Source organism: Drosophila innubila (assembly GCF_004354385.1).
Source record: "Drosophila innubila isolate TH190305 chromosome 2L unlocalized genomic scaffold, UK_Dinn_1.0 4_B_2L, whole genome shotgun sequence".
NCBI lineage: Eukaryota > Metazoa > Arthropoda > Insecta > Diptera > Drosophilidae > Drosophila > Drosophila innubila.
In genome coordinates this window covers 3415925-3530044 of record NW_022995372.1, presented here as the reverse complement: position 1 = coordinate 3530044, position 114120 = coordinate 3415925, and the positions used below count along the sequence as shown (strand labels likewise).

The 114120-nt window shown below is 34.5% G+C and overlaps 5 protein-coding genes across 6 annotated transcripts; 2 read left to right on the top strand and 3 right to left on the bottom strand.

Moving 5' to 3' along the window:
- Positions 1-31288: 31288 nt before the first annotated feature.
- Positions 31289-51746, bottom strand: LOC117779650 (gamma-aminobutyric acid type B receptor subunit 2). Its single transcript, XM_034615913.1, has 12 exons — positions 51706-51746; positions 45203-46256; positions 42614-42757; positions 40674-40949; positions 40346-40597; positions 38537-38869; positions 37450-37751; positions 37208-37346; positions 35439-35714; positions 34209-34527; positions 32454-33347; positions 31289-31674 (listed from the first exon to the last, which is right to left on the bottom strand). Exons 2-12 carry the CDS (start codon positions 45878-45880, stop codon positions 31289-31291), a joined length of 3999 nt encoding a protein of 1332 aa, XP_034471804.1. The 5' UTR covers positions 45881-46256; positions 51706-51746.
- On the top strand, positions 46934-48031 carry LOC117780413 (ficolin-1-like). Its single transcript, XM_034616926.1, has 2 exons — positions 46934-47730; positions 47789-48031. Exons 1-2 carry the CDS (start codon positions 47087-47089, stop codon positions 47892-47894), a joined length of 750 nt encoding a protein of 249 aa, XP_034472817.1. The 5' UTR covers positions 46934-47086; the 3' UTR covers positions 47895-48031.
- A 13467-nt stretch (positions 51747-65213) lies between the features above and the next one.
- Positions 65214-78689, top strand: LOC117781353 (excitatory amino acid transporter). Of its 2 annotated transcripts, XM_034618100.1 has the most exons (8): positions 65214-65278; positions 65955-66219; positions 69603-69785; positions 73088-73421; positions 74353-74970; positions 75712-76041; positions 76842-76956; positions 77017-78689. In XM_034618100.1, the coding sequence occupies exons 3-8, from the start codon at positions 69620-69622 to the stop codon at positions 77182-77184; spliced, it is 1731 nt and encodes a 576-aa protein (XP_034473991.1). In that variant the 5' UTR covers positions 65214-65278; positions 65955-66219; positions 69603-69619; the 3' UTR covers positions 77185-78689. The 2 variants fall into 2 exon arrangements, with proteins under 2 accessions (XP_034473991.1, XP_034473990.1); XM_034618099.1 differs by lacking the exons at positions 65214-65278; positions 65955-66219 and having other exon boundaries at positions 69578-69785.
- Positions 78690-90578: 11889 nt separating this feature from the next.
- On the bottom strand, positions 90579-91928 carry LOC117781137 (microfibril-associated glycoprotein 4-like). The gene is made up of 3 exons (XM_034617867.1): positions 91812-91928; positions 90816-91754; positions 90579-90756 (listed from the first exon to the last, which is right to left on the bottom strand). The coding sequence occupies exons 2-3, from the start codon at positions 91703-91705 to the stop codon at positions 90630-90632; spliced, it is 1017 nt and encodes a 338-aa protein (XP_034473758.1). The 5' UTR covers positions 91706-91754; positions 91812-91928; the 3' UTR covers positions 90579-90629.
- A 794-nt stretch (positions 91929-92722) lies between these two features.
- Positions 92723-93808, bottom strand: LOC117781382 (ficolin-2-like). The gene is made up of 3 exons (XM_034618134.1): positions 93723-93808; positions 93091-93675; positions 92723-93032 (listed from the first exon to the last, which is right to left on the bottom strand). Exons 2-3 carry the CDS (start codon positions 93606-93608, stop codon positions 92906-92908), a joined length of 645 nt encoding a protein of 214 aa, XP_034474025.1. The 5' UTR covers positions 93609-93675; positions 93723-93808; the 3' UTR covers positions 92723-92905.
- Positions 93809-114120: the final 20312 nt, after the last annotated feature.

Sequence of the window (114120 nt, the reverse complement as noted above, 5' to 3'; positions counted from 1 at the left end):
CAGCATTTAAATATTTTTAATTTCGTTAAAAAATTTGTTTTTTGCCCTAGGTCTGTTTATTTCAGTGTCATATTTACAATAATAAAATGCTCAAATTCACATATATTTCACATACAATGCCATTTGTGGTGATAGAATCGAATACAGGTACGGGGCATCCAACAGTCGAGCAGATGAATGCTTTTATTACTTGGTTTTATAACTTGTTCTGCCTGAGAAATTAAAGGAGGCTTTAAGCCAGAGTCAAGTGAAGCAGCATCAGCAGCTGGCACAGCAAGTGTTCGTCTGCTTATGGCAGAATCTCAACACACACACAACACACAGCGTACACACACACACACAACGCACACACACCGTGCAAACACATGCTGCAGAGTCAGCAACATTTGAAATGTGTTTAAAATAGACTTTTCTGATCCAAGCAAGCACTTCAAAGGAGGCATTTCATATTTGGATGCTGCTCCAACTGTTGCCTGACTCTCTTGCATTTTTTTTCCACTTGCATCCGCTTCAAGTCGAGGGGGGAAGTCCCCTCTTCTTTGTTTTACCCTGTAGAAAAAGTATTGGGAAAGAAAATATCAGGGACGATTTAAGTGTTTTAAAATCGATGCAACATATGTCGATTTGGACTTCATTAAACTGTATAATACCAAAATAAGTATCATTAATTAGGAAATTAATTAATTCAATTAAATTAATATATTAAAAACAATATAAAAAAAAAATAATACAAAAATTATGATATTGAAAAAACAAATATTAAACAGTAGCATATTGAGTTTTTCTATAACCAAATTCTAAGTCATTTGAAGGGGTATATTTTAGTCATGCATATTTGCCTAAGCATTTTAGTTTTATATTGTTAGTCTCTTCCTCTCTCTTTTCTCATTTTCATTGCACATAGTTTGGCAAACTGTTTTGCTCTTCAGTTTAATGCGAAAAGTTTCAAGACTAACGACAAAGCAGCAGCAAATAAATAAAGTGTTTAGCTTGTTTTTTATGGCAGGATGTGCAGGACAAACATTTTGTGTGACATAATTGCAGCCAACTCCGCCGGAAGATGCGTCCCAACCCCCTTAAAAATATTTAAAGTGGCTGCCAAATAAAGTTTGAGCCGGACTTAAAGTTAAAACTGAAGCTAAAGCTAAACTTAATGCCAGGTTCTCTCAGTTTGAGTTTGGATTTATGCTGCTTCTGGCATCAGTTGGTTATGCCTGGCTTCATCTTCAAGGCTGTCGCCTTTGTACGTGACACATTCGTTGCCTACCTCATGCCCCTTGTTGAATGCTCCATGTTGCATGCCCCCTGCTGCCTGCTCGACTGTCACATCTCCCATGGCCGCAGGCTGTCAACCGAGTCTGATCGCCACGTTGTGCAGCGAGCAAATTACATTTCGATTTCCGTTTTACTTGCCACATGCCACAAGCCACCCCCTCAACCCCAACCCCAAAGGAGTGCATTATGCAAGTGTCTTTCTCGCAATCACTCGAAATCCACCGCAAAATGTGCTCAGCATTCACATTTCACAGAGGCATAGAAATAACTTTTATTAATACGAACAAGATGAACATGAAAATGGGTTTTATTATTAGCTGCATGTGGAGAACAGGAAGGAAACTACCCTCACCATCCTCCCGCTCCCGGACCAGGTGAAATTGAATGCCAGTTTCAATGCGAAGCTGACTTTAAATTAAACATTTCGATTTTTTTTTTATTTTAAATAAATCGTTGGAAACAGATAAAAATATACCCTGAATCATTCATACCACTCCCCTTTCGCCCACAAATCGAAAAAATCTAATTAAAAAATATAATAAATATTTTTCAGCTTTTAAACTGGACCAGGAACATTCTCAATAAAATCTTTTTTTCATTAATTTATTATTTATATATATAGTTAGTACTCTATATAATAGTGTATATAGCGTATTGTTACTTACTTACATTTTTGAAAAGGTTATCTCAATTATATTATTAATGTCAATTAGTATAAATTTTATTTATTTGTAAAATATATATCTCAATTAAATTATTAATGTCAACTAGTATAAATTTTATGAAGTTTTTTTTTATAAATAGGTAAGAAGCTTATTTTGTCAATTGCATAAGCTGAAGTGTAAAATTAATTGTATTATAACTTATATCTCAATTAAATTGTTAATTTCAACTTGTGTACATTTATTTGAGTCTTCTTATAAATTAGAAGTATTTTTTTTTGTCGATTGCGAAAGTAAATAAAGTAAATAACTTAATTGAAATATAAATAACATAAGACTTAGTGACATACTGAGGCAGAGGAACAGCCGAAAAAGACAGTCATAATTTATGCTATAAGGATTTCTCTTCGAGCCTGAATCAGATTCAAGTTAATTGCTTAATTGATTATTGGCAAGAATGACCCCGAAATCAAATGCAATTTGAAGTTTAATTGTAATATTATTATTGAATGTGTCATACACAATTCCCAGGCTAAATTGTTGTAGTTGCGTTCAACCGGATGCACTTCATGTGATCTATAAATTTTAATTTAATTTTGTTTGGTCATTTAAATGGCAACACACACACACACACCCACACATTAGTGCACTTTAGTTGCTGCATATTACATGCGAAAGCATAATGCAATTAAATATTAATCATACGCACTGTATGACTACCCTGCAGGGAAGATACCAGCATATTGACCAACTGAATAGTTCGAATTGGATATCGACAAATTAGCAAAATTGCAGACACACGCACACACATATGAAATAGACTAATTAGTGTTAAAAGCAAGTGCTGTAATGTTTGGCTTAAACCACAGCAGGAAATGGATAAGGGGAATTGGATAGCAGCATCCAAAACGGAAATGACTGAGTGGTGAGAATTTTCAAAACTAATTTCCTTATTTGTCATATCCAATATGCTGGCAAACAGAGCTCAACAGGGTGGTTCATCCGAGTGTTTTCCCAAACCAAATAAAAAACAAAAATGGAAAATGTGATCAAGTCGAAAATTAAATTTTCAACCGCTTTAATGAAAGCCGCAATTGCAATTAAAATGCCAAGCTACATCGCAATTCCCTTGCAATTTTCTCCAGTGTTATTTCCCATTTCATTTTGATAATTTTCCCTGCCATAATCTACGCTCCAATGCACATACATAATAATTTTAGCTCCAGCTAAGCTGCTGCTCAGTCCTGGCCTGAGATCTTCAAAATTTAATTAAAATCCGGTTTGCATATTTTCCCATTGATTTTTCATTTAACTGCGAATTGTGTGGGCTTCCACAATGCGCTTTCTATTTTCTATATTTGACTTGGATTTCATTTTGGCCTGTCCTAGAAATGTGTGTGGTTGTGTGTGTGTGTGTGTGGGTGTGTATGTAATTCCATCAAAAGGTGGAAGAAGCTGCATCAATTATTTTCATAGCGATTTTGTGAAGCCTCAATTGGCAATTAAATGTGAAGACGCAGCTCTGACAATTGTCATTTCACTTAGTTACCATCTTTTCACTTATTTACATTACGTAATTTTCTGAGTTTTCTTTTAGGCTCCGACTTTGAGTTGCTCCAAGTGCTTTGGAAATTAAATTGCTCGACTAGCTGATACTCCTCTTGAATTCAAGTATTTAGTTTTCATAGTTGGGTATTTATTTATTTAACGTCGACACAAGAATTATTTAAAATGGAAATAAAATTAGATAATTAACAATTTAGATAATTTTATTAAAATATACCTTTTTTAAGCAGTTTTTAATATATTAAAGTGGCTTTGTTCCTCTGCCTGAGTGCTTATTAATATTTCTCTGTGTATGTGCAAAAAAGTACGACATTTAAAAATTTGGTGAGTACGTTTTTTCAATTAAATTGTTACTGTCACCAAAACCCACTATTTTTTTTATACAAATGGGGCTTTAAGTGACAAAAAAAAACTTAAATTACATTTTTGTGGTATAGTTTTTATATTAAAAATTTTTTTATTTAATTTTTTTTATACTTGCTTTAGAGGTGTGCCCAAATTTGTCAATACTCGAGAGCACCTGAACCGATTACATGCTTTTCGATTTCTAAAGCATTGCAATGTATCTATAATTTATTTATGCATAGTTTTAAATTCAAAGCAACAGTTTTTTAGCTGTTCATTATTGAACTAAGACAGTTTTTATTTTCTTGAGATATTTTTTAAAGGTTTTTTTAATTTTAAAATTCTAGGAAAACATGCAAGCCTACCTCTGAAAAAAGCTAATTAATAATTACTATGCCAAAGAACACATAGAATTTGTTATACATGGTCCTATATGTATAAAAATAAGTGGTTTTGGTGCCAGAAGCATTTTGCCTGTTGCTTAGTGTTTATACAGCTTCTGTTAACTTTATAATACCCATTTGAGGGATACTTTTGGTACAGGGTATACATAATAATTCGGAGAGTACATAAGTGCTAAGTAGTGCATCAATTAGTAAAGTAAACGAAGCCATTCAGATGGCAAAAAGAGAAAACGCAAACGATTCAATTTTTTTGAATTCAGCGAGTGCATTTTACAAGTCTTTTCCTTTCGCCTTCTGCTCCTGTTCATGTTCCTGCTCCTGCTCCAGCTCCTGATCCTTGTCCAGTAGCTGCTCCAACTGCCTCTGCGCTTGCCATTTAAAGAGTCAGAGCTTCGGGCTTTCTTTTATCTCAGTGCAAACAGTTGGCGTCGCAATGGACGCACAAAGACATAAATGAAGTGTCACCATTGTTCTGGCTCCCACTGTCATCCATGCAAATGCGAGCGAGAGCGGAGCATTAAAGGATTTTTGGGGTAAAAATGTGCCAAGCACTCAACACCCTACGAAACAGTGGGATAAATGGCGAAATAAGCCTACTATATATTAATTAAGAATTCTCAAAACTAGGTTATATTCTTACTTATTCGATTACCAATACATAAAGCACCTGACTGAAAACTGTTGTTCTCAAAAGGATATTAGTTTTTGTAGTCGTAGTAATATAACTAATTATATTTATACCCGTTGCTTAAAAAATGAGTAAAAGGGTATATTGTGTTCGTTGAAATGTATGTAACAGGGAGAAGAAGGCAACTCCGAATCCATAAAGTATATATATTCTTGATCAGTAACGACAGCCGAGTCGATATATCCATGTGTGTCTGTCCGTCTGTCAGTCCGTGTGAGCGCCTAGATCTCAGAGACTATAAGAGAAAGTCCTTAAACGATAGTAGTGACATTTAGACTAAATTTGATATCATTTAGACAAAATTCAGTTTAATCTAAAAATGTTAAATAAAATATAAATTAATGTAAAAAACGAAAATTGGCATTGTGCACTGTGAGTAAAAAAGGGTGATCTTCTTTGTACATAAAATAACTTTTTGCGCAGTGCCGAATGACAATTTTCGTTTTTTATATTAATTTATATTTTTATTTAAAGTTTTAGATTAACTGAATTTTGTCTGTCACTAAAATTGGATATCAGAAATCTTTGGGTCTGTCACTAGACTTTACCTCGTTTAGAGGTTTTTTGTGGATATCAGAAATTTTGCAATTGCTTTTGCTTTTAAACATTGTAACTTTATCATTAATGCAAGCAAATAGTAAAATATAAAGTTTTAGTTGTTGAACGTATTTCATATTTAAAAAAATTTTTTTTTCTTTAATTATAAAGAAAACTAGCGCTTGCCCCTGCTCGCTTTTGCTCGCGCTGTTACAGCCGAGACATACCTACTGTCGGAGACCCCGAATTTACTATGAAAAAAAAAAGTTTTTCATACTAAGACTTGGATTTCACCCGATCGGTCCTAAGGCTATATGATATAGTGGTTCCGATTAGAACCAACTTTGTTCAGATATATAAGTCTTAATAAATGCAATTCTATTTTTTTGGTATCTAGTAAAGTAAAACAAAAAAAGTTTTTTCATATACTAAGATTCAGATGGGAATCGGTCCTATGACAGTTATGATATAGTGGTCCGATTTGAACCTTGGTCAGGATATATAAACCAAGATAAATGCATATTGTATTAGTTTGCTTAAGATTTTATTAAACAAAAAGTTTTTCATACTAAAACCTAATTTTGACCCTGATCGGTCATATGACAGCTGTATGACCTTTGTATTTAGAAAATCTAAGCCAACTGAAAATCAACCGAAAACACGGTTGGTTGGTTTTCGGTTGATTTATATTTCTGGAACAACACTGATAGAAATATAAATACTCAATTTAACACCTTACTGAGAAATATAGCGAAAATGGTCAAGAAAATGCACCTTAAAATTTTTTTAAAAACGCTAAGAATTTGAACACAACAATTTTGTTTTCAAAAAAAAAACATTATAACATTATAAATTGTAAGTACATTTATGTGAAAGTGTCTTCAATAAGCCAACATTTTTGAAAGTATAGAATATATATCATGATTTCATATGCCTGGGTTACTTTATTTTTTTTTTTTTTTTGTTTTTTGGCTTTATAAAAAAGATATGAATATTATAAGACGAATATTTTTAAATTTAGAAGCCAGCATATTATCAGATTTAATTAATTCGACTGTTTAGTCTGATCAAAAATAACTTATACATTTTTATTTCACAATGCTCAGTCAGTCAGCCTGTCAGGTCAAAGAGTTTTATATAAATAGATGTGTTATTCTTTATTCCTCATGTAACACAAAATGCAACAAAAACACAATATACCCTTTTACTCTACAAGCATTTGGTATAAAGAAAAGAAACCAAGTTTGAGCAGCATGCAATATTTATGATTATTACATTTTATATTTTTTGCCCTCTCTCAGTTTTCTTGAAAGTCAATGATATTATAAATTATAATTTCTCATATCGTTATCTTCACTATCAATTATAATCTCTAATTATTTAATATGTGTTATAGTATTATCAAAATTATCAATTTAAATAAATATTGAAGTTTTCATATTAAATATATTGTATAGTACACTATCATCTCAGCTAAGAGTTGAGTTGCAAGCAGTTTCCTGCATCCTGCTGAGCTAACCTTCCTGTTTGAGTCGAGATTGCCAACTAATTCGTATACTATATAAATACTATATATATAAGCATCATATGATTTTACTGTCAGTTTCCTCCACCTTCTATATTTTCGCTGTCTTTGCTTCGTTTCAAGAGATTACTTTTGCTGCTTTAGTATTTTTGCTACAGCAGCTTTCATGTTTGTAAAGCGCGAATTTAGCCAGCGCAAACGAAGCACACATAAAACACACACAACACACACACACACACACATGTGTGTGTGCATTGCACATGTTGTTTATGTGTGTGTTTCACTAACCAATTTGTGCTCTGCGCTCGACGTGATTTACAGTTCCCCAGCGAACCTAATAGCCTGGCCAGCATGAAATTTCAGAGCTAAAGAAAAGCAGAAATTAAAATAAAACAGGAGTTGCCTTAGGCATTGTCAAGATCAATTGAACATTTGACTGCCTCATCTGTCCCTCTCTCTCTCCCCCCCTCAATGCACTCACTGCTCCTCTAGTGGTTCCCCACGTGAACGGCGGGTGAACATCGACGGTTTAGCGGTTGCGTTGATTCATCGCGTTATGAACGTCTTGACGGTTTATGACGTGTTCGTGAACGACGGCGTTCGTGACGGCAGGCGACGGTGGCGGCGTGGCGTTGAGCGTAATATAACGTGGCGAGCATTTTCGTCACGTGACGTTGGCCTCTTCTGTATTACGTGGCGTTTCTTCGCGTTGGCGTTGGGTTGAACGGCGGCGTTTGAAGAACTCGATTAAGATCATAATATAAAATTAAAAATTATTTTCTCCACAAATCCCGAACTTGAGCCGAACCACTATCTTAACAAATAGGTTTAGTTTAAAAAAATAATGAATTGTTATAAAAGGCTTTTTCAATGTCGCGAATCTACTTCAAATATCGAATTATATAAAAAATCATAAAATTATAATTCATATTTAAATTCAAATTCACAAGATTTAAATTTTTTTCAATTAAAATATTTTTTTAAATGAAATTCCATCAAGGTTCAAGCCAAATCCTTGGGTTCAGCGGCTTTAAAAACTAAATCCTGCGCTTTGGTTCGAGGCACTGAAACTTTTTCGAATATGTTGGTGATTTTCAGTCACAATTTAAATAAACAATTGCAAATATAAGATATTATTTTCGACAATTTAATTTTAAAATTAAATAAAATTATGTAGTCGCTGAATTTGAACTTGGTAAGCTTGATATTTAAAGCAAGCTTAAAAACTATTTACTTTTTAACCTATATCTTGAAGTATACATAATTTTTTTCAAATAAAAATTTAGGCTTATCTTAATAAATTTTTTGCCTTAGATCGAATTAAGTGTCATAAATAAATTTATGTAATAAAGACTTAAAATTTTCTTGCTTCATTTAAAAAAGTATACTTAATATTTTCCTATTTACAACTATAATTTTATTCCAAAATGGATTTTTCTTAAGTCTTATATGCGATTGCTGGTAATAAATTCAATTTCATGCTTAGTATTCGGGCATGCGAACCACTGTGCACAGTGCCACAAATGGCAATGTCTGAGCATTGATGATGAGCAGAAAGACTGTTTGTGTGTCGGTGTGTGTGTGTGTGTGACTGTGTGCATTTCATGTGCAACCACATGCGACTCGCCATTTGAGACAGCAACTTAACTCAACAGCTGCCCGTTTGTCACAAATTTAGTGGAAGTTGCAAGCTGCAAGCTACAGCTGCTGTTGCTGCTGCGAATGTCGTGCAGTGGCTCTCTCTTTCTCCCTTCCTATCTTTTTCTCCCTCTTTCTCTTTGTCTTGGTTTTGGGATTTGCGCTCGACTGATTTAGCATAAAGACATTGCCACAAAAAGTGTTGCATACTTTGCGGCACAGACTTGAACAGCAATTGCAATTCAACACAGCAAAGAGTGGGAAGGATAATTAAAGGCTTTTGACCAGATCTCATCCAGAAGCATTAGTCATAGTTGGGCTTAAAGCTTCTTTGTGTGTTACACACACACACACACACAACTAACAAATTGTGAGTCTCTGAACTCTTGCAACACTTGGATCATAAATCATCTTTTGGCCAAAAGCATTTGCTACTTTCGTAAACGTCTAATTATCGCTTGAGAAACAGTTTACAAGTATTCGACAGACCACGAGTATGACTGACTATGATGGACAGAAGCATGGAGCTAAGCAAATGTTGATTAGTAGACTGGGACAAGTAAGTTCATTCTTCTGCCACCACAGCGTACTCGGATTTAGAGATGGTGATATTTATTTTATATTCATCGATATTAAAGTACAAACATCGTATTCAACGAAAGTATGATTTACTTCATTTTCTTTAAGGAATAATTAAATTAATTTAATTAATAATTAATTAATAAATTAAAAAATTGAATTAAATTAATTTCCAAGCTAAAAATCCATTTTAACCTTATTATTTCAACGACAGCACATTTGGCATATTCGACGCCATTTTCATCATTCGACCCGAATGGGAACTTAATTTCAGTAAAAATTCAGAATGATCATTTTGGCACATTCATAATGAAAGTTAAGATTTTTTGCCATTCGCCCCGGCGAATTTCAGTATTTTTTTTTATCGAACGCCCGATTTTTCTCGATAAACTCAAGAAAAAAATCAATTATCACCTTAACCAGCTGTTTTCTTCAATAAAAACGTTAGGCATTTATAAAATAATTTTGATTATAAAATCAAAATAAATATTGAAATGTTGTTATTGTCAGCTTTATATAATTTGTGCACAGAAACCGAGCAGCTGATTAGCTTAGGCTGAATGTCAAATGTCTAAACAGTTTCACATTTAGTCGTGAAAGCCAAAAATGAGCCACATTCAAATGTGAGCAAATGTGGCAAATGTGAGTGGTCGTGAAAATGGCCTATTAGTTGATTATCGTTTTCATTATTTTCATATCTTTTAAAATGCTTATATTCTTTGTCTGATTTTTACCACGAATAATATCAATACGCTTTTTTTTGCCCAAACAATCATCCCTAATCTCATGTCCTTGATAAAAGTGGCGTCAATGTTGCGAATTAAGCGGGGATGGATTTGGGTTTGTCCAGTTTCCATCTCCATCTTGAACAACAGTCGACTGTCGGTCTGTTTGTCAGTCTGTCTGTGGCTCAATTATTTTGCTTATTTATTTTTGGGGCGTTGTTGATTTGTATTTCGTCTGTTTGTCAAATTGGAATTAAAGCCGCCTCTCGAAATTTTGTTGAAAATCTGTTTAAAGCTTTACGCTCTTTGAAAAAAATAGATGTGCACAGCTTCAGTCAAAATTTGATTTTAATTGAATTTCACATTTTCGAGAGGCGGCTGTCTATCTGGTGGGCGTGGCATGTGACAGAGTGATGGGGCAGATGTGCTGTGGCAAATTCAATTTGCCGCTAAATGAGCTAAATGCGATTAAATATGGGCAGACAGACAAGGCTTGCATTCTCTCTACTCTCCCTACCACTCTCTCTCTCTCTCTCTCTACACTCTCTTCACTCTTCTCCCACTCTTCAATTGTCTTTGCTCTCATTAGATTCGAAGCCTATTGCAAGAATGGAGTTTGAGGAGGCAGAAATTCCAATATGTCAACTAACAAACAATAAGGATATGAGGTCAATATATGTGTGTGTGTGTGTGTGTGTGTGTGTGTGTGTGACATATGTTACATATGACTTGCTGATGGCTACCAGAGGGGAAAAAGGGGAGTGGTTAGGGGAGAATAAATCTTGAGCTGAATCAATAGCAACCGCAATTGGGTTGATTGTTCGGACATTTAAGCAGTCAGCAAATGACAAAAAAACAAACATGACAAACAACATAAAAGTCAGTTACCACTCTCTCTCCCCTCCTTCACCACTTCGCCACCCCTTCTCCACTCTCTTTTACCCCTGATGGATGGTGATTTGCATGCAGCTAGAGAAATGAGAAATGACCAGGCAAAAACTTTACGAGACGACAACAAGTTGAATGTCTCCAAGTTTTTTATATTTTTTCTTTCTTTTGGCCGATTGAGTCTCGGCTAAGACAAAAAAAAACAGTACAAAACTTGGCAACAGCTGCTTGTTATAGGAAGGAGGGAGGGGAAAGCTTACCACAGCTGCGGTCAGAGAGCCAAAGAGTTAATAAAAAGTTGTCTTGTCGCCACTTGGATTGTTCTTCTTCATGTTTTCTCTTGTTTTATGGAAGGCTCGCTGATGTTGCAACGTCAGCATTTCAATTGCCACAGTTTGTATACCCGTTAACAATAAAAATACAATGGTATTCTCTTTAAAACATATATAAACAAAAGTGTATCAGCAATAGGCATTTATTGCAATATTGTAAATGATATTATATTTTAATGACTTTGTTTAACAATTAAACATTAAATTATATTATATAATAATAATATTAAAGTATATTATTCATTTTGAAAAAGGCAGGTTGCTTTTTATTGAACATATTTATGTGCAATTGTAAAAATATTAAAAGAACAAGACTTTATTTAAAAGTTAAATATTATAAAAAAAAAAATTATTATTTTAAATCAAGGCTGTAAGCCAGGTGTGAACCAAACCTCGTAGAACCGGTTCGGTTTGGGTTTTTAATCAACCTGAACCGGATTATGAACTGAACCCTTAAAATGATTTACTTTGCGAACCCGAACCTAAAACGAACCGCTTTCTAAAATAAAAGGTTCGGTTCGTAAAAAAATTAATTACATAAATTTTATGGTTTTCTAATATTACGCATCTATTTGTGACTTTTGATTGAAGAAAGTCATATTTAAATCTTCAAATAAATTTAAATTATCATCAATATTTGATTTCTTCTAAAAAAATTTAATTAGTTCAAAATATAGAGAAAAATGTATAACAATGAAATTATTATTTTTGTATGAAATTGAACCAAGGTTCGAACCCAAACCTTATGATCAGGGGGTATATAAACCAATTCGCGACCCGAACCGATGTCTTGCTCTATGGTTCGAACCGCCGAACCGAACCTTTAAATCTTTTTTGGAGGTTTGCAGCCTTGTTTAAAATACAAATACGTTTAGTGTCAAAAAATAAAGAGATTTCGAAGTCTTCATTTAAAAATCAGATATTGATAGAGCTAAATATTATTTTTCGTATTAGTTTTTTGGTGATAGTAGATATTATGCAGTTGGTCATTTAATTTTCAATTATAGCTAATGTAAGTAATAAATTTAATTTTTTGTCAAAAAAAATAAGAATTATTGTTAATGTGTAACAAATTTAGTCACATTTCATTAATTTATTAAAATTAGTTAGATTCAATCTCATAGACTACAAGAGCTAGAGTGATCAATTTTCTTATAGCTATCAATATTGCCAGACTTTTTTACAATAACTAAATTTTGTTAAGCTTAAATGTTTATATAACCTTTTACTTTTAACAATTATCTTCGTTAACATTTTACTGTAGTTATGACTGTCAAAAATTTTTAACGCAGTAAGTCTTATACTAATTAAGATAAAATTGTGTAACGGGTATCTAATAGTCGGGAACTCGAATGCAGCATTATTGCTTGTTAGTTGATGCTGTGCTTCACAATAGATCAAGGGGGCGGGGTGTGCATAGGGGCGTGGCATGTGGCGGTTTGTCTTGCGGCATTCGCTTGTGTTTTATTTGCATACAATTTGGCCGTTTATGGCCGCCAAGCGCTCTTGGCTCTGACTTTGACTCTGACTCTGAATTTGACTCTTACTCTGAGTCAGATTCTGATTCCGAGTCTGACTCTGGTTTGGTTTTGTGGTGTTGGTTTCGCCTTGGGATACAGATTGCGGGTTGGTGGGGATTTGGGTGCTCTGTATGTATATTTGTTATTCGTATTTATTGATTTCCAAGTGAAAACATTATTGAGGTCGGTAAATTGTCGAGTCTGCATGTCGTCAATGCGGGCAGGCAAGCACGGCAATACCCTGTAATTTATGCAGTTATTAATATACAACTAATCATACAATGTAATTCAGTTAAAATAAATATTTATTTCAATTTTTTTATTTGCATACATACATACATGAATATTACAAATCTGTGCTTCTTGAAAAAACTACTCAATTAATTTAAATTTATTATAAAAAAAAAAATAAATGATTAAAATTAATCGTGCCAGAAAAAAAAGAATAAGTTGACATTAAGAAAATACTTACTATATATTCAATATTTAAAATTAATTTAATAAGGTTATATACAATCGGTGCTTGTGCTCGTCTTATATATATATAGATTTAAAAATAAAAATAAAAAAATTGATGTTTATAGTGTAAGAAAAGTAAAAAATAAATAAGTTGCCATTTATAAAATTTGTATATTAAATATTAAAATTAATTTAATGTGTTTAGGGTACTTTAATACCTTTGAACGCTTTTGAGTTGGAATCAGACAAATATTTAAATAAATTACCTATTGTCTATATTTGCACAAAGATTAAGAGACTTAAAAAGAGGATGACTATCAATTTGATGATTTGACCCTGCCCACATTTTTAAGTAGCTACAGGGTATACAAAATTGTATGTTGCGTATACGCAATAGCAAATTTGTGTTGAAAATGTCGGAACAACAAAAGGACTTCATTATTATTGGCTGCATTGTGTGCGGTTGTCTGTGTGTGTGTGAGCGTGTATGTGTGTGTGTTTGTGGGTGTATGATGACAGCCTATGACCTGGCAAACTGATTAAATTGAATTTCATATGCAAAAGGTGAAACTCAATCAAGAAAACATAAAGACAGCACGAGCCACCTGCATATGCTCACTTCAGCAGCTCCCTTCTTTGTATTAGTGCCAAGGCTTACCTGCCTATGTGTGTGTGTGTGTGTGTGTGTGTGTGTGTGACAGCTGCTTCAAACTGCCCGGATTAACCAAAGACCACGTTCAGCTTTGCGGCTTTGTGTGTGATACGACACTGATATGGCCTCCCCTTTGACCTCTCTTCGCCTCCCCTCCTCTCCCCCTTTAGCCTGTCGGCCTGTGCAACCTTTGAGTTTGAAATTAATAGCAAAATGTAAATTAAAAGCCCGCCGCCCAAAGCCAATGTGAGTGCTATAAGCTATAAGCGGGACCAACGTAATGGACTTTCAAACTCACACACACACACACACACACACACACACACACACACACACACGCGAAAAGCATTTCCATGGAAACGAAATTAGTTCAATTCTATAACAATTTTCACTCACTTTAAAGTGCCAGCTCATGTGAATTCCAAAAACTTGTACATGATTTACATAAACTGGAAATAAAATTCAATAAAATCAAAATAAGCATGAAAAACCAACTTAAAAGAACCTCTGCACTTATTTTTTATTACCTGGTTTAATAATAAAGTATCCATTATAAGTTTTATTTTTAAAAATTAAACAGTAATGATTACTTGATGATTTAAATTAATATTGACAATTTTATACATATAAAATTTCTTTAGTTCATTGCTACAAAAAATTGCTAAATTCAGTCACTTCAAATTAAGTAGCGAACATAAAAGAAAGAGAGAGCGTGAATGAGAGAGAGAGACTTGTACACTGAAAAAAGAGACCAAGATCTAAAAACAAGAACATTCATCTTAAATATTTTGTTCTTAAAATAAGATTATCTTAAGACCAAATTACTGAAACTAAGATTGTTAATCTAAAAAATCTTAAAATCTTAATATAAAAATAAAAATCTTAAATTGGTACTCTGGCGATTCAAATCCCACTCGTAACAAATTAAAATAACATTTATAAAATTACTAAAACAGAATAAAATGTTAATAAATCAAAATTTAAAAATAAAAAATATTTTATGTATAAATAAATAATTTTTATTTATTTTATTTTTTAATTTTAATTTTTAGAACATTTATGCTTAAAATAAGAACTTGGTCTTATTTAAAATGTTCTCAAAATCAAGATGTGTTCTCTTAATTTAAGAATTTTATGTTCTCGACGCAATTTTTAGATCTTGATTTTAGAACTTTTTTTTATCAATGTAGAGAGATAGAGAGAAGGGAAAATAGAAAGGCAGAAATTTTGGTTTTCATGTGATTTCATAATGCACATAGGTGATAATTTCATTTGCCGCAGCTGCTCAAATAATATTACAAGCACACACACACACATAATTTAAATATATATATATATGTACTCACAACACACACACACACACACACACACACTTGTAGAGACACACTTGTAACAACCCGCACGCATATCGAGCTAATAAAATTTTAATGAAATTACGAGCATTCTCCTGGCATTCTTCTCTCCATCTCCATTTCCGTCTCTCTAACTGCAAAACGACCTTCGACCCTTCATAATAATCACGGCAAGCATTGCCATCGTCGCCGAAAAATTTTATGCTGCCTACGTGGCAAAGTGGCAACTAAACTGTGGCATAAAACCAGCTATTAGCTACTGTCTCTGCTCCCTTGAACGACCTCTCTCCTTTCGCTCCATTCTCTCCTTTCTCTCTTTTGGTCGCTTCATAGCCCATTCGCGGCACACACGCACATTAAGGCTGTATATATATATATGTATATTTGTATATATGTGTGTATTTGCATTAATGTTGCATTTGCCGCAACTTCATATTCTAAAAGACTTTGCAACGCTTAATTAGAGGTGAACTGAAAAACTCTGCCAGGCAAGAGCGAGAGCGAAGCCAAAGAGGGAGACAGGAAGATAGGAAAGAGAGGGAGAGAGTGCACTACAAGTGACTTCTTGTCGCATAATTGCTAAAAGCAGCGCAACACAAGTTTTGATTAAAAGTTTTGAGGCTGAGAAAATGTTGCATGCTTTGCCAGATTACGTATACGACGCGTCGCCGAAACTTTTGTCTAATTAAAACTTATTTTTATACAGTTGTCAAAACAAAAGACGCGGCTAGAAGAACCATAGACTTAGTTGTTGTTGGCATCAATGAAAATATTTACCAAGTCAGCGCAGCAAAGTTGCTGCAGGTTACGCATACGTCATGTATGCCCGCTGATATACAAAGTGTGTGTGTGTTTGTGTCTGTCTGTCTGTCTGTCTGTCTGTCTGTCTGTCTGTCTGTCTGTCTGTCTGTCTATCTGTCTGTCTGTGTGCCTGCTCTTGAGGTCGCGTGTCAAGTTATGTTTGTCTTTCAGCTCGGTTAGAGTTACGTCTTCAGTTCCCTAAAACTTAAATGAAGCGCAGCTTGGTAAAAACTTTTCTCACTGCGTTTGACACGCTTTCTCTTTACGCATCTTTCTACACTGCACAGTGGTACCAAGCCACGTTTTTTGACAGATATTCCATATTTGTAACTCTTAAAATTTTTTTAGAAATGCCAAAAGTATAATATTAACCACTGAACACAAAGTAAATAAAAATGCAAATTATGCAAAATAGAATTTTTTAAATACACATGCGCTGCTCATAGAAATATAGCACATATTTCTTGTCAAAAAGTTTGTTTTTGTTTATATGTTTTGGTCTTTTTGTATACTAATGTATTTTATGATTTTCGTAGAAAAATAATCATGCGAATTCATACATAACATTTATTACATTACATAACATTTATTACATTACATCATATAATTTAAAAACAATTTTTGGGGTAGGTTGAGTTTAAAATATCAAATATGTTTTAATTCTATGTGATGAAGCAATTTGAATTTTTTAAATGATTTTCATATTTGCTAATAATTATTGTCATATTTCATAACATTGTTTGAATAAAATAATGATAATTAACAATAATTATTTAGTTCGTTAATTGGACTTTATTGAAAATCTAATTATTATTCAGGGTGTTTTCAGATATACAAATTATACAAAAAACAATCAAAAACTCATACATATTTGATTGGTTTTTGTTTGGTTTACACCTCTGAAAAATTCACCATCAACAATAATATTTGTTTCGAAAATTTAATATACATTTATTTTTAAATATTTTAAAATTTTCTGGCCTTTGCATATTATGTGTAGCAACTTTCATTTGTGGTATCTACATTATAATATTTTGAGTCAAATAGCTTGGATTGGATACAGTGTGCACTGTGTGTAGCTTTCAGCTTGTCCAACTGTCTGTCTGTCCATCTGTCTGTCAGCCTTTTCAACGTTGCCTCAGCCTTTGCACTCGGCTCTAATTAAAAATTCAGAGGCTGCAAATTAATGCTGTTGCTACCGACAAAAGCGGAGCAATTGAGCTGAATTTAATGTTGGCCAAATGATTTAATGCTGGGTCAATATTAATGCGTACACAGTCAGAAAAGAGGGGAAAGAGAGATGAGACTAAGGGGAGTGTGGGAAGTGGACTGTGGACAGTGGACAGTGGACAGTGGACAGTTGGGCAAACAACAGTGGGACAGACACGAGGCGACACCTAATGACCACACGGCTCGTTTGCTTCATTTGCAGTGCAATTGGATTGAAAACCGCAAATCAAATACAGGCAAAATGGTTGCTCAAGGGGGATGAAAAGAAAAATGGAGGGAAAATGAAATGGGAAATGGGAAACAGGGGTCTTGAAAGCAGAGCAGCTAACAAACTAGGTAAGAAAATTTTACAGCAATTTTTAAAGATTACAATGCATTTGCACAAATTACATATATTCAAAAATAAATTAATGTTACCTAAATCATACAATCTAGATACCAAATCCATCAATGGATCGTGTTATGTTCACTTATACATCCTGCATTCTTATATATATACAAATCTTAAATTGTTAGGAATGTATAAATAGGTACTATTTCGTATCTAACAAATGGTGGACCCGTGGCACTCTGGTTAGAGAGGCCGCTTCAGTTCTGAAGCAATAGGCGGCGGTTCGAATCCCCCTCGTAACAAATTAAAATAACATTTATAAAATTGTTAAAACAGAATAAAATATAAATAAATCAAAATTTAAAATTAAAAAAAATTATATATATAAAAAATAGTTTTTATTAATTTTATTTTTTGATTTAAATTTTAAGAACATTTATTATGAAAATAAAAACTTGGTCTTAATTAAAATCAATTAAAATTAATCAAGATGTGTTCTCTTTATTTAAAAACTTAATGTTCTCGACGCACTTTTTAGACCAAAAATCTTAGTTCTGAGACTAAAATCTTGATATTAGAACATTTTTGGCATCTTTGGCATCTTTGAAAATGTATTGATTTTTTAAGTAATAACAGAAGATATAATGCGAACAAAATACTCATGTTTGTATATATACTAATTATTATACTAAAATGATTGGCATATTTTGTTTGAAGCTGTATCTCCGGCTTTTCCTGTAATTCTGTGACTTTAGAAACCTTACAGACCTAAGCACAAAACTCTATACAAAGTTCTTCCGTAATTATGAAAAAAAAAACCTCATAGTCAAATTGATTAAGTTGATTCATAATAAGGAAATACTTAAAGTGTTGCATCACATTGACTATTTGATTACAAACAGTTGTGTAAGATGGAAAATGATAAGATTAATTTAAATGAATAGTTGTCGAAAATATTGAGCAAATAAATTTAACATTAATATATAACTGAACGCAAAGTCAAGTCAAGCTTTTCTGAATTAGGCTCGTTTTCTTAATCCCATTTCCAATATTTAAGTCCACTTTAATTTAATAAACTACAGCTTTAATAAACAAATTTCAATAGTGTTAAATAGCAGCGATACCACTGTCCAAATGGGAGTGTGAGTATTTGTTCTTCTTGCTTACGGGGTATTCCTAAGTCGAGCACTCTAAAATGCTTTACTTTTTCACATACAAGAATATCACAAACAACATGTGAATATCAAATGTTTTGCGTTGTTTTACAGCTTATAAAATGAAATGAAAGATTATATAGAAAGTATATTGTAGTATAGAAATTTGAGTATAATTTCATAGTTAAGCTTCGAGTTGACTTGAAAAACTTAACAAAACGACTGACCAGCGGCTGCTTTTATACAAATCTAGCCCAGGTCGAATTTGCCCAGACTCCATTATCAACCAGTTATTAGACAAAGAAAGAGCAAGAGACAGACAAAGAGAGAGAGAGAGAGAGAGAGAGAGAAATATTTTAAGAAAAAAGGTTTATCATCACATTTCGTTGACATACCAAAGCATACAAACAATTCTAAGGAATATTTAATTCATCAACAACAACAAAACACCCTGTCTAACAGTCGCCTTATCATTATTATCATCATTATTATCATTTTTAATGATTATACACTATGTATTAGACGTGCCCCTTGTTCCTGAAAGTTTTGCATTCATTTGATTTTCTAGCGTGTCTTAAATATTCTAAATTATAAAAAAAAACTATTAATAATTTGTTAATGAATATCATAGAAACTGAAGGTAAAATTTTATTTAGTAGGTTAAATTGCTTCATTGAGGGAACTGTTATATTTGCATTCATGAACCGTCTAGAAAAACAAGTTCATAGAGCCAAATGAGACAGCTGTATTGGGTCTTTAGATTGTTTAGGTTAAAGAGTAAATAGCTTTGATAACCATTAACCGGTTTTCTTTTCATCAGCAGTCTCATTATCAATGTAAATTATAAAATCATAGGCATATTTTTGTATAATGAATAGCAAACAGTATACTTTTTGGTTCGTCAAAAATATATTGAAAAATTAAAGTATAATTTAATTAGGATCCCAATAATATACGAATAAGAAATCTAAGCCCGATTTTTTTTTTATTTTATATGTTAGAATGTTTTTAATTTAATTTCTATTAATTATTATAATAATTTAATAATAATGTCATCTTATAAGCTTTGGCAAAATTCTCTTTCGCTATCAGTTTTACCTGTAGTGGGTTGAAACGTCGACGCGTCGCACAGTGGGACAGAAGGGGGTGGGGACAGTATTTAATTCATTTTTCCGATGAAAGCGATTTTAAAAGCAATAAATGCATTCGATAGAGAAATCTTCAAAGATTACAGGTAAAAATTGTGGGCGTGGCATTCTCTTAAAGTTGACCAATTTTTCAGTGCGAATGTGCAAATTTTACAAAAAGTGCTAACTTTAAAGCTGAGTTGTAGACAAGTTATGCAAGCGATCTTTATGTTTTTAGTCTCATATGAAAAATGCGTTCATTTTTAATCAAATGTCTGAGAAATATGTTTCTTCACTTGTTTTCTTTTTATCCCAGCGGTGCTTCAAAATATCACTAAAATTAGGGTATTTTTTAACTTTTGTGAAAGAAAAAAAAAACTTCGCCACATTTGGCCACTATCCCACTACCACAGGACTCTTTGGTAATCAATTTTCTAACGGAATTACCCCGGTCTTTTATGCGTCCAGCTGCGTCTACTGAAGTTATAGTGCAAAAACTGATGCAACATACGATTTTTCAAAACAAATTTAATTAGAATACTATTTAAAATACTAATAATTGTTGTTAAAAAGATGAAAGAAAGAATGAAATGTATATTTTGTGCAAAAAAATTGATTGATTTTTTTTTTTTAATTTAACATGTAAAATATGCACTGAAAATATTTTTCAACTTTGACCGAAAGCCCTGAATCAACCAGTGGTCCAGACGCGTCGTATTTTCTTTAAGATAAAGCTGTGCAAGTTCCCAAAACATCGACTGAAATTCGTGTGTGCGAATTTATTTATTGTTATTCTCATATATATAAGCCGAATTTAACTGGGGTCTTATGTACGCCTAACTTAATATGAATAGTTTCTCATCCACAACAATATAATTAAACCAATATCATTAAACCAATATAATTAAACCAGTCGCTTTACTCTGCTAGAAAGATGACCGATAGCTTTTGTTTAATTTTAAGTTACAAAAACAGTAAAACAAATTTTAAATTTCTTATTTGATTGATTTTTTTTTTAATATATTCAGTTTTTTTGAATAATTAAACTTAATTTTTTGTAATCTCGTATCGGTGCACCAGGCGCCGATTCAGGTAGTTTAGCCACGGCCGCCGGCGCTCCGCCGGCAATAGAAGCTGATGCAGTCGATGAAGCGGATGCGGCACTACTACCAAAGCTGCCACCATGTCCAGGACTTCCACCAAATCCAGAACCATCTTTTCGTTTGACACCTTGGCGGCCACCACTTTGCGGCAAAGCCGCCGCGACGGCAAACAACAGAACTAGCACAATGAAAGTCTTCATATTATTCGGATTGATCGAGAAAATAAGTTGTACACTCAAAGCAGGTAACAGATCAACTGATGGATCTATACACAACCTTCCAACTATTTATACAAGGTGCGTATGAGCGTAAAGCAATCTTTCTAGTCTCTCTTGGCTGTGGTAAATTGGAATCCCGAGCTAAGTTCGGTATCTCAAAACCATTTTACCGGTTTTCGTTGCTTTTTATTTCTAATAATCAACTTCGGCAACATAAGTAACATCATTATCATTTTGAATACAAATGAAAAACACATAATTATATACAACATAATGGTTTTATTAGAGTCTGCTGTCTGAATGTTTTGAATATTGTTTTTTGAATGAATGAATGAATATAAGATGATCTGGTCTTCCTACTTCACTCTATGCCCTTCTCCTCCTTGTATTTTCATCAAAACAGCAAATATCTCGTATTTGAAATTTTGATATTCTAATCAACTGACACACTCATCTTGAAGAGTTTATTCGCCTCTATTTGGCTTAAAAAGCGGTTTCGATGGCGTCGCACAGTGGGGCAGATCCTCATTACAAAACAAAACGCGTCGTTACAAAACAAACTAAATTATATACAAACTAAAACACAAATATATATAAAAAACAATTAATTTTATTTGAAAACTAATCAAGCGTAAATAAATAAATATTTTAAATTATTTTATTTTTATTTAGTCACGATCTCTCATTTAGTAACAACTAATTGAAATGCAAATAAAACACATCAACTCTGATTGTTTGTTTCACAATATATTTATTTTTGGTTTTTCTAAATCAAATTTGATGAAAAGTTCTTAGCTCTAATATTAATAGATTATTTTTTTCAGCATATCGAGATGCATCACTAATGAAGCTTGTAGTTTTACTATTTCTGGTGTTGCATCCTTTAGTCGTTTTGCAGCTTGCAGTTTAGTGTTTTTATGTGGTTCATTTATTTTTTTGAAGTACAAAGCCAACGCACGTTGTCGCAAGTTTGCATTCATTTTACACATAGTCAATAAAACTAGAAACAGGCACGTGCGACAGTTGCTTCAGTTGTTCCCCTTTTCTTCGCACTCTTTCTGTCTCTCCCTCTTTCTTCCTGCCACCTACTGCGACAGTTTGTGGCAGCTTGTCGAAATTAATCATTTGGCTGCCAGGCCGAAACGTTGCCAGTGCTTTTCGTTGTCATTTTCTTCGTTATACCCTCGAAACAAGTGCTCAATAAAGTGTATGAATATGTCAAAGTTATCCTATGTAGCTAAAAATTATTTTGCAGAAAGTTATTTGAATTTTTTGATTGATAAGCTTTATAGCAGCACATATGTACAAATACAAATCAAGTTTAAAAAATTAGTTGCAAAAAAATAAATCATGATCTAAATCGAGTACCTTCGAATACTACACTATATACACTTATGGATGAGATAGCCAAAGGTCTTATGTAGCCAGTGCTATAACCAAACTAGATGACACAGTTATTTGCAGTGTTTATATTTGGGGTGTTCTAAAAATTCCAGTTCTAGTTGAAAACCAAACAAATATGAATGAGTTTCAGGTTGGTTTTTGTTTGGTTTATATTTCTAGAATACCCCTGCATATATTGAAAATAAATTTATTAATTTAGCAATGGTCAAAATTTAATTTTTGAGAAAGGAAATTGTAATTTTCCATTTTTATTACAAGTATTTTATTACAAGTATACAAATTATAAAATAATTTCAAGCTAGAGTAAAGTATTTCTTCAGGTCGGGTCTTAATTTGAACTTGATATACAAATTGAAAAATAGTTTGAACCAAAATTAAAGAATTACAACGGGTTAGTTTTAAATTTAAATTTAATATTTATTTTATTGTTAATTTAACCCTTAGTTAAATTCAAATTTAAATTTTTTTATAACAAATTTAGATTTTTCGGCTGCTTTTAGTCGTGTATGATTAAATAAAAAATATACTAATTTTCTAGTTGCACATGCTCTATTGAGTTGACTTGAATTTTAATCTCTTTAATTTTTTATGGATTTTAAAAAATTGCTCACATTTTCATCTGATTTGAATAGAGTATCTTCACGCTGAACAGTTTTAAATTTTAACAGGGTATGCAACTAGTCATCTAATTAGTTTCTTTCTTATCTTGTGCACTTTTTAGTTTATCTGCAGAGCATCTGCTAGTCGTTTATTCTTTTTCAGTCTCTTGTGACTTGTTTTCTATGCTGTCGCAATCAGTTCTCAGTGACTTTCCCAACTTTGCTCACATTCTCATCTGTCGTTGTCACTGTCGCTGAACTTTCGTTTCCTTTGGTAGTTGGCTTTCTCTTCCCCTTTTTTTCTAACTCTCTCTCTCTCTTTCTCTCTCTCTCTCTCTCTCTGACTCTTACTCTTTCTGCAATGCGAGTTTGTCAACAACATTATGTTATAGTCGCATTCACATTCGCATTTGTTGATAGCAACATTCGCTCATGTGTGTCACACCATGTGTGTGTATGTGTGTGTGTGGGTGTGTGTGTGTTGTCTGGTATTCCATTCGCGTAATTTCCCATGGTATTTTTACGCTTCTTAACATGTGAGTGCATCTGTTTGCTCCAAGCTCCCAATTCCAAACTCAACCATTTCACACACAGCTGTCTCCTGTCTCCTATCTCCACTCTCTTCTCTTCCCTCTCCTATTTCTTCTCTCTTGTCTTCTCTGTACAATTTCAAAGACTCTCAACTTCCTTTGCATTCTGGCAATGAAATCAACATAACTTGTGTATTTCCTTCACCTCTAGCTCTCAGCTCACTGCTCCAACTCTCTCTCTTCCTCTCTCACTCTCTCTGCTCTTTCGTGTGTACTTTCTTGAAGTATCCTCACCTCTCCTTGTAACATTCATCATCCATGTAATAACCTGTAACCATGCCTGACATTGTCAGCCAGTTTTCAGCGATTGTTTTTTGTGTGCAGATTATGAACAGCATTTGCCTGAGTTACCAGACTTTCCTACCTTCTGTCTCTTTCTCTCTCTCTCGCTCACACCGTCTCTTTCTTAGCTTCTCTACCTTATTTAGCGGCTTTCACTTTGGCACTTGAAATGTCAATCAGTCGTTCACTCGCTTAGAAATCCGTTTCCGCTTGTCATTTAACATTGAATTTGGATTCCGTTGTTACTCATCTTCCTCATTCTCCTCCTCCAAGTCCACTTATCAGCCCAGTACCCAATGAGTACCTGGGCTTATGTGCTTGTGCACACTCGACTTCAGCTTTTCATTTTTTTTTATTTTTTTGTTTTTATTTATTTATTATTTATTTATTTATTTATTTTTTTTGTTTTCTAAATATTTATTTCAAAATGATTTAATAAAGGGCTGTAAAGCTATGTGTAGTGGGTATCTAACAGTCGAGCAGCTTGACTTTAGTCTTCGAATTTGTCACTTATTGTGATATAACCAATTAGGGTTCCTTTTTATCCCTCTGATAATCTTGACACCTATCGACGAGCAGTTCCAATTAAAAGCGTGTAAATTGTGTTTGAAGATTTCCATCAAAACTGCAAAATGTGTCGCATGTTTTCACGGCTGATTACGCCTCCCTTGGGGCGTGGCAGGGATGAGCAAAGAGAGGGTGGGGGAGGGAATGCCATTTAGGCCACAATTCCTAACTAAATATATGAACATATATTGTAATTTGCCAGGGAAATGAAGTGAAATTGGGAGGCAAGTGAAACTTTTTTTTCTTGTTGTAGCAACATTTTCACATTTCCACAGTTAAACATCTTGGCATTTCCACATTTTGACATTTCTCTGTGCTCGTACTCGTATTCGTTCTCGTTCTCGTTCTCGTTCTCCTTCTCTCTCTTTCTCTTTCTGTCTCTTCTTTGAATTACTGGCAATGCATGGCAAGCAAATTTATTGGCAAATTGGGAGCACAGAGTTTTCTTTCCATTTCCTCGCTGTTGCTTCTCAACGGTAGACAGAGTATTTTTCGCTGTATGTGTGTGTGTGTGTGTGTGCGTGTGTGTAAAAAGCACTTGAGTGTATTTTTTACAGCTTGCTTTTTTTTTGTTTATGTTATTTTTATTGATTGAAAATAACTTAGTGGCGCTTTATGTGTGTTGTATGTTGTGTATGTTGTGTGTGTTGTGTGTGTTGTGCATGTTGGCAATGGGGAGTCTGAGTTCGAGACACACGATATAAACTCGACCAGTTTATGCCAATGGTATGTAAATAAAATGAAACTTCATCCTCTGCCATCTCTCACTTATTTACCTGTGTGGCAGCCTCATTGCCCCTGGGGCATTGTAACTGAAATTCATTGAGCGTCTTTCGATAATCCCACAAATAATGCGAAACCCGAAGGAGCTGGAGAGATTCTCAAGTAGCTGCGGGCCAAGTCCACTAATTAAGTGTGCTCAATTGTGGCCTTAACTTTAATGAGCTGCATTTATACACATAAATATGTCTCTATGTATGTGTGTGTGTGTTTGTGTGTGTGTAAATTGCCAAGACAATAAGGTGGGGTCAGCAATTCTCAGCTAAACTGAGCGCATGAATCAAGTACATTTTTATTAAAACTTTACACAATTTTTAAAAAATTAGAAAAATTAATACGTCGAAATACTTAGTCTTATTTCAAGTAGAAGTTTACGTACTTATATCATATTTGCTAACAGATTTTATTCTTTTATAAACAGATTATAACTATATACATTTTTAATTCTTTTATTTGAGCTATATTTTTAAAATTCATATAAATAAAAATATAATTATTAAAAAATGACTTAAGTCAAGAATTTTAAAATTTTAAGATGTCGTTTTATAATATTTATGACATCGAAATAAATAGAACTAAGGCAAAAAAAATTTTGTTGAACGAATTTATAAATATTTGAATGCAGGAATTTAGAAGCCAAAATCAAAATGAGTTTATTAAAAGTGAAAGCTTGAGATTTAAAAGTTTGAACTTTCGAAATTTAAAAGTGGGGATTTTTTTAAGAATTAAATAAAAATTTAAGTGCAGAATGAATTTAAATGCCAAACAATGATTAAAATGATATTCCGCTTGAAAATCGGTTCAGATTTGATCAAGTTATGACAGTTTGAAGTTGGTAAGACTTCGGATTAACCACTTCACAAGTCAAAACTTTTGTTCAATTTCACATGATTTAAAAAAAAAAAATGAAAGGTCTCAGAATCAAGTTTAAAGTGTTGTTTTTTACTTATTACGACATAAGAAGTTGATTATAAGTGAAAACTTAAGATTTAAGATTTTGAGTTTTCGAAATTTCAAAGGGGGGACCCTTAGCTTGGAAATCGAATATTGGTCGAAAATAAATAATTTTTCGTAATGAACAAATATTGAATACAGAATGAATTTAGAGGCCAAATCATGATCCAAATGACATTCCGCTTGAAAATCGGGTCAGTTTTGATCAAGTTATGACAGTTGGAAGTTGGACAACTCTTTGACCTAGCAACTTTACCACAACCGTAGCGGTACAAACGTTTCGGTATTTGGTTCTTGACAGAGAATTTTCATTCGGTTACGGTTTCAGTTCCGGTACAAAAAATGAAACGGTTAGTTTCGGTTAACGGTTCCGGTATCGGTTCCGGTGTTGCGTACTAAAGTTTTACTTATTTTTAGATTTTTGATACATCATACACGCAGTCTCTTTTTACTTACATAAATAAATACAACTACAGGGTTGCCCATATTCGACGGACCCATGTTTTTTTTAAAAAAATCAAAGAAAAAAATAAAAATTTGGCGGTTGGCAATCTTAATCATTTAATTTGTTCCAAGTAGATTTGTTTACATCAATTTTTGAATATGATATCTCTCAAATGGCCGCCTCTGGCGTTGATGGCGTATTGTGCCCTTTTTTGCAGCATTTTCCATCGTTTTCGCCAACATTTCGGCCGGAATAGCGGCTATTTCTTCACGAATGTTGTCCTTGAGCTCTTCTACGGTCCTTGGCTTGTTAACGTAAGCCTTTGACTTCAAATATCCCCACAAATCGGGCGAACGCGGTGGCCAGTCAAATCACCACTTTTCGACATCAAACGGCCGGAAACAATTTCTTCAGAAAATCGATTGTTATGCGACTTGTGGGCGGTGGAGCGCCGTCTTGTTGAAACCAGAACTGCCCCATACGCTTTCGACGAATAATTGGCATCACAAAATTGGTCATCATGTCGCGATAACGCTCTGGTTGACGGTAACAGCATGGCCATTTTCATTTTGGAAGAAAACGGCCCAATGACCGTTTTCGCACTAACGCCGCACCAAACTGTGACTTTTCGTCATTAAGAGGCACTTCTTCAATCTCCTGAGGATTTTCACCAGTCGAAAATTTTTCGTATAAACGCTTAATGGTGTTCTTAGAAGGCGCACTTTTCACATTTTTAATTTTTTAAAGCACGTTGAGTTTTCTTGACTTGTTCTGTTGAATGTAAATTTCAACTATTTCAGAGCGCTCGCGTGGCGTGTATTGTTCCATGGTAAAAATCTGCTTGGACTGACGCTTCAAACGTGGTATGTCATTAAGCGATCTGACATCTCTGTCAAAAGTTATGGAGTTGCTAGATGGGTCCGTCGAATATGGGCAACCCTGTATGTGTTACTGAAATGAATTTTATTTCTAACTATATGTATATTTAAAATAGATTTTACAAATACCTTAAGTATCTCTATTACCTGATTCGTGGTGAAATTTATGTAAGTACTTCTTTTCTCTCAGTGTGCCATTTGTCAAAGGCGCTCGAGTGTTGGTCGCATTTTTATTCATTTCATTTCGTTTGGCATTTTTGGGGTCTGCATAACTGGACCATATTAATTAGCTTGATTAAAATGAATATTTGCGCAACTTTTTGTCGCCAGCTGCTTGTGGCAAGAGTGCATGGGGCAGGGGGGATAGGGGACAGGGGTACAATGGGGCAACAGCAACACGACACTCAATAAATAAACACTTCTTGCTATTGTTACGTCAAGTGACAGGCCCTGCCAAGGTACTTGAACTATACACTCCTCCCTCCCCTTCCCTACTCAGCATACTTTGCCCCTTTTCCCTTCTCACAGTTTGCGCCTTCAGTTTTGTACTCGTAATAAACCAAATGTAAGGCTTCCCAAACTCAGCTCAGTTTTATTGATGCGGCACACGCGACGTATGCGCAATGTGCGACGATGGCAACAGAAGGTAACGAAATGTGTGGCAAGTGGCAAGTGGGGGAAGAGTCGACGTGTCGACCAGATAAATCTTCATGCGGCAAACGAATGGAGCCATGAAAAATGTCGGAGCATTCATTCGCAACGGCTGCGGATATTTCCCATCATCGCCATCGCCATCGCCATCGCCATCGTCATCGTATTCTCCATCGTCGTATTCTCGCTGTTGTCGCTGTTTATTTGCACGATTTCGTTTCATGTGCCTTTTTTGTTTTTACGAGCATAAAGATAAATTCACACGATCCGGCCAAGAGCTCAAGCGAAAGGACTTACCACTGTCTGACAGAAAGTCTGGCAACGCACACTGGTTCGAATTACCAAATTGTTGGCTTAATTATAGCATATTAAAGATTATTAAAAAAAAGGCATATTTTTTTTTTATACATTTCTAAGCTATATTTTCTTCAAGTGATAATAAGTTTTTAAGTGATTATAAGTTTAATAAAATCAAACAAGAAAAATATTATCTTGTAAAACTCAAAAATAAACCATAAATACTTTTTTTTGTTAGGCAAACGGCTAACAAGATAATCCGTAATATTCAATAACACAAAAAATTAGTTTTAATTTTAACTATTGATCCAAAAAAAAAGAATTAATAACTACATTTTAATTTATTAAAATAGGACACCTAGTTGCTACATTTTACGAACAAATCGATTGCATTTACTTAACGGTCTTAATATATAAAGTATTTCATTTAAATTTAATCAAACTTATTAAAAAGATTTATTATTTAATTTGAATCAGTATTCAAGAAAAATATAATAATATAAAATCTGCTTTCAAAATTGCACTTTTCAATCACAGTAAAATAAAGTTACGTATAAGCAATGTAGGCACATACTTAATCGATTACATTTTAACCTAACTTAAAATAATCATCAAATCTAACAAGTTTCAATTCTCTTTATGCCATCCAAATTTTGTCCATTCAGACCAGTGTGCAATGACCAGGTTAAGTTCAGTTACGTTCAGTATTAGACATGGCCAGGAGACCGCTCCGGAATTTCGTTGATGCGATTTTATTTATTTATTTATAGTAACAAATTGCAATGTCAACTTAATCACCGTACTCTATTAGTTTTCGTTCCATTCTTTGTGTTCAGTTCTCTCTTTTGCTTTGTGGACAGTCTGCAGATTGTGTAGCCGCCCCGTTGGCCAGGCAAACATATTTTACGGCTTTATAGAAAGTCATTATTTCTGTTCTCAATGTTGTTGTTGTTGTTACTGCAAAGTCAGCCCGCTTATCGCCACCCAATAAAACAAGTTAATTAATTAATCATTACTTTTTTGGCAGCACAGTTTCTGCTTTATTTTGTTTTCTTTATTTACTATTTTTTTCCATGCTGCTTATTGACATTATTCCGCATAGAATGAGGGAGGTGGAAGTCAGAGAGGTTCGAATTGGATTACAATGCTAAGACCAGGGACCGAAAATTAAAGATATGGAAAAAAGCTTTAATTAAAGTAATAAATGTGAAACAAATGTGTCATAGAAATTCCGCAAATTCTAATATCTATAATTTATACAATAGGAATCATTTATTATAGTTTTTAATTTGTGTTTAAGAGTTGGAATTTTATAACGAAATGTCAATATTTATTTAATAGTCATAACACTAATTTGCGATTTTTATTGAGAAATAATAAATTAACAATACAAGTGAAATTTAAATGAAGATTGAAATATGTAATAAAACAAAAAATATAATAAAAATAATAAAGTAGTTTTTATATTGCAATTTTTTGCTTTAAAGTCTCATAACATTTGCAATTCCTGGCTAATACTGAAAGACTTACTTTAATATTCGAGCTGACTCTCAAAACTACAAACTACAAACTACAACTACAACATCTTTGACTACAACAAATTAAGAGAGACGCGTTAGATTTGACTTAAGTAATTTTGTTGTTTGGTGGCAAACGTCCCTATATGCATCATGATATTGAGTTTGTAGATGGAGTCCTAATGCACTCACTGGATAATTAATCATATTTGTTGACTTAACCTACAAACTATACAGTATTGCTCACTGGATACCGTAATTAGGGCACAACTACCACAAAGACGAGGACGACGACGATGACAATGATTGGCACAAGAGAGAATTAATAAGTTAAATGAAAGAGATGGAGTGGGGAGAGAGAGAGAGAGACCTTACGATTTATGCAACTAATGCAGCAAAAGTCTTTTACTTAGCCTATGAAGAGAAATTCTCGGAGTAGCTGAGGGCAATCACATTGAAGAGGAGGTCGCGATGCACAGTGGGCGATTTGTCTGTTTTAGCATAACGCATTTGAAAATTTGGATATTTAAGATTGAATTTAGAAATGTAGCTTTATTTTTTTGTGAGCAGATTTTAAGAATAAGAATATTCAGTTTTCTTTAAATAAAGTATAATTAAATAATATATATGCAGACTTTATTATTTTTCTAAGGAATAAATTTAAAAAAAAATATAAAAAATATGCATTTCCCATAAAAAAAAATGATTAAAAACTATTATTTATGACTTTTCATTTAATTTGATGACTTTGCCAGAATGAGTATAATCTAATTTAAATTTTTTCAGTTATTAATAAGTTTTTATTCAAAATAAAAAATGTGATTTGCTTGACAAGTTATTAGTTTTGTTGCGCTAGATCAGTCAAATTACCCACTGTGCGGCAGAAGGTGGCTGGATGGGGGGAAAGGGAAAAAGATGACTAGCTACTTTGGGGCAAGGATCACGAGTATCGTAACTTAACTAGCGTTGTTATCCTAATGCGTTTGATTGCTTTAAGCCGATGATTGGTCAGTTGCACACGCGTGAATCCCTGGACTCCAGGATTCCCTGGACACAGGGAACGAGGACGAGTCGCGTGTTGAAAATAATTGCTTGGTGTTCACTTCTAATTGACAAGGATTCTCTGGGCGGAAATGTTAGGACAATTTGGAGAACAAGTTGGAAGAGGCGTGTGTGCGTGTGTGTGTGTGCGTGTGTGTGTGTGGAGTGGAACTTATTCAAGTCCATTTGATGGCGCTGCTAGCTCGCCTGCTTTGCCATTCAGCTGCTCCTCCTGTGAGTCCAGCGAGAGTCGCGACTTGGCCGCCGTCTCCATGGACTTCCAGTTGCCACCGCTTGTGGCATGCTGCAGCGAGATGCGTGGTATGCTCTTGCAACTGCCCGCAATGGTTGACGCCTCTGATACACCACCACCACCACCACCACGATCCTCCGATTCGGCCAGAGCACTCAGACTGCAAGTGGGAGGAAGAATTCGATGTGGAAAGCGGGGAGATCCTCGAACTCGCTCCCTTAAGCTCGGGGCTGGTTGCACCATCGATGGACGTCGACTGCTGGGCAGCTGAAAGTTCACCTTGGTCTCGGCCAGCTTCACATACACTAAGAAAAAGTATGCGTTTATAATAATAAATATTAATAAAAATTTAAAAATTCATTTTATAATTTTATATGATTAAGTATAAGAAAAATCACTTTGATTCAACTTAAAACATGCACAAAGCTAAGCTAATAAAATAATAGGAAACAATTTCTTGAAAAATTTGTATTGAATTTATATTTAATCACATTAATTACAAGTTATTCATGTTAACAAAACTATTATACTCTGCTTAAAATCATAAATGGTTTTATTTTATTTAAATTTGCAGTAACAATATGTTTTCAAATTTATTTTAATATAATTAAACCAAAGGGAAAAATGTCTTAAAGCTAATATTAATACATTAAAAAACAATATTAAAAAGAACTTATTATTTAATTATTAAATGACACAAGTAATTATAAATAAAATTCTCGTATTCAATTTAAAATAAAATTTTATATAATTGGAAAGTTCGCAAAAACTATTACAGTTTTTTTTTAATTAAATATGTTTTTTTTATTGATAATTATTTCATTTAACTAAACTGCAAAGATTTGTATAGTTTTTTTTAAATATCAAAGCATATTTAAACTCAAAGTCATTTTGAATTATTTTATTAATAACCTATCTATATTTGATATAAAAATAAAATATAATTTCACATTAATTTTCAATAAATATTAATAAATAAATACAATAAATTAATATGAAAATAAATATGAAATACAGAAATATTGAAAAAAAATGTGGAAATAGTAGGATTTACATTGTTTTTTCTTCTCTGTGTACTTGCCACCATCGGTCACGGATTCAAGATCGAAGCGTTCACCGGAGATTGTGGTAATGGGCAAGAAGTTGGGATCCTTGGTCAGATGATCGAGGTGGGTGCCACTTTTGGTCAGTGAACCACGGTGAATTGGCTTTAGATGGCAGCCATTGGAGCTGCTCCCAGTGGCCAGGTTGCCGGCGTCGCCGGGATTGGGATTTGGACTGCTGTAGATGGCATTGCAGGAGGCCGTCTGCGAGGAGGGAATCAATCTCGTAAAGAGTCCCATGTGCGACTTGAAGGCGGCCTTGAGACCCTTCTGATCCGCCAAACTGGCGGTCGATCCCTTGCTGCTGCTCGTGGTGCGCGTGAAGATACCTCGCAATCGATTGATCAGTCCCATTTTGGTCTCTGTAGCCTGTTGATGTGCTAGCCGGAGATTGAACAGATCCTGGGCGGGCAGACACGCCTCCTCCAGCTGCGGCTGCGAGGCGAAAGTCACCGAGCGTCTCATGGGGATCTGCATATACTCCGCCGAAGGCCAACTCGCCCGAGGAATCACCGGAGGCAGCACGGACAGCAGAAGATTCGGCAGAATTCCCGAGATGCTGGGAGTACGCGATTTGTTCGGCATCGGAGCTTGCGAAATTCCACTCGACACGGTCAGTTCCGGCTTCAGATGTCCGTGTCCCGCCAGCAGCGAGGTGGACGAGGAGGTCGTGGTCGAGGCAGTACCCAGTCCAGACTCCAGCAAGCGCTCCAGTTTCCGAATCTCCGCGTCGAGTGCCTGAATCTCCTTCTTATAAACACGATTCTGCACCTCAACCCGATACTGAAGTTCCCTTCGATCATCGACGACAAAGCGTCGTGTGTTGCACTCCATCTTTAATCCCATGCTGTGTATCACGGGATCGATGATGTCGTCTGTGGAGCAGAAAGTAAAAGTAAGAAAAAATAAATCAGTTAAAAAAATGATATTAGCCAAATTGCAAAACAAGTAATCAAAGCAAGAAGAAACATACTTCTAAGATATATATATCCTAGTTTTAGGGAGCATCTCCTTAAAATTAAAAAATATTTAAAATTCCCTATAAAAATACTAAATAATTTATATTTATCCTAAAAACATTGCCTTAGGATTAAAAAAAAATCTGCTTTGACTATATACGGTAATTAGTATAAAGCAACACTTTAAACTAGATTCTGAGACCTTCCAATTGTTTTGTACAAAATTATGGAAAATTGAACAATAATTTTCTAAATCCAAAGTCTGACCAACTTCATTCAATCATAACTTGGCCAAAACTCAACCGATTTTCAAAAAGAATGTCATTTTAATCATGGTTCGGCCTCTTACTTTATTCTGCATTCAAATTTTATTAATATTTTTCTTAGAATTTACAAAAAATTGATTTCGATGGTAAGGGTCCTCCCTTTGAAATTTTTAAAATTAAATATTTTATATCTTAGGTTTTCACTCTTAATCAACTCCTTATATCGTTATTAGTATAAAACAACACTTTAAACTAGATTCTGAGACCTTTCATTTTTTTGTAAAAAATCATGGGAAATTCAAAAAAATTTGCACTTGTAAAGTTCCTAAATCCAAAGTCTGACCAACTTCAATATAACATAACTTGACCAAAACTCAACCGATTTTTAAACGGGATGTCGATTTGATCATGGTTTCACTTCTTAATTTACTCTGCATTTCAATTTTTTTTTTTAAATCGTTAAAATAAATTTTTTTTTAAAGTTTGATACTTTATGGTTTTGTTCACTTACTGCGTGCCCAGATGGCGTGTAATTTGGGTATGAAGAGCAGGCAGAGAGTCGCCGTTGTGGAGGTCAAGATGAGTGCAGTTATGGTTAGAAAGGCCAGAGTTACCCGCTCGGAGATTAAGTTGGCCAGAACCACAACGATGGCACTGGTAATGACCACACTGTAGACGGAGACGCCAATGTACTGGGAATCATTCAGGGCGGGAATCTTGACGTGACGCGTCTCCCAAGCCATGTAGACGCCCACGACGAGGAGGAGACCCTTGTAGGCGTAGAGGACACTCAGCCAGGTCTGTGTGTGCTGAGAGCGACAAACCTCGACCTGAATGGGGAAGCACAATAAACAAGAAACAAGAAACATGAAAAACAAACAACAACACACACAAAACGAAAACAAGAGTCACATTAGGGATGAGAAAGTCAATTTACAGGCTCGATAGAGACACCATGAATAAATTTAGATTCGGCACGCCGAAGATCTGATACCCTTGCAGAATGTAAATTAATATTAAGAATGTAAATTAATAATTGTGCATAAATTTAGTTTTTATTATAAAATAATTGAACAATTGCTGTTCTAAGATTGTATCTTAATAATGAAATATATAATATAGACTATTTTGAATAGTTTTAGTCATTCATATGATTATTATTGATATAATAACATTAAGAATCAACCCACAAAAAAATTATATGTATGCATATGAACTGTTCAAAATATTCTAAATTATATATTTAAATATAAAGATACAATTTGGGAACTGCAAATTTTTTTATTTTTATTTTTGTTTATAAATAAAATTAAATAATTATTTTAAATTATGCTTACTTAAGCCGATTTAAAAAAAAATTATTTGAATCCTACTGCAAATTACGAAACTAATATTTGTTTTAAATTTTATGAATACAAATTTTAATAAATTAATAAAAAAGTCAATATCTCCATAAAAACACAAGTATGTCCTCGATTTAAAAGTTAATTTGTTTTATTATATTATTACTTTATAAAATGTAATTAATTTATTGATTAAAATTTTATTTGTTGAGAAAAAAAAAATTCTATTGCTTAAAATGTATAATGGAAAATGCAAACTAAAAAACTTTTTAACATTATAGATACATGTCAGATCTAGCACTAAATGGATATGCTAGGCTTAAATGAAAGTGTTACACAGCTCGTGACAAAATTGTTATACACTCTGTAAGGGTATAGATAGCTAAAGGTACACCCACCTGAGGCTGGTAGACAACGCTCCGATCAATGGCGCTGATTTCGAGTGTCAAATTATGCAAATGTCGTTCCATGGGGTCGGCAACGACCCACAGAGTGACGAGAAGGGCATCCACAAGCAACAGGCCGCACACGAGTAGAATTAGCTGAATGTCCTGCAGCATTTTGTCCTTGAACACGCTGCCGGTGCGTGTGAAAATGCGGTGCACCCGATATGTCTTTGCGAACATCGAGCCAAAGGCGAGTGAGAATCCAGCTGAGAGCAGATACACGCGTGCCTACAGAGAGAGAGAGAGAGAGAGAGATAGAGAGAGAGAGAAATGGAGATAAAACCAGTTTATATGGTAGAGAAGACAGTGTCATGTTGAGGGCCTAAACAAGTCATCAATGGCCAACGTAACAACAACACGGCTCAAAGGAGGCGGAAATTTATGCAAAATAAAGAATATCACAAAAGTTGTGAATTTTCCGTGTTCCAGTGTCATGTGTTTGCTGTTGTTTCCCTGCCTCCTCTTGTCTGTCCATTCAGCCATTACATGATGATACGAAACAGCAAAAAAAAAAAGAGCAGAAACAACATTAAACAGGGAGGAACAAGCCAGAGTCAGAGTCTGAATTACAGCGGACTCTGAATTTCCCTGGAGTGGAATCTTTTGGTGAAAAAAATTTCAATGACAAGGGCATCAAATTGGACTTTATGACTCGGGTAGAGTGAAAAGCAGCTCGTCTAGCTTGAGTTTAAAGATTTACTGAGCTTCACATAAAAAGATTTTCTCTCTCTTCATATTTTTGCAGCTATTTATAGCATCACAGTTTCAACAATCCGGCAATCCGGCAATTCACATAAATAAAACAAACACATGAGCCGCGACTCAAAAGTTCTGCTGAAACTGAAAGTCATATTTGATGAGTAGAGGCAGAGAGGGACAGACAGGGCGAGAGAGACGGAAAGAGGGAGATTCTGCTTGCATAACCGAAAGTTAAACAAAAGAAGTAAACATATTACAGTCGAACTGCTCGACCCCAGCAGACCCAGTAGCTGTAACTTTGCAGCCATTTAATATAAATTTATTAAAATAAAGAGAATAATGAAATGGCATCGAAATAAAGTCCCTCATATAACAACTGAAAGTACGTAAATAATAGAAAAAGTACAAGTACAAGTACAAGTATTTGAACAATAGCCAGAAATACTATATCTTTATATTTATATAAATACTATAACTCAATCAAATACTATAGCTCAAGGTTTGAAAAAATAAAATTAAGTTAATTACATATTTGTTTTTTTAATATTACGCAACAATTTTAAAAATAGAATGAAAAACGTTTACGTTTAAAGACATATTTAAATCTATAAGTTAGCTTACATTATTAACAAAATTTGAATTTTGTAAATAGTTAAAGTATCCAGAGACTTTTAAGACCAATAAAAATAATATTTTGTGTTAAATTTAATTAAAGTTTAAGCTTAAAACCAGAGGACATAAAAACCGGTTCGCAAAACATTTACCTAAAATTTGTTCTGCCTTGTTTATAATTGTTTTCTATGTTTATTTATCGATTGAGATGCAAAATCTTAAAGCTGTAGCTTCAGAATTGTGCTTGGTTTTTGATGGTTATTATTTTTTTTATTTTTCATGTGCAGGAGGACTTTTTAAAATTTCTAAATCAAAATTGAACTGTATGGCCACAAACATATACGCCTCTTTGCTGTCTTTGTACTGGGCTAAAAAAGTGGGAGGAATTGAAGGACTTTGTTTTGACTTACCGTGCAAACCGTGGCAAAGGAATCTTCAGCCGATGGCAGCGTCGAGTGGTCGAGGCCCAAAAGGATGACGGTGGCATAAACGAAGATGCATCCCACTGCGGTGATGTTGCTCAGCTTGGGGCTGGAAAGTTTAATTGCTCTGTGGAGAAGAGAACAAGAGAGAACGAATAAGAGTAAGTGCAAAGTAAACAACTGGGGACTTGCAACTGCAACTGCAACTGCAACTACAACTTGCAACTTACTTGAGCTTGCGAAAGTGTAGATTGAAGGCGAGAAAGGCAATGGCCAGAGCAATGCCCACGCTGGACAGTGTTGCAATAGTGTAGAATGCCAGTGGAGCAATCGTTGCCACACGCAACTTGAAGACACGTTTGGCAATCGGCACCTGACCACTGTGCCACTTCACCGCCCGACACCGAGGACAGCGAAAGTCCAGAGCATCTGTGGCAGGATAATACAGAGCTATAGGTTCCAGCATGCCACGCTGGATCTGATAGAAGGCCGTGGTGCCCACTCGATCCGGTCCGCTGAACGAGACAGGACCCTGCAGGCGACAATTAAAAACGAGATTGCATTTTATATGTATTGTGCCATCAAAAAAATATATTTCTCTTGTCTTTCTTAATTATTTTAAATAGTTTGGAAATTTGATAAATTAACTGAAAAAGAATATACTTTTTGAAAATTATAATTTAAGCATTGTACTTTTATTTGATGAAAAAGCTTTTGTCTTTGACAGATACTGTATTCGATAAAAAAAATAAGCTGAAAATAAATAAAATCAAGTTAGTCTGTAGATAAATAAAATGAAATAAAATAAATATGCTTGAGAAAATTAAGAATTTCAATCAGACCTGTTTTGGTTTTCACTTTCGTATTTATCGGATTTGAAAAAATGTAATTTTTCACGTTGCATTTGGGCTGAACATTTTAAAATTATATTTTTATCAATTTATTGGACTTAAATTCACCAACTCAAGGTGAATTAAATACCCAAATTATTACCAGATTTATATAAAAACAGGCTAAAGATTTTCACTTTCGACAAATCTTGCCGAAAGTGAAAACCAGAACGGGCCTGAATACTTTAATAGTTTCATAGTTCCTCATTAATTAAAAATTTTTCAAACATTTTAAAATATGCTTGCTAAATTTTTAAAATTCGTCAAAGAATTTCATTGATTTATTTCATAGTATATCAACCGATCAAAATGTCCGTGTTCCTCAAATTTCACTTTTCAGATATTGATTTGCAGTCACCATAAAGAGTTTTAACAAAAATGTTATGCAACTGAATTTGACAAAGCTTTGACATTTCGACTGTCTTACCGATACTCCAAGGAAGTGCAGCTTGCCCAGCTGCTGGAGAAACTCCCAGGCCATGTCGCTCCTCGTATAGTCGAATCCATCCAGCTTCGATTGAGCTGCATCCTGTCGCCAATGCTCCTCGGCAGCCCGAAGAGCCAATGCGATTGCCCACACGGCGTCATATGTTTGTGGTGCATATTGGGAAATGGCCTCCGGCAGCAAATGGCTGGCGGTGCCACGCCTCTTTCTGGTCCGCAAATCCGATTGTGGTGCTTTTCTGCGGCTGCCAGTTGCGTCCTCATTGTGAAACTGCGAAAATTGTTTACGCAGCTGCGAGTTGAACATGTGATTGTTCTGCGGAACGAATGAAAATTGCTGCGATTAAATAGAGCACAATACCCTCTAAATTCCCCCAGGGGGACTCCCATTTATACCACAGCCTAACAATGAGATTGCCAGCTCATTATGCGTCGCCGATTTCATGGCTGACACTAAAACGATAATAAACATTTTATCATGATGCGCCTACGAATTGTGAGTTGAAGCAATCGTTGCCTCGGGAAACTCGCATCAAATGAATCATTATACCCGGCACTCAGCAATTACATGGGTGTATTATCTTTGTGGCAATTTTCATAAATGATAACAGAGCAAAGTCACAAAAGTGTCTGGGCAATATCAGCTTTGAATAACACTTTAAGTGCACAGTCTTAACACCAAAAAAAAAAAAAGGTTCACAATTTTTATATTGATTAATAATTGTTATTTTTTAACTAAAAAAAGAAGTAACGTTTTCAGGAGCTAAAGAATATATATATATAAATAAGAAAAGCACTTTATAATATTTTTTTTTTTTGGGAAATGTGATTGGAAAGGCAATTGGAGGAAATAAATATTATCTTGAGCAGAAAAGAGACAACAACGTTATAGAAACTTAGTGACTTTAACAGAAATATATAGACCTGTACCGGTTTCAATTTCGTTATATTTTTCGGAGTATCTTTTATTTCGGCAAAATTTTGCGGATTAAACTTTCTTTTAGTTGATGACTTTAAGTCAAATGAAGTGAAAAACGATCAATTTGAAATATACTTAGCTTAAATGAAAATGAATAAATAAAAAGTGAAGACTGGAACAGGACTGTATATCTTTTTATACCCGTTACTTAAAGAATAAGTAAAAGGGTATATTCTGCTTGTTGGAATGTATTGTAAGGGGGACCCTTAAAGTATATATATTTTTGATTAGCATCAATAGCCGAGTCGATATAGTCATGTCCGTCTGTCTGTCCGTCCGTCTATCTGTCCGTCCGTCCGTCTGTGCGACCGTCCGTCTATCTGTCCGTCCGTTCGTCTGTCCATCCGTCCGTCCGTCCGTCTGTGTGAGCGCCAAATGATACCAAATTTGGCACACAGATTTCTATACACCCCATTTCTATATATGCAGATCAAGTTTGTTTTAAATTTTTGACACGCCCACTTCCGCCCCCGCTAATCGCGAAAAGCCCCCACATCCACAGTTCTTAAGATAATACAGTTTTTATGGTTATTCACGTTATCTATAAATATTATCTATTATTCCACTTAACCGCAGCAAGATCGGACAAGTAGAACGGGAGAAATAGCTGACCAAAGTTATTAATAAAATTATTATTTCTAGGCAATCTCCTAAAAGTATGCAGTAGTTTTTATTAAACAAAATATATTCTTATTTTTTGGTGCGAGTATCTGAAATTCGAGCTCACTCGACTGTAGCTTGATTACTTTTATGATGCTCAGTCTGGCTGACTCAGTTTGACTGTGAAGCAATCTGTGTGATAAATCAGCTTACCAGTCCACTGTAGCTGACATTATTGCCCACGATGCTGTTGTGGGTGGAGACAACTATGAGATTCTCGACGGCCAGCTGAAGCTCGTGTCTGGTGCACGGTGTCTGCTGGTCGGTCCACCAAGGTGCACCCATGCTCTCGTGCAGGATCCAGGCGTAGTCGGCCCCAAACATGCGCAGCCTGTAGGCCTCGCAAAGGATCTGAGGTGCCAGCTCCTGGGAGAAGCTGCCGATAATGATGCGTGTGTCCGTCTCCTGTAGCGACAACATTTTCGGCCATTTGTCATGTTTGTGTCAACACAAACAGTCCCGACTGGGGACTCTGACTCACCCTGAGGAGCAGCAGCTGCTCCTTGAAATCGGTTGCCGCAAATGTGATTGTCGCCGCACAGGAAATGTTGGCTGCCTCCAGCTCAGTGACCAAATTGTTGACAGCCAGCGAATGAACCTCCTCGTTCTGTGAGAACGTTGTCACAGTGCCCCAGCCAAAGCGACGGATGAACGCAATACGGGCCGGATTGTGGGACGAGTCCGGGGCAACGGTGCGATAGAAATACGGGAATTCACGTCTATCGCTCAAGGCTGGCGATGTGGAGCCAAAGGAGACCTGTAATCAGTAGCATGCGAGGCAATTGTTACGCAACCTGCAACACAATGTGCCACACACACACACACACACACACACACACACACACACGCACACAAAGTTTGTCTTGCCTCATGTATGTGTTCCACCAAGTTTCGCCTCATTTAAGCCAACCAACTGAACTTCAAAGGCCAAACTCCGAATCACTCGACATTTGCATGCAGCATGCTTCTAAGTGAATTCCTTTCTTTCCCCTCTTTCTTTACCTGAGATAAACCCATCTGTTTTCATTTTCACGCATTCCTTACTATACCCTTACATAAGGTATATACACAGAGAAAAAAAAGCCGTACTAAAATTAAGTTTAAATGAGCTCGAATTAAGTATTTTCGATACTTAAAAAAAATACTTGATATAAGTACGAATTACTGAAAATAAGTATACAAATTCGTTAACCAAGTACCAACATTCTTTATATAAAAACAAAGAATCTTAAATCAAGTAAAACTCCTAAATTACTAGATATGAGTACAAACATTCTTAAAATAAGATCGGGACCCAGGGTCGACTTACAGATCAAGTTCGTCAAATCTTGAATTAAGTACATTAATTCTATCTTCATTTTTGCGTTCGCTTGCTTCGAATTTTTAAGTACGAAATACATGATTTTTTCCCTCTGTGTAACTGTCTTATGAAAAATTGTCACTCAGTATTTGATATTATAACTAAAAGCGTTTGCTAATTAGAAATTGTTCTAAACAGGAAAACTCAGTTTTTTAATAACAATTCATTATCTTTTCTTTTTTGCGTTTAGAACAATTCACTGTTTTTTGCGGTCCTTTCAGTAATATCAATTGAATAAGGTTCTTTACTTAATTTTTTTTTTTTTAGCTGTTACTTAGTAAGTTTTCTAGTGCTGAGATATAAAATCAATACTATAGATTACTATACTAAATATTTATTTCTATTTTTAATATTTTAATATTTTTTAAACTTTTTTAAAAGAATTTTCCAACATTTTTTTAGTTGTTTATCAATTAAATAATTTTATTTTAATGCTAAAACTATATAAAATTTGTCCTTTTCACTTTAACAAGTCACAGTTTGAGCGTATAAAATCTTAATTTTTCCATTTCTACTTAATCCAGTAATTTTTTAGTCCGTCAGTTCGTCAGTTGCTGATGTATTATCATATTTGCATATAATTATTAACATAGAATTAATTAAATAATTGCATTTTCAACGGTTTGGAAATAGTATATGAATGTTAAGTTAGAGCTGGTTCTAATTAATAATCTTATCTGCATTCTTTTGTAATTTATTTAATTTTTTTTTTAAGCAGTCAGCCTACAAACATATTATGTATCTACATTTGATTTTTTAAGCTAAATTCTAACCATAAAAACAAATACTTATACTTTTTACACCCTGCGTCAGTTAGGGTATTGCATATGCGCCTATTTGAAAATAAGTGTTGTGTCTTGTCTAATAATTTGTCGAAAGCTGTTTACTTGAGCGCGGAAATGTTTATTGGCTGGCCTTTGAGCTGCATGGTATTTATGCAAATCGAGCGAGTCGACTCGGCACGTGAGTTGATTAAATTTTTGAGTAATAGTCTAATAGGCTCGGGCATATTTACATATTTTAATCAGTAAACGCATCCCAAAATTGGACCAGAGACTTACCTGTACAATATTCCAGTAGGGCACCACCTTGGCGAGGCTTTCCGTGACCTCCGAGCAGGCGGAGCCCAGCAGCATCATCATTCTCGTCGAGGGTTGAGTGTAGATGGCATGAAAGAAACGATCCACGCCCACGCCAGGATCACACTGCAACAAAAAGGGGTACACAGGAAAAAAAATATGCTTTAAAAATCAAGCGTATAATTTTTAGATTATTGCAATTAGTTTTAAAAGTATGTATTTAGAATAGAATTGCTAAATTAAGACTATAAGAGCATAAAATGGCAATAAATCTACTTTACAATCAAGGGTGCAAGCCTCCAAAATTTAATTCAAGGTTCGGTTCGGTGGTTCGAACCATAGAGCAAGACATCGGCTCGGTTCGCGAATTAGTTTCTATACCCCCTAAACCCAAGGTTTGGGTTCGAACCTTTGTTCAATTTCATACAACAAAATATTTGTATTCTTATATTTTTTTCTGTACATTTTAAACAATTTAATTTTTTTTGTGAAAAGAAATCAAATTTGATGATTATTTTAATTTATTTGAAGATTTAAATATGACTTATTTTAATCCAAATTCTCAAAGATTCGCATAATATTAGAAAACCATAGATTTTATGTAATTAAGTTTCTTTTAAAAACACAAGTGAATGAGATGAAGAATATATTACTTAGAAAATCCGAGATTTCTAAAATCTTAAGTTCGTTCGGCATAGGTTTTTTTTTTAGAATATTGAATTTTTTCTGTGCAGTAAAGTAACAGTTACTTCCAAGGTGGTTGCAGCAATTGTGTGGTGGAGAGGGAGGTATATGGGGTATAGGGAGGAGGAGTTGGGTAACTGCTCTTTGACGCGAATCGCGTCATAAAATGAGCGCCAAGATGGCGCAATAAACATTTTTAAAATGTCGACTCTTGACTTTGATAGGCAATGCCCCTGATATGACGCGACTTCTCTCTCTCTCACTCTCTCTTTCTCTCTCTATATATCCCTGTTGGCGCAACATTACCCCACCCCCTTTTCCTGTTGTTGCAATAAAAAAAATATAAGAAAGTTGATGACAAATTTATTTGTAGCTGTCGCCGCAGCTGCTGCTGCGGTTGCAGATTTTCTTATTAAGTTAAATTTTAATGTTGCACGCGCCACTAAATGAAAATCCAATTGGGTAATGAAATAAGCAACGCCTAGTTCTGTGCCACAAAATGTGGCAATTACTATTGCAACTCACCTGTGGGAATGTAAATAAAATATGTAAACATTGTTCTTTCACGATATTTTTATTTGATGACTATTAAAGAATTTTCAAAGCAATCCAAAGTTAAAAAATTGCAAAACTTAAAACCATAGTGGCAATGAAATAGTATAAGATAAATGCCTTTAATATTTTAATAGTTGCTTACTGCACTTTTCAAAGAAAAAAATTGATGCATTTTGGAAAACAAGCCATATTTTGTAAAACAATATTTTCTAAAAAGTTATAAAAATAAGCAATCGTATTAAAATGACATTCCACTTTGAAATCGGTTGAGTTTTTATAAAGTTTTGACTGTTTGAAATTAGTCAAAGTTAGTATATAGCAAACTTTACAAATAAAAAATTTGGCTCAAATTGGCTTGTTTTTTTTTTACAAAATAGGAAAATGTCTCAAAATTAAATTTAAAGTGTTGTTTTGTAATAATTACGATATAAAAAATCGATTAAAAGTAAAAACTTAAGATTTAAATTTTTGAATTTTCAAAATTTCAAAGGGGGACCCTTACCATCAAAATCGCGTCTTGGTCGAAAATAATTAAATTTTTTAAATGAATTAAATTTTAATACAGAATGAAAATCGGTTGGGTTTTGGCAAAGTTATGACAGTTCAAAGTTGCTCAAGCCTCTGACCTAGCTACTTTACAAGTAAAAATTTTTATTATTTTGACATGATTTTTTACAAGAAAATGAAAGGTCTCAGAATCAAATTTAAAGTGTTGTTTTATACTAATTACGATATAAGGAGTTGATTAATAGTGAAAACTTGAGATTTAAAATTTGGAATTTTCAAAATTTCAAAGGGGGTACCCTTACCATCGAAATCAAGATCTAGTAGAATCTAGAGAAAAATTTTTTTTTATTACGAATTTAATAAAATTTGAATGCAAAATAAATGTAGAGATCGAACAATGATTAAAGTGACATTCCACATGAAAATCGATTTGGTTTTGACAAAGTTATGTCAGTTCGAAGTTGCTCAAGCCTCTGACAAGTCAAAATATTTCTTAATTTTGACATGATTTTTTACGAAAAAATGAAAGGTTTTAAAATAGGGTTTAAAGTGTAGTTTTATGGTAATTACGATATAAGGAGTTGATTAAAAGTGGAAACTAGAGATTTAATATTTTGAATTTTCAAAATTTCAAAGGGGGACCCTTATCATCAAAATGAAACCATGGGTATGATAGTCGAAATTTAATTAATTATTTTAAATTAACAAAATTTGAATGCAGAATGAAGAAAGAGGCCAAACTATGATTAAAATGACATTCTGTTTTAAAATCGGTTCAGTTTTACCGAAGTTATGAGACTTTAAAGTTAGTCAATCGACACTCACCTGTGTGTCGTTGGTGACCAGTTCGAGGGTGTAACCGGGCAACAATCGTTTGCGGTTGATGTGTTCCACGGCCATTGTGGCAGCACCGAGTTCACTGAGTCCATCTGGACGAGGTCCTCGTTTGGTGGATAGCTCGAATAGACCGAGTAGGACAATTTTGCCGTGATTGCGTTGAATCTCGTCGTGGGACATGCGACGTTCACTTTCAAACACCTGGTTCACTTTCAGGTAACGTTGTTGCTGCCAACTGCTGAGATTCGTTGGAGCAGCGGGCAAATTGGAGGCGGGCAAGTTGCTGTGCGAATTAAGACGCTGTCGTCGCTTGACTTTCGTTCTCCTGCTCTTCCAGTGCTCTCCATTCGAATGGGGCAGGTTGTGGGAGTGTGGAACTGGACGGTTTCGATGTGTTTCACTGTTAATTGAGCCGCCAACCTGCATTCGAACCTGGCTGTGGATTTGTTTAATTGCTCCACTCGTTGGCAGCGTCAACAGCTCGACATTGTGGCTGGCCTGCAGTTCAGCCGAGGACTCCATGGCCGTGGACTCCAGTAGGAGTAGCAATAGCACCACCAGCAGCCAGGGCCACCACCTAAAGCCACCTCCATCTCCAGCTTCAGCTCCAATGAATTGTCTTTGCTGTTGGCCATATCTCGTTTTTCTCAGGTGAATTATGCGCATTCCGGCTGCAATGGCCCCTGGCCCATTAATCACCACGGCATTTGAATTGCTATCTCACTCGGATGTCTGTCTGCCCCTCTCACTCTCTCTGTCTCTGTCTGTGTCTCTCTGTACAGCTGCGGGCTCTCACTCTCTGTTGCTGATAAACACGTTTGTGAATATATATCGCCTTTTTATGCACTCTGTGTATTTCCTTTCACTCTCACTCGCACTCTCTCCTTCTCTTTCTCCTTCTCTGTGCTTTGTTTTGTGTTCAACTTGTGTGGCCGTCAATTTTATCGCCTTTTTATTGGCCTCACTTTTGGTCTCTCCTCATTTCGATTGCCCTTTGCCCCTTCGCCTGGCTGCCATTATCAGTTCTCGCTCTGGGCACACACTGTTGGGCATTTGGTCATAAAAATATGCACTGCACTCAAAAAAAAAAAACCGTTTAAATACCACTATTTTTACACTTGATTCAACTCTTTTAAACTCCAGCTTCGCAGTAACGCTTAAGTTTTCGTTTTAATGTGAATAAGTTTCAATAAACTTTAAATATTTATATTTTTTTGTAAATAGAACATAAATAAGATTTTTGCAAATAGGTTTCATTGTTTTTATTTAATACAGCGCTCTAGATTATACCTTTTAGTGTGTGTACTCTCTTCAATTCATGACCGCAGAAAGTAGCTGAAAGCAGAAAGTTCAAAGGTCAGCTCAGTTATCAGTTTCTCTTTAAGCTGTAGGCAGACTGCTGCTTGCTCTCAATCATTTCTCAATTCTTCGCATTTCGCTCTGTTATCACTCAATTCGTGTGTATTGGTGAGTCTGAACCACTGATTAGATCCGATCATTACCTTGACCTTGGGTAAATGCATTTTTACTGATTAGCAGCCAAAAAATTAAGCACTAAGCTTTGCGGCAAAAGCACAAAAACATCGATTTCGGTATACAAAGCTCATAATGTGTGTGGATTCAAAATTATTTTCAAATTCACTTCTTGATCACTAGACAAGTTGCGACTCAGTCAGTCTTCTCATTTACCCAGTGATCATCAGTAGCATAATGCTGCAGAAAGTAATTTGTTTAATCATAATTATAAATACATTTAATTCGTTCTCTGATGGAACACCCCAACTCAAACATAATGCACTGGATTTAGTAGTTACAGTAAATGTTGAAACTAACAAAACTCATGCAGACGAGGAGGAACGTCAAAGGAAGTTCATGGACGGACTTGTTACGAAATCTGATATTCAGGATCTTATATCTGGACTTCAATCTCTCAGAGCGGAGCAGAAACGACAGGGAACGCTGATTGAAGGACTTTTTCAATTGTATAAACAAAATTTGAAGTCCCAGCCAGGCAGTTGTACCGATGCCAAGTCCACTGGGATCCATGAAATACTTCTCCCCAAGTTTAGTAGTCAACCCTTTGAAGTATCCTGCGATGCGAAAACCCAAGGAGGAGGATGGACAATTATCCTGAGGCGGAGGGATGGAAGCGTGGACTTCAATCGAAACTGGGCAGCATACAAAGAGGGATTCGGAGATCTGAGTGGGGAGTTCTTCTTAGGACTGGATAAGATACACGCATTGACAAAAGAGAGAAATCAGGAATTACTTGTGGTCCTGGAGGATTTCAAGGGATTTAAACAATTTGAGTTATATAAGAGTTTTGCAATCGGCGACGAGGATCAACAATATGTTTTACACACTCTGGGCGAAGCGAGTGGAACTGCAGGTGATTTACTATCTGTTTATCGTAGCAGGAAATTCACCACCTATGATCGAGATAATGATAATGAATCATGGGTAAACTGCGCCAAAGCTTTCAGTGGCGGCTGGTGGGACGGTAATTGTTTCAATGGGTATGAGGAAATGTTAATTGTTTTTTGAAGCTTTGTTTATTAATTTGAATTCTTACAGCCATTTGACGGGGAAGTATAACGATAAGGGCATTAGATTTCTCAATTTTAGAACTTATGAACACTCATTCAAAACTGCCGCCATGATGATACGGCCTAACAAGTGAAATCGAAGACTAGACAGTAACAAAATCTTCTCCACGAGTATAATCCTATGTATTTTCCGTTTCCTCAATCTAACATATATTCTAAATTGCTTATTGGTACATAATTTTAATAAAAAATAAATATATTTGTAATCATATTTTGTTTTTATATTTTACTATTTAATAAAATGTCATTCTATTGTAATACTCTCTCTCTGTCTTTATTTATTTTCTCTTTCTCCTCTTCCAATCTGCCTCCATTATTTTCTCTGTATCTTTCCCTCTCTCTTTTCCTTGCAGCTATTGCCAAAGAAGAAGAAAAAGAATATAAAATTCGTATTATGGTATCTACTATGTGTCTGCGCACAGGGTTTTTTACTGTCGACTACGCTCGACTTGAGCCTATCCGCTTGTTTATTCATATACCATTTATATTATATTCTTATTAAATTACAATAAATAAAATATATACTTTCCAAGTATACTTCAAATTAAAATCAAAATTTTAAATTAAATATAAATTCTGTTCATATTATATTAAGACATGATAATGCCCATCGAACTGCTTATTATTATAATAATAATAATTATTAATTATAATAATTTTTAACGAGATATAAAAAATAAGAAACTCAAATAATTGTGACGAATAACTAAAAACTAATGATTCTAAGTCGAATAAATTAAAAAAATAATAGAAAACAAATTTAATTAATATACAAATTAATGATGTGTTACGAAATATGTTGAATACATTTTATTATTTAATTCATTTTTATGTTTAACACTTTGTTTTTACTTGCGTCGAATTCAGTTTGACATTTAAGCATGATTTCAGTAAAATACTATTTAATAAAATGAATTATGGGATTATAAATGTTAGTACACTGTACAATGCTTTTTTTTTTTTTTTTAGCAGTGTAAGGTAGTTTTCGCCCCAGTTTGCCACACACTTTGCCCCACATTTCTATCTCATGCAATTGAATGAAAAGCAAAAATGAAACAATAAGCATTCAGTATTCAGCAGCCAATTGCCAATTGAGTTGACTGTCGACAGTTGGCAGTTGAGAAAGGATTAAGTCTTCAATAAAATGAAAATATTCACACCACAAATGCGCACACACACACAAACACACACACACACACATGTGTCTATCAAGGCTATGAAATGCCAATGCTATAGACTTTTGTTGAGATTTGTTTTTTTGTTATTTTGCTTTCTTTTGTTATATATTCTTGCAGAGGGTACTATACTTTTGTCATGAGCTGTGTAACGCATTTAAGAATATAAAAATATTTATATGCTGGATCGAGAGGATAAACTGAATTTATATAGTTAAATTTATTTTTCTTTTGTCTGTTTCTCTCTTCATCTTTCTATTTGATTGAGATATCCCAAATAATCACACACATTTTACAATCGGACAAAATTTAGTTTAAATCGGGTTATCAACAAGTATGAAAAAAAGCTTGTTTCTTGAGATATCTTAACCAATCTCACATAATATTTATTTAGAACTATCTTATACATCCCTAATAAATTTGGCTGTAATCGGAAGACTGTAATATATAGTTGTCATAGGAACGATCTCTTAAAAATTAACCTGTAGTATGAAAAACATGTTTATTTTTTGAAACTAATCTCACAGAATATTTATTTGGTATTATTTTTAAGAATCCTTAACAAATTTACTACTTAAAATGTGACTACTTTAATTGTAACTACTATTATACAGCTGACATGAAAACGAACCCTCAAAAATGAACCTTTTGTATGAGAGCTTGGTTATTTCTTGAAATATGTTAGCTTCTCTCACAAAATATTTATTTGCAAATAACTGCAATAGTTCTTAGTAAATAGAACTAAAATCGGACTATTATATCATATAACTGTCATCGGAACAATCTGTTTAAAATTGCATACACTACAAAGGGTATTAAAACTTCACAATGCCAAAGATAAGCTTTCTTTATTGTTTTCTTTTTTTTTTCATTCATTCTCGTCGATGATGTTGTCCATTGCCCAGTTGCCAGTTGCCAGCTGCCATTATTTTTAATGCTAATGGCAAAGCATTTTCGCTTTCATATCGAGGCTTTTGGGGCTCACAGATTTCTGTGTATGCACGTATGCATAATTGTTCTAAACACACATATAAACACACACACACATATATGGAGAGAGTAAAAGAAATCTCAGCGCTTTTCTTTCGTCTCGTTTCACTTGAGGTTTTTAAAACAAGAGTCGCGCACTTTTCGCCGTGTCCTTAAAATAACTTTTTGGCCCATTTTGTTCTTGGCTTTTGTTTAGTTCGGTTCGCTTTGCTTTGCTTTGCCTTGTTCAGTTGGTTTCCTTATGCACAGTGAGCACTGCACAGTGGTACAAAATGAGCAGACATTTAACCAGCATAAACCTTTAAGATTTAAAGCCTTTTTTACTTAAGCACACTCGTTACACTTTTAACGCGTCTAGAAGTCTTAAGTGTTGACATTTGCCACACTGTGCGGCGTGCCCCTTCCCCTCCCCGCCCCTTGCTCGCTCCGTTGCATGTCAGCGGGCTACTTGTAGTTATATTTCCATACATTTTATTTCATGCTTTCTGGTCTTTCTATTATTCTGCCATATTTCACAATTGTTGCCGTGGTATTTAAACCTGCACTTATTTATGGCCATGCAAGCGTGTGTTGTTACCCCCTCCCCCCACCGCTCTCACCCCTCTAGCCATGCCCACTATGGCTACAGCCCACAAGCTGGCTACAGTTGTTGTTGTTGTTCTGCTTGACATAAATTATGCAGAATGCTGCCTGCATTTGTAATTGTGATTACATTTTTCTTTAGCTTTTCTCTCATGTGTGTAATGCGTACATCTGCTGGTGTGTGTGTGTGTATGTGTATGTGTGTGTGTGCACTATGCAGTTCGTTGGCATTTCATCTTCGAGGAGAATAATGCTTGATATTGATATTGTGCATTCTTATGCACTCAAATCTGTTGAATAGTTGATGCGATTTGATTTGTTATGCAGCTTTTCTACTTGACCAAATCCATTCAATATTTTAGCCAGGCCAATAGAATATACTAGACGGATTTGCACTTGGATAAGCACTAACAAAAGAGCCGCTAGCAATAATAAAATCAGCTTAAAGTGCTTATAAAATAATTATTATTATTTTCATAATAGTTTCTATATTATTTATTTTTGTTGGCTGCATTTAAGCCTATTATAAGTATTATAATGTTAATATTTCTTTATATTCATTTATGTTAACAGCTATTTACACTTAAGTTATTAATTTATTTTTATTATTTAAAAACACTAGATATTTAAACTTAATTATTATAATAATTTAAAAGTTATTTACATAGATTCTAGAACACTTTAAAAGCAGCTTAAGCCTTTTTTGATTTTAAATTTCTTAACCAGTGTTTCTTACGTTTTTACTTATTTTTTATTATAATTATTTAAAGGGACTTTATAATTATCTAGAATGCTGTTCTAAATTATTTTCAATATTTCAAAATAAGCATTAAAATATTAATAATTCTTTAATTTATCTTTTTTCACTCAGTGTTCAACCACACTTTAAATTATAAATATATATAAATATTATTATCAATATTATTATTATTATTATTTTAATAACACCAAATATTTTACATTTACACTCGAGTTATAACTCAATTTTGTTGAATTATTTGCCTTTTTAATGGCTGTATCAAAATATTACGTATACGCCACGAGCACATCTCGAAAATTGTCGCGTTCCTTCCGTGTGTTTTTTATTTGTAATGCATTCACTTCATGTACCACTCGTATTATTTATATTATTTATTACTTCAATTCTAATTGGATTTCGCGAATGATTCTCCGTCTCTCTCTCTCTCTCTCTCTCTCTAGTTATTTTTTGTTGGCTTTTTGGCGGGGTTAAACGGAAGAAGGTACGACAGGATTTATCCGAGCTGGAATCCGAGCGAGATTCGCACGCGACGAGCTCCAAACCGCAACTGTTGTCTGCGATTGAAAGCGAACTGCTTTTCAGATGAACTTTGAACGGACAGAATGACGATTGAATGGAGGATGCTGCTGTTCAATGCGCACCTTTCAATTCAACCGGCTTCTGCTCCGAGGAAAACTGCGCAGGCGTCGCAAAAACGCGCCAAAAATTCATTCATAAAAAGCAACAGCTTCCGGAATAGAAACTAAGAGGGAGGGCGAAGCAGGCGCAACAAGCTGACTAAAACTTTTGGACTGCGAAAATTAAAAAATATGCAAAACAAGTTTAACTTTAAATTATTCAAATTAATGCCCAACATGAAACTAAATAATTTGCAACTGTCCTAATGCAATATTCATTTATTGTGCCAGCTGAAACAGGACACAGATGGAGACAGGGACACGAGATGGAAACATAGACAGCGATGGAGATGGAGATGGAGACAGGAGCAGGACTCGAGCACAAAAGGACAAACTGTGCGTTCTGTCAGCTGTCAGGATGTCGATTCGCATTGCAATTCTTAAACAGTGCCAACGAAGGATGCAATTGAAGCTCCAACAATGGCGAAAGCTGACAGCCAGGACACTCTTAATTATAGCTGCAATTGAAGACAAACTCATCATTCTCTTTCTTCTGCCTCCCTCTTTCTCCTCTGCCCTTTTAACAACGTTTCTGTTGGCAAAGAAAGCACAAATTTCATTCGTATAGGAAACTATTGAATAGAAGATGCAAAAACTCGTTTCATGAGTTCATTATATTAGTCAGATATTCGGATATTCTGAGCGAAAGTATTTTTTAATTTTTATAAGACATATAAAATATTTTTCAACACTTTCTTAATAAATAAAATCTAAATGCAAATATTTGATAAAAGTTATTTTTACATTTCTTATAACAAAAATTTAATTTGAGTGCTATATTATAATATTGAACTAAAATTGTAATTAACTTTAACATTTTTAATTTAATAAAACAAGTTTAAATTATTTAACTTAAATAAAATTAAAAATATATATATAAATCATATTTAATTATTAATTTTATATATTTTTCTTTAAAGTTGACTAAAGGTTGATTTAAAAAAGGAAATAACCAATTGAAAACGTAATGTTGTATATAAAAAGATTGTTTAAGAAATTGTTTTTTTAATTATAAATTTAGAAATTATTATATTGAAGTAGAAAAAGTATTTTTATAGCAGAGCGTAATGTTCTGATGGGGAACCTATTATATTTATGAATTTCCTTATCGAATGGTATCTTTTTTTCATTGAAGTGAACAGAGTATTTCTCAGTTGATCAATAGTAGAACACGCCTACTCACTTAAATAATTGTGTATTGGGTTGTTTTCCAGCTGTTGCCTTTTGCCCTGATTGCATCTGCACTGAGCTAAAGCAAAACATAATTTGATTTTTTTGACTTCTGTGCAATTCAATGCAAACTGATTTCAATAGAGACGCATTTTGAATAAAAGACGGAAAATCAAAAAAGAAAATAGTAATTAATATTTGCACTTTGGCGTTGATTCAGCTGCAAATTGAGTTGTTTTTTTACGAGTTGAAGGCTGAGTTTACTGCAAACAACAAACAACAAACTAAACTGCAATTTACACACACAATTTCCAAATAAACTTTATACCCCATTGTGGGCAATTCATTTGCCATGCACTTAGCCCCAAAACGATCCTTTGAAGGAGGTGTAAAGCAGCAGTAAAAAGGGAAAAAGATGTGTGAGGGGGAGTGGCAACATCTTGCGATTATCGTCACTTGAGTTGAGCTTGGCCCCCATGCAAATTTGATGCAACAGCGCAGCAAAACGAGCAAGAGGAAGAGTCAAGGAGTAAGGATACAAAGCGGCATCCTTGTTGTCTAGGTGGAGATGAAGTTGGAGATGGAGCTAGAGTTACATCTGGGCTGCTGGGCGCTCTCTGGAGGCCAGTACAAGTTATATATTAGACAATGCGAATACTTTAACTTCAGATTGTAAGACCCTGCAATCAAGAAGTGCAATAGGTCTGCCCTTGGTGTAAAGGACAGACATTAATAAAAATTAAATTATAAAATTCTGATGCAGAATCGAATTTCAGGTCAAAAATTAATGATAAAATGGACATACCGCAAGGAAATCGGTTGAGTTTTAACAAAGTTATAACAGTTTGAAAATCTAGATAGGGTGTCAAGGCTCAGGGTCAGGATCAGGTACAGAAAAAATTGACAGTGATGGACAAAATATAAGATTTTCCAATTTTGATGCAGAATCAAATTAGAGGTCAAATAATGATAAAGTTGATATTCCGCAAGAAAATCGGTTCATTTTTGACAAAGTTATGTTAGTTTGAAATTCTAGATAAGGTGTCAAGACTCAGGGTCAAGATCAGGTACAGAAAAAATTGACAGTGATGGACAAAATATAAGATTTTTCAATTTTGATGCAGAATGAAATTAGAGGTCAAATAATGATAAAGTTGATATTCCGCAAGAAAATCGGTTAATTTTTGACAAAGTTATGTTAGTTTGAAGATCTAGATATGGTGTCAAGGGTCAGGATCAGGTGAAGTAAAAATTTACAGTGATGGCTAAAATATAAGATTTTGCAATTTTGATGCAGAATCAAATAAGAGGTCAAATAATGATAAAGTTGATATTCCGCAAGAAAATCGGTTCATTTTTGACAAAGTTATGCCACTCTAAAGTTCTAGATCAGGTGTCAAGGGTCAGGGTCAAGGTCAGTAAAAATTGACAGTGATGGCTAAAAATGTAAGATTTTTCAACTTTGTGCAGAATCAAATAAGGGATTCAATAATGATAAAATTGATAATCCTCAAATGAATCGATTAAGCTTTGATGAAGCTATGCCCGTTTGAAGTTGTCAAGGGTCAGGGTCAGGGTCAGCTACAGAAAAAATTTACAGTGATGGCTAAAATATAAGATTTTTAAGTGTTGACGCAAAATCAAATTCGAGGTTAAATAATGATAAAATTGATATTTCTCAAAGTAATCGATAAAGTTTTGACAAAGTTATGACGGTTTAAAGTCAAGTGTTAAAGTGTCGAGAAGAAGAAGCAACAGTTTCTTCAGAATTCGTACAGGGTTGCTTACAGTCTGTCTCTCCCGACTGTTGCCTTTTCGACTAGTCGTTCTCCTATTCGTTGTAGTTTTAGTTTCTGGCCTGGCTTTTGTTTTCCGCGCTCGTTTTGGGCCCAAAGTTGAAGCTCAAATAAAATGCAATTACACCGCAAAACTCAATTTCAAGTGTCAAAAAGTTGCGCTGCACTTAAGAAGTTAACACTTCAGTGTCTGTTCCTCCACTCTCTCTCTCTCTCTCTCTCTCTCTATCTCTCTCCCTTTCTCTATCTATCTATTTTTGACTTGGGTTTCTGTCTAGGCTTTTGTTTTGGACCATTTCCATTTCGTTTGGCAAATGTGCAGAAGTGTCCCGAGTGAAAATGTAAAAAAGGGCAAATTGTGGCCAACAAAATAAAGCGGATTACGTTGGGAGGCGAATTCCCAAATATGATGGCCAACATGACAGCCTGTCTTGCCATTTCCATTCCTATATAATACATAGCCCAATTGTGTGATATATTAGCCGTGTTCTTGTATCTATTACCAAAGCAAAACTAATTTACAGACGGACGACTTTCCCCCAATCGCAATCTCAATCCCAATCCCCATTTGCATTTTAAATAAAGCTGCCAACTTTCTACAATGCCACTTGAAAGCCGTGTCGTTTTTTCCCCTTAAAATAAGTGTCATAACTTTGTCGAGATGTTTGTTTAACTGCCACACAGTCAAAGTCCAGATGAACACGGAGAAAATGAAGGTAAATAAGAAATTCGAATTAAATTTGGTATTTGAACTTGTCGCTTACGCTTTTGAGTACTCGTTATTGCATTCGTTATCGCATTCGCATTCGCAGACGTATTTGTCAAGCTATCGATCAGTTAAATTGATTTGCCACATGTGTTACAATCAGTCGAAAGTTTGCCAATTGCGTCGCATTGCGCAAATAGTTTTCTTGCTTCATTATATACCCTACAATTGTATGGCATATCGAAGTTTGAGTTGCTTAGACAAAAGTCTGTGTTCATTAATAAAAGTACAGATTTATTTAAAATTGAGTTTTAAAGCAAATAATAACAATAGAATATCAAGTTTTAACACTATATTTTACTGTTAAGAAAATAATCTATCTAAAAAATTATAAAATTAATAATCAAAATAATAATATTCAGTTGAAACATTTTTAAAGGGTATTTAGTCTTTGGCATGTAGACTAAAACTATTTTATGTTGTTGCCATTTGATTTTGTTTTGTTTAGTGTTTTGTTTGCGGACACTTGGTGAATTGGCAGCTGGTAACGGTGACTACGACTGTGCCAACTGTTATTGTTGATGCTGTGATGTTATCTTGTTGTGGGAAACTCGTGACTGGCTATGCGAGCAATTTACACGTTTCCCTTGTCGTCGCACGTGGCGTATGCGTAATTTAGTGCTGCATACTTTGCGGCGCAAATTTGCACTTTTGTTACTTGTTTAGCTACACTTTGTTGTGTCTGTGTGTGTGTGTCTAAGGACTGTATGCTCACTAACTGAGCAGCACTTAAAATCAGGAATTCAATTACCTCCGAGACGCACAGAGAGTCACACACAGTGAGTGAGATACACCCAAAGAAAAATGCTCTAAAATATAATTGTTAAAATTTCGATACTATTGTGAATTTTGAATTTTTTTGTCTAAACTATGTATACTTTTAATATAATTTAGATATGAATCAAATGTAGTTTATCTTAATGAATTGCATATAAAATATAAAAATTTAATTCTTCTTTTATAAATTCAAATTTAAGTACTAATTTTATTGTTATTATTATTTATTATTAGAACCACTCAGTTTTTAGGCTTAACATACATGATACAGAATATTTAATGCATAATTTAATGATTTTAATTAAAATCGTGTATACTAAACTCTAAAGTATATAAAGCGTCTGAAATAAATTTAAGATTTTAAACTATGACATTAAGATTGAGAATTGTAAAATCAATATTTGACTTTATAATTTCAGCGAACATGTTGAATGTTGAATAAAGTAACATAAAATCAATTAAATATATAGTTTTTTTAAACTTTTAGGAATTTGTAAAATAATTTTTGTGTATCAATAAACAAAAATTATATTTTTGTCATTAATTAAAATATGAAGTAACTTTTTTTTTACTTAGCGTTTTTTTCACTGGGTGTACAGAATACACGGGGAGATGAATCCTGCTGCCATTTTGTACGCACTTTTCACACCTGCTCGCAGTTTCAAGGCCGACAAAAAGACAGGTGTGTGTGTGTGTGTAGACTGTGAAGTGATGGGAAAGAGGGGAGGGGGACTGTTAGTTGCTGTCGACTCCAATGTGTACCTTCGTTTTGGGTAACGAGGGACAACAATGGGGACTCACTTTCTGCTAAGGATTACACTCTTTTGGACGTGCCACAGAAAACCACTTCATTTGCGAAGATAAAGAGAAAGAGATAGAGATGAGGAGAAAGAGTATCTGGTTCATCTAAATTAGCGCCGCTTTGGGAACAGTTTAATTATAATTTTTATTTTATTTTGCTGCAGCAAGTGCGCACAAATTCATTTATCTGCGGCAAATTAGCTTGAAAACAATTAACACCTGTTTGTCGGCTGTTTTTGGCATCTACTTGAAACTAACAGGACTCCCGCTGCCACGCCCCTCGAGGCGTGGCAGCGCCTGGACTCAAAATATCGCTCGTTGTAAATGAAAAAAGTTGTACAAAAAAAACTTTTCAAATTACAACGGAAATCCGTGAAAATCCTTTTAACAAAGCAAAACAGGCGGCAAAAACGGGAAGCACAGAGAGACGGGAAGACGGGAGGACGGAAAGACGGGTAGACACGTAGATGGGCTTAAAGAATAGCATATTAGTGACGTTCCGCCGCTTCAACGATGATGAACACGACCTGATTATGATGGCGGTTTCACGGTTCCAAGTTCACTGAAGCAACACGTGCGTTTTATCCTTGTCCAAGTCACGGCGCTGCTCCTGAAGCTTCTGCAAATTGGTTTAGTTGCTTAACAGCACCAGGACAAGCAGAAGAAGGAGGGAGGTGGAGAAGGCGAACGAGGAGCAGAAAAAGGAGCTGGAATGGGAGCAATTTCACAGTCTCTTCAGATACATTTTCGAGCACTTTCAAAGTTTATTTATTGGTTCTTAGTCTGAAAGTCTCCATCTTTGACTCTGTTTCTGTATTGTGTGTGTGTATGTGTGTGTGTGAGTGTGTGTGTGTGTGTATGTTGGTATTTGTGGCTCACTTGACAGCCGCTGCTGCCATCGACGTAAAGCTTTTAACTTTTAATGAAAATATTCAATTTTCAGGTGTTGCACATATTTAAAATTGCTCAAACTTTTTTGCCATTTGCTTCAACGGTTCTCGCTAGCCTGACAGCTCAGACTTTTTACACTCAAGAAAATAGTCCGTACAAAAATTTAACTTTTGTCTGCGAATTCAGAAAATCATCATAAACAAGCTCCCAAAATATATGAATTTTTAATACATTTTTTATGAGTTTTTCGAATTATTGACAAGTTTCCAAATTTTAGCACGCATTCCAAAACATGGGTAATTTTTATATTCCTATGGGAATTACAACTATTTTTTATAAATCAAAAGCAAATTCGTTGTAATTAAAGCTGAAAAAATTTAAAATAATTTAAATTTAAATGTAAATTTAATTTTAAATACTTAAAGTGCTTTAAACGAACTAATCCAAAAAAAATGGTATAAAAAGTATTCCAACATTTAGGAAAGTTTTGCAAATATGCCTACAGTACACAATAAAAACATGTTGACATATTTTCAGACATTAATTCAATGATTTCGACAAGTTTTTCTTAAATAAAACTGATTTCGTCTTTAAAGTGCTATTTATATGTTGTTAAACTTATCTTAATTCAACAAAATTTAATGTGAAAAAAAAAACTTAATAATAATATTTTTGTTCTGGGTAATGATTTTTCTGTCGATGTTATTTAACAACAATAAAATAATTTTTTGAGTGCATTTGCATGTTTTTGGGTTGCCTCAGTCTCAGTCTGAATGAAAATAAGAAAAACTTTTAAATATTTTAATATTAATTAAGCGAGAGAGCTGCAAAATTGGATAATTTGAATGTTTGTTGTTGTTGTTGTTGGGATTTTTCGCCTGCTAATTGAATGAGATTCTTTTTCAAAGTTGATTTTTTGTTTTTGGCTTTAACTGGGATCGAGCTGTGGGCTGTGGGCAGTGGGCGTGGCAGGGGACTGGGTACTGGGGACTGGGATTTGTTTATTGAATTAGTAACCAAGTAAATCGGTTTTATTGGGGACTGTGAATACGAAAACATTAGCTGACTCGTATCGAGTGTTGGCCAACAAATCGAAGCTGATTCAATTTGCGGAGCTGCAGTTTTAACTCAATTGCCGCATTGATTGACGGCTTGTGTTTGCCAACGGCTTTGACTTTGATTTGGTTACACACTCGCACTTGATTCAGTTACAGTCACAGTTACCGAACAGATGATGACGAGTACTTGTTTCCTTATTTATTTATTTATTTATTATTCAGTTGGATATTCGTGAATCGTTATTCGTTTTCCGTTGCACAGCATCAGCTGTTGTTGCTGATTCGAAGGAGAATCGCGAACTGCGCCTTTTCAACTCTTCTTTGACCGTTTTTATAGCTCAGTTAGCATCCATTGAATGTGATTTCCTTTCAACCAACAGCCTTCAACTGTCGCTCTCTTCAACTGCCGGTTGTAAACAAAGCACAGCTGTTGGCCATGGCCAGTGCTGCCAGAATTTTAGTAGTTAAAATAAGCTAGATCTGAAAACAAAAGCAAAAAAGGCTAAAGTCGAGCGTAGTCGACAGTGGGATACCCTTTCCCAGGCACTGATTTGCACGTACTTGCATACCATGTAAGTATATATTAAAAGACATACACTTAAAAAAAAAAGACCACGAAAATTATAACATTTGGAGCCTCAGTGTTTGCTTCTTCTGTTTTTTTTCGGCAATGTGAGAGAGAAAATAAATGGAAAATGATAGTGCGAGAAAGAAAAAATACATAGAGAGATAGGCAATTGCCTTTAATTAAATTAGCTTTATATTTTTGAACAATATGGACATGATTTTGATATTGTAGAGTCTCAGAGCTCACTTCTGTGGCCGTATCATCATGACAGCCCTTTTGAGGTAGTACTCATTACCCTTAAAAGTTAACCAACTGACGCCCTTACCAAATTTGGTATCATTATACTTCCCCGTCAAGTGGCTGTAAGAATTTATGTTAATAAACAAAAACTAGTCGAAAAGACTATAGTCGAGATTCCGACCATAGGATACCCGGTACTTGCTTCAATATATATTTAAAAGTACTTTAAAGAAATTACTTGTTTTGCTCTGAAAACTTGTATTCCCCATAACGGCCGTTCTACTTGTCCTATCTTGTTGCGATTCAGTGGGATAATAGATAATACTAATATATAACGTTAATTATCACAAAAAATGTTTTATCTTAGAAACTGTGGTTGTAGTGGTTTTTCGCGATTTGTGGGGGCGGAGGGGAGCGTGGCTTAAATTTGAAACAAACTTGATCTGCGTGGGGTATATAGAAGTCTTTTATTGAAAATTTGATTTCTCTATCTCTTATAGTCTCTGAGATCCTTTTGTTCATACGGACGGACGGACGGACGGACGGACGGACAGACGGACAGACGGATGGCTATATCGACTCGGCTGTTAATGCTGATCAAGAATATATATACTTTATGGGGTCGAAGTTGCTCCTTCTCCCTGTTACATACATTCCAACGAACACAATATACCCTTTTATTTATTTTTTAAGTAACGGGTATAATTTAAAAAAAAAAAAAAAACGATTAACATCTCAACATACATTTCGTGACAATTTTTGTACCACCAGGCACCAGTGCTCACTACTGAAGCTGGGAAGGAGTACTTCGTGAATCGCACTAGACTTGGCATTCGTACAATCGATCAGTTTTCTCTTTGGAACCAGCTTCACCCTAAGATTTCTTAACAAGTTCGTTTATTAATTTTCTTTGATGTTCCTGCTCCTTTCTAAGAAATTTGTTAGTTTATTTTTGATTGTTGGAAATTTATTTTAAGTGCTAAGATCGTCTCGTTGTATTCGGAAATATATATTCCATAGCAAAGCGTAGTTAATGTATTTATAAAAAGGATTAAATAAATTATTTTGTGCAACATTTTGCGACTGAATAAATGAGAAGACTGACTGAGTTGAAATTTGTCTAGTGAGCAAGAAGTGAATTTGAGAACGATTTCAAGTCCACACATATTATGAACTATGTATTTCAGTATCGCTGTTTTTGTATTTTTGTCAGAAGATTTAGTGATTTATATTTTTGTTGCTAGAGAGTAGGAATTAAATGTACCCACAAAACGTGTTTTGGTTCAATTTCGTTTAAAACTCACCAAAACACACGCACAACACGAATAGAGTGATAACAGAGAGAAATGCGAAGAGTTGCGAAGTATTTGAGAGCAGCTTTTGTTAGAGCAAGTGCAGAGAACAGCTGAGAGCGGAACTGATAGCTGATCTGACATTTGAACTTTTGAACTTGACCTACTTTCTGCCGGCATACCTGAAGAGAGTACACACACTATCACACTGTAAGCAAAAGCTAGAGCGCTGTATTAAATTATACTGATCGTTTCTACGAAATATATTTGGCAAAAAGTCGTTGCTATGGATGCCGTTTTTTATATGACATACAAACAGACATTGCTAAATAGACGCTGTTGTTTCTGATCAATAATATATATCATATGTTTTATAGGGTTTGTCATGCCTCTTTCTGCATTTTACATATATTCACACAAAACAATTATAACCCATTTGGTCCGTTGAGCAAAGGGTTTAAATATATAGTTAAAAAAATTAAATACAATAACCACCAAAAATGTATCAGTACATTTAATATTTATTTATAAAATATGTAAATATTTATTTATAAATATAATTAATATTTATTTAACATAACTAAACGTCATCTAAGATCATTAATTCATAAGTTGTTTTAAATAAAATAAAATTTTAAATTAATAATTTAAATAAATTAAATATATATCTATATATAAAACGGATTGAATAAAAAACTTAGATTACAAAAAATGCTTCAAATATTTAAGCTTATATACGTTAAATTCAATATTATATTCGTGCTTTTCTTGTTTTAAATTGATGTAAAAATCTTAAAATTATTTTAATTCGATAAATCTGGCTGCCAACACTAGCCAGGGCCAAAATGAATACTTTGAGCTTTTGGCCATCGAAGACAAGTACCTGCAATTATAGCTAGCTTGCCATAAGCAACAAATGGCCCAAAGTGTTGCCATAAACTGTTGCCATAAGTACATAAAGCGCATGTCCATCAAGAGAGAGAACAGGTGAGAGTGAGAGCGCCTTAGTGTGAGTGCGAAAGAGATGCACCGTAAACAAAACGATGTGGAAATTGAGGAAAATTCACTCGGAATTTCGGCACTCGGTAGATTTGCTATCTCAGCGCGAGAAAGAGATGGGTCGTAAACAAAGACAGCTGCTCGGTGTCATTGTACTGCGCGGGTCGCGAAATCTCGCTCATTGAGAAAGCCTCATTGAGAAAAGGGGACAGCATGGCGACAACCACAACGTGCTCTGAGTGGGTCAGGTGCAAACGTCCCCACCCCACCACCCCACCACTGCTCACTATCTTTCTAACAAAAAGACGAGCAAGAAATTTGCAGTTCAGGAGATCGACTGTCAAATGCCCAGTACTTGTACAGCTGTTCAATTTAATTTGTATAAAAACGAAAGATTTATTATAAAATTATTAAATTATTTCTATGAAAATTAAAAGAAGTATTTAATAATAAAAGGGAATGCTACTTTCTTAAACATTATTAATTAAAGAAATATTTAACAATATTTTTCGAAATGCAGATATAAATAGATTTATCCGTCAATATCTATACATCAAGCACAGTAATAAATTTCTACAAATACATAATCGCAGTTTGAAATTTTAGTATTTATTTCTATACCTGACACCATTAAAATGTCCAAAAAGTGCAATCTTAGTATTTATTTTTTATCTCTGTCAAAATTGTGTATATTGGGCACATTCATATAATTTATTCAATAGTTTTGGCTCACTGAATTAGAACATGCATAAAATTACCATAAGGATTTTATTTAATGAGTTATGTTAATAATGTTTGTTCCTTGAGAGTTATTATCCTCTCAAAAATAATAATTATTGCCTTAGTTATAAAGCAAAACTCAAATTTAATAATGGTTTTGTAAGTAAATTCATAGAAAAATTAAGTAACGGTTCTAATAAATTTTGTAAATATGTTGAATGAAAATGCTATGATTTTCCTTAAAGATGAATATTGGTACATGTCATGTTTTCTTAAAGTTCCTGTAAGTAAATCGTTTTTTCTATTACAAAAAATGAAAATTATTACTATTTACAGTCCCTTAAACTTAGCATTTTAATCAAATTTGGTTGCTCTACATTTTTTTAGCTGATCACAATTACAAACGAACATTCTCACAAACTCCTAAGCCTGTATACCCTTTGAATACTGGGCTTATAAGGGAAAATCGAAAATTGGATGCGCCAGCTGCGCGTGACTTGACTTCAGCGGCAAGTGCAATTTTTAGACCTGACCCCTAATTGGCTTTTGACGGCATCGAAGGACGGAGGACAAAGGGGGGGACAACGGAGGGTCAGCGGGGGGTCATTATTATGTAAGCTAAAGTAACCTTTGAATCGTTTTACTGTTTGATCGCTTGACTGCTCGATTCACTTGATAATGTCTGAAAATGATTCTGACCCATCACGCAATTTGCCTGCTCATAACTTATGTAAATTACCAATGTCTCTGCCTTTTTCTCTCTCTCGCTCTCTCTCTCTCGTTCTCTGGCTGATTTATTTTTGAAAGCCATTGAGCAGACAGGCCTTTTCAAAAAGAGGGAGAAGAGTGCAACGCTTGAGGATATTTATATATAATAATAATAATAATTATGATGACAAATGCAAATCGTATAAAAGTGCTCAATCTTTTGTTAGCATTGCCAATTAGATGTTTGTTCTACACGGCGTATGCGTAATGTGTGTTCGATTCTCTATAAAAATAGTGACAAAGTATTTTAAAAATACCAGACGTGATGAAGGAAATGATAAACTAAAATTTGCAAAGCAGAATTAGAAGAAAACATATTTAAAAAATTTAAAATTTTGATAAATATTGCGATGGCAAATTGAATTAAAATTAAAAAGAATGTTAAAATGAATATCATGCCCAAGTTTATCACTAATATTAATTAAATTTATGATTATTATTTTTTAATAATTCGCTGCAACATTTATATAAACCACTGTTTTTTTTTATTTTAGAAAATACAGCTTTGTAAGATTTTATAATTCTATTTAAAATTTCTGTTGTACATATTTTTGTAATTCTTAAAAGAAATATGCATAACTTGCGTGTCATTTCGTGTGCCCTGTGTCATTTATGAACGCAATTTTCCACTTGATGTTTGTGGGCGAAAAACAAATCAAATTCACTTGTCATCAATTACATATAATGTCGAGATGATCCCATACTTAGATCATAATCGCCACATGCCAGGGACTGTTCATTTTGTTCTCTAACTGGGCAATTCTCTAGAGACTAGAGACTAGAGACTTGTGACTTGCGACTTGTGGCTTGTGGCTTTTAAAGTGTGTCAAAGTGCATTAAACAATTGCCATTTGTTTGGGTGTCTGGGCATGTGCCAAGTGGACAGAGGCGTACCTTTAAAGGGGGATGGAAGATGACTATTCACTTTTATTGTAAACCATTTGACGTGTTTTGCGTGCACGTCATTAGCCTTCTTGCCCCTGCCCCTGCCCCTGCCCCTTTACCCCTCTTGTTGTCAAGTCTTAGAGAACCCTTGCGACATGAAATTGAAAATGACAACGTATGTGTAGATGTGTGTGTGTGTGTGTGTGTGTGCGTGTGTGACCAAAACAAAGCCAAAGAAATGTAGAAATTATTTGCTAGTTCAGTTTTATGCAGCTGCCTAAATGAAATGTGTTTTCAGTTCACTACTCGTTCAATTGTCGAGCCCAACAGACGCGTTTCTCAAGATTAAAACAAATTGCAGTTGTAACAGTTGGCAAATGCCAATATATCTATACGATATACCGCCATATATACCGATACCGATACACATCAAAAATACCAGACTGACTGTAACGATCGTCTGGTTAAAACGCGATCAGTTTGAGATTCTTGTGCCAGTTGTCAAATCGATTGTGAGTCGAACGGTTTGCATTTCCAGTCGAGGTATTTCGGTCCGGTAGTTAAGTCGAGTCACGTAACCGTTAACACAACACAACAGGGGTGGCAAGAACAAGATAAGCTGTTGCTGCTTACCGGTTGCGTTGTGATTGCAGTTCCCTGGAGGAACAGAGAGACAGACGGACAGACAAATAGATAGACAGACAGACTAAGTGACATAGGGAATAGAAGAGGGCCCACTTGACATAATTGAATTTGCAGAACTGTCAAAGGTGGCAAGGACCTTGACCTTGTCATTCACTAGCTTCAAGAATACAAAAAATTCACAGAGAAAAAATAAAACTTTTTGTACAATTAAAAATGTTTTCCTATATCAGCTATTTTTCTTGTATATTAATACAGTCAGTCAGTGAGTCAGGACAAAGAGTTTTATATATTTCTCACATATTTCAATATGTACTTCTAAATATTGAGTCAAAAAGTAAAATTAGTTATCAGAAAATTATTTTAAATAAAATTATTAGTAAATAAAATCCAATTGACCAACTGAGTTTAATATAATATAGTAATTAACATTTAAAAAACAATAGCAATGTGAATTCAAATGAATAAAGTGTTCGCATCAATAAACAAATTTGTATATTAAAAGTTGACGATTAAACAAATATTATTTTTAGTTTTTAAGTCTGGATATATTTCGAAATTCTCATTGATCCTCCAGGTTGAAAGCAAGCCCCTAAAACGGCTACAGCGGTGCAACGCATTGTGAAACTGTTGATGCTACAGCAGCTGAAACTGCTGCGAAAATTCCTGCAAGTGACTGCATTAGCAAAGCGTTAAGCATACGCCACGTTGTGCGAACAAAAGTGATTAACAGCGAAAGAAGAGTGTTAAGTAAAAGTGCCAAGTGGCAAGTGGCAAGTGGCAGGTGCAAAGAGTGTTAATAACCAGCTCAATCCTGGGTAATTTGTGGCTAGTCATTAGAGGTAAGTCAATTGACTGAACGACCATCGCAGGCAACAACAATATACACTCAGAAAAAATACCCCTATGTCGCACGGAAAATCTAAAATTCGCTTCGTTTTAGTTTCCTAACAAAAAGAAATTTGTCGCAAATATGCAGTTAAAAAAAAGAGGCGTACACAAAACAAATAAAACGTATTTTTAAACGTTAGAATATTTTTTTAAAGATAACAATAAATAAATTATATTACCAATGTTTACCACATTAATTTATGACAGCAGAAACAATTTGTTTTATCCTTTGTATATCAATTTTAACTAATTTCTATAAAGAAGCGTACAAAAGAAACTTATTTTCTAAACGTCAGAATAAATTCGCTTTAATAAAAATAATTAATTTGTATAATTTAGGTTAACCAATTTAATTTAAAAAAACATAAACAATTTTTTAAGTATCTAGAAATCGTGCCAATTTTTATTTGACAATTATTCAAAATATAACAAAATACATTTTTATATGTAGATTTTTTTTTTTCAAATAATGAGTAAAACTTTTTTTCAGACTGTCTTTTTCTAATAATAAGAAAAAACTTTCTATACATGTATTTTTAAAATCATTTTTTAATTTTAAAAAATTAAAGGCGAATTTCTAAACATATTGAGGGTAATATATTTTTTGTGCGTGTACTTATTAAAAGCTCATTTGCAACAAGAAAGTGAGAGATAGTAGATAAGAAAAGAAAACACATTAACACAGAATAAGGAGAAGCAGAAACAGCAGAAAGGAAACTCCAAGTAACAATTAAAGAACACGCCACCAGGAATCACTTAAGGAAGGGAATCTCAAGAGAAAGGGAATCTCAAGAGAAAGGGAATCTGGAGTGACCTTCGAGAGGGATAGTTATAGTGTCTAAGGTCAATTTCTGCCATACCATAAATATTCGAATTGAAGAATACAAGTTAATTTAATGACCTGCTGATGAAATGTTTGAATGTTGCCACACTCGATTAAAGCAGTCAGAATACGCTAATCTCGGTTTCTAATGGCACCAACTCAGCTGCAGGAAAAACCATACCCAATGTCAAGTTCAAGTTCAAGCTCATGGCGTACCACAAATAGATGTACCAATAAATCGTCTCTGACAGCGGACAAAAATTCAAATTGAAATTTGAAATCAAAGCAAAGTGGATGGGAAATTTTTGAGTGAACATCTCGCGCAATTATCTCAATTATTTGCCAGAGATTGCGATAGGAACAGGGAGAGAAACAAAAACAAATACAAAAACACATGTTCGTCATGCAGTTGGCACGGAATTATGGCGAGCAACCAAATTCAACCGGATCAGGGTGATCCGAAAGTTAAATATAGTATAAGTGTGCCCTATTCAGTTGGATGTCTGCCCAGAATGCAAACCAGGCAAAAGAGTGCACATGATTTATGGATGGACAGCTCAATAGATCGATTGCTAAACCAAATACCAAAGGTGACACTTCAACTTGTTTTCTTTTTTGCGACAGTTTTCAGTCCATTTAAAGCTATTAGAATAAATTGTCTACACTGAAAAAAGTTTATTTGAGGTTCCTAATTTGAGAAAAGCTATCTTACAAAGCTAAAAACCATTTTTGAAAATGGAAAGTATTACAATTAAAAATTTATTTATTTATTTTTAAACTTGCATAATTTTTCACATAATTTAAGAAAAATTCTGAATAAATTCTTAAGAAAAATACTTATTTTTGAGCGATTAACACTGGCAGAATAAACGAAAATCAAGGAAGAAACATAAGTTAGGTATTTTCAGAATTTCGAAAAATATTTTTTAAAATAAATATCAAACTACACTAAAATGACGCTTTTTAGGGTAAATTTTTTTTTTCTACAGTTTAGTATTAAAATAAAATGCATATGATTTAAGAAATAATTTTTAAAAAATTTAAGTTAAAAATCGACTTTTATAGGTCGATACTAAGGAAAAATATTTTGTACATAGCAAAAAAGTCGATAAAAGTCAGGGAACTAGTGCTAAAAGGTTTGAACTTTATTAAAAAAAACGAGCAATATCGGAATATTAAAAAAAAATATAAGCCAAAATGAATTAAGGGAGAAAACTAGCTTTAATAGAACCAGCTAAGACTAAGGTATTTTTGAGTGTATCTCAACAATCGATGAAATTAAAAAAAAAAACAATAAACAAGACAACGTAATCGACTCAGCTAATCAATTTTGCCGCAGTCATTTGGGAATTTTCCGCTTGATAATGATAATGATAATGAGTCCGTCAATCAAAAAGTTGCAGGTGCGTGCCGGCTGCTCTCTCTCTCTCTCTCGCTCTCTCTCACTCTCTATTTCCCAGCTGTCTCTATTTTTGGGCTGACGCCATAATGAGAGAAGTCGGAGAAATTATGGCACTCAACTTTAGCGCTCCGAGGACGAAGCATAAAAGCGACTCGGCAGTTGAAAGAGTCGCACATTCACAGGAGCAAGCTTGGAGTAGACGGTTCGGGAAACGAATAAAGCGGAAAATAGCTAAACGCAAGTTGAGATAAAACAAAACAATCAGCAGCTGAAGGAGGAAGCAAAAGTGCATAGTGAAAACGAAAGCTGAAAGTTTCTCGAGTGCAGTCCTTAAGAAAATAAGGAGTAAAAAAGGCATACAGAAAGTGTAGCAAAAGTGTCGTGATTAAAAGCAAGCACAATTATTAACAGTGTATGTGTGTGTCTATGTGTGTGTGACACAGATTCACAAAAACTGCATCGAGCTGAGCTGAGCTGAGTTGAGTTGAGTTTTTGCCGAGTGCAGTGGAAATATCGATTATTTGTTGACCAGCAAAAAAAAGCGAAAGAAGCCGCTTAAAGTCAGACAAGCAGGCACAAAACAGGAAGCAAAAAAGCCAGACAACAACTGACGAAGGTCGTCATTCAATTTTAAAGCAAGCAGCTTCAAAAAACCACAACAACGGAGCCGCTAATCAATCAAGATTTGTGGATAGGCGCAGTCCGAGACGCCGCAAACAGCGCAACCGGAATTCTGACGGCAAAGAAGACAATGCCACATCGGTAGAAGGGAGTTCAAAGCTAACGGAAACGGGAAACAGGAAACAGGAAACAGTCCATAGAGCAATGGCTTACTTAATCAACATACTCAAGTTCAATGTCAAGTACTTAAAAAATCAATAATTGCAGCGTTATCAATTTTAATTGAATAAAAGCAACTCAAGGAAAATACAACGCATCTCTCTCTCTCTCTTCAATCTACGACTCTTGCTATCTCGCTCTCTTGTTGCCACTGTTTTACTGTTGTTCTTGTTGTTGTTGTTGTTGTCTTTGCTGCGCGTCCATCGCTTCCCCCTGCCCCTCTCGCTCCTTGACTTTACGGACAATGGAAAAGTCTGAGAAATTTTCAGATTACCTCTTTGCCAAAATGGGTCCACCGAATGCGACGTCCGCCGTGCACGGCACGGAGTTGCCGCCGAAGACGACGGAACGGAGCGATGCTCCCGTCGAGTTGACCGGATACCGCAAATGGCTGAGCGATAATCTAATGCTGCTCGTTACGCTCTCCGGCGTACTTCTCGGCGTCGTCTTGGGTGAGTACGGAATATACACGTTACATTCTGACTACACTGCAAACAAATTACACTGGGCAACAAGCACATACAAATATTATGGTAGAGTCCATTTTAAGTTTTCTATGGTACCGATTTCTTTTTATACCCGTTACTTAAAAAATAAGTAAAAGGGTATATTTGTGTTCGTTCGACCCCATAAAGTATATATATTCTTAATCAGGATCAACAGCCGAGTCGATCGACCCATGTCCATCTGTCTGTCTGTCCGTCTGTTTGAGCGCATCGATTTCAGAAACCATAAGAGCTAGATACTTCAAACTTGTTATGTAGGCTCCTGGATACCATAGACAGATCAAATTTGTTTTTATTTTTGGATCGAACCACTTTATCATACAGCTGCCATAGCAACGATACCTCGAAGATGAAGTTTTAGTATGAAAAAGTTTTTTATTTGTTGAGATAACAGAAACAAACTGATAGAATATGCATCTGGGCTGGTATTTAACATCCTGAGCAAGTTTGGTTAAAATCGGTCCACTATATCATATAGCTGCAATAGAGACGCTCAATCAAAAATTAAGTCTTAGTATGAAAAAGTTTTTTATTTATTGATCACTGCGGACGGCAGTTCGCGTTAGTGACGAAAGCAGCACGAAGGGTGCGAAAGGCGACTAACTATATATACAGCTAAGTTGGAAAATTTGCTACGACTGTCCGATCAGATCGAGTTATATACCGATCGACAGGTTCAGTTCTAACTTACAAAATGGCGTACTAAAACTTTTTCTAACCAACCTGGGTCACGAGATACGGGGGTGTAAGTGGGAGGGGAACAATTTTGATAATTGCAGCTTATGGGGCCGTTAGGGCTTTTTTGGTAAAATTTTTTATTTTTAAAATTCTACTTAAAATACGCGTCGATTGATACCTCAATCACCCAAATCCGATAACTGGTTCAAAAGATAATTAAATTTGAAAATTTTAGTGGACTTCTCAAAATGAAATGAAAAGTCAGTTTGTTTGTCTGTTTGTCTGTTTGTCTGTTTGTCTGTTTGTCTGTTTGTCTGTTTGCATCAAAGCGCTAAAGAAGCTTAAATGTAATGATGGGATTGATTCCTTTTCAAAAATCTAGAAATGTTTGTTCTACGACTTTTCAATTTCCCGCTAGTTTAGCGGAAAACGCTAAATCCGCCAAAATTGAAACCTCAACAGTTTCCAAACCATAGAAGCTACAGATATGTTCTATATATCATTAGAAAGGTGTGTTTGAGGGCTTTTAAGCGTACCTTTAAACTTTTTTTCTGAAGTACTCAGGTAACATTTTACAGGTGAAATAAAGTTTTTTAGCTTACATTTTGGCGATTTCTGACAAAACGGCTCTAACGATTTTTGTTAAATTTTAATATGTTGTAATACGTACAATTTCGCGTTTTTTGGTATATGAAACATAAATTTTGGTTGAGGGGTTCGGAAGATATTACCTGTTAAGTGAATAAATACATTTTTCTATCGGTCGAAAATCACGTTTTAGTACGAAAAACTTTTTGGTTTTATGAGATATCTCAACCAAAATGATACAATATGCATTTAACTTGGTTTTATATATTCTGACCAAAGTTGGTTAAAATCGGACCACTATATCATATAGCTGTCATAGGACCGATCGGGTAAAAAATTAGGTTTTAGTATGAAAAACTTTTTTGTTTAATGAGAAATCTTAACCAAACTAATACAATATGCATTTAACTTGGTTTTATATATCCTGACCAAAGTTGGTTCAAATCGGACCACTATATCATATAGCTGTCATAGGACCGATCGGTCCAATATTAAGTCTTAGTATGAAAAACTTTTTTATTTTACTAGATATCGTATCCAAACTAATAGAATATGCATTTATTTAAGACTTATATATCCTGAACAAAGTTGGTTCTAATCGGAACCACTATATCATATAGTTGTCATAGGACCGATCGGGTGAAATCCAAGTCTTAGTATGAAAACTTTTTTTCATAGTAAGTACGAGGTCTCCGACAGTATAGTATGCTCAGCTGTAGCAACGCGAGCAAAGCGAGCAGGGGGCGGGGCCCCCTAGTTTTTCTTTATAATTAAAGAAAAAAAATTTTTTAAATATGAAATACGTTCAACAACTAAATTTTTATATTTTACTATTCGCCTGCATTAATGATAAAGTTACAATGTCAAAAGCGAAAGCAATTGCAAAATTTCTGATATCCAAAAAATAAACGAGGTAAAGTCTAGTGACCAATTTCTAGACCCATTTCTGATATCAATTTTGTGACGAACAAAATTCAGTTTAATCTTAAAATTTTAAATAAAATATAAATTAATATAAAAAAACGAAAATTGGCATTCGGCACTGCGCAAAAAGTTATTTTTATGTACAAAGAAGATCACCCTTTTTACTCACAGTGCCGAATGCCAATTTTCGTTTTTTTATATTAATTTATATTTTTATTTAAAATTTTAAATTTTTTTTGTTGTATCATTTTGGGTCTAGAAATTGCTTTCGTCACTAGACTTTTACCTCGTTTAGAGGTTTTTTTTGTGGGATATATCTTAACCAAACTGATAGAATATGCATTTAAGTTGGTTTTTTACATTCTGACCAGATTTGGTTTAATTTAGTTCCATATACCATATAATTGCCATAGGAACAATTGACTAAATTTTCCATTGCATGGCAACGATCAATTAAAATTTGATTTCAGGGCTCTGCAAGGGTAACAAATCTTCGGCGCTTTAGGGTATGAGGGTATCTAAGTGCCTGATCTTAAATATAATGTCAAAGAATTTGGTAGTTTATATAAATATGTGGTATGACAAATTTCATTTACGTTCAAATTAATTATATAATTTCGGAATGTCATTTTGATCATGGTTTGTCCTCTAAATTCATTCTAAATACAAATTTAATTCATTTAGAAAATTTAATTATTTTCGACCAAGACTCGATTTTGATGGTAAGGGTCCCCCCTTTGAAATTTCGAAAATTCAAAATTTTAAGTCTCCAGTTTTCACTTTTAATCAACTTCTTATATCGTAATTAGTGTAAAACAACATTCTCAATAAATATTATTCCTTTGGATCAAGGTATTCACTTCAAGCCGATACTGAAACCGAAACCAAAAGAATTAAACTAAATTAGAGTTTTTTCGGAAATAGTTGTTTCGAAACGTATCGGAACCGAAACCGTAACCTATATTTGTTTTGGATTGACTGCTTGATTCACACATTTTCTCCCTGTGTACCTACCCACTGATTAGCCCCTCTCTCTCCTTCTCTCCCACCGTGTCTAGGTCTCTTGCTGCGACCGCTGCATCTGGACGGGGATTCAATAATGCTGATTTCGTATCCTGGCGAGCTGTTTATGCGCGTGCTGAAGCTCATGATTCTGCCACTGGTCATCTCCAGTCTGATCGCCGGCTCGGCCAGTCTCAATGCGAAGATGAACGGGAAGATTGCTCTGCGTACGCTCATCTACTTTGCCTCCACCTCGCTCTTCAATGCAGCCCTGGGCATTGCTCTCGTACTCCTCATTCATCCTGGAAATCCGGACTTGCATAATGCGGATGATCGGGCCACGGACAGGAAGTCGGTGAAATTACTGGATAGCCTCTTGGATTTGGGCAGGTAAATGCGAAAGTCGCACGCAAGTCGCATATGAAACGCGGGAGAGACGCGTTCAACTGGTGCTGCTTGTTTAACTGCTTGCTGCTTTTAGAAGGTAAAGCAGTTCTAAGGCATTTTCAATAGTCGCGTGAGAGTCGCATCCAAATCGCGTCCAACATGTGCTGCTTGTTTAACTGCTTTTTGCACTTGAATTGTAAAGCAGTTTTAAAAGCAAACGTCGCGTGTGTAACGCGCTTAAAACGCTAAGAAATTTACTCAGAAATGCCCTGCTTAAGGTAAAGCTTGCTTGAGATACTTGTAACTGCTTTAGCAGAAGTAGTTATAAGCAGTTTTAAGCCACGCTTGTGTATAAATTTATGCTGCTTGCAAGCGGTAATATTTATTACTTAAGCCTACTTGTGCAGCAAGCAGTTGGCAGCAAAACCATATGATATTTCAATCTGTAGCTAAAAAAAAACAAATTTTTATATTTTGATTTTTAACTAAAACTAAAAAAAACCAAATTTTTATACATTGATTTTTATTTTATATAAAAGTATAATTAAATTAAGTTTCTACAATTAATGAACAAGCAATTTAATTGTGTTCAGTTCTCATAGCTGTCAATAAATAAATTAATACTCTTAAAGTTTTTATATTATGATTTTTTGAGCTATGATTAAAAACAATTAATTTTTTAATTGATTTGTAAGTAAATAAATTGGCTTGGATTTTATTTTAATTCAATTTAATTAAATTTGTTAAATTCAAGTGTTAGATTAATAAATTGCGTTGACTTTCAAATAAATAAATAAATTATTTTAATATTTTCATTTAAGTTTTATAATAATTATATTATTTCATATTTAAAAATATAAAGAATTTGTCGATTTTGTATGGCTAAAAATAAATACATAAATAAATAATTTTGTAATCCGTGCACTGCTTGCAGAAACATATTTCCGGACAATCTGTTCCAAGCGTCGATCCAACAGGCGCACACGGTCTATCTGCCCAAGCCGAGCATCCTGCGGAGCAGCTTCAATGAGACGCTGAACGACACGGCTGTGGCACTGCTGCACGGCGTACAGGGAGTGCAGGGAGTGCAGGGAGTGGAGGGAGTGGAGGCGCACCATCAGCGACTGGAGGTGATGGAGGAGGTGGTGCTGGTGCGGGATGTGCAGTATCGGAGTGGCACAAACACACTGGGAATTGTGTTCTTCTGCCTCGTGTTTGGCACCTTCCTGGGCACCATCGGACAGAAGGGTCAGGTGGTGGTGGACTTCTTTGCGGCCGTCTTCGAGGTGATCATGAAGATGGTGACGTGCGTGATGTGGATGACACCGATTGGCATCAGTTCGGTCATCGCCGGCAAGATACTGAGTGTCGACAATCTCAGCCTGGTGATGGCCCAGCTCATCTGGTTCATCATCACGGTGGCCATTGGCGTCCTTCTCTACCAGTTCATTGTGATGCAGGCCATCTACTTTGTGTTCGTGCGTCGCAATCCCTTCAAGTTCTACAAGGGCCTCATCGAGCCCATGCTAACTGCATTCGCAACCGCATCAACGTAAGCCATTTTAACTCTATGGGCCGATTTTTCAATCTCTATATACACATATATAAATGAGATTAAATCGTACATTACACAAGATTTAATGTCAGATAAAGTGTCCCATAAGAATACCAAAAAGTACTACAGAAACATTTTCTTGTATTTTCAATTTATCTAATTCTATTTTTAGCTAAAATTGAAAATATAAACATTTAAATTTCATCATATTTTTATGCAAGTCAAAAAAGCAGTCTTTTTTGTTTTCTTTTAAACTTTTCTAAAAGTAAACAAATATTTTTTTTTAGTATCAAAAGAATCCTTATCTGACAGTTTATCTGATATATAGGGTATATTGGGAAATTGAAAAATCGGCCCTCTCTGTCCCTGTCTCTCTTTCTCTCTCTCTCGTTGTCTCACACACACATTCTTTCTCTGTCAAGTACTTTCTCTCACGAGCAGACATACTTTATGATAAGCTCTCTCTCTCTCTCTCTCTGTCGTTGATTCGCGAATGTTTAATATGTAACAATTATTTTTCCTTCTTTTTGGTTCCCAAATCGTTTGATTTCCACTTCGTTGTTTTTTTTTTTTAAACTCTTTTGATTTTTGAACATTCACCAAACTCACCAAAAATAAAAAAAAAAACAAAAATAAAACTACAACAAAACACACTTCAATCTGAAATCAACCCTGAATTCGAAACTCGATTGGAAATCAATCAAAAAAAAAAAAAAACCAATCTGGCAACGCTTGCAGCGCCGCCGCGTTGCCGATCACATTCCGTTGCATGAACGACAAGTTGCGAATGGATCCTCGGATCACCCGGTTCGTCCTGCCCATCGGCTGCAACATCAACATGGATGGAACCGCTCTCTTCATCGCCGTCGCCTCGATCTTCATTGCCCAGATGAGCGGCATGGTCCTCGGATTCGGTGAGCTTCTCACGGTCCTTCTCACCTCGACTGCGGCCTCGATGAGCTCGGCGAGTGTTCCGAGTGCTGCTCTTGTTCTTCTCCTCGTCGTCCTCACAGCCATCGATGCGCCTGTCCAGGATGTGACACTGCTCTTTGCCGTCGACTGGTTCGTGTAAGTACTCCCTACACAGTGAGAAAAAAGGCGTGCTAATTAAGTTTTGGCTATTCTGAAAGCCAGAGATATCAAATGAAAAAATACTGTTCACAGCATTAAATTTTAGTTTTGAATATTTTTGAAGTAATTGTTATTTTAAAGTCAGAGATCTAATCCTGAACAAAAAGTATATATTTATTTGTTATTATTATCAAAAAAGTCATTTTAATTCTTAACTTTAAAGTAAATTTAATAAAATTAAGTGATTAATTTAAAAAATTTAGTGTAAAACTCATTGATTCGGACTTGTAATTTTTATTATAATAAAATAATAAATATTATAATAATTTGCACCAAAATACAATTCAAAAATTTTAGTTTAATACGCATTCCAATAAGTTAAATAGCTAAAAATATTAGAATATCAAAAATGAGTTTTTAGATTTAAATTTTTAGAGTTTTTGGTATATGCTCTAAGATTTTGTTATACAATTTTGTTTAGATTTTTCTGCTGTAATTTATTCTACTATAAATACTAAAGTATCGTAAATATAAGCAAATATCAAATATACATTTTTATTGGAAATTCTGGTACTTTTTTCATATCATTCAGTGTCACAGAAATCGAAACCAACTGAAAATCTCCCAAAAATGTATGGAGATTTGAGAGATTTTCGGTTGGTATTGTTTTCTGTGGACTCCTGTATAATTCTTGTACCTTTTAAGGCTTCTGGTATTTTTAAAATAGAATTTTTTACTATTATTTTTTGTCTTTTTTTTGCTGGATTCAATTGAATTTTCTGTTGTCTGCTCCACAGTGATCGCATTCGCACCACCAACAACATGCTAGGGGATTGTTATGCCGCCGCCGTGGTTGAGGAACTTTCCCGCAAGGAACTCATGGCTTTGGATGCCGCTGCAGTCAACTATCCGGTAACACAGGCATACGCTTAATTCTCATTGATCCTCTAGCTGAATATGCTTTCAATGCAGGATCTAAACGCTAGCACGCCCAATGGACATCTTGGAGGTCTTCTAGAGGGTCAAACGGAGCTAGAGGCGTCCAATAAGAGCGTCATGTCCGATGCAGTTGTCGTGGACATGAGTGCAGTCATGAATAATGTGAATCTGCAGCAGGATCACAACAATCGACGGGTCTAAGTTGGACTAATTCATCAGTTAAACAAAAAGAAGATCAAAGTAGAGCAGGTCCTGCAAATAAACCACCAACAGACCACAGTGTTCCCCCCACATAAACACCTTTTGATAGACATTTTTTGATTTTTGATAACTAACATCAATAGAATAGACAGGGATCACAAATAAGTGTAATAAGTTGAAAAACCTCAAGAAAGGGAAATTTTTTACATACTTTTTTTTGTTTGAAGTGTCCAAATATGTGAACATAAACATTATTTTATTGTTTTTATATGTGAATTAATATTTCATATTGTTTTTTACTTGAATTAGAATGTTACGTTTCCTGGAAAAAAAAACCCAAAACTGATTGTGAGACTGTCCAAAACAATTTTTGATATGAGTTCATAAAAGCCCACCCTGAAAGTCTCTTTATAGATCTTTACTTATACACGCATTCAGAAATATATTCGTATTTTGATTCGATATTGAACTTGAATTTTGAGTGCAGTTTTCCACAAGGCCTGACCAAATGTCAATAGAAGCTACTTAGCCAAATCGACTTAGTTCGATTATAAACAATAATCTTATTCAATTACTACCATATATTGTAGAAGTCACAAAATATTATTGTAATCAAAATATACTATAACCAAAATCAAAACAAATAGTAACAACTGTCTTTGGCATGCCGAAGATTTAATACCCTTGCAGATGCTATCTTTAATTTTTTGTGCGAGCATGGACTTATTTGTAGATTAAGAAGTTCTTATTCTTACGATATATTTATTTTTTAGTAGTCCGATTTTGTGAGCATTGATCAGTAATGGATTTATAATGTAACTAATATTTTATTAATATATTTTCGAAGAAAAACAAGCTTTTTTTTTTATCGAAAACTGTTTATATTGTCAATAATTCTTATATATTTTATGGGTTATACATTTCATAAGAGAATTAAAGTAACCAATGCAAGGGTATCTAATTAACCAAGAAGAACAACATTTTTGTGATGTGTTTTAAACTATGCATAATCTATGGGTATTATTTTGTAAGCTCGGTCGACTAGGCGACCTTTTGTGATTGAGTCATTGACAGAATAGAACAGATCAGAATAGAATGGGGAAATGTTAGCATGGTATTAGGGGAGATTTACATTTAATTTTTTTTATTTACAATAATTAAATGAATAGTTTTTCTGTAAGTTAGCAGTGAAAATGCAGGTTGTATACGAAGTTGGCCTAGATATAGTACCCATCCAATAACAGAACCACTCGAACACACACACTCGTTTTAAGAAGCAATCTTATTATGAATAAACAATCATATTTATACTGAATTTGTTAACACACAGACACACATATGATTATCCAATTGCATACGTAGACTGATAGTAGAATTAGTGTGATTACTGAAACATATATTAAACCTATACAAATCTACTATATAATATATATATAAAATTATAACCAACATTCGATTTGTACGCAAACGCAGAATACAAGAATAAAACTTAGATGAAACTTTAATTTGCAATACTTTTGTTTTCAGATTTTAACTGAAATGGCTTATCGATCGCGTTGACTTATCGATTTATCGATATGTCGTTGGTGTAACCCTTAAGTATTCACATACTTGATTAGTTGCAATTTTAAAGCGGATATTTGCCTTTCAACATGGCCATAAATCGTTCGAATGATCGATCGATCGTTCGATTGCTGAGTGAATGAATGAATCATCTACAAGTTTATTTACAATACGTGTAATTCAACGCCTGCAATGAAATAGCCGCAAGTGGTTAAGCCAAATCGGGCTTATATAATTATATAGACCGAGAAGTACAACAACTACTTATAAGCAGCTACAATTAAAGCCAGCTTCACAGCGCAGAGATAAGACACTTGCAACACTATCAAATGAAGGCTTGGAGGGTGTTGTACGAATACTGTGAATATTATGAATATGTGAGTATGAGTAGCTTTTAGCTTTTAGCTTTCAGCTCACAGCTCAGAGCTCTCGCCTTGCAGCCATGTCAGGTGTCAATCCACAATCCACAATCCACATGCCCAACTCGACCCAGAGCAACTCATAGACACGCTGACTCTCTGTCTGTCCGCCTGTCCGTCCGTCTGTCTGTCTGTCTCTTCGTCTGAATCGCTGGCTGTACTTGAGACCAAATGTGCAGGTGAATGAATCAAGCGCTGAATAAACAAATGAGCTGCAACACATACACACACACACACTCACATATGGCGGCAATATGTTTTTGTACCCATTAATCGTGAATAAAAAAGGTATATGGTATTTATAACAAGGGAAAAAATAAACGTTTTCGGCACCAAACAAATTTTCTGAAATTGGGCATTCACTGTCAATGTCTAAGTACTCGTTGAGAAATTCTATAACATTTTTAAAATTATTAAAGCCAATGAAATGTGTTTCAAAATGAATAAATAAAATAATAAAAGTTATAATTTATCATAAAGAAATAAAATAAGTGATAAAACTATTTACTCTTTTTGAGCGTAAAAATTGCTTTTAAACTTTTTTTTTCTTTTTTTTTTTTTAAATCAAATTTATCAACGCACGCGCCCGAATGTATGCAATATTTATTTTACTTTAAAGCTTAACTACATAACCTCAAATATCATGCTAAATTGTCAGATAAGTGCTTGAATAAAATAGAATTACAATATATAACATAAAAAAAAATTGTTAAATCCAACGGATAGCATTATTTGACTTTTTTTGACTTGACATAAGCAACAAAAATTTTATAGGTTCTTGGTTGGTTTCAGTTGACTTGTATGTCTGGAAAGGGGTCTTTCCAAAATTATAAAAAATTTCAAAATAAGGTTCTGTTTTAAAAATATTAAATAACATATGTTTTTTTAGCTGTGCAGATTAATTACTTGACTGTTTATTTAAATTGAGTAATGGGCATCTCATAGTCAGTGAGAGGAATATGGCGTTTCGCACAGAGATGAAAAATAGTGCGGCCTCTGTGTGTGGTGCCATTCGGTGGTGCTCGGTGGTGCTCGGTGGTGTTATATGTTACTCTGTCGGCACAGCCACATATCAAAAATAGTATTCGCATTCAAAAGTGCGCAATTGCAAGCCCAACTGTCGACTTTTTGCCACAGTCGCAACAACAGTCTTTGCTGTCCAATTGTCTGTCTGTCTCAGCTGTCCACCTGTCCACCCGTACCATCCGTCCCACCCGTCTCACCTGTCCCACCGACTCTTTGACTGGCTGACTGCTCTTGTCGCGTTGGTTGAGACTGTTCGTTGTTTCGTTGTTTCGCTGTTGTTCACTGGCGTTGGAGTGTTTGGCGTCTGAAGGTCTACTTGGCAGCGGCTTTGGAGTGTGTTGGCGTTGTCGTCGTCGTTGTTGTTGTCGTTGTTGTAGCTGCTGCTAAAATGAAATACGAGTGCAAACAAACCGCACAATTTCCACAAGAATGCCAAAGAGTCTAGCAATCAAACGAATATAAAATACGCTCACTATTAATTGATTAAAATAAAATATATAAATATAAACTCAAATTTAAACAACAAAAATAAACGTACTTTCATTTTATTGCGATAAAAGTCAAACACTTCACTATCTGTAGTTTCTTTTAATTTTTTAAGATTGCAATTAAAAATATTGATTTGATCTATGATTGAAATCACTGTTTGATTTGATTTCAGTTCGTTTCTGATTGCTATTTTTACAATCATTTTAAAGGCAATTATTTGTAATTGCAATCAGATCAGTCGCACAATCATTGATCATTTGAATCTTTAATATTGATATCTGATTGCTACAGTTGTTTCAATCAGCGAAGAATTTTCGACAGTCAAAAACATCACATTCTTGTATCAATATAGCAAACATTTTTGATGAAATTTTTTCGAAAAATTGTAATCCAAATTAACAAACGAATATGAAAAAAAACAAAATCATGAAGTGAGACAGAATTAGAAATAATTTTATAATTACATTCAAATTAGGTTAAAAAATTGGTCACTCAAAAAATTGGTACTCTTAAGAAGAGGGCAGCCAAAAAATTGTTGTAAGAAAACTTCGGGGGTTAATTTCTACAGATGTTTAAAATGCCAAGAATTAATGAATACGCCCAATGAGTGCCATTTTTTATTCAGCAAATTTCATTAATGTTTAATTAAAACAAAGTGATTTTACTACCCAAGAGAATACAAGTTTTCAAACTTTAGGAAATAAAAAACTAGTTAAATAAAATAATAAATGAATAAAGGGAGATTCCCCAACTTGAACAGTGTATACCCTAAAGAGCTCTAGATCGAGATCAGTCTGATTGCGGCTGCTTGCGGCGCAGTTTAAAGAATAATGGGCCAAATAGCATATGTGAATACTCATGTGAATACTCGCACCCGTACTCGTACTCGTACTCATGTGAATGCGAGTGCGAGTGTGAGTGCACTGCTAGCTCACGATATGTGCATTGACACTTGGCGAATAAGTGCAGCAAGTATCCATCTAAAGAGAATAAAATTGTTTGAATCAATGTAAGCCAGTTTGCATTTTGCATTTGCATAACTTGCAGCTAATTAATTCAATTAGCAGAGCAATCAGATCTGAGTAGAAACCGAGGAGTAGCACATGGATTTGGATTTGGACTTGGATTTGAATTTGTACTCGGATTCACTTTCGATGCCGCATGATTGAGCACTTGCGGAAGTTGTTTACATGTTGACAACGACAGTTTGACGAAGCTTATCTCAATTCAAGCCCCAGTTAAAAATATCGATAGATGGATAGATACAAAGATAGATAGATAGAAAGATAGATGGTTGGATTCTTAGATAGATAGATGGCTGGTTGCATGGTTAGATAATGAAATTAGGCGTTTAAGTTGTTCTGCTTGTGGCTGTTTCCTTAACTGCAACATAATAACAACAGCAACAACAAGCAAGAATGCTACTCGACTGTTAGATGCCCAGTACTTGTACACCCAGAAAACATATTAACTAGAAAGGCAAAAATTTCCTAAAGTTTTAGGACATTTTACCTAAAATTACAGAAGAAAACAACGCATTTTTAAAGTATTAGATACCTGAAAATTTATGACTCAAAACCAGAATTATTAGGTAAAATTACCTTGTTTTTGTGCATTAATTAAGTTAAAATGTATATATTAGGTAATAAATTATACTTTCCTTGAATTTAAGAAATATTATTTTTCAGCGTTCTTTTTTTTTAATCAGCAATATTATATAGAAAACTAACTTAAAAAATAAATAAGAGCTACAAAACAAACATGTAAGTTTAAGCATTACCATTAATTTTGAGTTTGAGTTGAAAAATATGTAGCTTGTTTAAAATTCTTATCTCAATTAATTTTAAGATTTTATACAATTTTTCCATTTTTAAAAAAGTTTCACATTTTTTTAAGTGACAATTTTTTAAATTTTAACTATTTCAAAAGTTTAATTGTAGTGCTAATGAAAGCTATCATTATAATTATTAAATGCACAAGGAAAAATTTTAGTTACTTACAACTTTCAATTATAATTGGCAATACTTTTCTTAATGCTAGTGATAATGCTAGTGGTACAAATAGTATATTCTCGCTAAATTTAAATATATTTAACAATATTTTCAGAAAAACACTTTAAACTCCTGTAGTTTATAATATCTAGATGCTCATACAGTCAGATAGATACTGTCAAATGCCCATAAGCCTGTGTGCTTTTCGATTACTGGGCTAAGCACATCTAGATGGATCTCAAGATGGCAGTTTATGGCCAATCTGTGTGCGCACAGCAAGCTCCTCTATAAATTTGCAATCAACTTTTATCAGGCTGGCCCAGAACGTGCCTGCACTAACGTTTCTATTCACACGCTTGGCAACGCTTCGAAGCGGCCAGCTTGCAACGTGCAACGTGCAACTTGCAGCGTGCAACCTTGCAACGGGAATGGCAACGCGAATGATCCATGGTGTGACTTGAAGTTTGAGCTTGATCTGCTGCTGCTGTTGATGCTGTTGATGCTGCTTCCAGTGCTCCCCCAGTGATAGATTGGCCCACATTCGCTGTGATCTGCGAGTCGCCAATTTGAGGCAACGTCCGTTGCCCCAACTCCAACTCCAACTCCAACTCTAACTCCAACCTCATCCCCTCATTTCCATCCTGAGCGTCATATACATGTACTCGGAGTCACCGAGGTAATCTAACCAAATTACTATGGTGTTCACAAACACGTTCTCTAAACGGTTTCATAATAACAACGCAGCAGCAGCGACAGCGACAGCAGCAGAGGCAGCGACTGCGACGGCGACTGCGACAGAGCTCAAGAATTTGTGCGACCGTCTGCAGCTTCCTTCTCATAATGCGAGTGTTTGGCTCATCTTAGAGTTGCATATGAACAGCACACAAACACACACACTATTTAATGCCCTGTACTCAAATTTATAAATTGGGTATACACTATGTAGTTGGAGCAATTTAAATACCATAATTAAAAATAAATCTGCTAATCATTAACCATTCTTCAGTTTCAAAATTGGATTAAATCATTATCTTAAAGTCAACCAAGTCCAAAAAAAATTTCTAAAATTTCTATTATAATACAAGATTAATAGATAAAATCTAAAATTTTCGACACTTATAGGTTGTATTATTCAAAAATTTTTCTTAGCACGTATTTACACAATTTAACAAAACTAATGCAAAAATTTCAGTCGTCTAGCTCGTGTTATGTTTGCCTGCAGCTCGAACTTCGCAACACCCTTTTAATAGATAAAAAAGTGAATATCTATGTTGTGTAAAAATTACAGCCTTCTAGCTCTTACCGTTTGAACAGTTTATGGATTGCCATTGAGTCATTGTTGTTATTTTTGTCAACTAAAAATAGTTTTGATAAATATATGCAAAACTTACTCTAGGGTCTACCACGTGCAGGGTATTTTATAGTCAAGCATACTCATCTTCAATTTGCTGTTGGTCCAGCGGTTCTGTTCTAATGCAAATTGCAGTAATAATTGGCCTATTATGCCAGAGCCAGGCAGTAGGTCGTACTGTACTATACAACATTGTTGTACACGTAGTTGTAGATGTTGTTGTGGTGGTTGTAATTGTGGACACGCCCACCGCCCATCCCGCTGGCCGCCCCTTTTCACGCGACAGCAGAAGCAACGACAGCAGAAAGCATTTAATATGTGTTTTAGACTAAAAGTTGGCATTAGATGAGGAGCTTTAACCAAATATGGCAGGCGGAATGAGAGAAAAAGAGAGGGAGAGAGAATAGTTGAAATTTAAATATTTATTTTTTATTTACACATTGACTAATTTATTCTCTAATTTATAGATTGTATGAAATTCGTTATATTAAATTTTAAAGCTAACAATTACATTTAATTTGAAATTTTAATAGGAAGCAAAATAGTATACAATTGTAATGATGTCGCATTTATGTTTAAGACGGAAACCGCGATCGATCCTCAGGTTGAACATGAACTGAACATTGTGCGCTCATTAATTAGTTGCGACGTCAAATTAATGCCTAATCAAATTTTATTGAATTATAAACCAGTCGCTTAGTGAAAATGCAGATGCAGATGCAGATGCTGATGGGGATGGGGATGGGGATGTGAATGCAGATACAGATGTGAATGTGGCTGCAACAGCAGGCATCCTAGAGTTGCAACTTGGCGGTAATTAATGTGCGCCAAAGCTGCCGACGGCATTAAAATTAATTTGATTTGGTTAAAAGGCAAAAGGCAAAGGAAAAACTTCAAGCATGGGAAGAGATTCACGAGAGGAATCGGAATCGGAGTCGCAGTTGTTGTTGTTGTTGTTGTTGTTGGTGGCGCTCTCAAAAGGCTGACAAGTGTCGGGCTAGCTTGGAAGCTGCCCAAAAATAGCCAGCGAAGCCACCGGGAAAGCAATAACAAGTCGACAACTCAACAACTACAACAACTACAACAACTACAACAACTACAACAAGTACAACAAATACAACAACAACTACAACAAATGGCCAACAGCTCGTTGCAATTTTAATTAACTACCGCGTCTGCGCATTAAAATTGTTTTGACTTTGTTAAATGCTTGCAAATCAAGAAGAGACATGAAAATATACGTGCAACAGCAGCAGCAGTAACTACACTGTAAAAAAAAAAAGACCACTACTTTGATCTGATTATCTCAAATTTGCATTGTCTTTATTTAATACTATACTTCACATATATTAAATTTCTAAAAAGTATTTTAATTTAAACAAAAACTGCTTTTCGTACCACAAAATAATTTAGTTATTTTTAACCTTAACATTTCATTAAAATTTTTTTTTTATATTTCATCTACTTTTCCTTTTTTTCGTGCATTAATTTTTTCAACGCTCTCACTCTTACTCGAAAATAGATTTCTTATAAATTTGGCTTTTCTTTTTTCTTCTCAAATTTTTTTGAATGAATTTTATTTTTTTATTTCTGAATTTCTGGCGGTAGTAATTTAATATAAAAATTTTTTAAGTTCATAAAACAATGTTATGTAATATATTTACACGTCAAATGAAAAGGAAATAAAAGTAGTTTTAAATACTAGAATATACTTTCTTCTTTTTCAGCATATCTTTAGAGAAACCAAAACATTCTTAAATGTAAAATACGATGTAAATGAAATATACGTTATATTGTTAGATATATACGACTGTCAAGACAATATATTTTATTTTAAATATTTTTTAAAATACATGTCTAAGTTCAAGTTTTAGTGTAATTTATTTGAATAAAACTATTGTAATGCTAACTAGAGATTTTGTAAATTGTTAGGTCGATTTTAAAACAACGACGATTTTCTAAATTAAGTTAGGTTAATATTTTTTGCTGAGTGTAGAAGATGAACTGTTGTTTGAAAGCTCGAGGCTGAAATCGATATGTGGTAACATTCGATGTGGCCAGTGGCTAAGGAATCTGCGTTTAAGCCAAACAACCGGCCATTACACAGTTTGAGCCAAAACACAACAATCAGCCAAATAGCCAACAACGCTTCCGATGCCAACAACAACAGCAACAACAACAACAGCAACAAGTTCAAGCATTGTTACCAACTTCTGTTGCAGTCCAGAGTCAGCTTAAGTCTCATCCAGCTGGCAACGCGCAAATGTTTGCCAATGTAATTAAAAATGCATTTGTGCGCCTAAAGAGGCGCGTATATCAACGCCGCCGCCACCGCCATCGACACCGCAGCAACTGCAACAGCAACAGCAACAGCAGTTGCTACTGCCACATTGAGAGACAGAGACAGAGCCTTTTGGCTAGGAAGTGAGCCGACAACGACAACGATAGCGACAACGGGATCTGCATCGGGAATGCTGAGCTGCAATCAACGATCAGCACAAATTGTCGTGAATTAGACGCTGAATCCAATGTATGGCATTAGAGACAAAGGCAACCACTTGGCCACCACCGCGCCTCCACTTTCAAGTGCCGACAGAGCGACAGAGTTGCCAATGTTGCCGACATTGCCGGGTTCGGGTCACGCCATGACAAAAATTATCACATCACGCATACGACGTGTTGCACGCGTGAAATGTCAAAAGCTAAAAATGCCATTTGCTTTGAGCTCACTAAAACACACACACACACACACACACACACACACACACACACACACACACACTCAAACACTCAGCTCACACACATACCTAACACACACAACGTATAATCTCACAGGCAGATGAACTCGTGCCGTGTCACGAAGCATTAATCGAACTAAGTAATTCAGCGCAAGAAAGGAATAAGATCTATACCGTATAGGCATATATTGTGATTGTGTGGAAATGCTCTCTTATTGTGCAGTATGTTGTGAAAAAAGAAAGCAGCTTCTTTAAAATAATAAAATATTTTTAAATTAATTCTATGATTTGATACATTTTTAATATGACTTTTTCCTTTATTTGTTTTTTAAATTATTGCTATTAGCTATTTAGAAATAAAAAAAATTTGAAAAACAAGGCTCAAGAAAGCACAAAATATTTAAATTAATATTTATATAATATGCTATGTACAATTTTGTATATAACTCCATAGCTTCTATAAAACATTAAAACTATTTTTAGTTTAATTAATATACTTGATTTGATAAATATAAAATATGATTCTTTCCTTTAGTTTTCAACTAATGCAATACGAACAAAATTAATTATTTACAAATCAAAATAAATTTGAAAAAAAGAAAGTTGACAAGAGAACTAAAGCTTGCAATTAGTAATTAAAGAAAAATTCTAAAAAATATTATAAATATGTTTCAGTTAATTATATGATTTGATAAATTTAAAATATGATTTTTTCCTTTTTTATTTTTTAATTACTGCTTTTTAACTTAAACTAAAGCAAAACTACATAAATTAATTATATAAAAATCAAAATAAACTTTAAAAAGAAAGTTTTAGAAAACGCAAAAGATTTGAATTTATAATTAAAATATTTGATGTATTTAATTCTATAGATTCTATAAAATATTTTTAATTTAATTACATGATTTGATTAATTTAAAATATGACTTTGTCCTTTAATATTTTGTAGTTGTTGTTTTAGCCGCAAAGTTTTGAAATAATAATTAAAACAAATTATATAAAATTTTGTAAGTCAGTAAAGATAAAAAGATAATTTTTAAAAGATATTTGCAGCTGAAAATCATATCAGCTTTTACACATATTCGAGAGTTACTAGAGTTTCGTGCCTCTTTCAATATTCGGCACGCGTCCAGCTCTAATCTTCAGTCTTTTGTGTGGCATGTAATGTGTATGGGTGGTGGTCAAAGGGGGAGCTGCAGGGAGAGGGCAGAGGGAGGGATTGTTGGCAAATGCAAAGTGCTCATGATTTGTTCATTGTTGTCATTGTCCGCTATTTTTTTTTATTTATTTATTTTTTTTTTTGTTGCAGCTCCACAGTCAGAGCTCACACACGCAGCGAACATTTTGCCGGCGCACATGGAGATTGGCCAAAAGCGATAGCGATAGCCTTTTTATATTTTATTTGCTTTTCGTCTGTTTTCGACTGGGCCAACAACTCCATTCGGTCCATTTGTTAGCCAGATGAAAAATTTCCTTTTCAACGCGCCACGACAACCGCACCTGCCTTGGCTTGACTCCGATCCAGAGACTGAGACTGAGTCGGATTTGGAGTTGGAGACTCACTCTGACTTGCTGCATTGAGCCGGGCCTACGCCGCATGGCCAGCGCCTCCATTTTGGTTTGCAATGAAAATTTGCAAATTGGAAATACATTTACATAGCTGTATGTGTGCGTATATCTACATACACACATGCCAGGGATGGGTATCAATAAGGTGTTATCTTTCTGAACGTTGAAAACTGTTCACGAGCATTGAAAAAAATATAATTTCTATTTTTTAAATAGTTTTATCTAATTTCTGCAAAAAAAAAAATGTTTTTAAATGTTTATTAAATGATTAATATCCTCAAATAACCCTAATGCGTGTATTTATGTATTTAGAAGAAAGAATTACAAGTTCTTAGTGTTTTTTTTTCAGAATATTAAAATAAAAAATTTGAAGTACAACCAATAATGTTATTATATATTACAAAAATAATGTATTTCCCAAACTATTGAATTCAATTTAAATCAATAAATAAATAATAAATCAATAAATATTACCATTGCTAGTAATTAACGCGTACCCTACACTGATAAAAAAAATGTTCTAAAATCAAGATTTTGGTCTCAGAACTAAGATTTTTGGTCTAAAAAATGAGTCGAGAACATCAAATTCTTGAATTAAGAGAACACATCTTGATTTTAAGAACATTTTAAATAAGACCAAGTTCTTATTTTAAGAATAAATGTTCTTAAAATTAAAATCAAAAAATAAAATAAATGAAAATTATTTATTATATTTATATTTTTTTTATTTTTAAATTTTGATTTATTTATATTTTTTTCTGTTTTAGTAATTTTATAAATGTTATTTTAATTTGTTACGAGGGCGATTCGAACCGCCGCCTTACTGCTTCACACAACTGAAGCGGCCTCTCTAACCAGAGCGCCACGGTGCCATCATTTTTTTGACACGAAATAGTACCTATTTATACTTTCCTAACAATTTAAGATTTTTATTCTTATATTAAGATTATAAGATTTTTTAGATTAATAATCTTAGTTTTAGTAATTTGGTCTTAACATAATCTTATTTTAAGAACAAAATATTTAAGATGAATGTTCTTGATTTTAGAACTTGGTCTTTTTTTCAGTGTAGGATTTTAACCTTAAGATTAGTTTTTTAAATAAATAAATAAATAATAATTATTTTCTAAGCTTTCAGAATATATTATCCTTTTTATAGTGCTTGTGACATTTTCGAGCAACGATAAAAAAGTGCGATTTTATATTAAAATTAAAAATGTACTGAAGAAGCCTTTCTTTCTTAGCAGCATATATTTCAGATAAAATGGTTTTATTTTAAGTCATTACAATATGATATTATAATTACAGTTGTCACTATCAATACTTTTTTCTGTGGCAATACCCATCCTCCAAACAAATGTACATAAATGGATGTATATTGTATCTATTGATGCATGTTTGATGTGACGTTTTTGGCCCTGCCATCTCTGTGGTCAATCCCCCTTCGTTCCCTTCCCTCTGTTCCTCTGCCTTCCCTTTGGGCTATCAGCGTGGGCCGACGGTTGCAGCTCGTGTGTGTCGAATAGTTTTGCATTCGTTGCTGCGGGCCACATTCACAATGCTGTTTAGAGTACTCACACTCGCACTCGTATTCGCAATTCACACACTCACAGCTAGCACGCGAAAAATTGTTGTTTGTTTTATGCAAATGATCGCCACTCTCCGGCAACTCTGGCGCTGCCCAGTGGATGCCCAGGTAAGAGGTAGGAGCTAAGAGGAAAGAGGTAAATGCCATGTCTGTTATGTTACCTTTACCTCTGGCATTTGCTTCCCGTTTTAATTTTGGGATGCAATTAAAAATCGAAAGTGTGAAAGGAGCAGAGAATGAACATTGTTTGTGCTCAGATTAGAGCCGAGACTAGTGAAAGTGTTGCACCCAAAGTCCATAACAAAGTCGACTATGTAAATAGGATTGCGTCACAAGACTGTTCAAAAATTGGAAATCGGAAAACACTACTTAGGTTATAAGTAATTTGGCAAAAAACATTCTAGGAAAAATGGATCTGCTATTGCAAAGTTTTGGAGTTAAAAAATATAACAGATAGAAAGATAGATAGAGAGAAAATATAAAAGAGAAAAAAACGGAAAAAAGAAAGAAAGAAAAAAGTTTAAGGAATAAGAGAATGACAATTGATGTTATTTTATTATTACCATTTAATTTCACTTTTAATTGTAAATTATAGATTTTAATTTTATAAATTTTTCATTAATTTAATATAGTTTAGGTCAACTGTTCTTTGTTAACACTAAATATATAAACGAATAAATTCTGCTGTTACTGCTGTTAAAATTGTTAAGTTTATAGCTTATCCTTTTTTGGCCGTATCATCATGACAACTTTTTTAAGCGAGTAAGATTGACCCCGAAAATGCTCCCAAATAATGCCCATTCCGAAACCGGTGTCATTATAATATCCTGTCAAATTGCTGTAACAAAGCACATTATTAAGCAAAGTATTTAACAATTAATTCGAATATTATCATACCATTTGTGACAAGCTTTGTACCACCAGGCGCCAGTTCGGAATATGGCACAGTTCCGTGTGCTAAGATCGTTATCACGGTCAAATGTTGTAAATTTCATGCCTCGATGATATGAGAGTGAATCACCCGCTGTTCCACTGGCTTTGCCCAAAGTGTGTAGGACATATTGTTGAGTCTCATTACCGATTCCAAATTCCTCATACAACTCATACGTTTCATTTCCTTTGAAATCCTCGAGGACTACAAGTAATTCCTGTGTCCTTTCTGTCGTCAATGTGTGTATTTTATCCAAACCTAAGAAGAACTCGCCATTCAGATCTCCGAATCCGTCTTTGTAAGCAGCCCAGTCCTGATAGAAGTCCACACTTCCATCAATCCGCTTTAGGATAACTGTCCACCTTCCTCCTTGAGTCTCTGCATCGCAGGCAACTTTAAACGGTTGACTACTAAAATTGGGGATGAGTATTTCATTGATTCCATTGAATTTGGCGTCGGTGCAATTCACTGGGTGGGACTTTAAATTGTCGTTATCTGTTCCATGTTCTTTCTGCTCCACTCTAAGAGATTGATTATTAAATTGTTTATTAAGTTCACCTAACATATTTCGCAGACGCTCCAGTTCCGCCTTGAAACCTGCTTCTTTATTCAGTCGATCTTTTTTGTTGTCTCTTAGAATCACTGTAAGAAAGTGAGTGCTTAATTCTTCATCTTTCTTCTGTTGTTCCAGCTCTGCTCTAAGAAGCTCTGCTCTATCGAGTCCGTCTTTCTTCAGTTGTTCCAGTTCCGCTTTCAGACTTTGAATATCAGTTGTCTTCAGTTGTAAGTCCTTAACAAGTCCTTCTATTAATTTCCCCTGTCGTTCCTGTTCAGCTTTAAGTATTTGAACATCCATTGCCTTTAATAGTCCATCAATCAACTTATCGTGATGTTCCTGCTTCGCTCTGAGGAATTATTTATATTAGTTTTCACCTTCTGTGAGCTTTTGATAGGGATTTTACCTCAAATCAGATATTTGGGAATTTATTGTCAGAAATATATTCGTTTCATTTCGTTCAGGAATATTAGTTGCATTTAAAAAGGAAGCTAGTGAATTTACCACACAGATTATAACAATTATTTTTTGCAACATTTCGCAACTGAAGTTCACTGAATGCCTGAACAGACTGACTGAGTCGACACTTGAGTTGGTGCGAAGAAATGATTTTTTAAACGATGATTGAATCCCGTACATTATATAAGATAAGAGACAAAATGATAACAGAGAGAAATGCGAAGAATTGAGAAAGGATTCAGCAGCTTCTGTTAGGTCAAGTCCAAAGTACAGCTAAATGCGGAACTGATAGCTGAGCTGATATTTCAACGTTTTTCCTTGGGTTTTTCTCTGCTGGCATGAGCTGATCAAAGTACACATTTAATGTGTGATGTTTATGTTGCAGCATTTTTGTATCAAATTGTTCAAAGTGTAACCAGACTCTATGAGAACAAAAACCGATGGAAATTTGGTTTGACAAGTATTGAATAATTGAAGTACAGAGCCCGAGATTTATTTTTAGATTGTTCTGAAGAGAAGTTCGGCTGGATTAATGACAACTAAATTATTACCTTTAACTAATCTAATCTATTACAATGACTGCCCTAAACAATCAATACTTACCAGTGCTTATGATTATTTGTTTAGGCTTACATTGTTTATGACCCCGCATATATGTATCTAAGACGTTTTTGATAAAAAATTTTTATTTCCAAAAATTGAATTGAATACAATTTATAATAATATATAATTACAATTGATTTTCTAAGCTTTTAAGATATTGTTAGAGATCGCAATATTTATGCTTGCTGTATTGGTGAATTGATTTTAAAAATCTTACAAAATTCAAAACACATTTTAAAATATTATCTTTACATAGTTATTAAAAACTGCAAAAATTATACGTACATTTTCAAGATATTTTAATATTAAAAAGACGTTCTAGATGCAAATCGGTTGACATGACACTTCAAAAAAAGGTATAAAAAGATAGAGAGTGAGGGAAAACGAAAGAAATAGAGATAAACATATAGAAAGACAAATTGCTAAAGTTTTTAAAGTTTATAGCTTTAACTTTTTTGGCCGTATCATCATGACAACTTTCTTAAGCGAGTAAGATTGACCCCGAAAAAGCTCCCAAATAATGCCCATTTTGTTACTTGTGTCAGTATAATTTCCTGTCAAATTGCTGTAAGAAATCAATTATTAAGCGAAGGTTTCAACAACTAGTTCAAATATTATAATACCTTCCATGACATGTTTTGTACCACCAGGCACCAGTTCTGAGTTTGGCACAGTTTTGCGCGCGTAGATCATTATCTCGATCAAATGTTGTAAATTTCATGCCTCGGTGAAATGAGAGTGAATCACCGGCAGTTCCACTGGCTTTGCCCAATTTGTGTAGGACATATTGTTCATCTTCATCGTCGATAGCAAAATCATCGTATGTCTCAAATCTCTCAACTCCCTCGAAATCCTCTAGGACCACAAGTAATTCCTGTCTCCTGTCTGCGGTCAATGCGTGTATTTTATCCAAGCCCAAAAAAAACTCGCCTCCAAGATCTCGGAATCCCTTTTTGTAGGCTTTCCAACCGCGATAAAAGTTGACACTGCCATCGATCCGCCTCAGGATGATCGTCCATCCTCCTCCTTGAGTATCCGCATCGCAGGCAACTGTAAATGGTTGGTTTCTCAAGTTGGGAAGTAGTATGTCGTAGTTATCACTAGACTTGGCCTCGGCACAGTTGCGTGGATAAGACCCCATGGATTTGCCTTGATTCAATCCAATTATAAGTCCATTTATCAACTTTCGCTGATGTTCCTGCTCCGCTCTAAGAAATTGTTTAGTCTGGGAAATATTCGAAATTTAAGCTCTTACCTCAACTCAGATAATTGGGAATTCGTTTGAAGAACAAAGTTGGTCTGATTATATTCAGAAAGTGGAATTGCATCACTGTACGAAGCGAATGTATTTATGAAATAGATAATCCAGATTATATTGTGCAACATTTTGCGACTGAAGCTCACTGAATGCCTGAGAAGACTGACTGAGTCGAAATCTGACTCGATGCGAAGAAGTGAATTATAAAGTGATAATCGTAATCACATACAATATATATATATATTTAAATGTTCATGTATGTACTTTTTTATAATTATCAGCCACACAGTTACCACAACATCCTCTTTGATAAAAATATAATATATATATAGATATAGTACACATGGCTTATGGTTAATGTTGAACGGACTTCTATAGACATTAAAAAAATAAATATGAATAACTTTATTTTTATAAAAAATGGAAAAAATGGTATAATGTACTTGTTAAATTAATTGACCCCTAATTTAAAATTTTAAAATTTGATTCTTTTCATAACTGTCCATATTTTTCACAAATTTCCCTATTTTATCTGTAATTTAACTCTGCACATTTTTAATAGTTTCTTTTTTCTTTATATTTGTGGCCTTTGGCTTCTTTTTTCACTTGAAATGAATTGATTGTATTGATAGATTGTCTAATGAATGAATATAAATAAATAGAGAAAAAAGTAGGATAGAAACAGATTAATGTTAAGTGTCATTACTCTCGTATTACTATTGTGTAGCATTGCCAAGGTCAAGGCAAGTTGCAAGTTGCAAGTATCACGAAACATCCAGATGCAACTCAAATGCAGAAATTTTCAAACAATTGTGAATTTTCACAAATTACAACGAGTGCCAATTGATGGCGCCGTCTTGTCTCTCAGCCATTCAAAATACGAGTGCGAGTGCGAGTGCGAGTATACCCCATGAGTATATTGCTAGAATAAATTAGCATGCAACTAATAATGCCAACGACTCCCAGTTCTTTCAGTAGAAATCTACCCGCAGAGACTTCTAGGTTAGACTCCCATTTGGTAGGCAGCTGTCAAAAACATTTTGTTTGGTTTCTGCTCAGCATTTCACACATATTGCTGGAAGCCAAATAGTAAACGGATTGGTTAACTGTTTGTGAATTGCATTGGGCTGAGAAAGAAGTGGAGAGGGGTAGGGAATTGGTATCTCCTGGTTGGTAGAGTGAGTTTCCTGTCCGCTTGACGCGTTGATTGCCAGTCTGCGCAGCACAGTAGCCAGTCCAAGTGTCAGATCGGGGATCGGGAGCTGAGGATTGGATGCATCTGCATAAAAGGTCGAATTGCGGCTGATTGATGAGGCATTTGCATGCTGAACATGCTGATGATCGGATCGATCAGAGCAAATCTCTGTCATGTCGAGTTTTCGTTTTGGGTTTGAGTTGCGATGCGTGAAAGTGTCGGACCCACAGGGGGTCAGTCGGTGAGTCGGTGAGTCGGAGTATCGGAGAGAATCCACAGAGAATCAACGATTACTTTCGCTCGTTTCGCCAACTCTTCGTACTGCGGGTCTGAGTCGGAATCGAGGAGAGAAGTGAAGTCAGAGGGCATGATTAATTGGCCGCCCTGCAAATCAACATCTACAATTTGAAATCTTCAATCTAGCATCTGTAGCAAGACATTTTTGAGCACAATTAACCCACTGACCGCTGACTGAGACAGTCTGATGATTTTCAAATTTTTAGACCCTGTACCTAAGAAGAAGAAGGGGTCCATTATGTTTTTTAAAAGCGAAATGAACGCAAATGAGCTCAGGTCTAATTCCAAAATTATATATATTTTTGATTAACTTTTTCTTGAGTAAACAGAAAGCTTAGTTAGCCGAAATTTTTAGTATTAGTATATTTTTTTCTAAATTAAATATATGTATATATATATATATATTTTTTTTTTTTGTAAATGATCAATGATAAGGAATCATACTACATATTTGAACAAACTTAATTTTTGCTTAAAATTTACCAAAACTATTAGAAATAATCATCCACTTGAATTATATTTAATAACTAATTTAAGTTTTATTGAATTTTTACTATGTTCATCAGCAATAATGAATAGAACAGATTTTTATTTAATGGGACTTAGAAATATATTTAAAATGGTATTTCTTATTTTTGTTTTTGTATTTTTTTAGAGTTATTTTTTTTTTTTTATTAAATTAATACAAAATATTTTAATTTGACATTAGGTCAGTTGGACTTATTGGCTAAAAATTACATACATGATTTATGAAATCATTATTATGATATTAATTTCCGATTCAGAACTTTTCGTACTTGCAACTTTTTTTATTACATCTTTAATATTTGTTATGTTATTTGATATATTCTTTAATCATCTTTTAAAATAGTTTTTTTTTTTTAAAGTAATACAGAGTCTTCCATAGTCGAGCTCACTCGAGTGTAGATTCTCTTTCTAGTTCCTATTTGGTTAGATCAACGAAGCTGCCATTAAAATGATGAGGCCGCCGTTGAATGAAGTAGTTTGAGCCACATGATTGCATACTAAAGTTGGTAAGAAGAAAGTTTTAATGAGCGCAGGAGCAGACTGAGGTTCAATTGCCAATTTGCCTAACATTCTAGTGCAGAGCGGACTCCCAGCTGCCAACTGACCCAACTCTGTTGACTGAATTGGGAACTGGGCACTCGGTACTCGGCTTGTCACGTCCTGTGCGGTGTCAAAAGTGCATGAAAATCGCGAGCTGTAATTAACTTATTGACTCGATTTAACGTTGGCCAGAAACAGAAACAGAAAGTAAGCCACCAAATGCTAGGCACGTTTGAGTGGCTCAAAACTATTGGCAAGAGCACAACAACAACAACCTGGTTACCTGGTAACCGGTGGCATTTTCTGCCCCCAAGTCCGATGACCATCGACAGGTGCGCTGGGGCGGATTGAGACTCAGACTGAGACTCAGACTGAGACTGAGACAGAGACTTTAAGTCTCTGAGTTTGAGTCGTATGTGGTAGCTTTGCCTTTGGCTGCGATTTCGATTTCATTGCAATTAAAATTCCAGTGCAGACGGCTGTTTGCCACTTGGCCACTTGTCCACTTGGCCATTTGTCCACTTGGCCATTTATCCACTTGGCCAAGCTAAAGCTGACGGGCCACTTGATTAACCGTGGAATGCGTCGAATTCAATTTGTTTCTCTTTTTGTTTGATCGGCCAGACAAAGCGCCAACTAACAATTAAAATAGCCAGCAGTTTTAGCTGGTTTCTTGTATTCACTTTCAGGCCTAAATTCCCCTCTTCGGCCAACTCTTTTTTACACCATGTGAAGTTGCAAAATTGGCTGTGCAAATAATTTGCATAGATGCAATCACAGATCCCGCATGCGTTATGAAATCAGTTGCAAATGTCAGCAGGGTGCAATATTAAGTATACGCACTGGGCTGACTAATGAATTGAAAACAGTGACCTTAATGATTATGATTTTTAAAATATTAATTTTGAATATAAGTATGTTTTTTAACATTTACATTGAAGTAAAAAAAAAAAACACTTTCTGATTTGAATAAAAATTTTGTATTTGAATAACTAAATTGTATTTTTTTATTTCAAAATCAAAAAAAAATTTTTTAATTTAAATAAATATTAAAAAAAAAAGAAAAATAATAAGTGTTTTTTATTTCACATTTTAAATAAATAATTTAATTAAAAATTACTTTATGATTCTTTAATAGAAATGTAAATTTTATTATTCTTTCGTCGTTTATTTTTTTTAGTTCAGATAAAAGTGAGCGCTAAAATTCGGTTTTATGAAAATAATTCAAAGTAAATGTTTATTTTGTATCTAAAATATATCGTCCACGATATCTAAGATTTAAATTTTATCCAGATAATTTGATTATGGTTTACTTTTTTGAAGTTAAAACTCTAATGTTTGAGCAAATTCCATATATTAAGTTGTGTTTATGATGACCTCAAAGAGGCAACGGAGTACCGACAAAACTGAATGATTCCATTGTCGCATTGTCGGATCTTGCTTTTAAATTAATCCAACGTTGTACTTCACACGCTGCCACAAAGTGCTGCAACAACTTAATGCATGCCAATTGTCGCGCCTTCATCTAGATACACTTTGGCTAACAGCAACAACAGCAACAACAGCAACAACAGCAACAACAACAACAACAGCAACAACGACAACAACTAACGAGGAGCCAGGGAGGCCATCAGCTTGTGGAAATATCCAATCTCCCGACAAGTTGCAACTCAAATTGAATGGCAAAACTTTTTTTGACTATTGCAACATGTCACGTCTCCCCTCTCTCTCACTCACACACACACACACACACACTTAAGCCATCGCCGCTGGCCGAAACTGCTGTCAGTCTTCTGCTGCCAGTTTCAGTTCCGAGTCCAACTTCAGCTCCAACTTCAGCTTCAGATCCAACTTCAGCTTCAGCTCCAACTTCAGCTCCAACTTCAGCCTCAACTTCAGCCTGTAAATCTGCATGCGCGTCTCGGTGTCAAAACTTTTTAAACAAAATAATTAAATGTAGAGAAGCGGGAAGCAACTGCAAAAATAATAAAAACAAGTAAGAACATTGCCGCAATGTGTGCTCGACTCGGAAATACCCTGTACCCAACTCGGACATAGCAGAAACAATTTTCAAACTAGTTACTTTAATTTAAAAAAAAATACATTTTCCGAGTTTGATATGATTCACAAAATATAAATAGAGCGTGCAATGAAAAAATTAAAACCTTGCAGTTAAGAGTACTTGACCAAAAAAATTAACGTTTTACCAGCCATGAGAAACACCTAAAAGGCTTTTATTTTTTCTTTCCCTTTTAAAGATTCTGATGCTCGCACTTCTGCTTACTAACTTATGCTTGTCATCTTATTATGCATTTTAATATAAAGACTACATAAAACACTTATATATCAAAAAATAAATAAAAAATTATGAAATAATTTCTATGTAATGAAGCTCAAATTATATACATAAATAGTTTGCATAGTATTAATAACCTAATGAGATTATTTTCGATTTGTTTTAGTGAACCACAAATATGTACCAATAAGCATCTTCGTAAGCTTAGTAAAATTTTAAATATGATTGCTTTAATTTTATTTTAAATTGTTGATCATATTCGTTCGTCAACTGTGTTTAGTTGACGTAAATAAATAAAATAATACAAAATAATATAATATTATATCATTATGATTTTACTAAAAACTACTACTTTTCAAAACTATTTTTCTTGCTTAAATGAATAATAAAAATAACGCTATTAAGTTAATTTTTAGATATATGAATTCTTAATTCTTAAATTAATGAATTCTTGAAATTAAATGAGTTTTTGCTTCAATTTAGTCGTTTCCATGCATGAATCCTGCAGTTTTTGATAAAGCTTAGTGTAGACAGAGATCTGTTTGTGCCGTAAGGTCTGTTGTTGTAGACCAAGAATACAAAACCAATATAAAGGGCATAGATGCTTTATTCCTTAAGCCAGCATACTCCCTTGCCAGTCTTTTTAAGTGTGTGCAGGGTATAATAAAATCAGCATGCTATGTGTCTACTGTGAAGTCTTCCCCTTCTCCTGCTCCCACTGCCGCATCTCCCCTCACACTCCCCTCCCGCTCCCCTCTCATCGTCAGCCGCCCCGAGGAGCGACAACAAAAGCGCGCCAGGCGCATGCAAAGAAATCCGCTAGAAAGTCATGTTCGTGCCGCTGCATCTTGTACAAGTTGCAAGTTGCAGTCGCCAAATGGCCAAAAAAAAAAAATATAAAGGAGGAAAAAAGAATAGAAAAATGGAAGAGAAAAATGCGCGACATGCCTCGCGATCTGTGGCTGCCTCAGCTGCCTCGGTCGAGTACCTCGGCTGCATAATAATTTATGATCGCGTCGTCCAAGATGTGGGTTAATCGTGTTTTGGGCTAGTTTCTAGGCAGCGTCCCCGTTTCGACTCTTGCTGTGGTGCTGTGGTGTGGGTCTCTATGCATGCTCCTCACATCCAATTACTAGGTCAGAACCTGCAGATCCTGATTTGTGAGCAATTTCATCCCACTAGGCGGCTGTGGGAGGAGCAGCTGCTGTTGAGACTGTCAATCATCTTTTTGCGAATGAATGCGTAACAAACGCTTTACTCTTTTAACCTACCCCTCTCCAACACAATCCTCACTCCACTCGAAGCGACTTCATATGGACAAAGTGCTTAACCATTTTGGCCACGCACGACTCCAGCCAACGACTCCAGCAAAGCATCTGGAAGTGCCAGGCAATTTGCCATGGTTCTGGCTTCATTCCCATTACCATTGCCATTTTGAAAGCCTATTCCATTCCCATTCCCAAGTCCATGCCAAGTACCATTTCAGCCATGATGAGCCGCCAAAAAGCAATAAAATATCGTTTTATTAGCCTGCTTCGGTAACTGGGTGTCAGCGAGGGTGGAGGCGTTGCCACTGTCTGTGCTTGTGGTTGTCAGCCCAGTACTTAAAGGTGGCACAGGTTTATAAGTCTGTGATAAAGTCTGTCTGTTCGTATAGTCTGTTTTACCGTTTTTGAGTTTTACATGTTAGATTTAAACAGCAATAGCATTAATATTAAATTTCATACACTTTAATTAAACAAACATACTTAAATGTCAAAGTCAATTTAAATATATGTAGCAGTCAACCAGTATTTCTCTGTTATTAATTTCTTAAAATAATGTTATTGTATTGAAAATTTGTCAATATTTTAATTTTTAAAATTGAAAAAAAAAACAAATAAAATATGTTCAAGCTGCAATCAATAAAGTGTTTTTTCAAGTTTGGAAAGAATTGTAATTTTCTACAATACATTTCATTTGATATAACTTTTTTTTTTGTTACTTGTTTTTGTTTTATATATTTTGAATCTTATTTATGGTAATTAAATAATGTCTGCAAGAATACGAATACTGGGCATCCAAGAGTCGAGCACCCTAGAGTGTTTACTTGTTGTTGTTGTGCTTGTTGTTGTTGTTGTCTCGAGCATTGTTGGGGCAAGTAGCAAAACCGACAACAAACACGAGCCACGTGCACTTGCCAAACGAGTTGCCGCCTTAATTCTTAATGAAAAGCACCAGCTGAGTCTGATGATGATGATGATGATGATGAGCATGATGATGATCGTGATGATACTGATGAGCCAGAGGAGAGAAGAGGAGGCTGAGTTGCATTTAGTATGCAGTTAAACATACTGCAGCCACTGTAGCTCCCTCTACTTCTCTCTCTCTCTCTCTCTCTCTGTCTCTGTCTCTATTGGGTCTCTGGGTCTGCGTGGCAGGCGAGACACGACGTCGGCCCCTGAGCACAGAATTTATGCATATGACCTCAGTTATTGACATAATTTCGTGGTCGGATCGCATTGAAAAGGAAACAAAATGTGCGCAGCTTTAAGACCCTGTTCTTAAATAGTAATAAAGGGTATATTACATTTTTTTTTAAAAGGAAAATATGAATAACACTCTAGAATATTTATTTTACATAATATTTTCATATCATTTTAATTATATTTTCTGAATTTGTTTTTATTTACGTAAAAGTAAGTACAGCTTTAAATTTTATATTTATCAAGTAATTTTTTTAATATGAGTAATTTGATTTTTAATTGTATTTTTTTACACAATAACTACAGGGTCTGTTGCAGTCTTTGGCTCTGGTTTATTTTCCTTTTTTTGGGCTTCCTTTTTGGTCTTTTGCTGCTCATCGGTTACCCCCCATTCCACTGTCTCTCCTGCCGTCAGTGTCTCGTTGATTGTGCAAATGTTCACGCTGCTTTGGACAAATGCGCAAATTTGTATGTTTCCGCAATGTTGAGCAGACTGACTTGGCCAAGCTAACTGGTTGACTGGTTGCCCAGTTGGCCAGTTGGCAATTGGCAGGCTAGCGGGGAACAGGTGATTATCATCGAGTCCAAGCTGGAAGCCAATCTCTGCGCATTTGTCAAATTTCCCACTTAATCCGACGCGTCGCTTCGCCACTCGAATCCATGGAAAATTGTCGCAGCCAAAAGGCGCCCCACAGTGTCTCCTCTGTCTCCCGTCTCCCGTCTCCCGTGTACAGTCTACAGTACAAGTAGGAGCTCTCTCCTGGCCGGGAAGTCGGCTCGCAGCTCAGAGCTCAGAGCAAGGCGCTTTAATTGGTCTTATGAAATGGACAAAGTGCGAAATGAGTTATGCGCACGCGCGCACCCGCCACGGCAGAGACTGAGTGTGAGTGTTTGAATACGAGAGTGTGTACGAGTACACTCAGAAAATAATATAACACTCATTTTCGAAACTTACCTTTGTTTTAAATATTTAAATAAATAATATTTAAAAACGGTTCAGTTTTGACAAAGCTATGAGAGTTTGAAGTTGGTCAAACTATGGATTTAGCAAATTTATAAGTCAAAATTTTTGTTCAATTTCACATGATTTTTTGCAAGAAAATGAAATACCTCAGAATCAAGTTTTAAGTGTTGTTTTATACTAATTTCGATATAAGGAGTTGATTAAAAGTGAAAGCTTGAGATTTAAAATTTTCAATTTTCAAAATATCAAAGGGGGGACCCTTACCATCGAACCCAAGATTTTGAGGAAAATAATTTTTTTTACAAAATTAATTAAATTTGAATGCAGAATGAATTAAGAGGCCAAACCATAATCAAAATGACATCCCACTCGAAAATCGGCTTAATTTTGACAAAGTTATGAGAGTTCGAAGTTGGTCAGACTATGGATTTAGCAACTTTATAAGTCAAAATTTTTGTTCAATTTCACATGATTTTTTGCAAGAAAATGAAATATCTCAGAATCAAGTTTTAAGTATTGTTTTATACTAATTTCGATATAAGGAGTTGATTAAAAGTGAAAACTTGAGATTTAAAATTTTCATCTTACAAAATATCAAAGGGGGGACCCTTAGCATCGAACCCAAGATTTTGAGGAAAATTATTTTTTTTACAAAATGAATTAAATTTGAATGCAGAATGAATTAAGAGGCTAAACCATAATCAAAATGACATTTCATTCGAAAATCGGTTCAGCTTTGACAAAGTTATGAGAGTTTAAAGTTGGTCAGACTATGGATCTAGAAACTTTACAAGTCAAAATTTTTGTTCAATTTCACATGATTTTTTACAAGAAATTTAAATATCTCAGAATCAAGTTTAAAGTGTTGTTTTATACTAATTACGATATAAGGAGTTGAGTAAAAGTAAAAGAATGAGATTTAAATTTTTGAAATTTCAAAGGGGGGACCCTTACCATTAACATGGAACCATGGCTATAATAGTCGAAAAATAATAAAATTTTCTAAATCCAAAAAAATTCAAATGCAGTATTAATTAAGAGATCGAATAATGATCAAAATGGTATTCCGATTGAAAATCGGCCCAGTTTTGTTTAAGTTATGACAGTTGGAAGTTTGTCAACTCTTTGAATTCGGTTTTCGGTTCTTGAAAGAGAATTAATTTCGGTTACGTTCAGTTCAGAAACGGTTAGTTTCGGTTAACGGCTACGATACCGGTTACGGTGTTATTGCCTGAAAAAACCTATGACATCTCTTAAAAGATCAATTATAAGGAAATTTCTGATTAACAGTATGAAATATGGTTTTATTTTCGCTGAGTGCATAAGATCGAGTTCGAGTGCGAGTCCAAGACCGATAATGAACGCATGTGGGAATTCGAAAATTGGATTTGGTTATTGTGCAACACACACAGCTTGCAGTGTGTCTCGCTCTCTCTCTCCCTCTCTCTCTCTCTCTCTCTCTTCTCTTTCTCGAGTCATAGCTACAGTTGTAGCTATAAGTGTGTGCACGCAAAGTATCTATTAGCGTCGCCTTTGCGCGCCAGAGTCAAACGGAATCTGTTTAGCAGTCGCTTTTCGCTTGTCGGTTGTCTGTTGTTGTTTGTTGTGTTTGTTGTTTGTTGTTTGTTTTTTTCTTTTTTTGTCGTTTTCTGTCGCTTGCCTCTCTTTTTTTGCCGTGGCATTGCAACTTTGCAACTCTGCGTCGAATTATCTGTTAATTTGTGGCAATTTAGAGATTTGCAGATACGTTAAGTGAAGCGCATTGAGCACCTGATAGCCAAAAACAGTAGCCAACTTAACTGCCACTTTCTGCGATAAGCTTCGATTGAGTTGTTGCTGACGAACCTGTTAACAGTTGGCAGCTGAGTTCCCATCTATTTCCATATATTAATCATGTAATAAAATTAAACTCTTTTTTTACATTTTGACCATTTTATTTACAAATCTAGAAATTACAAATTTTTGTTTTAATCTAACCGAGGGCTTCATAAATTAATTCAAGTGAAACAAAAACAATAATGCAGGAAGAACTATTCATTTTTATTGATACAACCGAAAAAATAAAATAAAAAAATTAAAATAATATTAATTTCCATTGATATCTTGGAATTTAAAAATTTGTATTTAAATTTTAATTTTTCATATTAATTCATTAATCGTAAATTAAAGCTTAAAGCATATTATAATATTATTTTAGCGAACTTCAATAATATTATTTATTTTATATTTAAATTTATTGCAGAAATAATTTTTTCCATTCATAAAATATTATTTTTGTTATTTATTACTATTTTATTAATTTCAACTTATCAATGATAAAAATCTTTCTTAGAAGCAATTCAAACATTGATTTCTTCTTAGTGTCATAGATGACTCCTTTTTAAAACTTTTTATTCTAAATTCCATAGCAACCAATTTTGTTCTATAATGGCTTTCGTCTCTTTTCTCATAGACTCTTCCTGACCAATCCCATATAGATGTTCCTGAATTGTGTAGAGCTTCTCTTAAGTTCAACAAGTTCTGCATGGGGGAATGTTAACGAGTTTGTATGCAAAGTGACGGTGACAGGAACATGGACATGGATAATGGCAATGGTAAACAAAAAAGGGCGTGGCTACCAGAAGGGGAAAGGGCTAAAGGCTGGCAGTTGGGTCAGCTGCACAGTGGCACAAAAAGCGTCTCAAATGTTACATGATTTTGCATTTTTATGAACTGACGTAACCAGTTAGCGGCAAAGAAAACTGACGTGGCCAAAAATTAAATTTTGTGCTACTCACACAAAAAAACACATTCACACAGTAATCACAGTGGGGCAGAAGACTACTAAAACCAGGGACGAGGGATTATTAAAATATATATAATTTAAAAAAAACCAATATCTGTTGATTAAAATTCATTCATTTTTTTTTATCGAAGTAAAGAAAAATAAAATAATAATAATTATATTTTGATATTAATGCTCAGTATTCAATTTATTACAACTAGAAATATAAATTAATCAATATGATTTATAAATAATAATTTAAATTTAAGTATAATATAGTAATATTTCTAGTTCAGATCAAAAATAAGAGTTAAAACCAGGAAATAATACCGAAGCCGGAAGCTGAAACTATCAAATTTAAATTCGATCAGTTTTCACTTTGTTAAAAATTTCTTGTGTCATAAATATCATAAAACACTTAGCAACTTCTGAAACATTATGCCAAAAATCATGAAATAGAACCTTTAACTAAAATTGTTGTTTCGAAAACTAAATTTGTTTCAGTTTGATTACTTGAAAGAAATTATTTTTCTGATGAAAATTGTAGCTTTTCCGCTTTCAGGATACAATATATTAAAATAGTACGTATATGATTTTTTAATTCTTATTTGTGATCGCTGACTAAATCTCGCTTATTTTCCAATAGTCTGCGACTGACTTGCGAAAAATTCCTGACCAACAACAACAAGAACAACAAAGGGGCAACTTCCATTTCAAAGCCACAAACAAGCTGCGGATTGTCGAGAGGTAAAGCTGCAAGAGAGGGAGGGGTTAAAGGCAGGGGAGGTGGGGTTAAGTGAGCTCGCTCCCAATACGCATGCGCAATTTTTCAAAAGCTTTTAAAGTGAAGAGCCAAGTTGAAATTACGTTGTAATTTTTGTAATTTCTGTAATTGCCTAATTCTGATTAATTTGAATTGACGAACGAAGCGAGAGTCAGCAGAGTCTGGAAGAACTGGAGAACTGGAGCGCCAAGCAGCACGACTTAACTTCAACTCCAACTCCAACTCCGACTGGTAACCATAAAACATACTCGGACCTATGCCAACCAATCCTATAAGCATGCTCATACCCAGTGGCCAAGTTTAGTTAGCCGCAGTCTCGTTGCGTTCCCTCGACGGCGAATTGAGAGGTCAAAACTGAAAATTATGCACCATTGTTGGCAACAGTCGCGACTCGGATTTAGCCCAGCAAACAGCAAAGAGGAAGAGGAAGAGCTGCAACCAGTCGTCCAGGTTGAGGTTGGGCCCTGAACCGCGGGTAATCCTTACTTATGCGCACTCGAGAGCAAACTGCGAGAGATTCAATTTATTTGCGCCTCTCCAGTGCGTGGCTTCCTTTAATTTGATTAAAATTTATGTAGAACTACAAACCAACCAATCCAAAAAAGCAAACCTGATAAATGGATCTGCTTGAGATGCGGGTTATAAGTTCGCATAAGCCCAATGATTGCAACTCTCTGGAATTCAAAACAGTCAGCCGTTAAGATTTTTAGTTTTAAAACAAAAATTGCATGCTAATTTTTATTAATAATTAATTAAAAATAGCTAATTCTTTGATCTTAATTAAATAAATGGCAAATATAACAAATATTCAATTTTTATTTTGAAATCTCAACACAATAAAATTGAAAGTTAAACAAAAATTTTTAATTATTCACAAACGTATAGAAAGGAGAGATATTATTAAAAGTCTTGTTTAGAAATAAATAAAAAATTTAAAAAATACATAACTTTCATTATTATAATTAAAATTATAATTAAGAAATAATAGATTATATTAAATTGAGTCGAATTTTATGATAGTTCAGTTTAATAAAATTTTAATCTTAATATCAAATATCAACATATATTCTATTTACTTAAACTAAATTATGATATATGAATACATAAATAAAATTTTTTATTATTATTAAATTATTGTTGAATATATATTATATTTAATTTAAATTAATAAATTAGAATTTATTTATAATATGTCGAAAGTTAATAAGACATTCATGAACAGCAATATTTTCAAATTTTGAATTTTTCTATATAGTCAACAAAACAATTATAGAATTACAACATTTCAAGTTGCTAAGGAAAACTAAAAATTATTTTGGTAATATTATATCGTTTTCAATAAGGATAGTAAAATTTAAAGTTCTATCTATTTGTTAATTTAAATGTATAGTTTAGTGTCGACTGATTATAGCTTGACAATAAATAAACAAATAAGCTTTACAGGGTAACTTTACGCCGAGCACTGATAATTAAGTTGGATATTGTTCTTAGTATCCTGCATTTGGATTATTGGATTATTGGCGACAAGGTCGCTGGGTTAATGCGCCGCCAACGGGGCAACAATAACTCAATTAAATGCCGGCCCATTAATCATACGCCATGTGAGACGCGTCTACAGTGCGTCTTTCTCTCTCTCTCTCTCTCTCTCTCTCTCTCTCTGTCTTCCCATCGTCTCGTTGATAAAGCAAATGTGTGAAAATCTCCCGTCGCGATGAAAAATTAAATGCATATCTAGGCGTACATAGATCATCAATGAAATTTAATATGCAAGAGAAGCCAGAAGAGATCAGAGTTTGCTCGGTAGTCGCCGGACATTGAGAGCACTCCCCACAGTCTCCATCTGAGTAGAAGACGAAGCCGGAGTCAGAGTCAGAGTTAGAGTCGTTGTGGACTGAAATAGACAATGACATTGTGTAGCTTAATTAGCCAAAGTTGTTGCTTGTGTTTGGTGAAAAGCAACCCGCTGATTAGAATATGAGTTGGGGGAAAAATGTGGCTGATACTCGTCGCATTTCCCTAATGAAGTTGTTGCCGGCTTTGTTGGCGCAATTAATCAAAACTCTAATCAAATGGAAAATGGAATATGGAAATTTAATGGCAGACAAAATGCTCAACGCTATTAGGTTGCCTCAACTTGTTTAAATGATGAGAAATTGCGCAAAAGAGTAAATTTATGAGTGAAATCAATGATCAACTTTCCCTCTCTTCAGCTTCTCCTCTATTCTTAGCTTAGTTGATCTAAACTACACCAAGAGAAAAAGACTCTGTAATTTACAATTCCATTGATGATTACGCTGATTGGAATTAGTCAGTGTAAAATGTGTAGACTTTAATAAAATCAAGTTAAATAGATTTATTACTAAATCTAAAATCAAACCAAATTTACATACTATGAATGAGAAAATATTTAACTTTTTAATTTGAATAAATTAGTAACTTTATAAAATTTTCATATTATAATTTGAATATATATAATCTTCATAATACTTATTATGACTTATTATGATAATAGAGTATGTTTTTGATTAATTTAAAGTAGTATATATTTAGTACCAATACACTTTCTACTGAAATGTAAGTTGTTGAAATCAAATCATAATGTATTCATTTTTACTATGAGTATTTTCTCTGGGTGTATTGTTAGTTAGTTTGCCAGCTAACTGCTCTCCACTCTCTCTTTCACTAAATGAGCCAACAAATTGCAACAAGCGCAATTTCATGGAATGCTTAACAAACTGTTGTTTAATGCGTGGCTATAATTTATGCAGAGAAAGAGAGGGCGATAGGAATAGAAAGAGAAAGAGAGAGACTGAGGTGGACTGCAATGCTCGAATACCAAGAACAAATGCGACTTTTGGACATAATGCGCGAACTTATGCAAATGTCGAGCTGCCGAGTTGCCGAGTTGCTGAGCTGAGAGCCAAGTTCGAGTCCAGAGACGAGGCATGACTTATGCCTGAAATTTGTCTAGTTGTCAGTAAATATGGGAAATCAGTTTACAACATGCGTGCCACAGTTGCAGCTTCAGTTGCAGCTCCTATGTCCAGTCCAAGTCCAAGTCCAAGTCCAACTCCAGGCTCAGGTCCAAATCGGCTCGACTCGGCGAAGACAGCGACATTGAGACTTAAGCGGAAGGCACAGCAGGAGCAGAGATAGCAAACATCAGATACTGAGACTCGTAATGGCGACAACAGCAACAAAAGAACGAAAGCAAAGCAACAACAACAACAACAACAACAACAATAACAACAACAGCGACAGCGACAACTCGAGTCGAGTTGAGGATGAAGCAAGAACATGCAACAAGGCCCATGTTGCCCATGATGAAGAGGATCCCTTTTCGCCCTCTCCCTTTCTCCACTTACTGTACACTCAGCAAAATATATTACCCTTTGTTTTTAAATCATTTTCATAATTATAAAAATGCGTATTGTCGGAAATTATTGAAAAATTTTCCGAAAAATGTAATTTTTATTAAATTTGCCTCAGTAAAATATGTCTTACAAAAATAACAGTATAATTTAAAGAATGAAATTTAGAAATATTACGCTATTGGGAAATTTGAACTAAATATTTGTGCTGAAACAATTTTTTTTTATCACAAATATTTTTTCTCCTTATATTGTAATTTTTAAAAATGTTTCTAAAATATATCAAAAAGGTTTAGTTAAGAAAATGTCAATAAAATTAGGCCTCTTAAGTATTTTCTAAATAAGAGGAAAATTCTTTTAAAAATATAAATTTTTGTAGCTATAAATTAATTCCTAAATTTTAGAATACATTTTCTTTACCTCAAAAATTATTCTGTGATTTATAAAGCCTGCTACATTTAGAAAAAAATTTTTGATTGCTGCGTCCAAAAAAAAATGGTATTTGGTATAATGGAGACTCATGAATGGCGAATTTGTAATTTTCCAGATAATATAGGATGTTTTTTCTCCGAGTGTAGCTGTGGGACAAAAGACGGAGGATAGATTGATGCCTGCATGGAGCCGCCGTTGTCTATTGACTATTGATGACTAGGTGGGGCTACATACTTTCCCCTCTATCCATCTTCCTCTCTCTCTCGCTCTCTCGCTGCCTCTCCCTATGTCATATGCATATGAGGTTGTAGACGTCAAGGAGTTGCAAGATTCAAGATCTGTGCACCTATAAGGATAATGCGCAAACACACGCAGGTTGCCTCCGAATTTGCATTGCAAAGCTGCAACCAGACTCAAAGTTAAAGTCAAAGTCAGAGCCAGATTCCGATTCCGATTCAGAGGTAGAGTCAGAGTCAGAAACGGGCCTAAAGTGTGTGAGCCAAAAAATATGAGAAATAGGCATAAGAATGAGAATACTTAGTACTTAGCCTGCAGTTCATTGAACTTGAATAGCAGCTGAGAGAGCTCAAGTTTCAAGCGAATTGAACACTAAATGCCGTGAATTTATGCATAATTTGCTTGTTTCAAAAGAATCGATCAGAGTGAGATCAATAGAGAAAGGTCGGAGAGGGGTAACCAAATTTAACTACTTCCCATAACTCAGTTGAGCGGACGGGAGAGCGATTTCTGAATTGAGATTTCAATAAATTTCGCATAAAACCAAGTAAATATTTAATTTGGTTGTTGTGTAACATAAATTCACCGCTAGAATTAATCCTCAGCTGGAGTCAATTAGTATTTTATGGCGCTTTTATTGGCCGCTGCTTGCGCTTATTGACCAAAACGATGCGACAACATGGCACAGTGGGACAAAGGGCTACATAAACAGATTTTACTCAAATTTTAAATCTGAAAATATGGTTACATTTTCTAACCAATATGATTAACAATAATTTAATCTAATCAAAAATGTTTGTGAAATTTTAATAAGCTTATTAGAAGTGTTCTTTTGTTTAATTTTTTAATACCCCCCAGTTTAAATTTTAAATTTATTTAACTTAACTTTTTAAAATTTTAAGTTTTGAAGTAGACTTGTTTGTAATATAATTTAATTTTGAATTTTATATTCTCACTTTCTAATTGTATTAAAATTGTAATTAATTAAGTAGACTTTAAAAAAATACCGAAATAAATATAGTTTTCTTTTTCACGATAATTATCTGTTTTTCACGAATTATAAATGTATAATACTCGTATAAATTTAACAAATTAAAAACTGATAAGTTGCTACTTTTGCTGATTTTAATAAATAAAAGCTAACCTAGCCATTTTTCCAACTGTGCATCGGGGCGAGATCAAAGGAAATCGCCAAAAAGGTTAAGCACGTACATAGATAGATTGAATGAAATTCAAATTCACAACTAGAATATGTATATTTTATAATATATACTTCTAAATATGTATGTCCAACTTCATTAGCGACTCGTCGTCGCTTTGTTCTGTGGTGGTTGTGGTGTTTGTGTGGTTCTGTGGCTCTGTGGTTGCTTGAGAACCCACCCAAGTGGCCGCTGGCTAAACTAAACTCATGTAATTGGAACGCCGTCTTATCAGCGACTAAATACTAAATACCAAACGAATCGAGTCAGCTTCCAACCGAGCAGCCATTTCAAGCTAAACTTTATAACGAAAGCGCTATTCAATTAAAACTAAAACAGAAACAGAAACAGAGACCGAAGTGAGACGAGACCGAGAAGAGGGAACAGAACAAGTTCAGGTAGCGCCTCCTCCTCCATTCTCCTTCAACCTCTTCACCTCTCATCGACAAACGCAACGCATGAAAAATCGAACAAAATGTGCGCTCATTAAAAATTCGCATAATTTATAGATTAATGAATGTTGCCGACATGGCGAGGTCGAATCGGCTACCGAAATAAAATAGCAATATTTATGTCGCCAACTGGAGGAGATGTCATCAGCGGGGGCGCTGACAATAAGAACGATCCAACGATCACCAACTGAAGTTATGACTCGATGATGAGTTGGCCATCATTCGGTCCAAAAGATCAGGCAAATGTCATTTGCATGGCCATAACAAAGGATTAAACATTAGAGGCAGGAGAAAGGAGACTGGAGTCGAAGACAGGAGGAAGAAGTCAGTGTAGAATACTTAGACAAATGCGCAAGTAAATAAAACTTACTATCGGCCACAAGAAATCAACAAACGAACAACAACCACAAGCGAACAACAACCACATGTGCTGAAAAAGTTGTCTGGATTACAAGAACAACTTTATACCCTAACGTGGCACATTTGTTATTAGTTTTTAATTTCTAAAATACATATAAATTCATAATTTGTAGATAAAAATCTTAATTAAAGAGCTTTTGCCTTAAATATTTCATATTATCATTAAATTAAAATAATACATTTAAATACCAAAAAAGCTTGATTTTACAGCTTTGGCTTAAAGTATTTATTACTATTATCAAGTTTAAAAAATTCATTTAAATAGTTTGTCTTGAGATAAAAATCTTAAGGTTAAGCTTTTGCCTAAAAATGGCCTAAGCCAAAATTTCTTTAAATTAGGAGAAACATTTTGATTGTTATGCAACATAAGTTAAGGATATATATTCTTTTTAATATTTTTTAATTTAATTATAAAATATTTTTAAATTTTAAATTTGTTCAGCTGTACTTCTTTTTAACGAACTAACATGAGAATGTTAAAAGACTCAAACAATTTTGGGATCAAATAACTACTTTGTATTGCATTTATAACTACATTGGCATTACAAAATGTAGTGAGTAAAATTAAAACAAATAAAAAACATTTTAGCATTAAAATTAAAAAAAAAAACACTTATTTTAATGGATTGATTTGTTATTAAGAATAACAAAAGTTAAGATTACCTTTCAAAACATATAAAATATTTAACAAAATTATTTTTATGAAATGTTTTATTTAAAAAAAAAAATTAGAAAATAAAAATTATTTCTTAAAATTATTATTATTTATATTTATATTAAAATTTGTTCTTGTGAGATTAGTTTTTTTCAAAATTCTTAGGCAGGTTTGAAATTAAAATCAATGAAATATTGGAAGAAAAAAGGTTTCAGTCCTGATTTCTGCTAAGAATTAACTTTCATCTGGAACTACAGGAGACAACTGGAATTTGCAAACAGTTCATGTCAGTGTTCATTAAAAACTGTCAGTGTTTAGACTAGGATTGATAAACATGCATCGATTAATGAAATTGAGGATAAACTTACAAAGTAAATGAGAAAATTAGAATGCCCTCTGTCTCATAACAAACAACATCATCAACAAAAACAACAAGCAGATAAGGAAGTGCAAGAGGAAGATGGAAGAGAGTGTGAGAGTGAGAGAGAGAGAGAGAGAGAGAGAGAGTTGTGGAGCCTGCCAAGTGGAGCCTTCGTTGCAACAAAACAGCAACATGTGGCAGAACAACAATTTATGATGTTGCCGCTGACAGGCGAATGTTGTTTGCAGTTGTTGTTGATGACGATGATGATTCCAAGGATGCGACGACGATTCGACGACTCGACGACTCGTCGACTCGTATATATGCAGCTATTGATTTTTGATGCGAATGAATGGCCCCGACTTGGGTTGTGGCATGCCACCATCTTGAACACAACTTGCAGCTTCCTCCTCTTTCCACCTTTTTCCTTTTTTTGCACACATTTTTATTTTTTTTTGCCTGTTGAGTTTTGCATATTAACTTGCATGATGGATTCGAATGCGGATTCGTTACATTTGAGATTGCGATTCGACGATCCACGTTCCACGTTCCACGTTTTGTGTGGGCCTTAAACAGAGCCTGGTTTTCTGTTTCGGTTTTCTGTTTTCTGTTTTGTTTGTTTGATTGTTTCTTGTTAGATCGGCTTTCAATGTCGCCACATGCTGACTGACAAACCGGGAAGCTAATGCAGATTGTAGATTGCAGCCAGCAGATTGTTCTGATTGTCGATCGTATGTCCGTGTCAAATAATGCCCTCAAATTATACGTCATTATGCAATCGACTCCACATAAATCCATCAACTCGACTCACAGTTGTGTCCATTACACTGGTCAATAATTTAAAGATTTATACAATTTTCTTTATATAATGTTATAAATTTTAATATATAGCATTTGATTTGGAAAATTTATAAGTCAAATAGAAATCCTAGCAGGCATTTTACTCTACCGAGTCTTAATGAGAATAATTGGTGTGAATTGAAATTAATTCTTGAATATTTATTAGGCGTGAAAAATATATAAATATAGTCTACAAAATTTTTTGACAAAGTAAAAATTCATATATTTGTTGTATTGTATTTTTAAAAATAATTATAAGTTATATTTTTATAAAATTTTCTCAATATGTTGCTATCAATTTCTATGTATTTTGATTTGGAAAGTTTACAAATAGAAAACTTGCAGGTTTTACATTGAAATAAGTCTTTAAGTGATTAAATTATATGAATTGAAATTATTTCTTGAATATTTAGAAAGTGTACAAAAAACATAAACTTAGTCAAAAAAATGTGTGGAAAAAATTGTAAAAATTGTATTTAGTTGTTTATGTATTTTTTAATAAAGTGAAATTCTTTTTAAATTATTTTACCAAAATACTTTCCTGACTAATTATTTTTGTAAAAATTATAAATTTTTTTTATTTATTGTAATCAGC

Coding starts and splice junctions, on each gene's coding strand:
- LOC117779650 (XM_034615913.1), bottom strand. CDS start 45,880: ATGCGCATAATTCACCTGAGAAAAACGAGATATGGCCAACAGCAAAGA. Junction 42,758..45,202: donor TGGTCACCAACGACACACAG/GTGAGTGTCGAT, acceptor TTTTTGTTGCAG/TGTGATCCTGGCGTGGGCGT. Junction 31,675..32,453: donor TCTTGAATCCGTGACCGATG/GTGGCAAGTACA, acceptor ACTTTTTCTTAG/TGTATGTGAAGCTGGCCGAG.
- LOC117780413 (XM_034616926.1), top strand. CDS start 47,087: ATGGACGGACTTGTTACGAAATCTGATATTCAGGATCTTATATCTGGA. Junction 47,731..47,788: donor GACGGTAATTGTTTCAATGG/GTATGAGGAAAT, acceptor GAATTCTTACAG/CCATTTGACGGGGAAGTATA.
- LOC117781353 (XM_034618099.1), top strand. CDS start 69,578: ATGGAAAAGTCTGAGAAATTTTCAGATTACCTCTTTGCCAAAATGGGT. Junction 73,422..74,352: donor AGCCTCTTGGATTTGGGCAG/GTAAATGCGAAA, acceptor CACTGCTTGCAG/AAACATATTTCCGGACAATC. Junction 76,957..77,016: donor CCGCTGCAGTCAACTATCCG/GTAACACAGGCA, acceptor CTTTCAATGCAG/GATCTAAACGCTAGCACGCC.
- LOC117781137 (XM_034617867.1), bottom strand. CDS start 91,705: ATGGATGTTCAAATACTTAAAGCTGAACAGGAACGACAGGGGAAATTA. Junction 90,757..90,815: donor TACAAAGCTTGTCACAAATG/GTATGATAATAT, acceptor GCTTTGTTACAG/CAATTTGACAGGATATTATA.
- LOC117781382 (XM_034618134.1), bottom strand. CDS start 93,608: ATGGGGTCTTATCCACGCAACTGTGCCGAGGCCAAGTCTAGTGATAAC. Junction 93,033..93,090: donor TACAAAACATGTCATGGAAG/GTATTATAATAT, acceptor GATTTCTTACAG/CAATTTGACAGGAAATTATA.